The sequence below is a fragment of the Spermophilus citellus genome (genome assembly GCF_964194105.1).
Source record: "Spermophilus citellus genome assembly, chromosome: X".
NCBI classification, from domain to species: Eukaryota; Metazoa; Chordata; class Mammalia; order Rodentia; family Sciuridae; genus Spermophilus; species Spermophilus citellus.
Window position 1 is genome coordinate 66150157 of NC_138190.1, and position 144179 is coordinate 66294335.

The following is a 144179-nucleotide window of genomic DNA, read 5'->3' on the forward strand; positions in this document are numbered from 1 at the left end:
CCCATCAAAGGTAATATTTGGGCCACATTTATTTATACCAAAAAGTGATTTATTACTTTCTGAAATTCAAACCTAACTGAGCATCCTATATTTTATCTGGCAACCCTAGGAAAAGAAAAATAAAGTCCAGCGTAAGAGCCAAAAGAGGCTAAACAGAAGCACCAGAGTCTTAAAGAGAAGCTATTTCCGGTGTCGGGCCGCGAAAACAAGGGGGAGGGGCGGGAAGATTAAGAAAGCCGCGCTCAGTCCGCCAGTGTCCCACAATCCTCTTCTCTCGGTTCCTCTTTCCTCGCTCAAGATGGCGCTGCTCGCGATACATTCTTGGCGTTGGGCAGCCGCGGCGGCTGCTTTCGAAAAGCGCCCGTATTCCGCGATTCTGATCCGGTCTCTAGGCTCTGTTCGTCGCTCAGATCCGCGGTGGCTGTCGCATCATCGCGGCGCTTCAGGAAACGCTCGAATCTACCAGGTGAGATGCCGTTCACTGGGAATAGTAGGGTGAAGGGCAAGGGGACCTAATAGGGAAAAGGTTGCTCTCAAGACCTCAGGTGAGAGAGAGCACTTAGAAAAAAAAAAAAAATTCAGGACTAACTTGAAGCAGCAGTAAGTGAAGGAAATTAGGCTGAGTAATTTTAAAAAGGGGTGAAAAAAATCTTTAGGGAAAGTAAAGAGGGATCAAGCCAGAGGTTCCGGGCTGAGGGCACCTGGAGTCTCACAGAATTTGTAGTTTTTTTCCTGATAGTAAGAGATGGAATAGGCACCATTCCCAGCCTGCTTACATTTCTAAATGAGTAGAAGACTGTACTTTTTTCTAAAGTTAGTAATGGAATTTGGTTCAAAATTGCCTATAGTTTGGATTTTACTCAGAAGTAGCATTTTGGAGGGCACTGTAAAATGACAGGAAGCCACCAATAAACAAGTGGAAAATTGAATTGGCATCAATTAATTCCCTTGCTGATAGGCGTGCTCCTTGATAGGTGAAAATCATAATTATCTTTCCAAAATATAGACCACCCTAAATTCATATATAAACAGGATGGTCCTTTGAATATTCAGAAGTGTTCTGTGACCACAAGTCACTTTGGAAGCCATAAGACTGTTTTTCCTTAATTTATGAATGTAAACAGTGATTATAGTGCCTTTTAACTTTTGTGTGCATTATAATCTCTCAGGACAGTTTTTTAAAAATGTTATCTGTACTTGAGTATTGTCTTTATTTCCCATATATTGACAAAAAATTTTCATTTTCACCTCTTGTTAATCGGTATCAATTTAAAGTATTGTCAGCTTTGTTTGAGAAACGATTTTTGATAGTCAATGAATATTTCATGTCCCCAACTTCTAAAATTAAAAATAATATTTAGTTGTCACACAATTGTATATATTTATAAGGAATAGCATGATATTGCAACACATGTACGTAATGTGTAATGATCAGATCATGGAAATGGTATATCCATCACCCCAAACATTTGTCATTAGTATATTGCATAATATTTCAGATCTGAAAGGAAATTTTAGTGTTGTGAAATCATGTCAGTGGGTTAGATCAGCACTTAGATGAAATTTTGTAGAAAAGAAACTAGTGCTTTTTAAACAGCTGTGCTGTGTAGTAAGGTAACTGTTAGACCACGAGGCAAGAAAAGACCACTGACTCCAATTAAAATCAAATTAAAGCAAGCTTATTATTTCGAACGGCCAGGCTGCCTTGCCCCTCAAAATCATGGGAGCCAAGGACAGCCCCGAGGCTTCTTTGTGGCCCAGTTTTATAGCCCAAAAAGTTACACAAAGGGGGGTTACAGATAACAACACTCTGAAGAGCATAACACAAGTTTACATTTTTGCTGGCCCCAGCATCAGAATTTATGGAGATCTTAGAGACTCAGAGAGGGTCGTTATCCGGCCAGGGAAGGCCAGAATTTATGAGGCGTCACTAAGGTTTAGGAAAGGGTTGTTATATGGTCAGGGAAAACCGGACCTACGTGAGTTCAGGGCACGGGCAGGCATTCCAATCAGCTTTACAACATCAACTAATGGCCAGGCCATACAGACATCCTGATATTTTTACAGAAAACAGAAATGAATCCTTCATAACTTGTGACAAGCTGGCTTCTGATTTAATGAGATAACTAGGCTAGGTATATCAGTAACCACTAGCTTGATGTGGCTATCAATTTTAACTACTCAGTTGCATTAGCCACATTTCAAAGGCTCAGTAGTCACATATGCCTAGTAGCTATTGTATCAGATGACACAGGTAATGAACATTTCTTCCATCATCTCAGAATATTCTTTTAAAAAATTTTTTATTGGTTCTTTTAAATTATACATGATGGTAGAATCCATTATGGTATAATTATACAAGCATGGAATATATCTTTTTCTTATGAGTGTATATGATGGGATTCACTTAGGTATTTTTTATATATGTACATAGGAAATTTAAGTTAGATTCATTCTATTGTCTTCCCTATTCGTCCTCCCTTCCCTTCATTCCCTTTTGTCTAATCTATTGAACTTCTATTCTCCTCTTCTCCCTTATTGTGGTTTAGTTTCTACATATCAGTGGCATCATTTCACCTTTGATTTTTTTTGGGGATTAGCTTATTTTACTTAGCATGATAGTCTCCTGATCCATCCAATTACTGGTAAATGTCATAAAGTCATTATTTATGGTTGAGTAATATTCCGTTGTGTATATATACCAGAATTTCTTTATCCATTCGTCTATTGAGGGACACCTAGGTTGGCTCCATAGCTTAGCTGTTGCAAATTGTGCTGCTATAAACATTGATGTAGCTGCATCACTGTAGTATGCTAATTTTAAATTCTTTGGATATATACTGAGGAATGAGATAACTGAATCAAAGGGTGGTTCCATTCCTAGTTTTGTGAGGAATCTCCATACTGCTTTTCAGAGTGGTTGCACCAATTTGCAGTCCCACCAACAATTTATGTGCGTACCCTTTTCCCCACATCCTTGCCAACATTTATTTTTTCTTGTGTTCTTGATAATTGCCATTCTGACTGGAATGAGATGAAATCTCAGTGTAGTTTTAATTTGTGTTTCTGTAATTGCTAGAGATGTTGAGCATTTTTTCATATATTTGTTGACCATCCATTTTTTTCCTCCTGAGAAGTGTCTGTTCAGTTCCTTTGCCCATTTATTAAGTGTTTTTTTTTTCTTTTCTGGTGTTAAATTTTTGAGTTCTTTATACATTCTGGATATTTATGGTCTATCTGGGATTCTGGTGGCCAAGATTTTCTCCCATTCTGTATGGTTTCTCTTCAGGTTCTTGATTGTTTGCTTTGCTGTGAAGAAACTTTTTAGTTTGATGCCATCCCATTTATTGAGTTTTTATTTTACTTCTTGCACTTTAGGAATCTTGTTAAGGAAGTCAGTTCCTGAGCCAATCTATTGAAGTGTTGGGCCTTTATTTTCTTCTAGTATGTGCAGGGTTTCTAGTTTAATTCCTAGGTCACTGATGCACTTAGAGTTGATTTTTGCATCATGGAAAGTTCTCTCAGACAGTGCTGCTATAGAATGTTATATCCAGCCCTTCTAATTTTGCAAATGAGGAAACTAAGTGCCAATATGGATAAATGACAGCCTTCAGGGCCTTTCATTTATTGCCTTCTGTGTGTCAGGTACTTATTTAAGGGTAAAAAGGACTCTGGCAGTTACTAAGGACACAATAAATGTTGACTAATAAAGATAATTACTAGAGCACTTTTATTAGAGAGAAACACCTTAAACAAAAATTATTCTTAAATTGGAATATTTCATATAAGATTTAAATTGTATGATTTATTATACAGCTGCCAGTCTACTGCATCATTTAATATTAAAAATTTTGTAAATTTTGAATGATAGAATTTTGGGTTTATTTCATTAATATGTAAACTGAGATATCATATAGTTTCTCCTCAGTATCTTAAAGCTGAGTTCAAAGACTTCTTGACTGTTGATCCCAATACTGGTTGTATATTTCTTCATTTATTTTTTGTAACATCTTTATTGAGTTATAATTCATATGCCATATATTTCACTTATTTAAATGTGCCATTTAATGGATTTTAGTATATTCAGTTTTACATATCACCATTGACACAATTTTTGCATTTTTATTACCTCAAAAAGAAACCTAATACCCTTTGGCTGTGACCTTTTTATAACCCCTCCTCCTATCCTCACCCCTAAGCCACCATTAATCTATGTTCATTCTGTGTATGTATATAATGTCTATTCTGGAAAGTTCATATGAATGGAATTATATAATTGGTCTTTTTTGATTGACTTCTTTTACTTAGCATTATGTTTTCTACATTTATTCATATTATGGCCTATATAAGTACTTCATTCCTTCTCATGGTCAAATAATGGTCCATGGTATTGATATACAATATTTTCTTTATTCATTCATCAATTGATAGACATTTGGGTTGTTTTCATGTTTTGGCTATTATGAATAATGCTGCTATATAAACATAAATATATTAGTTTTTGTACAAACATAGTTTTTAATTCCTTGAGATATTCGTATTCCATACTTCCGTAGAATTGCCAAATCATTTAATAACTGTTGAATTGTTGAAGGGACTGCCAGACTGGTTTTTCAAAGTGGTTACACACTTTATATTTCCACCAGAAACATATGATAGTTCCAATTTTTCCATGTTCTCACTAAAACTTGTTATCTGATTTTGCTTGTAACTATCCTAGTGCATGTGAGATGGTATCACATCTTGGTTTTGATTTTTATTTCCTTTATGACTAAAGATATTGAGTGTCTTTCAGTTTGCTTTTCGACCATTTGTTTATCTCTGGAAAAATGTCTGTTCATATCCTTTGTGTGTTTTTTTAATTAGGTTATTGTTTTTGTTGTGCTTTTGTTTGATGGTGGGGAGTGAACTTAGCCTAATTCATGCTAAACACATGCTTGATGACCAATATACCCATAGCTTAGGGTGTTTTTTTTTTTTTTAGATTAATTTTCGGATTGTGTTTTTTAAAAAATATTTATATTTCGTTTTAGATGGACACAATATCTTTATTTTACATTTATGTGGTGCTGAGAATTGAACCCAGTGCCTCATGCATGCTAGCCAAGCGCTCTTTTACTGAGCCACAACCCTAGCCCCTAAGTGTTATTTATTTATTTATTTATTTATTTATTTTGAACTGGGATTGAACCTAGGGACATTTAATCACTTAGCCACATCCCAGCCCTTTTTCCCCAGGCCTTTTTATTTTTTATTTTGAGACAGGGTCTCACTAAATTGCTGAGGCTGGCTTTGAACTTGTGATCCTCTGGCCTCAGCTTCCCAAGTTGGTGGGATTACAAGTATACAGCACTGTGCCTGGCTCATTTGATCTTTTAATGGCAGGAGATCTTGTGTGTTTTATCATTTAAAATATTTTTTACTTTTTTTAAAAATGTACTGTTGTGGCAGAGTTGTTTTCAAGCTCTGATATTCTTCTGATTGATCTAATATGTTGTTGAGGCTTTCAACTGAATCTTTTGTTTAATCTGACTTACTGAGCTTTTCATTTCTATAATTTTGATTTGGTTCATTTTGAAAACCTCTATTGTTACTGAAATGCTCATCCATAATCTCTTCATTGTCTTTCTTAATTTATTCACCTGTTTATTAGTATTCTCTTGGATTTCATTGAGCTTTTTTTTTAACCTTTATTTTATTTATTTATTTTTATGTGGTGCTGAGGATCGACCCCAGGGCCTTATACGGGCTAGGCGAGTGCTCTACCCCTGAGCCACAACCCCAGCCAAAATGAGCTTTTAAAAAATTTTTTCTTACTTATACATGAACACAATATCTTTATTTTGTTTATTTTTATGTGGTGTTGAAGATTGAACCCAGTGCCTCACAGGTGCAAGGCAAGCACTCTGCCACTGAGTCACAACCCCAGCCCTTCATTGAGCTTTTTAAAGATAATTCTTTTTAATTTTTTGGCATTTCATCCCCTTTGATATCTTTGGCACATGTCACTAGAGTTATGAACTTTTGAGGTGTCATATTGCCTATTTTTCATATTTATTGTGTTTCTATGTTGAGATTTGTACATCTGTTGGGATGGGTGTCTCTTTCACTTATATACAAGGGCCTTAATAAGCAGCCTTCTTTTGGTGATGTGTTCTGGGATATCCATTTGTTGTGTAGTGTTGAGTTGAATTTCAATTGGACTTCATATTGTAGTTTCCCTGTGGCTTCTTTGGCTGTGATTAGTGAGTTTTGACACAGTGTGTACTGGTTCAGAGCTAGAGTGACCCTCTTTTTCTGTAGGTCTTGTAAGAGTGGAGTCCCTGTGATAGTTCAGGCAGATGTGGTGTAAACAACAGAATATGTGGGGTGCAACCTATATGGTTACTCCTAAAGTGGGAATAGAAGTTCTTATCAGGTTTTGGGGGTTTTCCTCAGGTTCTGTTTATATTGGCTATGTTACTTGAAAGCAGTTTTGCTATTGGTTGTTCCCATTGTGGCAATGAGTCTAAAATTTTTCTCCTCTTGTTTAGACATTGGTGTCATTCCAGTTGTTTCTTGGGGAGAGGTAGGGGCCACTATAACTGCTCTCCTTCTGTGGCACTCACCTCTAGTTTATTAGCATTGTGCTATCTGATAAGGTCTGGGAGTGACTGATGCTGAGGTCCCTCATAGGTTTGGTGCCCGCAACAGTTGTGTTATTTTTCTCTGCTGTTGCTATGTGGATGAATGTTGAGAAGTAGGACTTCAGATCTCCCCTTGCCTTTATTTTTTATCTCTCCTGTTCTTTTTGAAGTATCTCCCAGGGTTTGTGTGGACCTAGGTCATGGCCAGAGCAAGATACAATTACTCTGGGCTGGGCTGGGCATTGTAGCTCAGCAGGAGCACACCTGCCCAATGTGCTGGACACACTGGGCTCAATCCCCAGTATCACAAGAACAGAAGAGAGAATAGGAAATAAAGCAGATAAAGAAATAAAGTAAAAACCAAATAAAAACAACAGCAACACAATCAAAAACCCAAAATAAAGGGTGAAAATAATATTGAATAAAATGAAAAGCTAAAAAAATTGAAGGAAAAAATGTAGCAGGAAATAAGGGAAAAATGAGAAACTGGAAGAAGAAAGAAAAAGAAGAAAAATATCACTAAGAAGAGAAGTGAGAGAAATAAAATATCAACAACAAAAAAGTATTAATAAAAATATCCTCTTTGCTGAGGTGCTTTGATGAGTAGGCAAGAGTGAAAACTCTGCCTATACTGATCAGAGCTTCTCTTCATCTTTATGCTGCACAGAGCAAGGGCTGGGGGTTTTTCATATTCCCCTTTCTTTCTTTTGTGGTGCTAATCAGGTGACTAATGGAATGGATTTGTAGCTGAAGTCAGTTGGAATACCTCTCAGCTTCTTTGCATGCTGGAACAAGCTAGGGCAGAAGGCAGAACTTACAAAACAAAATCTCTTCAGAGCATTTGGGTCTTATGCACTCCAAGAGCAGGGTAGATGTTTTTGCTGGGGTATTTCAGAAAGTCATCACAGAATGCAGATCTCTCAAATCTTCTGTGCAAATCTGTACACTTGGAGTATAGGGCTGAAACTGGTTCTGCAGTATGCCCTGTCCTAACCTGAGGGCAGAGGGATGCTATGTATTCTCAAAGATCTTTGTTGGAAGGGATATCAGCAAGTTCTGCATGATCCCAATGCCCATGATTTTGATTTTCTCACTTCTGTTTCCTGTGCACCGTCAACAGGTGATTGCTCACTCCCCTAGACTGATAGATGGCCTGGTAAATCACTGATTCCAAAGGGAAGTGCCTTTGTTCCCCCACGTGATCTTTCCAAAAGCAGCAAATTCAAACAATAGGGCATTTCTCAGGATGGCTCCCAGTTAAAGTACTATAAACATATGCTGGGAAATGCAGAGAACTTCTCCAGACTGGTTCCTCATGCAAATCTTAGGGCTATTGTTTTTTTAGCCTGTACTTCTGCAGTGTGTTCAATCCTATGCCAGTAGTGTTCACTGGGACTTTGCCTGTTTTCTCCTCTATACCCACCGAAGGTTCCATGCAATCAGTGCTGGGGCGTTCTGTTTCACTTACCATTCCACTAACCAATGTCTCTGGATTTCTTCAACTCTTTCCACTGTTGAACTCCAGTGTTCTCCCATGATCATCTACCTCAGTGAGCAGCTACCCTCCACTTGTTTTAAAGAAATGCAGGTGAGGGCTGGGGTTGTGGCTCAGAGGTAGAGTGCTTGCTTAGCATGCGTGAGGCACTGGGTTCGATCCTCAGCACCACATAAAAATAAAATAAAGGTATTGTGTTCACCTACGACTAAAAAATATAAATTTTTTTAAAGAAATGCAGGTGAATGCTGGGTGCCTTTATTCTATCATCTTGGCAAGTCTCACTTTCATTTTTGAATAATATCTTATTGGATATAGTATTCTTGCTTGAGAGTTTTTTCTTTGAGCATTTTTGAATATGTTAACCCACTGCCTTCTGGCCTCTATTATTTCTTTAAGAAATCTGCTATTATTCTTCAGGTTCCTTTGTTAGTAAGGATTCTTTTTTTCTTCTTCTTTCAGGAGTTCAGTAGTTTTACAATTATGTCTCTGTGGCTCTCTTTGTATTTTTCCTATTTAAAGTTTGTTAAGCTTCCTGTATGTGTACGTGTTTATTCTGGTTAATAAACTTTGGGGGTTTTCAGCCATTTCTCATCAAATGGTTTTTCTTCTACTTTTCCTTCTGTTCTGGTACCCTTGTCATGCATTTGTTGGTGTGCTTAATAATGTCCTATATTTTTCTGAGACTCTGCTCATTTTTCTTCACTCTTATGTCTCTCTCTTATGCAGATTGAATCTCTATTGAGCTGTCTTTTCTTTCACTAATTCTTTTCTCTGTTCAAATCTACTGTTGAACCCCTCTACTGAATTCTTCAGTTACTGTACTTTTCAACTCCCATATTTATATTTAAAATAATTACTTTCTGTTCATTATATCCACATTGTTATCACACCTTCCTTTGCTTCTTTAACATGGTTTCCTTTGATTTTTGAGCATATTTATGATGATTTTGAAAGCTTTCTCTCTTCAGTATAACTTCTGCTCAAATCCATAGACAGTTTCTTTTGTCTCTTTTACCCCGGGTTATATTTTATTGTTTCTTAGCATATTTCACAACTATTTTTTGGAGCTGGACATTTTAGATAATATAGCAGTTCTGGGTACTGGTCTCCCTCCTAGCGCTTGTTTTGCCTTTTTTTGGTTATTGTTGTTTAGAGACTAGGTGGATTATTTTAGTGCTGCCTCTGCCCTGTCACTCCCTGCCCTTCTGTTACTCCTCTGACCTTGCTTCTCAGAGGCAAAGCCTTGGGAGTACCTGTGGTCACCCTTGGATGACAGTGATTTGGGTAGGGCTGTCTTTGTCTCTTTCCCAGTTGTGCTCGGATTAATTGCTGGCAGATCATACCATGCCCTTGGGCACAAGTCAGTTTCCCTTAAGGGGTGGTTGCTGAGGTCTGTGTTTGAAAATTTCTTTCTGACTCCAGGATAGTGCCTTCCAGTCGTCTTCCTCATTGGTTTTCTTTAGGCAAGCCAGCTTACACCTATAGTTTAACCTCTATGTCCAATGATTTAGTCAGTCTCCTTTCTTTTTTTATTTTTTAATTTTATATATATATATATTATTATTAGTTGTTCAAAACATTACAAAGCTCTTGACATATCATATTTCATACATTTGATTCAAGTGGATTATGAACTCCCATTTTACCCCAGTCAGTCTTCTTTCAATTGCTTTTCACCACAACCTCCACTTTTAAGAGAAACTTAAGGCTTGAACTTTTTCACACTGAGTTGCAAATGAGTCAACTCTTCTGGGAAGAGATTAAGAGCTACCTGCTCTAGGACCACCTTCTCCTGCCATACAAAATCTCCCAGCCACAGTCTGGAGACTGAGGTTGGAAACATTGGTACATTTCTGAGTTATACTCTCACTTGGGGAGCTGAGTTCAGGTGAAAGTGGGAGCAGTGGCTTGCCTCTCTTGGTATAGAACCAAGATTTTACAATCCAGCTCTAGGGTAAATGAGGCCTCATTATTCTCAAAAGTATCACATCAAGGCAGAGCTTATATTGTTCCAGTGGGGATGTGTGGAAGAAGGGAGCTCTTTCCTTTTTGGCACAGTAACCCAGAATTTAGATTCAGCAACAAGTCCCTGGGGGCAGAATGAGAAATGCTTCCGTTCTGCCTTTCCTAGAAGATAGTGTTTGGACTAGGAACTTGAGGGGAGCAGTCCATGTCTCTCTCCAGTGGACTTTTCATATCACTGAACTGGGACGGGAAGGCAGGGAATATGTTCTGGTTCATCACCACAGGCTCTTGCTGTTCTTACTGAGCTTTCATATATTTACTTCAATAAATGTTATTTCATTTGCTTTATGCCCTCAGGACCATTTCTAGGGACTTCAAATGGTTGTTCTTTTAGAATTTTACCAGTGTTGCTGGAGAGTAGGTTTAAGGAGCTGCTTATATTTTCATGCCAGATTCAGAATTCTTCATTTGTTTTTTACCAGCTCATGCCCTTTGACATGCAGCAAAATAGTCTATTCTTTCTCTTAGGTTTGTCTGAGATATTCCCAGTGAGGTTTGACACACCTTTTTTCTTAGCATGCTTACTTTGTGTGTACCATTGTGTAGTTGTTTTGGATAGATACTGTTTATTTTTACTTGTTGGCTCTGGCCTCAGGGACAATGGATGGGAGTGTTAATTTCTTCTAATAGTAAGTTCCCTCTTCGCACTTTTCATCTCTGACTGACTCCTGATAGTTAACCAAGCAGATGAAAGTTAAAAGACCACTTTTTTTTAGCATTCATATTAACCGAAGTGGGAATATAATGATGATTAGGCAAATAATCTTCCTATTCTACTTTTTTAGAGATCCTAGTTCATGTTTAACTTTCTCAGCATAGGTGTATATCACTACAGTGATTATTGAACAGACCCAAAATATACTGAGAATGAAAAATAGAACTTACAGGAAAAAATAAGGGTGTCTTTAAGTAGATGGTTTAGCATGGAACTCAAAAGGGTAGGAGGAGATTTGGTGACACTTAAAATACAGGAAAGATGATTACTTAAAAGTTAAAAGCTGTCCTTCTAACAGTTGAGTAATACCGACCCTACCTGGGGCATTAAATTATGATATAAAGATGGTGAGTTAAGTTGAAGGAAGAGGGATTTAATGTGCATACAAGATTTTTTTTTTCTCTTTGCAGTGCTGGTTGTTGAACGCAGGGCCTTGCATGTGCTATGCAAGTGCTCTACCACTGACATACATCTTCAGCTTCAAGAAATAATTTCTTAGACTAATCATCTTAGTCTATTTGGGTTCTTGTAACAAAATACTATAAATTGGATGGTTTCTGGTGAGTGCCTGCTCTTTGGTTCATGAACAGTGCCTTTTAACTATGTCCTAGGTGGAAAAGGCAAGGCAGCTCTGTGGGGACTCTTTTCTGAAGGCACTAATCCCATTCACAAGAGCTCCAATTTTATGCCCTAATCACCTTCCAGTGGCCCCACCTCTTAACCCATCACATTGATGATTGTTTAAACATAGATGTTCTGGGTGAATACATCCATAACATAGCATAGTACTTTTATTGGGAGACCAAGAAAGACATTTACATTTAAATTTATTTTTAACTGATACATGAAAACATAAAAATTGGTATTAAGGTTGTGGCTCAGTGGTAGAGTGCTTGCCTAACATGTGTGAGGCACTGGGTTCAGTCCTCAGCACCACATAAATATAAATAAATAAAATAAAGTTATTAAGAAAAATAGAAAACATAAAAATTATCCTAATTATGAGGTACCATGTGATGTTTTAATGCATGCATACATTGTGTAATGTCAGCTTCTAAGAGGCAGAATAAATAACCAATAATAGGTATCTTCTTAAAGATAGAACTGACTTTGTATCATTGAGGATCACAAGTCACTTTAAATATGGTTAATCTTACAGAAAGAACATTGATAAACCAGTGATCATAAGAGTTGGATTTTAGTCTTGGCTCTGGTATTAGGAGATACTTGAACAAATCAATAAACAATAATTTGCAATCATTACAAAAACAAAAGCTGTTAGGAAATAGCCAGCTTGATTTTAAGAAGAATAAGATATATGGAATTTATTCAATTCTTCTTGAGAGTGACAGTGCACTTAAAAGTGCAGTCTATTTTGATTTCAGTAAAGCTTTTAATTGTTCCCTTGTGTCATTTTCACCTAATAAGCTACAGAGGAATGATATTGAATACTATTAAGGGGTCTGAGCCAATAATAATTTAGTCTTACTATAAAGAAAATACAGATAATTTAAAACATTTTGATTTTTAAATATTAATGAGGTTAAAACAACTGGTGTTCAAAGGGCACAGCATGTCATAGTGGAGTGATCATTGGGCCAGGACCCTGGAACATCTAAGCTAAATTTTTATTTTTTATTAACTTCTACTCTTTAATTAATGCATTTGTTCTTTAGGATCTCTGATTCTGTAAATGAATAATATTTGGCTACCAGATCACTAAGGTGTTTTCCAAATCTTTAATTTCCCAACTCTAATTTATTGGGATGTGCTCTTTGTATATAGTGCCTCTACTTTGTGAGTCTGTTTTATTGGTAGTAATAAGCTTTTCAGAAGCAATGTTGGCAAAGTGTAAGGATGAATTTTTTGGGGGGAGGGGGGTGTACCAGGGATTAAACTGGTTACTCAACCACGGAGCCACATCCCTGGCCCCACTTTGTATTTCATTCAGAAACAGGGTCTCACTGAGTTGCTTAGTGCTTTACCTTTACTGAGGCTAGCTTTGAAATTGAGATCCTCCCATCTCAGCTTCCCGAGCCACTGGGATTATAGGCATGCGCCACCGTGCCCACCTTGTATGAACTTTTAATGGCACAAATTTGTATTTTTCTGCCTCTTCTCATGGCACTTGTAGATCTAAGGATAGGAGTAGAAAAATTGAGACTGATGACAAATTTAGTATTTGTTATTATTGGAGATGGTAGTAACATGGAGGAAAAAGTAAAATAAGTTCTGAAATCACCTAGGAAAGTAAGCATAGGTTTTAAGGTCACCTAGTGAAGAACAATAGCAGTATTATAAAAGTTGTGAATAAAGGTGAAGTTTACATAGACTGTAAATGATAAGGAATAGAAATATAAAAGTCTTAGTTTGAAAATGGCAGTGGGGAATTGAGAGGAGTAATTCAAAGGACTCATCAATCAGAGATAGTTGAATAAATAACATTCTTTAAGCCATTGACACGTTGATTTGAATTAGTTATTAAGATTAGTAGGGGGAAGCCAAAGTTCATAACAGTGTTATAAACTTTTCATTTACAACACTAGACCCTTTGAGACTAATAAAAGCCATAGACTCTCTCCTTAGAAAAATGCACCAACACACACTTTATTTTGCATGTAGTTTCAAGAGGATCAGGTATGTGGTTTCCTCTGTGTGTGTGTGTGTGTGTGTCCTGATCTCTGCTTAGAAGGACACTAGTTATATTGGATTGGGGCCCACCATAAAGACCTCATCTAACTTTTTAATTGCCTCATGTAAGGATCTATATCCAAAAGCAGTCATGTTATAAAATACTGAAAATTAGGACTTCAAAAATATGAATTTTGGAAGTGTGGGACATAATTTAGCCCATAACTGTGTGTGTGTATGTGCATGTAAATGCAAAGAAAACTGGAAGGATGTACTCCAAATTGGCAATGGTGCTTACCTCTGGAAGAGAGGATGGGTTTCGGAAGCTAGAAGACAAACTGTACCTTGATATTTTAGATAACTGGGCAAAGTTTGATATACTTGTGTTTTTTCTTTCTTCTGTATTTTTGTTTTTGGTAGTACTTGGGAGTGAACCCAGGGCCTTACTCATGTTACTCTACCACTGAGCTACATCCCAGCCATCCCTCCCCCCACCTTTTTAAAATTTTATTTTGAGACAGGGTCTCACTAAGTTGCCCAGACTGGCCTCGAACTTCTGATTCTCTTGCCTAGGCCTTTCAAATAGCTGGGATTACAGGCATGGGTTACCAAGCCTGGTATATATTTGTCTTTATAATAGAAAAAAAATCTTTTTTAATCTTTTCAGTTGGTGAACTGTCCTTTTTTAGGCTGTGTTAATATATTCATTTATTGGAAGTCTAGTTCACTTTGTCTACTAGTAATACATATTAACATCCCTGTATGTGACTCAGTGATTATTTTGTATAATGTGAAAAGGTCTTTAACATGTTTGCAATGTTTTCCTGGAAATATTCTGCTGCTTTTAGATTTAACCAATTTTTCGTTGTTATTTTATTGTAGGATTCTTTAAAGATTGAGGCCCCGTGTTTTTTGTTCATTTCAGTGGTTTCTTCTACTCTGTAACACAGGCATTCTGCTTACTGTATTTGATTCTGCCTAACACAAAGCTATATATACTTAGCTTTCTTTTTTCAATACAGGTTCTTATATTTAAAAGAGTTACCAAAACAGTACATACCCACTATTGAAAGATTAGGAAATACAGAAAAAAAAAGAGAAAGAAAGAAAGAAAGAGACAACTATGCTAGCACTTTGGTGTAACCTATACTTATAATAGTACTAGCTATTTTTACAGTGTTTTTAGTTTACAAAATAATTTAAAATTTCACATTTTCTGTCTCTACTTATTTACTTAGTGGTTTTTCTCATGGATCAGGAAATAAAATAAAGGCTCCATATTAGTGCTTCACTGTCTAGTATAGTAGGTATTAGCTACATGTAACTATTTAAATTTCTATTTAAATTCATTAAAAACAGTAGCTTAGTCACATTAGACATAATTTAAATGCTAAGCAGCCATATGTGACTAAGTGCCTATTGTATTTGACCATACAAGCTGATAATAGAATATTTCTGTCATCACAGAAAGTTCTATTGGACATGTCTGGTCTACAAAGTATAGTAGATGCTCCATATCCCTGGGTTCTGCATCATATATTCAATCATTTGCAGATCAAAATAGTTCAGGACAAAAATCGCATCTATATTGAATATATATAGACTTTTTTGTCATTGTTCCCTAAACAACACAGTATTGTAGCTCTTTATGTAGCATTTACATTGTATTAGGCACTAAAAGTAATCTAGTGGTGATTTAAAATATATGTGAGGATATGTGTATATTTTATGAAAATACTATGCCATTTTATATAAGAGACTTGATTGTGGTATGGGTGGTGTCTTGGAACTAATCCTCCCTGGATATTGAGGGATGGCTAATATTAAATAAGGGATGACATTTTCAAATTTGTTTCAGGAATGTGCTTCTGGCTGCAGTTTGAAGGACAGATTAGAAATAGACAGGAATTGTAGATAGGGGCATCATAAGTTAGGAGGATATTGAAGTAATATAGGAGAGAAGCGATAAGGACCTGCACTGCCTGTCATGAGACTTTTTAGGACTTGTCAACAAATATTTTTGTACCATGGAAAAAAGGCAGGGTTTAGAAGCAGGAGAGTATTCCCTTCCCTTAGTTACTTTATCTCAGTCTCAGTGTTTTTAGACTACAAAATGAGCATTTGAATAAGATTTACCTTACCAATTTCCCACAATTCTGGAGCAATGATACATGTAAAAGTACTTTGTGAATTATTAAGTCCTTTAAAATTCGCCATACAATTTTGGTTTACTATGATTCTTTAATAAAATACAATCTTTGTAGAGACTGCCTATACAGCTCATATGGTTAGGCTATTATAATTATTTCTATTTTGAATTCCTCTCAAGTAGTTCAGTTACGCTCCAGCTAATTAGTGACAGAAAACTCTAATACAGGTCTTTTGAGTTATTTCTTCCCCTTCATCTTGTTAGCTCTACTGTCACAATTCTCATTGATGAATTTTACTTCCTATTTAGTTGACCTTTTGTGTACCCAGATCAATTACCTTGATGAATAGCTAGATTAAAGCTTTTAAAATAAACCTGTATGTAAATTTAAAAACTATCTTTTAAGCTGATCTTCATATATTATTAGCTTAGAATATTGTCATACATTCAAAAGTAATAAAATCAAACTATTCTTTTAGGCTTTATTACCACCTAACAGTTCTATATTTACAAAAGAAATTCCACTATCATCTTAAGCCATTTTTGGGGTGCTGGGTATTGAATTAAGCCATTTTTACTTTGATTTAGCACTTGCCATTTGGTAGACGCTGGCAGACAAGGTCATACAATTTTGGTTTACCATGATTCTTTAATAAAATACAATCTTTGTAGAGACTGCCTATACAGCTCATATGATTAGGCTATTAAGAAATTTAAGATTTTTAGGAGAAAACAGATAAACCAATCCAAGTAAGGTGTGGGAATTGCTTTCATAGAGCTGTGTACTAGATTTTATGGGAGCCCAGAAATGGAGAAACACCTTCAATCTAGAGAGGTCAGGAAAGATTTTCCAGATGAAAAATTTATAGATGGTCACTAAAGGCTTGTAGGTATGGTATGTTGGCCTGGTGGGTAGGTGGAGAAAGGGTATTTTAGGGGGATGAAATGGTAAATAACAGGTCTCCTTTGGAAAATTTGTAGATTGGAGGGTGGATTGGAGGTAGACAAGACTGGAAATGTGGAGACATTTTGTTTGTAAGTAACATAGAGTGTTTATAGTAATATTGGAGAGAAGGGACAAGGTCTCAGGGAGAGTTATGGTGTTGATTTTGGAGATGTTCAGAAGGTAAAGCTGCAAGAGTTGATGAATAGTTTGATACAAAGGGTAAAGAAGAATAGGGAATAGCTCCTAAGTTTCCTAAGTTTCTAGCCTAGACAGCTGGGTGGATACTGATGCTGTGAATTAAGATAGGGAGGAGCAGTTCATGTGGTAGGGAATTAGAATAGATGGAAAAAATAAGCTCATATTCAGTTTAGGTGATATAGAGTTTAAGCTGCTTGAGATATGGTGAAAATGTCTCATATATATACTCAAGGAAGAGGTCTGGGCTTAAGGTGTAAAGTTTGAGAGTCATTGTCTTGTAGGTGTTTTGTTTATTTATTTATTTATTTATTTATTTTTTTGGTGGTAATGGATAATTTCTGGGGACTCTATAGGATGAGAAAAAAATAGAGGGCCAAGGAAGAATCTCCTGAAACCATCAATATTTGCATGTATGTGTAAGTGCACATGCGTGGGGCACATTTTACTGGGGATTGAACCAAGGACCTTATGCTTGCTAAGCAAGAACTCTACCACCAAGCTACATTCCTAGCCCCTGAACTCATCAGTATCTAAAGGGAAGGAAATGTTTAAGAAGAATCAGTAGTGGCAGAGAGGTTAATAAAGTGGAATAGATTGGTATGTTAGAAGCTAAGGGAAAAGGGTCTTCAGAAAGTTAGGAATCATTAATAATGCTATACCACAGAGGTGATACATAAGTTGAATATGTGAAGTGTTTGAATTTGGCAATATGAAGCAGTTTCAGTGGTGATATGGAGGTAGAAGCCATATTGTATAGTGTTGTAAGCAGTCTTAAGAAATTATGCTGTGTCCTTCTTAATGTATCCTATTGGGGGCATGTGATGTTGATAAATCTTATTCCTGGTGATGTTGATGACCCTCACTTGGTTAAGGTGGTGCCTCCTGCGTTTCTCCATTGAAAATTACTCTTTCCCTCTTTATAATGAAAAACACTTTGGGAGAGATTCTTTGAGAGTGTGCAAATATCATTTTTCGCCCTTAACTTTCACCAGTTAATTTTAGTATGCATTAGTGGATCTTGTCTATAGCAATTATTATTGTAGTGTTTGCTTAATTACATTTTTCTCTTTCCCTCATTCCTTCTGTATTTCTTAATTGGAATTTTTCTATAGGAAGAATTGTTCCTTCTCCCTCATGTAATTGTGGACTTATTTATTACAGGATGGACCCATCGATGTTGATCTAGCACGCTCATTATTTTGTTGTTCTGTTGTTCTAGAATTAGGCCATTGGGAGTGCCTTAAGATTGGCTCCTGGATCCTTTGGTCATTCCCCCCAACTTTTTTCAGGTTCTTCTTTACTTTCTGGCATCACATGAAATTCCAGGTTCATTTTATATTTTCTCTGACCTAGCCCTCCAATTAGTCTTTTTTCAAGGAACCTTGTACCTTGTATTGGAAAATGGTATTTAGAAACCAAGATCTGTTTGCTGGATGACTATATATTTTTAAACATATCAGTTTTCAAGTTCTAGGGACCATCATTATCCACGAACAAGTGTATTTCCTGGTCTTGCTACTAAAATTTTGTATGCTTTACAATTAGTGATGTTAACCATTAATATCACATGAGACCTGTGAGACTGTTAAATCTAGTTTTTTGGGAAAAAATATGATTATTTTATTTGATAAACTATCTTCAGAAATATGTGTCAGATTTCATTTGATACTTATAATTAAGTACTCTTGATATAATTCTGTAATTCTATATTTAACTTACTGAGGAACTGCCAAACTATTTTCCACAGCAGTGAACCACTTTGCATCCCTAATAGCAATGTTTAAGGTTCCATTTTTTCCACACTTCTGACAGCACTTTTTATTTTCTGTATTATTTTTATGTGTGTGAGCGTGTTTGTTTCTATTTTTTAGTATAGCCATGCTAATAGATAAGAATTAGTACCTTACTGTGGTTTTGATTTGCATTTTCCTAATGACTAATCATGTTGAGAATCTTCTTATGCGTTTCTTCCACTGCCAAAGCTAAGGCATGAGGATCCCCCCTTCTTGAGTCTAAATTCTTTTGCACATGGATATCCAATTGTCTCAGCACCATTTATTGAAGATACTGTTCTTTCTCCTTGGAATTATCTCAATGTGCTTGTCAAAAGTTCAACGTTTTACCTAGGGGTAGCACTTTAAGGTTTTTCCTTGGCATATCCAAATTGCCAGCATTACTACTTTTGTGCTTGGGGGTTGTTATTAAGTAAAATAAGGATTGCTTGTACACAAGCACTGCAGTACCTACCCCAGTAGCCAATCTGACAACCCAGACAGCTACTAACTGACTAACAGGCAGGCTGTATATACAGTGTTGATATTTGCAATTTATGTATCTGATATGGAATTAATATCCTTACTTTGGAAGACTCACACTTTCTGATTTGAAAGCCTACTGCAGAGTTACAGTAATTGAAAGTGTGGTTATCGATTTAAGGATAGAACAATGGCATAGAATTAAAAGCTCAGAATTAAACCCAGAATTATGGCCAATTGATCCTTCTCCATTGGATAATTTGTCTTTTCATTCTGTTGTTTCATTTAATGTGCAGAAGTTTTTAGGTTTGATGTACTCCTATTAATTTTTATTTTTGTTGTCATATCCAAGAAATAATTGCCAAATCCTATGTCATACAGTCTTCCCCCTGTAATCTTCTGTAAGTTTTTTAGTACAGGTCTTACATTTGATTTTAATCTGTGTTGAGTCAATATTTGTACATGGTGTATGATAAGAGTCCCATTTCATTCTTTTGCATGTATATACCCATTTTTCCCAGCACAGTTTGTTGAAGAGACTGTTTTTTCCCCACTGTGTATTGTTGGCATCCTCATCAAGCATCATTTCATTATATGCGTGAGGGTTTATTTCTGGGCTCTGCATTCTGTTCCATTGGCCTATATATGTTTATGCCAGTACCACACTATTTTGATTTCTGTAGCTTTGTAATATGTTTTGAACTCAAGAAGTTGTGAGGCTTACAATTTTATTCTTCTTAAGAGTGTTTTGGCTTATTCAAGATCCCTTGAGATCCCATTGGAATTTAGGTTGTTTTACTTAATTTCTGTTTAAAATGCCATTAGTATTTCTATAGGGATTGCATTGACTCTGTAGATCACTATGTATTGAATGGTCATTTTAACAATGTAAAATCTTCCAGTCCATGAACATTGGATGCCTTTCCATGCATTTGTGTCCTCTTCAGTTTCTTTCAACAATATTTTGTAGTTTTCAATGTATAAATCGTTCTCCTCTTTGGTGAAGTTTATTCCTAAGCATTGTATTTTATTTTTTGATACCATTGTAAATGAGATTTTCTTAATTTTCTTTTTGTAATGTTCGTTGTTAGTGTATAGAAATTTGATTGATTTTTGCTTTGCAACCATTACTGAATTTGTTATTTTGACAGGTTTTTTGGGGGGAAGGCAGTATTGGGGATTGAACTTGGGGCGCTTTAGCCCTGAGCTACATCCTCAGACATTTTTAGTTTTATTTTGAGACATAGTCTCAATAAATTGCCAAGACTAGCCTTGTACTTGTGATCTATTTGTCCCCGCCTCCTGAGTAGTTGGGATTACGGATATGTGCTACTATACCCTGTCTTTAACAGTGTTTTTGAGGAATGTTTAGGGCTTTCTGCATATATGATCATGTCATCTGATCATTCTTCCTGTCCACTTTGGAGACTTTTTATTTTGTTTTATTGTTTAATTTCTCTGGATAGGACAGCTAAATACTGTATTGAATAGAAGTGGTAAGAATGGGCATCCTTACCTTGTGCCTAATCTTGGAGTAAAAGCTTTCAGTCTTTTGCTGTTGTATATATTTTTTATATAGCACTCTTTTTATATTGAGTTAGTTTCCTCCTGTTCTTAGTGTTTTAAACATTTTTGTCATGAATGGTGTTGAATTTTGTCAAATGCTTTTTCTGCATTGAGATGATAGTGTGGTTTTATCCTTCTACTAAAGTGATGTCTTAAATCGACTGATTTTCGTCTGTTGATTCATCCTTGCATTCCAGGAATAAATCCAAGTGTTGTGACCAAACTTAATTATTTTATTTACTCTTTAATGAACTTACTTAGTTTATTTATAATATTTAAACTCATCTATATCTGAACTATCAGTGTTTTTAAAACCTTCATTTTAATGTTCAGACTTTTAATAATTTAGGTTGGTACTTAGGATAGAAAAACATTGAATAGCAAGTAATTATAGTTTTTATAGCTAATATGGTTTTCAGGTTATTAGTCATAGGATGTATTATTCTAATATGTTAAAATTTCTTACAAGGCACACAATTGTGTTCTTTTATTTTTTTTTCAAAGTAATCTTGTCCTATCCAAGATCCCTTGGTATTCTATAGGATATTTAGGATGTTTTTCTCAGTCTCAGCACAAAATGCTGTTAGGATTTTGATAGGAATTGCATTGAATCTATAGATCACTGTGGGTTGAAAGGTCATTTTAACACTGTAAAAGCTCCCCATCCCAAATGTGGGTACAATTATGTCATGTAGTCATTTTTCTTTTTTTTTTGTTTTGGTATGAGGGATTGAACTCAGGGGCAGTTGACTGCTGAGCCACATCCCCAGCCCTATTTTGTATTTTATTTAGTGTCTCACTGAGTTGCTTAGTGCCTCGCTTTTGCTGAGGCTGGCTTTGAAATCCTCCTGCCTCAGCCTCTGGAGCCTCTGGGATTACAGGCATGCACCACCACACGCGGCAGTGATCTTTTGATGAGTCCACTTTCATTTTTGATTTGCTGAAGTTTGAAATTCATAAGTACTTCATGAAAGAATTTTACTTAAAAATAGAATTTTAGTGAATAAAACAGATTTCAGTGATAGTCATATTGGAAAGTCAAATATTGTATTCCATCCAAATTTCATTTAAGTAAACTTGGTTTACTCTTGGATGGCATTTCAAATGGCTTGTTAGCTAATGTTTTAATTGCCAGCAAAAGCAGTCGCTTTTCTTAAGTACAATAAGCAATTACACATGAATCATAGATTTATCAGATTTGGCATTAGGAGGCTTCAGGGGTAATCTATTCCATTTTACTGATCTTACAGTTGAGAAAATGAAGAATCACATGGCTTGTAGCATAGTGAGATAATGAATGAACCCAGCTCAGAAGAACCAAGTGCTCCTAACTTCTAATAGAAGATTGTTCTGCCATGGCATTTTAGGATTTTAATTCTCTTCATTTCAGCAGACTTTTATGTATATTAACCATTGCTCAATTGGGAGTCCAAGAGCACAGGGTAAGATACTATAAGACTAGAGAAGAAGAGAGATAGGTATGGGTCTAACTATGCAGGGCCTCCTGAGTCATGTTAGGAAGCTGATAATCTTAGTAATTATAGCAACCTATTCTTAGGTACTTATAAAGCATTCAAGATTTCAGGAAGGAATGTTGCCTAGGGTTGGGAGTTGAGGGGAGAATATATTCTTTAAAAGCACCTTAATTGATTCTCACAGATGGTATCTGTGGAAATTTCTACATGCAAGCTTTTAATCTATAAATGTATAATCATACAGGTTAGTACAAAGGTTCCACATGCTTCCATGTATTGCAGAGATGTTCTTAGTTCATAGAAAATAAAATGAGTGGATTCTCATGATATCAATAGTGTATATGCACATTAGCAATAAATTTATATAGAATGTTTGAGACCCATATGACCAAAACTGTAAAACTTAACTGAAGTACATTAAGGAAAATTCAAATGAGAAAAATACTAGATTATCCAATATTATATTGATGTTGATGTTCCCCAACATCAATCTAGTTAATAGATTGAGTGGAATCTAGTCAACATCCCTACAAAAATTTAAGGAGGCTTTGACAATATTATTTTGTCAAGCTGCCCTGGAAGAGTTAACTGGTGAGACAAACCAATGAAATTTGGTTTACAGAGTAATGCAGGTGTGTTTGAAAGGAAAAACTGATCCTATCCAATATTTGGCTATATTATAAAGTAAGCAATTTGGTACTGGCATATGTATAGTCAGGGAGGTTAATGAGACCAGATATCAAATGTTGAAACTGACCCAAATATAAATTTGGTATTTGACAAATTTTTCAGAATTCAGATCAGTAGAGGAAAAAAGAGATTTTTACTTAATATCATATGCCAAAAACAGCAAATGAATTAGGAATTATCAAATTCAACCTTAAAAGAAAAAAATAATGACTATTCATTTTAATATTTGACAAAATAATTTATTAAGAAAACTATTCTGTGATTATTTGTTGGTACATCAACATTACAAAAATGATGATTTGCAATAACATAACAATTGTGTAAATCAGATATATCAGTGGGAGAATTACCACTTTCTAAATAGTATCATTTATGATTCCAGGGACAAGGTGCAGTAGGGAGGGCAGAAACCATAAATATATCTTAAAGAGGTATTATTTACAGGGTAAGAATGGATTTTCTAAGCATGAGAACAAAGAAACAGAATTAATAAATTTGATGGTGGAAAAATAGTACATATGTCTTTGTCAGAGGTGACATAAAAACCATAACATAAGGCCAATAAAGTGTTGATACACTTATACACGAAGAACTTATACAGATGAATATTTTTTTAACAAAAAGACCAAAAACCCAATTGGAAGATAAAGAAGTGATGAGGCTATTCATAAGCAAAAGGAATATGGGATAAATAGTTAATACATATAAGAAAAGATGCCCAACTTTGTTTTTTTTAATTATTTTAGTTATAAATGGACACAATACCTTTATTTTATTTGTTTATTTTTATGTGGTGCTAAGGATCGAACCCAGTGCCTCACACATGCTAGGCAAGCTATCACTGAGCCATTACCCCTGCTCCCCAACTTTATTTTTAAAATCAAAGAAATGAGTTAAAAACAGGAAGATCCAGGGCTGGGGATGTGGCTCAAGCGGTAGCGCGCTCGCCTGGCATGCGTGCGGCCCGGGTTCGATCCTGAGCACCACATACCAACAAAGATGTTGTGTCCGCCGAGAACTAAAAAATAAATATTAAAAATTCTCTCTCTCTCTCTCTCTCTCTCTCTCTCTCTCTCTCTCTCTCTCTCTCTCTCCCCCCCCTCCCTCTCTCCTCTCTCCCTCTCTCTTAAAAAAAAAAAAAAACAGGAAGATCCTCAGTCCTATTGACAATAGTAAAAAATATACATACATACACCTCAGTGTTGCTGTATTCAAATGATTTTTATGCACCACTACTGGGAATGTAAGTTGACACAGCATTTCTGGAGGGCAGTTTCTCAGATAAAATAAAAAACCTTAAAAAATGTTCATGTCCTTTGACCCAACAATTCTACTTCTAAGAATCTATTCCAAGGATACAATTAAGAAAGTGCACAAGAGTTTATAAATGAATTCAAGGATATTTTTTACTGTATTAGTTGTAATAGAAAAGTTGAAAAAGTTTTATAACACTTAGGGAAATAGTTAAAGAAATTGTGTTTCAGCAATCAAAATGATGTTTTGCCAAAAATATTTAATGATGGAGAAAATGCATGTCATGTAATGTTCAGTATAAAAAGCAGGATACAAAATCAATAGGCCAAATAATTGTACTTTTTAAAAAATTTAGCCAAATTTTTAATTAACATAGAGATTATAACATTTATGGCACATGATAATTTGGTACATATATTCAATGTGTAGTGATCAAATCAAGGTCATTCACATTTCCCCCTCCTTAAATTGAAAAAATATATATATGTGAGAGAAAAAGAAATAGATTGAAAGAAAGCACATGCAGTGCTTGCTTTGGAAGTAAATGTACTAAAATGGGAATGATGCAGGGAAGACTAGCATGCCCTCTGCACACAAGGATGACATACAAATTTGTGAAGCATTCCATATTGTTTCTAAAGAAATAAAAGAAAGCACACCCAAAAAAGAAAGCGCACCCAAATGTAAAAACTGTTTATCTCTGGGTGCTAGGATAATATATGATTATTATTTTCTAGGCTCTGTATTTTCAAATTCTCTATAGTGAACCTAATTTATTTTTGTGATTCTGTAATATGTTGAAGTAAATATATATTTTAAGACCCCACTTATATTTTCCCCTTTGCTGTTACCTTTAAGTTTCTCCAGGAAGCAGCTGCTAGAACCTGAACCGATTTCTGCCTGTGTGACTTGATTCAAAATTATAAAATACCAACATGCTAGTGAGAGATGACTTTAGCTTGTCTGTCCTGTGCTGCACATTGCATCCTGATCACATGAAGTCTACCATTAAAAAAAAAAAAAAAAACTTCTCAAGATTTTGTCCTGGTAGTATAGCTTCTGTTTCCCCCCCCAAGTCTGATAGTTCACAGGTAAAATTATGAAGAATATAGGAATTTTGTGATAGAGGAGGAGAAGAATAAGAGAAGTGCTATAGCTTTGTTTTCTGGTTTCTCTGGATTTTAGTTTTGACTTGGGATGCTTTGTCCTTCCTACATCTACCTTTAAATTAAAGAAAGTATCAAAATAAGGCCAGAGATGAGATTGTATGGAAGTAATAACTGTGCACTAATAAAAGCATAAAAGGAGAAATCTTTCCTTTATTTTGACTCCCAAACCTATGTTAACCTTTCATCCTAGTTCTCTATCAAAGTGAGAGTGAAGACCTTCCAGGTGGAAGGGATTTCCATTAAATCAATGTTTATATGAGTATTTTCTCAGTTAAGCATTATGAAACTTGGTATGGTAGATACAAAATATGTTCTAAGCCCTTATTGAGTATATAGACTAATTGGATAAAATTTAATACTTAAACCTAAATTTAAAAAATGATTTAAAGACTAGTTTAGAACCGTAGTAGAAGAGATTATGTGACCAATTGATTAATTGACCAATGAGGTAGGTAAATCGGTACTCAGAGGAGGGAGAATTACTTTAGGCTTGGAGAAGAGAGCGTATGGATAAGATTTAGGAAGGAGGTAGCGTTTTGAGTGAAGTCTTGAGGGACTTGTTCTCAAAGAAGGGAGAAGACATTCTAGGCAAGAGAATTGGTGACAGTAAAAGTGCAAAACCATGTCTGGGTGTTAGTGAATACAATCATCCCTCAGTATGTATAGGGGATTTACTCCAGGATCCTCCTCAGATATCAAAACCCACTGATATTCAAGCCCCTTATATAAAATGGCATAGTATTTACATATAACCAACACTCATCCTCTTGTTTACTTTAAATCATTTTTAGATAACTTACAGTACCTAATGCAATGTAAATGCTTTGTAAATAGTTGTTATACTATATTGTTTAGGAAATAAAGACAAAGGGAACAAGCCTATATGTGTTCAATACAGATGAAACTTAAAAAAATATTTTCAATCTTTGGTTGTATCTGTGGATGAGGAATCCATGGATAAGGAAGTCTTAACATCAGTTTGAATAAAGTGTTGAATTTATGAATTAGAGCTGAGGGAGACACGACTGAAAAGGTCAGTTGGCATCAAATCAACAAAGAACTTGAATACTATTCCAATAGTGTTATAGTTTGCAGGGAGCCATTTGAGAATTTGAGGAGGAAGACTAAGAGTTTTAAGGGTTTTGAAGAAGATGAATCTTGAATGGTATATAGCAGTGAATGACAGGTGTGAGCTTGGACTTAGGTACTGGGTTAGCTGCATCAGAATTACCTTGGGGTTTTTAAAAATAGTTTCGGATCTCTGTATCACATCCTTGAAGATTCTTGTGCAGCATGTCTGGGAGCATAAAGAGCCTATATTTTTAAAAAGCTCCCAGAGGATAGTCAGGCTAGGAAACAGCTCTCCTATAGAAAGTATGAGAAGGAATAGGGATTGTTTAAAAAGTTGTTCTATGTTTCAAGTTCCTTGCTAATGGCTATGAAATGATATGAAATGTATTTCTTAATTTCCTTTTTTAGTATTAATATCTGGTTTGTAGGAACACTTATAAAGATATTTTATCAAAACTTAAAAAGAAAAATATTCTAAAGCAGCCAACACTTAAAATTTATTAAATACAGGTTTGACCAACATTGCCAAGCTTGATTTTGTATATTGTGTACATACATATCTGTGTATATGTATGTGTGTGTATATATACATCTATGTACATATATGCCTAATAGCTATAGAATACATACTTTTTTTTCTGTTGGAGCTCATTTATATATACAGTATTCTCCCCTTATCCACATTTCTCTTTCTGTGGTTCATTTACCTGTGGGTCAGCTATAGTCCAAAATATTAAATTGAAAACTCCAGAAATAAACAGTTCCAAAGTTTTAAATTATATGCCTTTCTGAGTAGTGGAAACGTATGCCTGGTGCATAAATTATTCCTTTGTCCAATGTATCTAGACTGCATGTACTACACGTCTATTAGTCACTCATCAGATTGACTGTTAGTATCACAGTGCTTGTATATAGGATTTGGTGCTATCCACTAGGGATCTGGGAACATATAGATATGTGCAGATAAAGAGGGACTACTGAGGGTTCCAATTTCTTCATATCCTTGTCAACATTTGTTAATATTTTTTAAAATTTGAGTCATACTAGTAGATGTGCAGTGATGTTTTATTGTGATTTTTATCTTGCATCCTCCTGAAGACCAGTGTTATTGAACATCTTTTCATGGATTTTTTTCTTAGGCTTCTTTAGAGAAATGCCTGTTGGATCTTCTTTTAATTTTTAATTGGGTAATCTTTTATTGTTATATTACAAGCACTATTTATATATTTTTGATACCAGTCTTTTACCAGCAGAATCATTCTTAAGGATTTTCCTGTTCTGTGAGTTGTCTTACACTTTCTTGACATGTCCTTTAAAGTAAACAAGATTTCAATTTTGGGGGTGAGGGTACTGGGGATTGAACTCAGGGACACTTGGGCACTGAACCACACATCCCCAGCCCTATTTTGTATTTTATTTAGAGACAGGGTCTCACTGAATTGCTCAGCACCTTCCTTTTGCTGAGGCTGGCTTTGAACTTGTGATCCTCTTGCCTCAGTCTCATGAACGGCTGGAATCACAGGCGTGTGCCACGGCACCCCACTGGTTTTAATTTTATTTAAGTTCAATTTATCTGTTTTTTTTTCTTTCTTTGCCAATGCTTTTAGTGTCTTATCTAAGAAAATTTTGCCTAACCAAGGGTCATGAAAGAATTCTGTATTTTCTCCTAGGGCTTTTATCGTTTATATTCTTCTAATTTGGTATGTAATCTATTTTGAGGGTCATTTTGCATGTGAATATCCAGTTATCTTGGGAGCATCTAGGGAAAAGACTATTTTTTGTCCCATTTAATATTCTTGACACTCTTTTAAAAATTAGATAACCATAAATGTTTAAATGTTCATTTCTAGAATTTCCATTCTACTTCATTGATCTGTATTTCTGTCTTTGTGGTAGTACCACCCTGTCCTAATTACTGAAGTTTGTAGTAAATTTTTTGTTTGTGTGTTGCTGGGAATTGAACCCAGGGCCTTGTGCATACGAAGCAAGCACTCTACCAACTGAGCTATAACCCTAGCCCCTGTAGTAAGTTTGAAATGAGGAAGTGCATTTTTAATTTTTTTTCTTCAGGAATATCTATTACTCATTTGCTGGATCCTCTTTGTCTACGGTAAGTAATGTTACTTTCTCTTGAATCCTTTTTTGTCTCAATACTTCTTTTTTGGGTTGGCTGGGGTCCTGGAGATTTTATCCAGGGGTGCTTTACCACTGAGTCACATCCCCAGCCATATATGTATATATTAATTTTGAGACAGGGTATCACTAAGTTGCTGAGGGCCTCAGCCTCCCAAGTTGCTGGGATTGCCATTGTGTGCCACTATGCCCGCTTGTCTCATTTCTTCTTGAATTTTAACATTTTCTTACTTTTTACTTTTCTGGAGACATTATTCGTTATGTTTATTCTTATTTGGGCTTTATTTCTAAAATACCTTTTCTAATTCTTTCTTGAGTTCTCTATTATTTATGAATTTATCTAACTTGGATTTATGTTATTTTTTTCATATCTGGTATCATTTTCTTAATTTCTTTTTAGCTTATTTTGCAATAATTTTCACTTTTGATATGTTTTATAAGCATGTTTTTCTCTTGTGTTTTCCTTGTCCATAGGACTGTTATTCTCATTATTTTATATTTTGTTTTGCTAACTTTGTATGAGTTTGATGTTGAAACTTTTCTGCTGCTCATATTTATGTGAAAAAATTTTTTTCTGAACTTTCAGATGTTTTGGTTCAGATGGCTTTTTTAACTTCATGGAGCTCCCCTTTGTGGTGTTTTCAGTGGTAACCTCTCTTTCTTTCCCTTACTTTTGTTTAGACCTTCATTCCCCATGGCTTCTGTTGTCCTTTATTCTGTCCAGTTTTAATTCTCATTCCAGTAGTTTCTCATCACAGTGGCCTAAAGTGGTCAAATTTTGTTGTTACTATGCTGGAGTTGAACCCAAGTCCTCATTCATGCTGAGCATGTGCTCTACCACTAAATTACACCCTTACCTTTCAATGGTCAGTTTGGAGAGTTTCTGATGCTAGACTTCTTCAATTCCTTCAAACTTTATCTCAGACCCCTAGAGTTTACTCACTGTTGGAATGAACACAAATTCTTCCAATTTCACTGCTGTTCCTAGTTTGGCCAATATGATTTCTACCGAGTTCTTTGCTATTTGGGGATTTTGGTCTGAGGCCTGCTCATGCCCTCAGCTTATTACCACAGAATTGCTAAGACTATACATAATCATGTAGCTGTTGGTGGTCTCTTTCTTTGTGCTTGTATTTTGAGATTCAAAGGAGTTTCTTATATCCTGGTTTTGTTGTCTATGTTCATCTGTTCTGTTCTTGGTTTTATCTAGTTGTTCTGTTTTTAACATGAGAATTTGGGAAAATGAAAATAATACACTTCCATTGCCTTACCATCTCCCACATTCTGTGCTTTTTAAAAACTCTTTATTGAAGTATAATTTATATATAGAAAATGCAAATATCATACATTTTATATAGGTACATCCATGTAAATTCGTGCCCTGTATGCCATCATATTTGAAAGACAAATTTAACTGCATATAGAAATCTGGGTTCAACACTCATTCTTTCCATTTAATGCTTTGAAAATACTACTCCATTATCTTTTTTGAATCCAGTATAACTATTGAAAAGTCTGATGTCCATCTGCTCTTTTTATTTCATATGTTATTTGTTTTTTCTAGATTCTTTTAATGTATGTTATTTTGCTTTGATATTTTAAATTTAATTATGAGTACGTTCAGATGATATTTTCTTATTTCTCCTTTTGGCACTTTGTGGGTTCTTCTAATATGAACTCTTTCATCTTTAATTTTGGCATATTTAATCTCTTTATAAACATTTCTTTCCATTTTATTTTTTCCTTTCAAATAGTTGCTAATACACCTTTGTTTTCCTTTTATTTATTGTTACTTTTCATACCTAATATTTCTATTCTGTTTTCTCAAATACGTCTTCTTCCCCAGCCTCTTCCATTTTAGGCTTTTTATTTTCCCTGCCTGTCTGTTATTCATTGCCCCAGGCATATATCTTTGTATGCTTTCAACGTATGACCCTTGGTAAACCACTTCAGCTCCAAGGTAGTTTTGATGAGTGCAAAACAAGGTGAACTCTTGACCTAGTTATTCAGGGATCTGCTAGACAAGTCAAAATGTACAACCAGATTTCTTTGAGAGCAAGGTCTCTGTTTTTCCCTCTGATTCCAGCAAGTAATATCTAGAATATGGGTTGCCATCTCTATGGGGGATTGGGAGGATTGTATGTGAGTAAGTATAAATGTCACAACACTTTTCTGAAACTTAGCAACTTCTTTTTTCCTTGTGTACTCCTGGTTGCTATTAGTTTTTCACTACATTCCAGTGTTCAGAAAAAGTTGTTTTCTATCTGACAGTTTTTTCCAGTTTACTCATTGCATTAGTGAAGGGATGAGTTTTTGGAGTATTATACTTTTGTCATTTTTTTTGTTACATCACTCCTATATTTTTTAACATCACATTTACATTGATGCTTGTACCAAAAAATGTGTATCTTATTTTTAGTAGAAAAATCATTCTAAAAGTTTCAAGATTATTGATCTGCAAGTGACAGTAAATTCAATAGGTCCACTGATATTGTTAGTATTAATAGTGTGTTAGGAATAGATATCTCTATTTCACCACTTACTGGCTTTGAGACCTTGAGCAATTCAGCCTCTGAGACTCAGTTTCTAGTCTGTTAGATGGCAATAACAACAACAACAATAATAATACCTATCTTATAGAGTTGGAGGGAGAATGAAGTAAAACAGTGTAGTGTTGGGCATTAGACCAGCCAAATAATATGTGCCCAGTTAATGGTAGACACTGTTGTTCTTTACCAAAAATGATTATAGAATGGCTGCTCTTAAAAAAAAATAATGTTGCAGTGGCAGAACAGCAAGGGCTATATTCAAAGCATAAAGTGGACCACTGTTAAATTTTCCTTCTGTTAATTTCTACATTTCATTTCTATGGAAAAATAGGCAACAACATCTCCAAGCTCTTCCTGCTGAAAGAGAGTGAGGTTGGGGGAAGTAACCCTTGTTACTTGTTCTCTGCCAAAGTCCTTATTCTCTATCAAGTGGGGTGTGTATAGTTAAGGGCATTCAGCATCAGAGCATTCCAGATGTCCACAGTGGCAAATGGCAGGTGACTAGACAAGGCACACGTAGGGCAGGGATCATGCTAAGACAACAATAAACAAGACAGAAAAGCATTACTATTATTGTAAACAATGAGCACAAAAGCAATTAGTTAGTATTTCATGCAGTCTCGGAAAACCATGAAGACAGTAACTCATAATCATATCAGTGAAAAGCAGATTGAGTTTATCAATATAGGAGGTTAGGAAGATTTGTAGATCTATGAGATCAGACTCAAATTAACTCAGGACAGCTGGTGACTTTGTGATCATTATTATTAGGCACTCCCACACAAGAATCCTATTTTATAGCCTCCAGCTTTACTTACTTTTGGTAGAGCTGAAACAAGTATACATTTTAAGTTACATTAGAATAGCTGTTCTTATAAACATTGCTGTAAAAATATAAAAATCCTTAGAAGCCAAGATCAAAATGAAAATATGGAAAATTGTAATATAATAACTACTCTATCCTTTAATGCTATTACAACTGTTTTATATTACAACTGTTTTGGACTAAGCATCTCTAGGGATGAAGTAAAACTGAAGGTTTTTTTAGGGTAGATGATGGTGGCAAGGCAGTCAAGAGACCATCTCATAGCATTTGTCTTGCTGTGACATTTATTTCTGGATCTATCAGTTTTAGGTTATGAACTTTAAAAACATAAAGATTGTGTATTTAGAAATTTTTGTTGTACACAGTGTGTAAGATAAAACCCTTATTGTATCGCAATATTGAGTACAGTTCAAGAACTTTGGGCAATTTAGAGCAAAGGTTTGTTCTTGTAACATTCTAGAGTGACTTGAAGGCTCTAGGTGCTTTTTTAAATCAGGGCAGCTTTTTAAAAATATAACTCTTTAAATGCTTCTAGGAGAGCTGTCAGTTTTCTACCTGGCATTATTTGAAAACAAGAGTTCTAGCTATTGTATTGTATGAATCATGATCACCTTTTGGAATTGTTGAAGTGTGGTTGAAAAGAAGAGTGGATATTTTTAGAAAAAAAATGGACAGATTTTCAGGGCTCAAATAGATCTACAGAAAAATGAGAGGGAAGAAAAATTAAGACCTTTTTTCTGTTTGTGTTTTGAGGGTGAATTTGCAATAACTTGAAAATGTCCTCTTTTTTATTTGAGAAGCTACTTCAGTCAGTTCGGGCAATAATAGTGTTATCAGAAATACACAGTTACATTCTAAATCATGTTTCTGTTCAAATAGACCACAAGAGATAATGGAATAGGGGTTAGCAACCTTCTCAGACTTGAGTACCATTAGCAGGACTAAACTAACAATTAAAAATAGGCAGAAGAAAGAGAAATCAACACATAAAAAGAGAGAAACAAAAAATGGGGTAGCAAGGAGATAAAGAGAAGACACTATGTTGTGGGGAGTGGCAGATGATATCAGAAATTGCCCCAAATGCCTGTGCTCTCCTACCTCTCTGCAGAAATTAGCCTTCAGCATTCTATAGAAACTAGATATGGATAAACCAAAAGGCATTTCAAATCTATAAAACCAAATACTTTCTTGAGTATACTTTTTCCTTTGAGTGCTAAGCTTCTAATTTCATTGGGTATCACTTGTAAGTCCTGAGGTTGGGTTTGCATTTACATCAGTATTCTTTTAGAGTAAACCTATTTATAAACACGCTGTGTCATGAATTTCCTACCAAAGGACTGCCTGTTATCAGCCTTGCTGGAATGCTTATAAAGAAAACCAAGGTGTTTTGGATATGACCTGCATAGTAAGCCTTGCAGAATGACCCAAGCAAATGAAAATACTATCTTTTGAGTTTAGGGTGATTTTCCAGGTAATTTAGTCATCAGTGGCAATTTGATCCATCCATAAAAAGCAACAAATATAAACAAGCATTTATAGAAAAACATAACTAAACAGAGTGGCAGATCTACTGATTGAAATTGTCTAGCTATGGAACTGAGAGTTAAGACATGTGCTTGAGGGTGCTCTTCCAGGTACACATTAGTAAACAAAGAATAAGATGACTAAATTACTGAAATTTGAAACTGCAAAATAGTATAAAATAGGTCCATTTCCACTTTCTCAACCTCTCTCACATTATCTCAGTATTCCAGTTTCAGAGGGAAATACGTAATAATGTCTCCATTCTATGTGCAAATACAATAGGGCTATGAATCTTAAAAGTACTAAGATTCATACCAATTTTAAGTTTTGGGGTTCTTAACACAGTATATTCACTATAAAACGTGTCCTTGGTAAATTCACTCTTAATATGATAATGAGTTTGTGTTTGCCTCCTAATTTCATGATTTAAACGGAGTTGGTTCTGATTTTTTTCTTAGCTTTTAGTATTCAGGTTTTTTTTGTGTGTGTGTGGTTCTGGGGAATGAACTCAGGACCTCACAGATATTAGGATAGTGCTTTGCCACTGAGCTATACCTCCAGCCCAGTTTGGTTTTTATTGCACTGAATTTGGCAAATGCTGTATAATTCTTTGTTAGACTATTAGCAAGCTGCATGGAATCTCACACCACTTAGCTAAAACTTACACAGCAGTTGGTTGTTTCATGACAAAAAAGTGTCATGATAATGAGCTTCTTATGTGAATGGGAACAAGGAAACTTACTTCATAGAAGTTGCCTAAACAGCTATTAAAACTATGAAGCCTTGTATTAACTGCTAAATAGGACTAGCTACTGGTGTTTATGTCCCTAGAGGTATGAAAATTTGGTTGATAAAAGGAAAAATATTTGAGGAAGAGGGGAAATCTGTACAGACTTTTCGTTTATATGTTGTTTTTTGTGATGGTATTAGAGAAGTTTATTGATAGGGATTTCTTTTTAGCATGTCATTCTTAAAATCCTTGGAGGTTGAGGGATTTTATAAATCATCCAGAGCAGGGGTCAGACTTAAACATAAGACCTGAAACCAAATCTAGCATGCCACCTATGTTTACAAGCCCCTGTGCTAAAATATTTTTAACCTTTTTAATGGTTGTGAAAACAATCCAAAATATTTTATTGTCCATAAATAAAGCTTTATTGGAACATGGTCACATTCATTTTAATTTTGCATTATCTATGGCAGCTTTCAGTGCTAAAATGACAGAGTCCAATAGTGTCAGAGACTCTATGCCTTCAAATCCTAAAATATTTACTATCTGGAAAAGGACCTCAAAAGAACAATCCCATTTATGATAGCATCAAAAAGAGTAATATACTTAGAAATTTATTTATTTTTCTTTTTTAAAGAGAGAGGGAGAGAGAGAGAGAGAGAGTTTTAATATTTATTTTTTTAGTATTTGGCGGACATAACATCTTTGTTTGTATGTGGTGCTGAGGATCGAACCCGGGCCTCTCGCATGCCAGGAGAGCGCGCTACCGCTTGAGCCACATCCCCAGCCTTAGAAATAAATTTAAACAAGGAGGTAATATATCTGTCCAATGAAAACTATAAAACACAGATAAATCAACATGCAAATAAATGGAAAGATATTGTGTGTTCACAGATTATAAGACTTGATATTATCAAAATTTCAGTAGTATCCAAAGCAATATATACATTGAACGCAATCTATCAAATACCAGTGGTGGTTTGGGGATGTAGCTTAGTAGTAGAGTGCTTGCTAGAATGCATAAGGCCCTTGGTTCAAGCTTTGCCTAGCATACATAAGGCCCCTGTGCATGTGTGCATGTGCACACATGCATTTGCATGCATACACACACAAACCCAGTAGTTTTTTTTTCACAGAACTTGAATAAACAATCCTAAGATTCATATGGAATTACAAAAGAATCCAAATATTCAAAGCAGACTTGAGAGGGAAGAACAGAGTTGGAGGCATCCCACTTCCAGAGTGCAAAGCTATAATACTCAAAACAGTGGAGTACTGACACAAAGACAGACACAGACCAATGGAACAGAATGAGAATCCAGAAAGAAACTCACACATATAAAATCAAATGTGAAAAGAAGTCTCTTCATTAAATTGTGTTGTGAAACTGGATATTCATATGAGAAGGAATGAAATTGGACCCTCACACCATTACACAAAAATTAACTCAAAATGAATAGCAGACTTAAACATAAGAACTGAAACCATAAACCTCCTAGAAGAAAACATAAGAGAAAAGCTCCTTGATAATAGCCTTAGCAATTATTTTTGAATATGCCACCAAGAGCTCAAACAACCAAAGTAAAAATAAATAGGATTACATTAAACTAAAAACCTTCTTCACAGTAAACAAACAATGGAATGATAAGGGAACCTGTGAATTGGGAGAGAAAGTTTGCAAACTGTATATCTGATAAGTGGTTTATACCCCCAAAATATAAGGGACTCATACAACTCAGTAGCAAAAAAATTCAATTTAAAAAATGGGTAAAGGACCTAAATAGACATTTTCCAAGGAAGACATAAAAATGCTTACCAAGTATATGAAAAAGTGCTCGATATCACTAATCAACAAAGACATGCAAATCAAAACAACAATGAGTTACCACATCACTTTTTAGTATGGCTTATCAAAAAGAGAAGCCAGGCACAGTGTCACACACCTGTAATCCCAGCAGCTCAAAAGGCTGAAGCAAGAGGATAGTGAGTTCAAAGCCAGCCTCAGCAACTTATTGAGGCACTAAGCAACTCAGTGAGACCCTGTTTCTAAATAAAATACAAAATAGGGTTAGGGATGTGACTCAGTGGTTGAGTGCCCCTGAGTTGAGTCCCCGGTACCAAAAAAGAAAAAAACAAAGAGAAGAGAGATAATAAATGTTGGTGAGGTGGTGAACCCTTGTTCCATTGTTGATGGAATTGTAAATTTTCATAGCTATTATTGCATTCTCACTTTCATTGCAGTATTATTCACAGCAGCCAAGATATGGAAACAACCAAAGTGTCTGTGGATAGATGAATTGATAAAGAAATTGTGGTGTGTGTGTATACAAAATGGGATGTTATTCAGCTTTTACAAAGAAAGAAATTCTGCCATTTGCAATGAGCAATTGAATGAACCTGGAGGATATTGTGTAATGTGAAATAAGCCAGACAGAAAAATACTACATAGTATCTAAAGAAGTCAAGTACATAGAAACACAGAGTAGATTAACAGTTATGGGAGTTGGGCAGAGAGGCAGGGAAAATGGGAAAATGTTAGTCAGAGGGCACAAAGTTGCAGCTGTGTAGAATATGTAAGCCTAGAGATCTTTTGTATAGCATAGTGACTATAGGTACTAAATCTACATTGCATATAGGAAATTTGTTAAAAGTAGATTTCAGGTGCAGACACCATACACACACAAAAAATGTAACCATGTGAGGAGATGGGTATGTTAATTACTTTGACTAATAATCATTTATACACACACACACACACACACACATATACATATATATTGATCCATCATGTTGTATAATAAAAATAAAATAAGTAAATATAAAATATGTCATGGTGATAAGTACTATTAGCAGAAATAATGCCAGATACTGGGGGTAGAAAGTAGGTTAGTATTGCTGTTTTTGGTGTATTATACTTTTATGTTATCTTCTTAAAGTTAACCTTGTTAATAAATATTCTACCCCTGCCCCAAATTACTATCTAGCTCTTTATAATTACCAACTCCATTCTAGAGTCATCAACTTTTGTACTAATAGAGGTCTACCTGATGATTTTGTGGCTTAATGAATACTCAGGTGATGAAGAGAACTGTCCAAAATCCTTATGCTATGCTGTCATTTATCCATTCATTGAAAAAGCATTTATTGAATATCTAACACAATAAACAAATCCTTTATCCTTCAACTTTCAGCTGAGAATTGTAATTAAAAAATATAAGAAGTCATCCTACCATTCCATTCTGTCTCCCTCTCTCTCTTTCTCTCCCTTTTCCTCTTTGTCCCCTATACCTCTCACCCCCAACTAGTTTCTAGACAGTTGAGAAGAAAATCAAGTTTTATGTTGTAATTTTAAGAGAGAGGAGAAAGAGAGAGAGAGAGAATTTTTTAATATTTATTTTTCAGTGGACACAACATCTTTATTTTATGTGGCGCTGAGGATCGAACTCAGCGTCCCGCGCATGCCAGGTGAGCGCATTACCGCTTGAGTCACATCCCCAACCCACTAAATGTAGTTTTAAATCATAGCAGTCTCTCTTTAAGAATGTATTAAGAGCTTAAGTGCAAATGTTTTAGGTTATGATCACAGTTGATTAATGATCAGATGTTAACAGTATTCATACTTAACTATTTGACATTGTTAAGCATTCCATGCATGTTGTATGAACAGATGTAAACTTTCTTTTTGTTCCTGAAGCTTCAGGAATATAGAATATGTAATTTACTCCAAAATCCTTGATGGGTTGACAGTGATTGTTTTAAAATTACTTTTTATTTATTTATTTTTCCTTTTTGCAATGCTAGGAATCAAATCCAGGACCTTATGCCAGGCAAGTGTTCTACCAGTGAACTACATCCCCAGGTTTTTAATCTCTCTCTTTTTTTAATTTGGTAGTTGTTCAAGGGTTATAAACATAGCATAAATTAAATTATGAAAGTTAAACATCATTAATAAGTACTAACTAAATTTATTAGTAGAATTTTTATTGTAAAGATTGAATTTTACCCTAAAGGAAAAAAATAATTGTAATGTGAATGGGTTTCGATTATTACTCTTTTCTCTTGAGTCTTGATCTCATTTACTTAAAGTTTTTTCTACAAGGTCAATAATTTTAGTATTAATATTTATTTAATAAATCTTTTTTTTGTACTTTGGGATTAAACCCAGGGGCACTTTACCACTGAGCTACATTCCCAACTCTTTTTATTTTATTATTATTTTTTTAATTTTAAGACAGGCTCTTGCTAAGTAGCTTAGGGCCTTGCCAAGTTGCTGAGGTTGACCTAGAACTTGTGATCCTCCTGCTTCAGCCTCCTAAATTGCTGGGCTTACAGGTGTGCACTACCATGCCCAGCATTATTTTATAAATCTTGAATTTCTGCACAGAACATGACTTTATGCCCATTCAACTGTTTATCAAAGATTTATATATTTAATGATTAGTAGATGGAAAGTGCTCTCCTACATGAGAACATGCATTATTATGCTCAGAAGTCATAGATTCTTTAATTTTGGATTCTTCCAGAATTTCTTCTGTTTTAGGTGAAATAAACACAAATCTCTAGGGAAAACATTTTAACTTGCCTCTTAAAATTTACTGGCAGATTATCATTTTCAGTACACTTGATTTCTTTGGTAGCTGTGTACATTTGTCATGTCTGTTATCTTCAGTAATATATGGTTTATTACTTTGTATGTCTTTGGAGGGATGGTGTTCTAAATAAATTCAGATGCTAGAAGAAATGTTATAATCTACTCAGTTATGTTTTTAAAGAATTATATTAATAATACCAGGCTTTTTGTTTCATTTCATAACAATCATAGAATTTCAGAGTTGAAATGACCTTCAAAGGGCAACTAATCCAAAACTCTAATTTTCAAATCAAGTTTCGTAGAATTAACCTTGTTTTCTCCTATTGTCCACCTACCTCAGTTTGTATGAGGAAGATGTTTTGCTATAAACCCTTGCCTTGGGATTTTAAAGTTAGAGCTATTCTCTAATTTACAAAAGCAAATTGTTTTAGAAATGTTTATTAGTCTATTGTTTACATTTCAGCATTTTTCCATAGAAACAATAGGGAAAGGTTCTACGACTAGCCCTTAAAGGTGTTATCCCATTATGTGATTGAAATTTTTATCCAAATGAAAGAAGTTTTGAATAATCAGTGCTGGTTATCTCTAGGGAACAGGAGTAATGACATTTTAGAGGAATATGTCAGGGACTCTCTTTTTATCTCTTACATTAGACTGGGTGTGAGTACACATATATTCATTTTATTGTGTTTTGGTTTTTATATGCCTGAGATATTTGATAATTTTAACAATGCTGTTTTAGTACTAAAAATTTAGTTAGGATATGGACATTCAGAAATTATTTACCTTGAATACTGATGCTTAAGGGAAAAAAACAGTTGGATTAGAGAAGTATAAAGAGGTAGCTAGATTTTCTGAAGGGGTTTTATGACTTCTTTCAAGGACTTAGGTTTGATGGTGGTTATCTCATTGTGCAAAGTAACACTTCAGAATATGTTTTTGTTGTTAATTTAAGTATATTGCCAACAGTCTTTTATCTAGCAGCCATATATAGGCATGGTTTTGAGCAAGGAGAGAAGAGTCATTTACTTGAGATAACCGGACAAGTTGTGAAAGGCAGATTAAATTGCATATGCAAGTACAAATATAGGCAAAATCTTGCTTTGATGTAGTTACTCAAACTAAGGTCTTGTGAAAAAACAAGAAAGTGGGGGAATAAAGCTTGTGCGAGAGCCAAATATGGAGAAAGGGGGAATGAGGAAAACAGTACAGTTAAGCACCAGAAGGGCATCATTGATAGTGAATGGCTTGATTATTGTGGTAAAGAGGGTATATGAAATGGGGTAGGAGCTTTAGTTCAGCCCAACAGTGTGCAAACAGCCATTGGTATTATTGAGATCTTCCTATATTAGGAATTGCATTAAATATTTATAAATATACATAAGCAAATCTACTATTTATTACATTTTAGGAAACAACTGGGCTAATTTTCTCAATAACTTGGTTACTTATTTGTGTATGGAAGTGTTTTGTTGCTATTGATTATTTATTTTTTTGGTATTTTGCAGTGTACAACATTGGTTTTTTTTTTTTTATGTTGAGGCATTAATCCAGCTGTACAACCCACGTATAGCTTAGGAAATCCTAAGTATTACTTGCCTTTTGGGGAGAAACATGACTTAAGTGAAGTTTTCCTCACTATATCCATGATGCATATCACAAAGATATGTGTCTATTTTACAGCTATTTGGTATTACCATGGAGAGGTTCTTTATTCTGCCTTTTCCAGCTCTACTTCTGGAATATTACCAAGAAAAAAAATGCCCCCTGAGGAAACTTTCATTGGATTCCATCAGCTAGTTACATAGAATTGTTTGGCAAATATTGTAACTGGTATCTATATTTATTTATTCAGATTAAGACTAAAGAGGGAACAGACATTTGGTAGAGCACAATTAAACACAGTAAGGGAGTTAGAATAAAAGAGGAGTGTTTGAAAAAAGTGTAAAAGCCATTTAAGAAAGAAATGAGGTTGAAGACTTTGGGGGCTTTAAGAAATAAAGATATAAAAAAGAAGAGAAACAAAGACAGAAACTGTTATGGTTTAGTTATGAGGTGTCCCCCAAAAGCTCATGTGTGAGACCATGCAAGAAAGTTGAGAGGTCACCTGATCGAGTTATAAAAGCCTTAACTCAATCAGCACATTAATACACTTGATTGGATGAACTGGGTGGTGAGCATAGGCAGATAGGATGTGACTGGAGGAGGTAGGTCACTGGGATCATACTTTTAGGGTATATATTTTGTCCCTCATGAGTAGAACTCTCTATCTGCTTCTTTGTTGCCATGTCCTGAGCAGCTTTGCTCCTCCGTACTCTTTTGCCTTAATGTTCTCCTTCATTTGGGGCCCATAGCAATGAAATTAACTGAGATCTCTGAAACTGTGAGTTCCAAATAAACTTTTCCTTCACTGTCGGGCTGGGGATGTGGCTCAAGTGGTAGCGCGCTCACCTGGCATGCGTGCGGCCCGGGTTGGATCCTCAGCACCACATATAAACAAAGATGTTGTGTCCGCCAAGAACTAAAAAATAAATATTAAAAAAAGTTCTTTCTCTCTCTCCCTCCCTCCCTCCCTCCCTCCCTCCCTCCCTCTCTCTCTCTCTCTAAAAAAAAAAAACAAATAAACTTTTCCTTCACTGTGTTGTTATTGTCAGATATTTTGGTCACAGAAGCAAAAAAGCTAACTAAAACAGAAAATTTGACATTTTTAATGAATAATATAATTTACTTTCTATAGCTGGACCATAAATTTGATATTTTTGATTTTCAGACATGTGTTCAAAACATAACCAGTTCTATAACATTGGTATGGTTTTAACTTTAGGATTATTTATGTGTTAGTCAACTTTCCATTGCTGTGAAAAAAATATCTGAGATTAATACCTTAAAAAAAAGGAAATGTTTATTTTGGCTCATGGTTTCAGGGTTTTCAGTCCACAGTCACTTGTTCCTGTTGTTTTGGGCTTATGGCAAGGCAAAACATCATGGCAGGGAGTGGATGGTGGAACAAAGCTCCTCACCTCATGGCAGCTGGAAAACAGAAAAAGAGGAAGGAGTCAGGTTCCTAATATACCCTTCAAGGCATACCCGCTCCCCCCCTTACCTATTTCCTCCAACTAGTCCCTACCTTCTAAAGTTACCACCAGCTTCCATAGGGTCATCAGCTGGGGATCATGTCTTCAACACTTGAGTTTTGGGGGACATGTAAGTGTCCATTCTGAAATTCTGCCCCCCTTTTTTCTTTTCAGGTCCCAGAGTCATTAAGAAATGCTACATGGCAGAGATGGGGAAGAGACAATTCAAGACTGTTATTAGATGCTACAAAGGTAAGATTAAGCCAGTACATCGACATATAGTAGGAAAAGTGTGCAAGCCCTTATAACATTTTCCAATTTATACTACATATGTTTTATATTTCCCAAATAATTACCCATTTCACATTTTTCTAAATACTGGCACGAAGGTATGTTACTGTTATTAGAAATGTAGAGAAAAATCTTGATATTTTTCTACCCCTGGAGAAATCTATCTGAATCTCTTGAGATCAGTGCCAACGGGAGTAACATTTTTCAGAAAGCTTTTATACAAGTAATGGCAGCTTGTTGACACTTAAATTTATCCTGGTAATTTGTACCTGATATATGGAGTGCTGTAGTTTTTCAAGTGAGTTAAGATTTTCAGATAGCAGAATACCAAGGGATTCTAAGCTTATTAGAGCCCATGGGGTAAGTGATGCTGAGTTTACATGTTGATGAGGGTTATTTTTCATTGCTAATGTAAGTGAAAGACATCTTTAAAAATTCCCAGTGCTTTAAAATGAGACACGTAAATCTCTATGATAGAAAAAGACTGAAAAATTAGAAGATGGTCTAAATCCTTGGAACTTCTATATTTTTTCTTTCTGATTAATAATTATTTGCCACTAAGGTATAAGGCATTGTTCTAATTTATGCAGAAACTATAGAAATTAATTAGATTTTCTATTATTAAATTAAAGCTTTAAGGGGAAAGTGTGCTTAATCTTATTGCCCATGATACCACTAAATTTATTTATATTTTAGTTTTTTGCTTTGTTGAAGACCTCATTATCTTGTGTGTGATATGCAACAAACCCTTTGTAAAAGTTGTTGCTCAGCCTTTTAGAGGAAAAAAGTGTCATAGAGAGACATTGCCAGACTAAAAATTACCTTTTGATGTTTTTCTTTTACAAAATACTTTAAGGTTGTTGATCTAAAAATCAATAGCCCATTTATAGCAATTGCTTTTTGTGTCTCAACTGGTGAGAACAAGAAGTTACTTTTGCTTTTTTAAATTCCATTTTCATAACTTGGACCTGAGCTGATATTGTTATGTGCTATATATAGTATCAATACATGTTTGTGTGTGTTAAGGACTCTGTCCTGGTTTATTAATTACTGATTATTATGAATACTGAAAAAAGCATCATTATGTTAGTTAGCTTTATACTGCTGTGGCAAAATACTTGAAAAAATCAACTTAAAGAAGGAAAGGTTTATTTTGTCTCATGGTTTCAGTCCATAGTCACTTGGTCCTGTCTCTCTGGGCCTTTTGGTGGGCAGAACATTATGGCAGAGAGCATGTGATGGAGCATAGCTGCTTATCTCATGCCATGTGGGAAAGAGAGACAGACAGGCAAGCAGGCAGGCGGGCACATGGGGGGGTGGGGGGAGGGCGGGTAGAGGAGAGACAGAGACAGGGGCGGGGACAGGGGCAGGCAGGGAACTGACAAGGTGTACCCTTATCAGACATGCCCCCAGTGACCTGCTTCCTCCAACTGGGTTCCACCTCCTAAAGTTTCCACCACCTCCCAATAGCGCCACCAACTGGAGACCAAGTCTTCAACACATGAGTCTTTGGAGGACATTCCAGATCCAAACTATGTCACTAAGTCTGTGTTCTTAATTAAGTATTTTTTTAATTGTTAAAGCACTTTCAATATTAGCAAGCCTAAATTCTAAGCCTTGTTGTTTGTATCTTGTTAATTATTATACCAACAACCTAAGGTAAGATAATAAAATATTTATAGTTGGTAAGATAATAGGTAAGGCTAGTTGGGAGATTTGTAGATAATGCTATTTTATAAGCTAACCTAACAAGCATTCGCCGGTATATAAGACACTGTGGTATGTACCATGGGAGATAAAAAGACAAAAGATACTGTTTCTAATCTTAAGAAATTTACTGTGTAAGAGGAAAGACAAAATGTGCTAACAAATAGCTATAGCACAAGATAGACTGAAATATTAAAATGTAATATTTCTAAATAAGTACATTAGCCACAATAATAAGAAAAAGTATCAATTGTGTAAAATCAACATGTTAATTGTAAGACAAAAATATATGCACAAGAAAAGCAAGTGATGTATAAATTAAATATATATTATCCTTGTTTGCCAATAATAGAGTAATAGATTGCCAGTTACAGTAGTGAATGACAATAATAGAGACAGTATAAGTCAAAAGTGTAATACAAGTTAAATCTTTTAAATATTAATTTCAAAAGCTATTCAGAGAAAGTGACTTCCATGTGAGTATTTGTTATTTCTCAGTATTCCTTATATAAATTTAGCTATAAGTTAATTCTGAAGGTGTTTTGCTTTACTATGCCAGGCTAAAATCAATGCCTTTGAATTTGTTTTGGGGATATTCATTAGATTACAATGTTGAATCCAGATTTTTAAACTTCTGAAATTCTGTAAAAGCTAATGGGCTGCTTGGTATCATTTTTAACTAGGCTCTCCAGATATGGCCACTGATAGAAAAGAGGAAATGTTGGCATGGTCACGCTGGTGGAGGACTCCACACAGACCCTAAAGAAGGGGTAAGAGAGAATAGCAAGTAACTGGAAATTCTTTTTGAGGATTGTGCTTACATGGAAGATAGGCACATTTAAGAGTATCATATTCTAATATATTTTGATTGACCCATCAAATTGCATGTTCTTTAATGCAAAACCACATGAACTGACCAACATTATATATATGAAATTTTCTTTGGCTTACAACAAACAAAAATTCATGACTGACTAAAATGGAAAAGGTATTTATTAACCTAAATATTCTTATTTCTCTAAAATAACATTGTTTGACTTTGTTATATAATCTGCCCTTATCAATAAATAGGCAAATTAGATTTAGCATTTATAAATACTTTGCAAGTTTGTGTGTTTGAAGGTTAATATTTTCTCTTTTATATATTTAGATCTTAGAATATCCCCCAGCTTTATAGTAAATCCTCTACCCTGATCCATCTATTTAATTATCCATATTCTTTATCATTATCATTATCATTGTACAAACATGTTAACCAGTAGGGCTGCTGAAATAAAAAGGTTTAATTGCTCTATACTTTTTCTCAGTGAGGGAAAATATCATTGGAATACTGTTACATATTTCCCAATCTGGCCCTTTTTCTTTGAATTCGCCTTTATTTTCTTCCTCTTTCTTGACCCAACCAGTGTGTGTGTGTGTGTGTGTGTGTGTGTCTCAAGTAGAAATGTTTTCAGAGTTGATAGTCAAGTGAACAGATTTCATGTAAAATTGCTTTATAGATTGTAGAGATCCAAGTAAATATTAGTTATTATTGGTAGGAATCAATTGATATGAGTAAGTTTTCAAATGCGTTTCTTCCTCTTTCTTTCATTTCTAATGCAACTTTTTTTTTTTATTTCAAGGAACTCAAAAGCATTTTACATTCATGTTTTTATCCCATTTTTGCATATTACTATCCTTCATGGCTATCTTTAGAAACAGCAAAGTATCTTAAGAGTGAATTTTTAAAAATTAGCCAAGTAGTGAGATTTGTTTATCCATGTGTTTATCTTTGGCATGATATTTGACCGTTTTCAGGATCATCTGTCCCCAAGGCCTCTGAAGGATAGTTGCTAATAATGGTCTAAATATAACTAAGGATATGTTGACTAAGGAAGGACAAATAATCACTTCTCTTTAAGCTCAAGCAACTTCAGGACAATTTCTTTTCCAATAGAATAGAATAAAGCAAAAATTATTGTAATACTTTATATTTGATCATTATTCTTTTATTCTTTTCCCCCCTGCCATCTTTGTGTTAATTTAATCTTGTTAGCCAAATAGAATCATAATAACATTTAGAGGTTATGCCAGAAAAGAGATAATATGGAGTTGTTAAGAGCCTGAGCTCTGGAACCTGACTGTCTGGATTTGAATTGTATCAAATGTATCACTGTATAATGGATGGACCTGCGCAACTTACTTAATCTCTGTGCTTCAGTTACCTCATCTATAAAATGAGGATGATGATAACACTAAAAGGTATTTAAATGAGTTAATTCCTCACACCACATTAAATTTCTCAAATAGTGCCTAGCACACAGGAAGTATTCAGTAAATATTAACTGCTGTTATTATAATAATGTGAGATTGTAAGGTCTATCCTTTACCCTAATCCATTCATTTATTGAATACTTGCTTTGTGCTGAACTCTATGCTGTATACAGGAAATACAATAATGAACAGGACAAAGTCCCTGCTGTCTAGAAACTTAACATTTTAGATGACAGAATATCTAAACTACCATGTAGAAGTTTAATCAGTCTTAGAAATAATATATTTTACCTTAAAATAAACTGAAATCTCCACTGCTTTCCTTTTTATTCATTTCAACTTGTGTATTTTTAACAACTACTAATCAGAATAACATATCTCAGAATTTATTTCAATCATCTATTTAGCCAGTGTGTCTATCATAAAGGGTTTGTGAAAAAGGAGTGATAGTTTCAATATTTGAATACTCCTGTTTTTAAAATAGATGAACTAAGGAATTATTTGTTTTGTAATAGAACTTTAGGATTTTGGAGTTTTATTCTTAAATTTACAATTTTAGTTATATCTCTTTGTAGGAGCATCTGTTAGTGAATTTATTCTACCACATCCAACCCTTTTTCATTTTAATTTTGAGACAGGGTCTCTCTAAGTTGCCCAGGCTGGCTTTGAATTTGTGATCTTCCTGCTTCAGCCTCCTAAGTAGCTGGGAGTACAAGTTTGAACTACCATGCCTAGCTAGACTACTTATTTTTCACTAAGAACTTTGCTTGACATAGTCTTTTTTTATATTAGAAATACTTCTTCTTTGAGTGGATACAATCTGAAGTCAGTATTGGTAAGAAAGATTAGCCACTATTACTAAAAGAGATTACTAGAGCAATCAGAGAGCTTTGGTACAAATCTTGATGTAATCAGAGGAAGTGAAACAGCAACTTGGAGTATTTAAAATTGGAGGATTGGAAAGATAATGGAATAATGAATCTCTAGGCTTGTTAAAGTGATTGTGCACACAGATGGGAGACAAGAATACCTGGATGACATGGGCAGGCTGTTTTATAACCTGATTTTATACAGCATCAAGCAGCTCTATGATCTTTATTTGATTTCTCAAATTGGCTTCCTTTTGGGATAAAGAATTCACTGACTGGCCAATATGAGCATCAGTGAACTTCATAGTTATTTTTTTATGGTAAATTAAATGGATTGTCAGGCACAAATCCATTTCAGGTGTAGCATAATCCATTTTTCTGATATCCTAATCACTACTGGTTAAGCTTTTCATTGAAATTTCAGACCAGCAGAGCTTGGAAAATAAACTGAGTTATAGAGGAAAATAGCAGTAATTGCAAAGCCTTTACTGACAGTTTGTATTTTCTTCAACCATCCCAAACTCATATACCATATCCCTAAAAATGTAGGGAAAGTTTTCCAGTCACCCTCTTAGTTTTTCAAGTCAAAAGACTACTGAATTTGCTTCTTTTTTTGACCGAACTTTTATCAAGTCATTGATATCTCTAACGGCATTTAAGTAGTTGTTTTAATTTTTAAATTTTTTCAGTTGTTTAAATAGGACACGTACCCCCATTGTTTTCATTTTTTATATATATGGTGCTGAGAATCAAACACAGTGCCTCACATATACTAGGTGAGCACTCTACCACTGAGCCACAACCCCAGCCCTTAATTGTTTAATTTAAGTCACCATTAGTTTGAATTGAGGAGACAATTCTCTTCCTTGGACAGTTTACTTATGCCTGAAATTGTGCTAGATTAATTTTTTTAAGGAGAAGATATTCAGCATATAGCCCATATTTTTACAAAACAGATACCATTCTGAGATTGTTTTTGTAGTCTTTTTTCTTTCACTACAAGTTTTGTTCCCAAGTAGTTTCTTTCAAAACCAATTACTTGCTTTCTGTGAGTTAGTACATTTCTTGCTATTAAAATTTAGAAAGGTCTGTAAAGCCAGAATTCTTGGATAAATTCCTCATCAGTTAAGGAAAAGGTGATTCTGCTATCTTTGTCAAAAGCCCATTTCCTCTCTTCTTACTCTTCCATTTTCTTATCCAAGCCTAAATGAGCTTTGCTCCCTTGAATGGAATTGAGTTCTTGGTGGGAAAATTTGCTGTGCTTCATGCTTGAAAATCTTTTCTGGTGAGTGATATCAAGTTACCTACCTGAGAAGCTACTGTCTGAAAGTTCTACCATGTGAAGCACTCTGGATGTTTTGATTTTTTTTAAAGTTCTTGTTCCTAGTCTACCTTATTATTAACTATAAATTTTCACTTATGACACATTTGGCCATGAAACTTCTCTTCTGCATGTCACACTGTTAAATGAAGCACTGCCACATGTAATCAGTACAATTTGTGACTTTGTAATTATACTCTATTGAGTCAGGTACTTGCAATTTTATTTATGTACAGACATGTGCCTCACAATGAGGTTTCATGAACAAGGGACCATATGTACAGTGGTGATTCCGCAAGATTCTAATGAAGTTGGAAAACTTCTATTGCTTAGTAAACACATAGCTAAAGAAGAGTCAAGAGAAAAGGAAACTACAGAAGAAGAAAAAAATAATCCTCAAGAAAATTTGAGTGATGGGTTTAGCAGAAGTTTTTGCAGACTGAACAAGCTCCTTAAAATGTTTGAACACATGACCCCAACATTAAAAGGTTTTCATTAAGAGAAAGGAAGGTTTATGGTGTTTTATATCTGCTTACAAACAAATCTGTGATTTAAAAAAAGAAGCAAGCCACCATAGACATATTTCTAATAAAAAAAGTGATATCTCCTCAATAAGAGCTTCAGGCAGGTCTTCAAGGAGGGATTTCAGAAGGAAGCATTGTTATCATAGAAAGATGACAGTTCCATGGGTGTTAAATGCATTGCCCCTGAAGACCTTCCAGTGGGACAAGATGTGGAAGTGGAAGATGTGGTGGTCCTGACCCAGTGTAGACCTAGACGAATGTGTGTATTTGTGGCTTAGTTTTTAACAAAACAGTGTAAAAAAGTTTAAAAAACTTTAACATAGAAAAAGCTTATAGAATAAGGATATAAATAAACTATTTCTCTACAGCTACATAAGGTATTTGTATTTTAAGCTAAGTTTTATTACAAAAAAGTTAAAATAACTAAAAAGCATATAAAGTAAAAAGAGTTATAGTAAGCTTAGTTTACCATTAAAGAAAAATATTTTTATAAATTTAGTGTGGCCTATTGTAGAGTGTTTATAACATCTACAGCAGTGTACAGTAATGTCCTAGGCCTTCACATTCACTTACCATTCACTCACTAAAACCCAGAGCAACTTCCAACCTGGAAAACTCCATATTAAGAAACCTAGACAGTTGTACCATTTTATGTATCTATTTATTTTTATTTTTTGTGGTGCCGGGGAATCAAACCCAGGGTCTTAAGCATTACAGGCAGCTACAGGTATACTGTAGGTGTACTCTACAACTGAGCTACAGGTGTACCATTTTAAAATCTTTTAATATGTACTTTTACTATACCTTTTCTATGGGTAGTTATGTTTAGATACACAAATAGTTACCCTTGTGTTATAGTTATCTACAGTATTCAGTACAGCAATCAGCTGTAAAAGTTTGTGGCCTGGGAGCAATAGCTGTACCATTGTAGCTTAGGTGCATAATAAGCTAGCCCGTGTAGGTTTGTTTAAGTACATTCCATGAGGTTCACACAGCAAAATCGAATAACTATGTATTTCTCAGAACATATTCTTATGACTATATTTGTTTTAGGCCTTTTGTGTGTAATTGTGCTGATCTGTCTTCCTGTGTAGATGTTCCTTTCATCTTTGTGAGATTATTTCTTTTTACTTGTCCAGCTTTGTTAGGCTTTGAAGCTATATATTAATATGAAATAAGTGAATATTTAAAAATCTGTCAAAATTTTTGGCAGGGGCTGATGTTGTGGCTCAGCGGTAGAGCACTTGCCTAGCATGTGTGAGGCCCTGGGTTTGATCCTCAGCACCACATAAAAATACATAAATAAAATAAAGACATTGTGTCCAACTACAACTAAAAAAAAATTTAAAAAGTTGTGGCAATTTCTTTTCCTTTATTTTTTTTCTTTTTGCAGTGTAGAGATTGGAACCTAGGTTCTTGAGCATGCTAGACAGCCGCTGTACCACTGAGCTACATCCCAATCCCTTTGGTAATTTATAAATTTATCAAGTATTAGATGTACATCCAGGATATTTTTATGAAGAATTTGTTCTTATGTGTTTGAGAATATATAAATTAATTGAGTGAATATTTATTGAGAATTGTTGCCAATATCAGTCAAGTTTTTTTTGTTTTTTTTTTTTTGTTTTGTTTTTTTTTTTTTTTTGGGGCACCTGCTTTTTTTCTCTTGGGCTACCTTGTTTTCAGTTACTTTCATTTCCCCGGACAGCTCTCTGACGTTACTAAAACTTTTTCTTTTAAACTCATTTCTAAAACAAAAAAGCACAATAGAAATTTGTTATTATGCAAGGATCTTAGTGAGCCAATTCGAATTTCTTCTTTTGTTACCCTTATGGTTGTTTTTTTTTTTCCTGAATCTAATTACTTTCAAGAAATTGTGGCTGTCTTAATTCCAGTATATAGTTGAGACCTTTCTTTAAAAACCTTCATTTCTCATACCGACACAGTACTAGTTTTACATTATAATGAAGCTTAAAATGTTAGTTCCATGTGTTAAATTTGAGACTATTTAGCTATAGCAAGAAAGCCATGTTGTATACATACTGTTGGCAGGGAGGAAAGTAGATTGACTTCTACTTTTGTGGGCCTTTAAAAAATATTTCCATAGCATTTACTTTTAGAGAGCTTTAGTTTCATGATATGATCATCACCATTATGTTTTAAAAATAATTTTAAATTCAATTTATTATGAAAATGATAAACAGAAAAATTAAATTTCATGGTTTCTGCTTACATGTAAGAAAGACTTAAAGAAAAACTATTACAATATCTTCCATTAGTTACTTCAGGAATTTTGATCCTGGGAGAAAAAACTTCATTTTCTTAAATCATTGCTTCATTTATTTTCCCTATACTATCATGCTATTACTCTTAAGACAGTATTTTCTCATATAACTCAATTTCTTGTCATATTCCTTGACCATTTCTTGTATTTCCCATCCTCTCTTTAAATATGTGGTCTTACAGACCTGATATGGTGAAATCAGTACTGGGCAAGGCCCCTCAATCCCTAACATCAGGCCAAAACTCATGGGGTTCTCAACCACTGCATTTCCATTCAGCCAGTTGGCTGACTGCCTCCTGCTCCTCTTCTAGCCTTGGGCAGCAGAACTGGGAGAAAAATTCTGCCCACTGTGAGTGGGGCACCAGACCTTGCACAAAGCTTTGTCTCAGAGCCCAATGCCTAGCCAACTATGGTGAGAACCACCCTTGATAGAAACTTGAAGTCTTATATACAGGCCTGAGCTAACAGACGGAGCCTCCAGACCAGCTCATGCACCCAGTGGAAGCCTGTGTGTTTGCAGGGAAGACTGGAGTTTTGGCTATATTTCCAGCCTTGGAGTGGACCCAGGACAGACCTACCCTCCGCCGTCCCCCAAGATTGTGCAGGGCCTTGCAGCTGTGAAACTGAGAGGCAGCTCAATTTAGCATCAGCCTTAGGGGCCAAGAAACTGTCTCCGCCACCTGTCCCCCAACTTTGGGCAGCACAGATATTGCCAGGCCAGTGTGCACAATTGGGCTCTAGAGCTGCCCCAGCACCAGGCAGAGACTTATGCCCTATGTGTCAGCTTATATCACTCCCAGCTGCATCATGGACCCCAGTCTACCCCTGAAACCATGTAGGTCCTTGCCACTGTGAGACCCAGGAGCAAATCAGCTTAAGGTCAGTCTAGGGGACCAAGGGACTAACTTCACTAACACTACCCAGCCTCAGGCAGCATAGCTTGGTGTGAGACTCTAAGCTCTGGGGTAAGACAGGGTGGAAAATACAAGATTTTGTCCTGAAACTCAGTACTGGGCTGCTGAAACCTAATGCTGGGCAGATCCCAGCAGAATCAGCATTGCTAAAATATCCATACTACCCAATGATGCATAGATTCAATGCAGTCCCTATCAAAATACCAAAGGCATTCTTCACAGAACCAGAAAATAAATTCTAAAATCCATATGGAACCACAAAAATCTGAATAGCCAAAACCATCTTGATCAAAAAGAACACAGCAAGAGAAATTATACTGCCTAACTTCAGAATATACTACAATGCTGTGGTCATCAATACAGCATAGTATTGGCATAAAACCAGACATGTAGACAAATGGAGTAGATTAAAGAGCCTAGAAGTAAACCTATACATCTACAGCCAACTTATTTTTCACAAAGGTGCTAAGAACATATATTGGAGAAAGGACAATGTTTTCGAAATTACATATCTACATATAGATTAATGAAGCTATACCTCTATCTGTCACCATTTACAAAAGTCAACTCAAACTGCATCAAATAATTAATTGCAAGACATGACATTACTAGAAGAAAATGTAACAAAACACTCTAGTACATTGAAATGGACAAGGATTTTTCAGACAAATCCCCAAAGCAAAAAGGGACAAATGGGATTACATCAAGCAAAAAATCTTCTGCATGGCAAAGGAAATCATTGATGGAGTGCAGAGACAACCTACAAAACAAGACAAAATATTTGCAAACTGTACATGTGACAAGGGTTTGCTATCCAGAATAAATAAGGAACTCTAAAAACTCAGTAGCAGAGAGAGAGAGAGAGAGAGAGAAGAAAAAAGCAAAAATATGAGCACTAGATCTAAATAAACTTTTCTCAAAGAAAATATACAAATGGGGCCAACAGGTATCACTCAGTATCATTAATCATCAGGGAAATGCAAATCAACATTTCCTTACAATCAGCTATCACCCCACCCTGGTAAGAAAGGCTATTATAAAAAAGATTAAAGATAACTAGTTCTTGTGAGAATGTGGAGAAAGGGGAACTCTTGCACACCATTGGTAGTAATGTAAATTCATTCAATCATTGTGGAAAACAGTATGGAAATTCCTCAAAAAATTAAAAATAGAACTACATATGATAGAGCAACCCCATGCCTAGGTTTGAATACACAAAAGAATAGAAATCAGTATATCTGCATTCCAAGGTTCATGGTAGCACTACTCACAGTAGCCAAGAAATGATAATGGCCTAAGTCTCCATCAACTGATAAATGGATAAAGACATTTTGGTACATATACAGCAGTGGAATACTATTCAGCCATAAAAAGGAATGAAATTCTGTCATTTGCATTAACATGGATAGAACTGGAAATCAATCATTATGTTAAATGAAATAAGCCAGAAATAGAAAGAGAAGTACCACATGATCACTCATGTGGAATCTAAAAAAAAATTTATCTCAAAGAAGTTGAGATAGAATGTGGTAACCAAAGCCTGGGGAGAATAGAGGAAAGGTAGGAACTGGGGAAAGTCAGTCAGTGTGTATCTAAGTTACAGTTATGTAGGAACAAGATGTTCTGGTATACTGTTTATTGAACAATAGGGTGATTATAGGTAATAAAAGTATACCATACATTTCAGAAAACTAGAAGAAAGAATTCTGGAAGATTTTACCATAAATAAATTATATATGTTTGGGAGATTTTTACCTGAATTAAACATTACACATTACATACATGTATTGAAATATCACATTGCCCCATTAATATGTATAGTTTTTATACTTTAATGAACCAGTTAAGAAATTTAATTTAAAAACAACAACAAAAGAAGAACATGACCTTAAAGAAGTATGTATGCTATTGGTGTTATCTGTTTATACCCTACTGAATTGGAGTGAAAAGTGTTGCTAATTCAGTCCCAAGCTAGTGGCTGGTCTCTTTCCAGTTTCAAATAATCCTTTTGTCTTTCAGGATTACCCTTGGGTGTCCAGTATGAATTAACTGAGGTAATTTTGAAAGATGGTGTATTATCTTTCAGGATCTTTATTGAGGCCACCGATTTTATTTTACTCTTATACAACAGGAGTAAGTTGGTTTAAATTTTCTTTAAAAATGTGCCTCAGTAGCATCTGAAATGCCTCATTGATTTGGCCTCCACTTTTCTTAAAAAAAAAGACATTATTTTTCAAACTTTATAGTTTATCTAAACTATAGCTGAAGTCATGTCCTTTACAGCTTAATGGACTCATAATGCATGATTACACAACTTCAGAACCCATTTTGTTAAATGAAGTGGTGACATTTTATGCACTATTAAGCCAACTAGAATAATTTTCTTGCTCTTAGCCATAACTTCTTTGTGTCCTTATTGAAAAAATTCTGGGGTGTGTTGTAGAAGGTTTTGACAGGAGAGAGTGTTTCTAAAGATATGTGGGAACAGGGACTTTTTACCATTAGTCCATCAAGAAAAATATGGCAGAAAAAAATTCATGCAATGGCAAAGTGGTTGAAATGCCCCAGTTTGTGTTATAATGCATTAAGTTATATTTATTTTGTAATAGTTCGATTGGAAAAGTGAATTTTAAAATTACTGCCTTATTTCCTTTTTTAATGCCTTACCAGTTATAAGAGCACTAGTGTGTGTGTATGTGTGTGTGTGTGTGTGTGAAATAAAGTATTAAAAACTATACTTTTAGCATTTCATATTTGTGCCATCTTATTTATTTAAAGCATTTCAGGTTGCTAGTCCTTCTGTTTTCAGTACAATATGAACAGTTTTATTTCTGTTATGTTTTGCACAATAAACTGCCTAAAAGACTAGCAAAATAATTTTCTGAGCCCTATGGGGATAATCATAATATAAAAGTACCCTGCATTATATAATGTACTGTCTTGGGTTTCTTATATGTTGACAGTTTTCCCTATTCCTTGCTGTGAAAATATACTTGAAATTGTATAACTCTTTCCCCTTTGAAATGAATTAATTTTTTTCTTATTATGTGTAAATTATAGAAAATACAAGGAACCAAAAAGAAGAATATAAAAAATTATCAAAGATTCCACCCACTCCAGCTACTGTTGTTAACACTTTGGGGAGTCTTGCTTTCTGGATCCGTTTGTATGTACATGTGACTCATTCATATGTCATGTTTTTCCCCACAAAATAAGTTTTTTATTCTGTTTTTATCCATTTAACATGTTTTTGCGTCACTACATATATTTCTGAATAAATGTGTTTTGTTATATGTATTCACTCTAATTTGTTTATGCTATTCTACAATGTTGATCATTTACACTATTTCCAATTTTATTTCTATTAAAACAGCATGAACATAAACATCCTTCTAACTAAATTTTCATTCCTTTATGCAATATTCATTGAGTACCTACTGTATGTCAGCCACTACATTTGGTACTGGATTATAACTGAGTACAAAGCACAGAGTTACTATTCACATGGAATTTAAATTCTAGCAGGAGAGTGGATGTCAATCAAGTGATCATACTGCTGTATAGGTAGATTATAACTGAAGTGGATCCTTTTGAAAAGGTTGTAGGGCTGGGAAGGGATGTATTGCAAAAAGAGATTATTCTAGACACAGTGAACACTATCGCACAAAGGCCCTTTAGCAGGAGGGATTATGGCATGTTAGAGGAACTAAAAGAAAGCCAGTGCAGCAAGTGCAGTGCTATAAGTCATGACTGAAAAGGAGTCAGGGGCCAAGCTAAGCAGAGCCTTGTAAGCTATGTTATAGGCTTTGTTCTTTATTCCAAGAATGATTGGATGCTGCCTGATGGCTTTAAGCTGGAAGTGCTGTCTGATTACAGGGTGAATTTATTAGATCGGGAACAGAGTAGATGCAGGGAGATAATTTAGGAGGTCATTGCAGTGACTGAATCACTGTGAGTATTGATGATAGCTTGGTGGTATGTTGGTGGTAGGCAGATTCAAGAGATTTTCAAGAGGTAAAGTTGATTCAACTTGGGGCATATTTTAAAGATGTTTTTAGCATAAGTTCCCAAAAGTTGAATTTTTGGGACAAAGGGCAGAATTATTTTAAAGGCTTAAAATAGATATCAGATTGCTTTCTAAGATTATTTCAGAGTACTCTTTATTAATAGTGATTAGAATGCTTATTTCTGTATACCATCACCAGCAATGAGCATCATCTTTTCTTTTTCTTTTCTGAAACTTTTCCAGAAATTGAGTTAATATTTCAACTTTTTGAATGGGGACTTTTATACCAAGTATAATGATGTAGTGTGTATGTGTGTGTATACACACACACACACACACACACACATCCTTATTTTGGTTTTAGGAAGTATGGATATGATTCTTTTGCGGGTGGGCAATTGAACCCAGAGGTTCACTTAACTACTTAGCCACATCCTCAGACCATTTTTAATATTTTACATAGAGACAGGGTCTGTCTGAGTTGCTTAGGGCCTCACTAAGTTTCCGAGACTGACTTTGAATTTGTAATCATCCTGCCTCAGCCTCTGGAGCCACTGGGATTGAAGACATGTGCCACCATGCTTAGTTGGATATGATTCTTCTTCTTTTTTTTTGGGGGGGGGTAACTATGGATTGAACTCAAGGGTATTCAACCACTGAGCCACATCCCCAGCCCTTTTTTTTGTATTTTTTTATTTAGAGATAGGATCTCACTGAATTGCTTAGTGCCTCGCCATTGCTGAGGCTGGCTTTGAACTCATGATCCTCCTGCCTCAGCCTCCCGAGCAGCTGGGATTACAGGCGTACACCAACACACCCAGCTTGGATATGATTCTTAACATTCCACCTCTAAAGCTGAAACCAAAACCAAAAGACTTAATAGAACTGTTGCCCCAGGAAGATGGAAAAAAGAAAAATGTGAGCTGAATTTAGGGTAGATTGATTATGACTGGAAAATTGCATTTTTGTTGACATTTTTAATAACCACCTCTGTTTAATATAGCCAATGCCAAAACCCCTACTTTCCTAAATGTAATATTGTAATTCTTCTTTACCATGAGTTAGAACCTAGGATTCCAAAATTGACCACAAAGGTGGAAATATTTGTAAAGTTATATGTAGTGGTATATAGCTTAATAGATTAAAAAATAAATGTATAGTACATGCCCCCTTGCCATTACTCAACTATTTTTTACTATTATGAGGATTACTATAGTTAAAAGTAAGAAATCTAAGAGAAATGAGTAGCTTTTTAAAAAAACAATTGAAATAGTTTATTTTTCTCCAAAGTATCTTAAGTTTGGAAATAATGGCCTTAGATTTATGATAAAAGTTATATATAAAATTTTTGTGTATTTCTCAAGTATTTGCATAATTCTACATTACTAACCTATGGTTACATTTGAAATGACATTTTATTGTTTTGTTTTCTCTCTTTGAACAGTTAAAAGATGTTGATACTCGGAAAATCATAAAAGCAATGCTTTCATATGTATGGCCCAAAGACAGACCAGATCTACGAGCTAGAGTTGCCATTTCCTTAGGATTTCTGGGTGCTGCAAAGGTAAGAATGAGAGAAATGTATTGTTTTGTTGCTGTGCTAAGAAATACTGGGACATTCTGTAGTCATTGTAGTCATGAACTCTGAGTTAGTATAAGCCACACTTCGGGAAGCATGGCCAACTTTTAGGATCATCGTTTAGTTTATATAATTATTTTATGCAATGAGCAGAAATTATATGGTAATATATTATCTCTAGATCATACATCTAACAGCTTTAACTTAATGGAATTCGCTCCTAAAAACCAATATAAAATACAGGAACATTGGTTGTAACAAAACATAAGGAACTTTATAAATAAAGACATTCCTCAGAGTCATCTTGGCTCTTTTTTAATACATATTTTTGAATCAGTATGGTCCCCAGTTCCCAGTAAATTAAAAAGAAGATGAAGGAATCTTAAGTGCTTGATAGCCTTAAGTGGTAAATAACAGTTCAACATCAAGGGGAAAAATGGGAAACTGAATAAAGAGGAAACAAAAAGCCACAAAAGTTGGGTATATTCATTATAGGGATTCTATATTTCAGCAGCCTATTTTTTATTATACTGTAAAGCAAAGTTGTAATGACAACTGAGTTTTCAAGGAAATAATATTTATTTTCAATTTATTCAGATTAAAAAATCAGGCACATATACATTGAAAGGTATAATATATTGTCACCATGTAGAATGTGGTCTCTGGAATCAGACTGCCTGGACTCTAATTAACCTTGTAATCCTGGGCAAGTTGCTTTGTCTCCATGCCTTAGTTTCCTAATTTATAAAACTGGGTTATTATAAAGATTAAGTAAATTAACATTCAAAAAGCTTAGAACTATACCTGGTGGGTAGTTAAACATAAATGTTAAAATAAAATTTGAATGTTCAAAACTATGGTAAAAAGTGTTTGCATAAAATATAAATGAAATTGGCAATAGTTTGGTTATTCTTTTTATATATGAAGATTAATAGTTTGTTTAAAACCTATCTTGGGTCTTGCCACTTCTTTCTTTCCTGTATCACATTTCCTTCTATTTACACATTCTTTTCCCTACTCTAAAAATATATTGACAACTTATAACTACTGTTCTTGGCATTGCATTTAAATATAACTAAAGCTAATTTCTTCCCACAATTCATACAGATTATGACTACTTTTATTTTATTGCTTTAATACAAAGTAGGTCATAAATGATTTAAAGAACTACCAGCCAAGTGTTGTTTCAGGGTAAAGATAGAAGTAATCACTATGACGAGAAATCAGGAAGTGTTACACAGAGGAGATGGCATCTGAGACAGGCCTGGATCAAGGAGTAGGATTGTTACAGGCATAGAAATAATTTAAACGATGGTCTAGGGAAAGTATATAGAATGTGTAGAGAAGTGAATGGTCTATCTGCCTCCAATGAGGGAAAACTGTTTTAGAGGAATGAGAAGTAAGCTTGGAAATAAATAGAGCTCCTGATGTTAAATGCCTTAACTGTAAAACAAAACAACAACAGTATATATATTTAATTATATAAGAAATAGGAACTTTTATTTGTTTCTTTATTTTTGCGGTGCTGGGAATCGAATCCAGGGCCATGTGCATGCAAGGCAAGCACTCTACCAACTGAGCTATATCCCCAACCCCTTGGAACCTTTATTTTGAGGAGAAAATTAATAAAGTTAGAGTTATGCTTTAGGGAATTATTCTGGCCCTGTTGTAGAAAACAGATTAAAGTAGAGATACCATTCAGTTCATACATTTTTTCAGATAATATTTACCAATTAGTTATGAGGCTAAAGTAATAATCTAGGTAAGTAGTAATAGCAGTTTGTACTAGAGTGATGGTAAAAATGGTACCGTGGAAGGAAAATATGTCAGAGATGTGAGGTAGAGTCAACAACACTTAACAATGGATTGTTTATTAGAAGTAAAAAAAAAAGGAATAGGGTTCATAGATGATGCCAAAATTAAGACAATAATAATGCCTTTAACAAATAGGGACCAAGTCAGGAGATCTTGTTTAGGAAATGCAGATCTTGCTTTTGGACATGTTAAGTTTTAGATGCTAGTAGAACATCTAGATAGAGCAGTTGAACTGATAATATAAAAGCAAGACAAGCTGGGGTTATCACTCAGTGATAGAGCGCTTGCCTAGCACATGTGAGGCACTGGGTTCAATCCTCAGCACCACGTAAAAATAAAGTGTGTCCATCTACAACTAAAAATTTTTTTAATAATGCAAGACAAGATCAAGAAGGAGCCCAGGGTTAGAGATTCAAGAGGTGAATGTTGAAACAATGCAAATTTGTGAGTTCACCAAAGAAAAGAACAGAAATAAGAAGACTACTCATACTACAGAGCCTTTGTAGTAGAATCTAGGAAGGAATAATTGAAGAGGTAAGAGTAACAAAAGTAATTCATAATCAGATTCTCCATTTTCATGTCTCCTTTCTCATCAGTAGGCACTGTTGAATATTCTCACAATGAATCTGATGCATTCCCAAAAGAGTACTTAAGAATCAACATGCTCAGCAACAGATCAAGAATCCCATGTTTTATTCTATTTGTTTAAGCTGAACAGAGAAAATGATATTACAAATCTAATTTTGGTAGCTAATGTTGAAATTTTTAAACTTTCATATTCATTTTTAGCACAGTACTGGCTGCTGGATTGTCCTTAACATATGAATTACTTAAGGATAAATAGGATTCTGTGCTGTTATGCAAGGCAAAATTAGCAAACTGGCCTTTGTTTGTTTATTGGCTGAATGTATATACCTTGCTGACAAGTTAAAGAAAGATAATTTTCTGGACTTTCCTTTGACTTAAAGAGAACAGGTTAGAGCAAGACTAATTAAGCTAGTCAAAAGGAAGAGTCTTAAATAATGACATTTATATTAGGATTTATTTTTAGAGTGAGTTCTAATGCTTCAGAAATACGGAGTTCTGTTGCTTGGTGACAGGTCAATATCGATATGAAATCTAGATCTAAGCTAACTTCCTTAAGGGCTGAAATATTTTTAGAACGCAAATTTATTTTGTTGTTCAGTCAATATATACTGAATATCCACAGAATGGAAAGTGTTGTACTAAACTCTTATAAATTAATTGCAAATAAATACAAATGAATATTGAAAATCCTTAAAACATATGTTTGATTGCTTTTGAATCAAGAAAATAAGAAATTGCAAGATGTTGTGAGGAGTGCCTTCTAGTACTTTCAAAGAATATAGTAACAATTTTCTTTTTACTAGACAAGAACTAGACCATAGAATAATAATTTGATACTTTCAGAATATAGCATTAACCATTGTAAACACCCATTTTCCAGCTTGTAGACTATTCTCAGTTTAAAATTGATCACTCTTCCAAATCTCCAAAAACTGATTATTGTTTTTTTAGCAGTATTGCAAGTGTGCTTTATAATTGGTGTGCAAAGATGGATTGTTATTCCTTTTTGTTCCTTGGCTTCCTATTTTTCCTTCAAACCTGATTGCACACTTTGACCTGTAAACACTTTGGAGTAATTAAGACCCATTGTACTCTGGTCTTCTCTGATCTTCCCTTCCTCCACATATTCTTGGAGTTTTAGTACAGGGTCTAGGAACTTTCTCAGCTCTAAATGCCATCCATCTGTCTGTGTGGCATTGATGGTATTATGAATAAGCTTGAGGCACAAGTGAGATAGAAGGAAGAAAGAAATATCAAGTGAAAAGAAGAAAAAGGGATGAGGGAGCTGGTGATATAACTCAGCTGGTAGAGTGCTTACCTCGCATGCACAAGGCCCTGGGTTCAATCCCCAGCACCAAAAAAAAAAAAAAAAAAAAAGTTGAGGATCTCATGCATGGGCCCACAGCATACCATCTACTTGCTTATTTACCTTTGAATGCTCTTGATTCTGAAACCGTTAAGGCTATCACTGTCGCCAACAAAGATTTTAAATAAACAGCATCATATGGATATGATTTGGAGTAAACCAAGAGGGATTGGCATTCTTTTTAAAATATTTTTATTAGTGGTTGATGGGCCTTTATTTTATTTATTTATATGTGGTGCTGAGAATTGAACCCAGTGCCTCACACATGCAAGGCAAGTGCTCTACCACGGAGTCACAACCCCAGCCCAAGGATTGGCATTCTTTGTATCAGACAAACAGCAATTCTATTTTAATATGTTGGGGTTCTATATGTGACATATTTTATGGGTTCTGCTGCCAAGTAAGAGAGAAAAGAATGCTATTTGCCTTCATTCTTTAAATTCCTACATATTTTATGCAGTATCTTTTATCACAGTCTGTGCATATATCATAGGAGTATCACATCATCATTAATTGAGGATTCTGAGATCTTTTAAGGTTTTTGTTTTTCAAATTCAATCTTTCTATTAGTATTTTTCAAACAATCAGGATTTAAGGGAAATATAAAGAAAAATAAAAATCACCTGATTTTACAAAACAGATGTTACTTTTAATATTTCTCCCAAAAGTTTATTCATATTCTCTAACCTCCCCCATCTTGGAAACCACTGTAGGCAAATGAAATTAAAGTATCAAGTACAAAAAGGCACTCTTGATTAATAGTCTGTTAAAGACCAAAACAAGCTATCTTTAATTTTATAAAATAATAACTGGAGATAGTGTGATTTATCAAAATGAAATCAATATCATTTTTCTTCAGGGATGCAACTCTTATTTAAACTAAGGACTAATGTGTGTTTTGAGCATACTTTTATTGAGTGACCATTGAGTAAAAAGTACTATGCTAGGCAAATGGGAATAAAAAAATGAATAAAATGTGGGCCTTGCCCTCATGGAGTTGCCGTGTACTAACAGTGAAAATATAATGATAAAAACCTGTGACATCATATAAGTATCCAAAGGGAGATGCAAGTGAAATTTTATGGGAGTGCAAATGATTAGACATTTGGGAAAGGCTTCAAAAATTTCATACATTTCTTGCTTGAGTTTGATGTTTTTGAAAATCTTCTGAAAAATAAAACATCACTATCTGAAGTCTTTAATTAAATTGAGAAATAGTATTTATACCCTGAAGTATTTTTTAATGAAAAGATTTATATTTTAGAGAAATTTTACATTTATAGAGAAATTGAAAAATAAGTAAAGAGTTCTTATATAACTCTTTTCCTTCCCATATATGCAGTTTCTTCTGTTATTAATATCTTTTATTATTGTGGCACATTTGTTAATGTTGTTGAGTCAATTATTTAAGAAGGAACATTATTGTTAACTAAGTCCATAGTTTATATTATGAGTTACTTTTTGTGTTGTACAGTTATGTGGTACCATACAGAAGTGTTTCACTGCCTTAAAACTCCTCCTTTCCTTTTCCCCAAATTCTTAACAACCAATGATCTTTTTAGTATCTCTCTAGTTTTTTTCTTCACAAGAATGTCATATGGCTGGGATCTCATAGTATGTAGCATTTTCCTGTTGGGTCTTTTCACTTAGTAATGTGCATTTCAGGTTATTTCTTATCTTTTTGTGACCCAATAGCTCATTTCTTCTTATTGTGGAATAATATTCCATTGCCTGGCTGTAACAGGGTTAGGTCTATCCAATCACCTGTTGAAGGACATTTTGGTTGCTTCCAGATTTGGAGCAATTATGAATAAAACTGCAAGAAACATTTGTGTGTAGGTTTTGTGTGGATATGTTTTCAACTCATTTTTGTGAATACCAAGGAGTAAAATTGCTGGATTGTATCATAGTTTTTTTTTTTTTTTTAAACCTGCCAAACTGTCTTCCCTGTTAGCTGTACCATTACCAGTTATGAATGGAAGTTCCCATTGCTACATGACCTCACCACCATTCAGAATTATGTTTTAGATTTTAGTCATTCTAATAGATGTGTAGTGTAATCTCATTTTTGTTTCTAATTTGCATTTGCCTAACTGACATATCATATTAAGCATCATTTCATATGCTCATTTGCCATCTTTGTATCTTCTTTGGTGAGATGTCTACATCTTTTGGCTCCTTTTAAAATAAGGATGTTTGTTTTCTTATTTTGGAGTTTTAAGTTTATTCATGCATTTTTGATGATAGGCATTTGTCAGATGTGTCTTTTGTAAATATTTTCTCCCAGTCTATTCACTTTCTTGATAATGTCTTTTGCAGAACAGAAATTTTTAATTTTTGTGAAGTCCAGCTTAGATTATTGAGTTTAGATCTTCTTTCCTAATATACACATTCAATTTCCTCTAAGAATAAGTTTCACAGCATCCAGAAAATTTTGTTAAGTTGTAATTTCATTTCTATATTGTTCAAAGCATTTTAACATTTCTCTTGAGACTTCTTTGACCCATTTACTATGTAGAAGTGTGCTGTTTAGTCTTTGGTATAGCTATTTTTCTGTTTATGATTTCTAATACCTCTGATTTTTAATAGCATTGATAGATGAGAGCTTTACTTTATGATATTGAAGTATTTTTAAAATTTGGTAAGGTGTTTTATAGCCTACAATGTGGTTTATATTGGTGAATGATCTGTGTGCTTGACAAGAATATGTATTCTGCTGTCATGGGATCAAGTATTCTGTATGTGTCATTTAGACTCATGATTGATAGTGTTCATTTCAACTATAGCTGTGCTGATTTTCTGCCTATTCTTTTTTTAAATTTATTAGTTCTGATCAGATATACATGGCAGTAGAAAGCTCCTCGATTCATTGTACACAAATGGAGCACAAATTTTCACTTCTCTGGTTGTGCATGAAGTAAAGCCACACCATTTGTGCAGTCATACATGTACCTAGGGTAATGAAGTCTGTCTTTCCTACCCTTTTGACTATTACTTCTGTCAATTACTCATGAAGGGGTGTTGAAATCTCCAATTATAATAGAGAATTCATTTATTTTTTCTTGCAGTTCATCAGTTTTTGCCTCGTGCATTTTGATATTTTGTTGTTAAAGTGCATATACAATACAATTGTTATATGCTTTAGGATAATTGGCCCCTCTGACATTGCGTATTGCCCTCTGTTATCCCATTTTATTTTTCTTGATTTGAAATCATCTTTGTCTGGAATCAATATACTTATTTCAGCTTTACTTTGATTAATGTTAGCATGGTACATATTTCTCCATCCATTTACTTTTTTATAAAATATTTTTAGTTGTAGACAGACATAGTACCTTTATTTTATTTATTTACTTTTACTGAGGCACAACCGCAGCCCTCCATCCATTTACTTTTAATCCATTATGTTTTTGTGGTTCAGGTGGGCTCTATAATTGGGTTATTTTGGGTGGGAGGTACCAGGGATTGAACTCAGGAGCACTTAACCACTGAGCCACATCCCCAGTCCAATTTTGTATTTTATTAGAGACAGGGTCTCACTGAGTTGCTTAGCACCTCACTGTTGCTGAGGATTTCTTTGAACTCATGATCCTCCTGTCTTAGCCTCTCGAGCTGCTGGGATGACAGGTGTACGCCACCACGTATGGCCTATAATTGGGTCATTTTTAAAAACTTGCCCTGATAATCTGTCTTTTCATTGGTGTAGACTATTCACATTTTAAATGATTAATTGATATAGTTTTATTAATAGTATTGACCATATGTATAATTGCCTTGTATTCGTTGCCCTTGTTCTTTGGATTTAATTTTGTTTTCTTCCAAACTACTTCTGAAGTTGACCATTTGATGTGATTCTAATTTTTGTAATCTTTTAATATTTTAGTTACACTTAATTTTTTTTTCTTGGTTGCAATATAGTTTGCAATATACATTTACAACTAATCTAAGTCTACTTTCACATAACATACTGCTGCATGGGTAGTGCACATAATAGTATTACTAGTTTAATCCTCCCATCACTTATAGATTGTTGTCATTCATTCCACTTATCTATAATTCTAATTACCCAATATATTTTTGTTGTTATTTTGAATAGACTGTCATCTGTTAGATAAATTAAGAATAAAAATAAGTACTTTTACATTAAATTTTTCCCCTAACACTTTTTTTTATGTAGATCAAAGGTTTTATCTTTATCATTTTTATTCTCTTTGAAGAAATTTTAAACAGTTCTTGAAAGCCACATATACTGGCAACAATTTCCCTCAACTTTATTTTTAGAAGGTGTGTATTCTTAACTTTCAAAGGAAACTTTCACTGAGTACAAAATTCTAGGTCGGTGGTCTTTTCCCCTTTTAATAATTTAAATATTTCACTCCATTCTCTTCTTGCTTGCATGTTTCTGAAGAAAAGTCCAATGTTATTTTTGTTTTTGTTCTGTAGGAAAGGTGTTTTATCCTATAGATTCTTTTAAGATTCTTTGAATTTCTACAGTTTGAATATGATATGCCAAAATGTGTTATTTTTCCCCCTGTTTGGTGTTCTTTGAGCTTCTTTCTTTTTTTTTTTTTTTTTACATTTTTTTTATTGGTTGTTCACAACATTACAAAGCTCTTGACATATTATATTTCATACATTAGATTGACATGGGTTATGAACTCCCAATTTTACCCCAGATGCAGATTGCAGAATCACGTCAGTTACACATCCACAATTTTACATAATGCACTAATAGTAATTGTTGTATTCTGCTACCTTTCCTATCCCCTACTATCCCCCCTCCCCTCCCCTCCCATCTTCTCTCTCTACCCCATCTACTGTAATTCATTTCTCTCCTTGTTTATTTTCCCATTCCCCTCACAACCTCTTATATGTAATTTTGTTTAGCAATGAGTGTCTCCCTTCATTTCCATGCAATTTCCCTTTTCTCTCCCTTTCCCTCCCATCTCAAGTCTCTGTTTAATGTTACTCTTTTCTTCCTACTCTTCCTCCCTGCTCTGTTCATACTTGCTCTCATTATATCAAAGAAGACATTTGGTATCTGTTTTTTAGGGTTTGGCTAGCTTCACTAAGCATAATCTGCTCTAATGCCATCCATTTCCCTGAAAATTCTATGATTTTGTCATTTTTTATTGCTGCATAGTACTCCATTGTGTATAGATGCCACATTTTTTTTATCCATTCATCTATTGAAGGGCATCTGGGTTGGTTCCACAGTCTAGCTATTGTGAATTGTGCTGCTATGAACATCGATGTGGCAGTGTCCCTGTAACATGCTCTTTTAAGGTCTTCAGGGAATAGTCCGAGAAGGGCAATAGCAGGGTCAAATGGTGGTTCCATTCCCAGCTTTCCCAGGAATCTCCAAACTGCTTTCCAAATTGGCCGCACCAATTTGCAGTCCCACCAGCAATGTACAAGTGTACCATTTTCTCCACATCCTCGCCAGCACTTGTTGTTGTTTGAGTTCATAGTGGCTGCCAATCTTACTGGAGTGAGATGATATCTTAGGGTGGTTTTGATTTGCATTTCTCTGACTGCTAGAGATGGAGAGCATTTTTTCATGTACTTGTTGATTGATTGTATATCCTCCTCTGAGAAGTGTCTGTTCAGGTCCTTGGCCCATTTGTTGATTGGGTTATTTGTTATCTTATTGTCTAATTTTTTGAGTTCTTTGTATACTCTGGATATTAGGGCTCTATCTGAAGTGTGAGGCGTAAAAATTAGTTCCCAGGATGTAGGCTCCCTATTTACCTCTCTTATTGTTTCTTTTGCTGAAAAAAAAACTTTTAAGTTTAATTAAGTCCCATTTGTTGATTCTAGTTTTTAACTCTTGTGCTATGGGTGTCCTATTAAGGAATTTGGAGCCCGACCCCACAATCTGTAGATCGGAGCCAACTTTATCTTCTATCAGACGCAGAGTTTCTGATTTGATATCAAGCTCCTTGATCCATTTTGAGTTAACTTTTGTGCATGGCGAGAGAAAGGGATTCAGTTTCATTTTGTTGCATATGGATTTCCAGTTTTCCCAACTCCATTTGTTGAAGATGCTATCCTTCCTCCATTGCATGCTTATAGCCCCTTTATCAAATATAAGATAGTTGTAACTTTGTGGGTTAGTCTCTGTGTCCTCTATTTTATACCATTGGTCCACCCGCCTGTTTTGGTACCAGTACCATGCTGTTTTTGTCACTATTGCTCTGCAGTATAGTTTGAAATCTGGTATCGCTATACCGCCTGATTCACTCTTTCTGCTTAGAATTGCTTTTGCTATTCTGGGTCTTTTATTTTTCCATATGAATTTCATGATTGCTTTATCTATTTCTACAAGAAATGCCGTTGGGATTTTGATTGGCATTGCATTAAATCTATAGAGAACCTTTGGTAATATCGCCATTTTGATGATGTTAGTTCTGCCTATCCATGAACAGGGTATATTTTTCCATCTTCTAAGATCTTCTTCTACTTCTCTCTTTAGGGTTCTGTAGTTTTCATTGTATAAATCTTTCACCTCTTTTGTTAGGTTGATTCCCAAGTATCTTATTTTTTTTGAGGATATTGTGAATGGAGTGTTTTTCCTCATTTCCATTTCAGAAGTTTTGTTGCTGATATACAGAAATGCCTTTGATTTATGCGTGTTGATTTTATATCCTGCCACTTTGCTGAATTCATTTATTAGTTCTAGTAGTTTCTTTGTAGACCCTTTTGGGTCTTCTAGGTATAGAATCATGTCATCTGCAAATAGTGATAATTTAAGTTCTTCTTTTCCAATTTTTATGCCTTTAATTTCTTTCGTCTGTCTAATTGCTCTGGCCAGTGTTTCGAGAACTATATTGAATAGAAGTGGAGATAGAGGGCATCCCTGTCTTGTTCCGGATTTTAGAGGGAATGCCTTCAACTTTTGTCCATTCAGAATGATGCTAGCCTGAGGCTTAGCATAGATAGCTTTTACAATGTCAAGGTAAGTTCCTGTTATCCCTAGTTTTTCTAATGTTTTGAACATAAAGGCATGCTGTACTTTGTCGAATGCTTTCTCTGCATCTATCGAGATGATCATATGGTTCTTATCTTTAAGTCTATTGATGTGGTGAATAACATTTATTGATTTCCGTATGTTGAACCATCCTTGCATCCCAGGGATGAATCCTACTTGATCATGGTGCACTATTTTTTTGATGTGTTTTTGTATTCGATTCGCCAGAATTTTATTGAGGATTTTTGCATCTAGGTTCATTAGAGATATTGGTCTGTAGTTTTCTTTCTTTGAGGTGTCTTTGTCTGGTTTCGGGATCAGGGTGATGTTGGCCTCATAGAATGAATTTGGCAGAGCTCCCTCTTTTTCTATTTCCTGAAATAACTTGAAAAGTATTGGTATTAATTCTTCTTTAAAGGTTTTGTAAAACTCCGCTGTATACCCATCCGGTCCTGGGCTTTTCTTGGTTGGTAGTCTTTTGATGGCTTCTTCAATTTCATCTATTGATATAGGTCTGTTCAGATTGTCTATATCCTCCTGACTCAGTCTGGGCAAATCATATGACTTAAGAAATTTATCGATGTCTTCACTATCCTCTATTTTATTGGAATATAGATTTTCAAAATAATTTCTAATTGTCTTCTGTATTTCTGTAGCATCTGTTGTGATATTGCCTTTTTCATCCCGTATGTTAGTAATTTGAGTTCTCTCTCTTCTTCTCTTCGTTAGCATGGCTAAAGGTCTGTCGATCTTATTTATTTTTTCGAAGAACCAACTTTTAGTTTTGTTAATTTTTTCAATAGTTTCTTTTGTTTCAATTTCATTAATTTCCGCTCTGATTTTAATTATTTCTTGCCTTCTGCTACATTTGCTGTTGTTTTGCTCTTCCTTTTCTAGGGCTTTGAGTTGGAGTGTGAGCTCATTTATTTGTTGGTTTCTTCTTTTTTTGAGGAATGACCACCAGGCGATGAACTTTCCTCTTAAAACTGCTTTCATTGTGTCCCATAGATTCCGATATGTTGTGTCTGTATTTTCGTTTTTCTCTAAGAATTTTTTGATTTCCTCCTTTATGTCTTCTGTAACCCATTGATCATTCAGTAACATATTGTTCATTTTCCATGTGATGTAGGATTTTTCCTTCCTTCTTTTATCCTTGATTTCCAGTTTCATTCCATTATGATCAGATAAAATGCATGGTATTATCCCCACCCCTTTATATTTACTGAGGTTTGCCCTATGGCATAATATATGGTCTATTTTTGAGAAGGATCCATGTGCTGCTGAGAAGAAAGTATATCCATTTGATGATGGTTGATATATTCTATATAAGTCAGTTAAGTCTAGGTTATTGATTGTGGTATTGAGTTCTATAGTTTCTTTATTTAACTTTTGTTTGGAGGATCTGTCCAATGGTGAGAGAGGTGTGTTGAAGTCTCCCATAATTATTGTGTTGTGGTCTGTTTGATTCTTGAATTTGAGGAGAATTTGTTTTGTGAATGTCGCAGCACCATTGTTTGGTGCGTAAATATTGATAATTGTTATGTCTTGTTGGTGAATGGTTCCTTTTAACAGTATATAATGACCTTCTTTATCCCTTTTGATTAACTTAGTCTTGAAGTCGATTTTATTCGATATGAGGATGGCCACCCCTGCTTGCTTACGAGGACCATGTGCGTGGTATATTTTTTCCCATCCTTTCACCTTCAGCCTGTGTATGTCTTTTCCCATCAGATGTGTCTCCTGGAGGCAGCATATTGTTGGATTTGTTTTTTTAATCCATGATACCAGCCTATGTCGCTTTATTGGAGAGTTTAAGCCATTAACATTCAGAGTTACTATTGATATGTGGTTTGAACTTCCATTTATGTTTGATTGTTTATCCTTTTTAAAAATAAAAATAAAAATTTAGTTTGTCTCTCCATGATTGTCTTTCCCCTTGCCCTCTGTCATTACTGCGGCACTTCCCACTGATGGTTTTGGTTATTGTTTTTCATTTCTTCCTCGTGTAGTGTTTTGCTCAAAATGCTTTGCAATGCTGGTTTTCTGGCTGCAAATTCTTTTAACTTTTGTTTATCATGAAAGATTTTTATTTCGTTGTCATACCTGAAGCTTAATTTTGCTGGATACAGAATTCTTGGTTGGCATCCATTGTCTTTCAGTGTTTGAAATACATTGTTCCATGACCTTCTTGCTTTCAGTGTCTGTGATGAAAAATCCGTGGTTGACCGTATTGGTTTACCCCTAAATGTAATCTGTCTCCTTTCTCTTGTAGCTTTTAATATTTTCTCTTTGTTCTGTATATTGGATATCTTCATAACAATGTGTCTTGGCGTTGGTCTACTGTGATTTTGTGTGCTCGGTGTCCTGTATGCATCTTCAATTTGTATATCTGTTTCCTTTTTTATTTCTGGAAAGTTTTCTGTAATTATTTCCTTCAGCAAGTTTCTCATTCCCTTGGTTTGAATCTCTGTACCTTCTTCTATCCCGATGACTCGTAAGTTCGGTTTCTTAATGTTATCCCATAATTCTTGGATGTTTTTCTCGTGATTTTTTACCAGCCTTTCTGAGTTGGCTAGACTCTTTTCAAGATGGTATACTTTGTCTTCATTATCTGATGTTCTGGTTTCTACTTGCTCCACTCTGTTAGTGATACTCTCAATTGAGTTTTTAATTTGGTTTATCATTTCCTTCATTTCTAGAATTATTGTTTGATTATTTTTTATAGTCTCTATCTCCTGATAAAGATGCTTAACTTCTTCTTTTATCTGTTTGTGAAATGCATTCTCAATGTGTTCTTTCGCTGCTTGAATTTGCTGTCTTGTATCCTCTTTAAGGTTCCATTCCATCTGTCTTAGGTGTTCCTTGAGTTCTTTATATGACCATTTTTCTGATGACTCTAGGTCCTCCTGAATATTTAGGCTGTCCTGCGTTGTTTGTACTCCTTTTCTTCCTTGTTTTTTGAAGCTGCTCATGTTGCTTCTTGTTCTGTTTGACTGCTGAGTTACTGTTTACTCCTATAAATTAGTTTGATGCTTGGGAGGAAAGGTATTTGAAGGGAAGGGAAGAAGTCTCTAAAGAGAATGAGAGTAGGCAGGTAGAATTCAAGAAAAAAGGGGGGATAAGAAAAATGAGAAGACTAAAGAAGAAAAAGAATAGGAACTAAAAAAGAAAAAGATTAAAAAAAATAATAATAATAATTAAAAAAAATTAAGTTAAAATTAGTAGAAAAAAAAATTTAAAAAAATATTTTGTAAAAAAAAAATTAATAAAACAACAAGAAAGAAAAAAATGAAAATGAAAGAAAAACCTAAATCAAAAAAAAAAAAAAAGGAGAAAAGAAAAAGAAAAAAAAACCTAATAAATGCAGTCTTAGAGTTTGATTAACTTCTCTTCCAGTAGATGGCGCTGTGCCCACCAGGTCAAGTTTCTCCTGTCAATACGCGGGAACCAATCACTGTGCAGCAGCTCTTCCAAGACTGGGCGAGTCTCCAATCCTGAGTGTCTAGGGCCTCCTCTTGTGTCTAGTCACTTCCCACTTTTTCTCTAGCCAGGCCCCTCTCACCACAATACTGGCTACACGCCAAGTCTGCTGCTCCCGGGAGCCCTGTTTTCATGAACGACTGGGCACACTCTTCCAGTTTGCCATTCCCTCAGACCCTAAGCTTGTAGAGTTTGGGGCTGAGAATCCTCAGCGGCTTTTACTTGCCCTCTGGTATCCACTTCCCGTAGGTGGTGCAAGAGGCCTCAGCAGTCAGCCCTGGTGGGAGCGGTATTTCCTCTTGTGGGACCCGCACCACCTCTGATTCCCTTGGGCTGGCTGAAGCACTCACAGGAGAGCTGGGAGGTGCCCTTACGGGAGAGCTGGGAGGGGCTCTTAGAGTTTTCCCGATGTGTGGAGAGGCAAGGCTATGGGATCACACACCTGTTTCAACGCAGTTATCTCCTCCGCAGCAGTCTGATGACACGGTTTCCCTTTGCCGGGAGACTAATTCAACGGGTGGGTCCTTTTCTCCCAAGCCCCGTTTCAAACCTGTGGCCACTACTTATGAAGGCTCGGTAGGCATTTACCTTCGTATGATGAGAAGGGCTGACCAGTTGTTTCAGCGGGATGAATTAATGCCGAGTCATAGCTGTTTGTCTGCGGGAAGCAGGTGACTGGGAGTTTGAATTCAGCGGGTCAGAGCTCAGTGCGTGTTCTCGGATCACTTGGATTTTAAATTGTCGCTCATCTTATCAGCTGTTTCATATAATTCGGCAGTTCATTCGCGTGGTGAAGAGTCTGCTCTATGATGCTCCACGGGAGGCGGCGCCAGCAGCGGCGGCGGCAGCGGTGTCGGCTCTTTGAGCTTCTTTCATGTGTGGTTTTGTGTCATTCATTTTGGAAAATTCTTAGTCATTATTCCTTCAAATATTTCTTCTGTTCCTTTTCTCTTTTCCTTCTACTATTCCCATTACCTATGTGTTATACCTTTTGTAATTGTCCCATAGTTCTTGCACATTCTTTTCTACTTTTTTTCCATTGCTTTTCCCTTTGTGAAATTTCTTTTGACATATATCTTCACATTCACTGATTCCTTCCTTAGTGGTTGTGTTCTGTCTACCAATGAGCTAATCAAAAACATTCTTTAATTCTGTTACAGTATTTTTATTTTCTAGCATAACTTTTGGTTCTTCCTTAGATATTCCCTTCTTTCTGCTTACATTACCCATCTGATTTTGCATGGTTTCTGCTCTTTCTATTAGCAACTTAGTCTTCATCATTTTAAATTCCTTACCTGATAATGCCAAAATCTGTGCTTTAACTGAGTCTGATTCTGATACTTACTTTGTCTATTCAAGTTGTTATTTATTGTCTTTTTGCATATTGTAATTTTATTTTTTGAAATCTGGACATGATCTATTGAGTACAAGATACTGAGGTAAATAGGCTGTTAGTGTGAGATTTTGTGTTTATCAGGGTATAAGTTGACTGTGTTTAATGTTTGTTATAGCTGAATGTGTCAGGCTAAAATTTCCTCTAGTATCTGTTTTTTTGTCACCCCATTGTCTTTCTCTGGAGACTCCCTTTTAAATAGGTTCTGAGTCTTGTAGTCTTTTCAGTTGTGTAATTGCCTGTTATTATAGAGGAGCCCTATTGATGCAGAGCCCTATTAAGTAGGTGAGACGAATCCTTATATAATCATATAATTACATCTCAGAATTATCATGAGCATGTATCCCTAGGATATGAACCTCACAATTGCTTTCAGCTTTCCTTTCCTCATTTAGTAAGATAGGAATGCTAGAGGAGGTAGAGCTGAGTATTTTCCTTCTCCCAGGTTAGTTATACTCTGATAAAACTTAAGTTGGTTATGCTTTGGTAAAATATTTTCTCTTGAGGGAAAGCCTTTGTTAATGAGAACAGAATACTCAGGTCATATTTTGAAACAATTATTTCCCCTCACCCTACTGTAAATAATGAGGGGATTTTTTTCTCATATATCTATCCTTAGAACCTGGTGTGGCTACTGGAGATGCTGTGGTTGGATAAGTGTCCCCTAAAGGCCCAGGTATTAAAGACTTGCTCCCCAACCTTTAGCACTGTTGAGTAGGTGATAGAATGTTTCAGAGGCTGGGCCTACTGGGAGGTCTTCCAGTCATATGGGAGCATGCCCTTGAAGAGGGTATTGGAATCTTGGTCCCCATATCTCTCTTTGTGTCCTTCCTGGTCTCCATGAGTTGAGCAGCTTGTTCCACCATGCACTTCCTGCCATGATGTACTACTTGACCACTGGCCCAAAAGCAATAGGGTCAACCACCTATAGACTGAAACCTCAAATCTGTGAGTCAAAATAAACTTTTCTTATTTTAAGTTGATTATCTCAAGTGTTTTGCCATAGTAATGAAAAGCTGACTGACACAGGAGGTAAAACTTATGAAAGTGGGGACCCCCAGGATTCTAATCTTTTGGACTAGTTCTTGCTCATTCTTCAGCAATTAATGTTCCTAACTTACCATTTGCTTGTTTCCCCCAGCCATAACACCTTTTACCATGTAAACCATGATTCACCTAGTTTTGGGGATAGCAGTTTACCCTGTTACCTCAATTTTCTTTTAGCTTCAAGGAGGTATTTTCAGTTCAACATTTTTAAAATTATGAGCAGAGGAGTGATTTTTAAGCATTTTATATATCATACAGGAAATTGGGAGTCCTACCTTGTAATAGATCTTAGCTGTATACCAGTTATTCCAGATAAATGCTAATATTACATCAAATAAGATGTTGTGGTATAAGGCCATTTTTTAAAAAAAATTAATGAATCAACCAAATCGTGTTACTTCTACTGATTGCATTCAAAGTTTTCATTAAATATCAGTCTGATCCACTTTTCCCCTCTAAAGTTTTTATCTCTTAAAAGACTTATGTAAGAGGATTTATCTCTTAGATTTGATTAGTAGAGTTAAGACTCTAAACTCTTGCTCTTCCGTGTTCTTTACTTTGCTTTCAGTTAGGTGTTCTTCAGCTGTGAAATAGATACAACAAATTTGTTTTATGGCTATGACCTCTAGGTTTTCAACTTGCTTACACATGTTTTAGGTGTCTGTTTTTTGACAATGACATATGGTCTCTTCTATTTATGTCTCAGTTTTGTCATGTTTATATTTTCCTAATTAATCTATCATGTTAAGTATAAACAATCAGTGGATTTCTTATAAATATTATATTATGTAACATTCTTGAATATGGACTCTTTGTTTTGTTATTTTTGTTGTTAAGTCATAATTCTTATTTCATCTTCTTGGAATCTATATTCAGATATGTTGCAAGGATTGGACTAAACAGGCTGTTTTCTGTTGTGGTTATTTTTAATACCCAAAATCAGCTTTAAGACAGAAAATTTTACTTATGTGATGGGACTCTTTTATGGCATTTGCTTTATGACTCAGGCCTAATTTTCATGAATGAGTAACTTATAAGGTGTAAAAGAATTTCCATTTTCAGGTAGTTGTTTTCTTTTTGTTATTGTTTTTCTCCTTTTAATGAGAATAGACTTAAGTTCTGTGAAGGTCCTACCACTACCTGATGGTCTTTACAGCTCATGTAAGTGCCTTGTTCAGTTTTATTTTCTCTTTTTTGCCTTGCTAATCAAATCTCCTTTTAGAGTCTTTGGTCTTTATTTTCTTTCCTTCCTCCTGGTCCTTTTATGACTAGAGAAGCAATTAACAAGGTAAAAAATTCTCTTTTTCTTATTCAAATATATTCAGCCCTTCTTGGCAGCACTGCTATGGAGCCATTAGTTAACTGAGGCCACGCTGAAATTCAAAGACTCTGAAATTCCAGTCCCTGAAGACTCACTTTTTGAAGAATTAATCCATTACCACAAGAGTGGCCCTAATCCCTCTTAGCAACCTAATCACTGCCCATGTCCCAGTACCACCACAGTGGCAAACAAATGTCAGTATTATTTTTGGAGGGAACAAGCCATATTCAAACCATAGCATATGATGATTTTACTTTTTCCTTAAGTCTGTTCTTCAATCACTGTCCCAAACTATATATTTTTGTACTAAAAATTAAGTGAATTCAATTTCTTAGTGATACACAATCTCTGAGCATTCAAAAGTTTGGCAGATGAAATATGATTTAAATTAAGGTCTAGAAAAGAAAAAAGTTTGTAAGGATAAGTCATTTTATTTCTCTTGTACTTAATGTGTATGTTGCAGTTACAGATTAAATATACCTTTTGTAAAATGTTTAAAATCTAGTAAAAATAACCAATTTCTTAATTTTTAGGAAGTGACATGGTACGAGACTTCATATTGAGTTGATTTTGATTTTTATTTCTCTTGTACTTAATGTGTATGTTGCAGTTACAGATTAAATATACCTTTTGTCACATGTTTAAAATCTAGTAAAAATAACCAATTTCTTAATTTTTAGGAAGTGACATGATATGAGGCTTCATATTGAGTTGATTTTGATTGAAATACATTGTCCTATAGCTTTAGATAGTTAGCTCCTGTGCCTAGGGAATCAGGTCTGTTGTAACCTGAGACACTGGCTTTGTTTGTTTTTAAATTAATTTTAATGAACATAACAGTAAAATGAACTCTTTCTGGTATACAGTTCTATGATTTTTAACACTTGTATGTATTCATTTAATTGCAGCTGCAGTTAGGATACAGAAAAGTTTCATCACCTCAAAATCTCCCATGAGTTATCCTTCATAGTCATACTTTCTTCAGATCCAGAAATGGTGGGAAACACTGATATGTCCTCTCAGTATAATTATTTTTATTTCGAACATATCATATATATTCATCCATTTTCTGTTGCTGTAATAAAATATGGGAGACTGAGTACTTTTTAAAGAAATTTTGTTTAGCTCACACTTCTGGAGATTCAAGAACATGTCACCAGCTCAACTCTGGTGAAGCCATCAAACTGCATCACAACACATGTCAAAAGGAACACATGTCAAAAGGAGAGATCACATGTCAAAAGGAGAGATCACATGGCAAGACAGGAAACCAGAGTTTCAGGGATGAGGTTTACTCTTTTTATAACTCACCATCTCAAGCACTAACTAGGGTTCTGTGAAAATTAATCTCTTCTGGCGGTAGTGCCTGATGCCCTAATTACCTCCCAGTAGGCCACATCTCTTAATGGTTCATCACCTCTCACCATCCCCACACTGGGAACCAAGTTTCCAACATATGAATGTTTGGAGGATACACTCAAACCATATCTGAACCACACCATCATATAAATGGAATCATGTCATATATGACCTTTTAAGCTGAATTCTCTCACTGAAAATAATGCCTCTGTCATTCACCCAAGTCACTGAGTATACCAGTCCATTTCTTTTTGTTGTTGAGTGGTTTTCCATGGTATGAATAAATAGTTTGTTATCCATTCACCTATTCAACGACATTTGGGTTCTTCCTACCTTTTAGTGATTATAACTAGAACTGCTTTAAATATTCAGGTATAGGTTTTTATGTAACCCAACTTTCAGTTTATTTAGAATAAATACCAAAGAGTGGAATGCTGGGTCATGCTAAGTATATTTTTAATTCTATAAGATGCTGCCAAGCTGTTTTCCAGAGAAGCTCTTTTTATATTCCCATCAATAATGTGTGAGAGTTCCAGTTGCTTTGCTTCTTGGCTGCCAGCACTTGGTACTATCAGGCATGCAGTAGTATCTAGTGGTTTTAATTTACATCTCCCTTCTTAGGAAATTGGCTAATGGTATTGAATATTTTCATATGTGCTTAGTTGCCATCCAGATATCCACTTTTGTGAAGTGTCTGTTCAAGTGTTTTGTCTTGTTTTTTTTTTTCATGCACAAGTTTTAATTTAATGGGTAGAAACATTAAATTATCACACACAATTTTTTCCATAAAGCTTAATAAATAGAATCTCTTTTTTAAACGCTGTACAAGAGACTGGAAAACAAGCTTCCAACAAATTATTTATTGATTTGAAACACTTCCCTCCCTGCCCCCCATGTCCAAGACAGAGCTCACACTTCAGGGATCTCTCTGAGCACAGCTGGCCAAAGTCATCAGGAGCCTTGGACGCTGGGACTTTAAGCGCTTTGCACTTGGGTCTAGTCTGCAGCCCCAGCAGCCCGGGGTGCAGACAAAATGAGCCGTTTTGGTGGTTGTTGCCTATAGGAGCCCTTCTCTGTCCAACACACCAAAAGGGGTGAGAAAAACAAATGAGAAATGTCCTCCAAACACACACTTCCCAAAAAATCAACACCAATAAGCCACAAACTGGTCCTCCTCCCCCTTCTGTAAAGAGCAAGAGGAGTGAGGAGAGAAAGTGTTTCTTCCCTCCTCTTCTGATAGAACCTGGTGGGTTCTCTTGCTGGGTAGAGTGGCCCTGGCTCACAGTGGGATCACTGTGCACCCCTGCAGGATGTCCATGATATCCTGAGACCCTCTCTGTCTTGCCAGCTCCAAGTGTGTAAGCCCCCTGGCATCCCTGTGTTGAAGATCAGACTCAGGAGCCAGGAAGCTGACCACAGCACTGTGGCCCTCCTGCACAGCTAAATGGATGGGGAGCTCCCCAGTGCCATCAGGCGCGTTGACATCACCACCATGCTCTACGAGGACTTTCAGGGTATCCAGGAATCCAATGCGAGCTGCATCATGGACTGGACTGGTACCGGAGGCATCCTGAACATTGGGGCTAGCACCTTGCTTCAGAAGTTCCAGAGTGATGGCGGGACTGCCAAACATCATGACCTGCAGAGCTGTTTTGCCGAAGCAATTCAGGGCACCAGCTCGCGGTACAGAAGGCGGCTCACCTCCTGCACGTCGCCCCGGACCGAGGCCCCACTCAGTCTGTCGCCATCGAGGACCTCTTCAAGCAACATGTGGATACTGGTGGCCCTCCCTCCTCCACGATGGGTGGGGTCTGTTCTCGTTTTCGTACGTTTTTAATTGAGCTGTTTTGTTTTTCCTCTTGAGTTTAGGGAGTTTTTAATATAATCTGGGTAAAAGTTTTTTCTCAAATATTTGATTTGCAGATAGTCTTTCTATCCATAACTTGTTTTATTGCCTTATATGGAACAAGTGTTTTAAATTTTGATGAATTCCACTTTATCATTTTTTATTTATGTATTATGCTTTTGTTGTCATGTCTAAGAACTATCTGCCTAACTCGACATCATTGAGAATTTCTCCTGTTTTCTTCTAGAAGTTTAATAGTTTTATCTTTTATATTTAGATCTGTATTCAGGTTGAATTCTTATATGAGGTTTAGGTGGAGGTTTATTTATTTTTGTTCTCTAATTGTTCCAACACCAAGGCTATCCTTTCCTCAATGAATTTCTTTTGTTCACTATTGCTGGTACAACTAATTATCACAAATTCAGTAGCTCAAAACAACCCAGATTTATTAGTTTACATTTATGGAAATCAGAGGTCCAAAACTAGGTTTTACTAGGTCAAAATAAAGGCAGAGCTCTGCTCCATCCCAAGGCTCTCAGGGAGAATCCATTTCCTTGCTTTTTCCTGCTTCTAGAGTCTACTTGAATTTCATGGCTTGTGACCTCTTCCTTCATCTTCAAAGTCAGTAGCATCTTTAGTTTTTATCTCATTCTGACCCTTGTGCGTTCGTAGTCCCATCTGCTCTCATGACTTTGACCTTCTTGCCTCCCTAAGGATCTTTGTGATTACATTCAACCCATCTGAATAATTCAAGATACTTTTTCCTGTATTTCCCATTTTCTTCATCTGCAAAGTTCATTTTGTCATTTAAGCTATCATTTCTACAAACTTTAAAGAAAATATACATGGAATTCTTTGGGGAGCCATTATTTTTCTACCATAGTTATATGTGTAGGATCTTTTTCTGAAATCTATTCTATTTCATTGGTCTATGTGTCTCTTACTTTGCTAATACTACATTATCTTAATTCTTGTAGACTTATAGTAAGTCATAAAGCCAGTAGTATGATTATTTCAACTTCTTTTCTTCTCCAGTGGTTTTGATTATTTCAGTTCCTTACCTCTCTGTATAAATTTATCCATAGTTAACAAAGAAGCCTAATGGTACTTTTAATGAAAATTTTAAAAAATCTATGTACCAATTTGTGGAGAATTATTATCCTTACTTCATTGTGTCTTCCACTGGATGAATGCCTTATGTCTCTCAATTTACTTATGTCTTCTTTGATCTATTTCATCAGCATTGGTAGCTTTCACACACAGACCCTGTTCTTGTTGGATTACACCAGTGGTTCCCAATCAGGGGTGATTTAGAACCCAAGGGAACATTTGGCAGTGTCTGGAGACTTTTTTTTTTTTTTTTGGTCACAACTGGAGGAGGTAGGGTATGCTTCTGAGATGTAGTGTGTAGAAGTTAAAGACAATGCTAAATATCCTACAGAGGACAAAAATAGTTCCTCCCCTAAGAATGAGCAAATCAATAGTACAACAAGAGACTTTGAGTTAGGTTTATTCCTAAGGATTTCCATTTTGGGGGGATGGATAGGGAGGGATGTTGTAAATAGTTTTCTTTTCTGAATTTAGGTTTCTAATTGCTCACTGCTAGTATATGGGTACATTATTTATTGATTTATGTTGCTTATTTAATATGTTGGTAATTATAATAATATTATTGGTATATTTGAATTTAATTATACCATTTTCTTACTGGTTTTCTGCAAGATTATTTTTTATTTTGTTCCTGTTTCACCTTTCCTGTCATCTTTTGTATTTGAGCAGGTTTCATCTCTAGTTCCATCCATGTTGTCATAAATGAGAGTATTCCATTGTGTACATGTATCACATTTTCTTTATCATAACTTGATAGGCACTTAGGTTATTTATGTTTCTTGGCTATTTTGAATAGTGATACAATGAACATGGGAGTTTAGTTATCACTTTCTATACTGATTTCATTTCCTTTGGAGATATATATATATATATCCATACATACATATACATACATACACACACACACACACACACACACACACACACACACACCCCCAGGAGAGGGATTGCTGTATCATGTGGTTATTCTACTTCTAATTTTTTGAGGAACTTTCATATTGTTTTTCATAATGGTTGTACTAATTTACATTTCCATCAACAGTGTGCAAGAGTTCCCTTTCTCCACATCCTCATCAACCCTTGTTATCATTAATATTTTCAATATTAGCCATTATTACTGGGGTGAGGCGATATCTCATTGTGGGTTTTGGTTTACATTTCCCCAATAATTAGTGATATTGAGCAGTTTTAATATATCTGTTAGTCATTTGTATGCTTTTGAGAAATATCTACTTAGATCTATTGCCCATTTTTAATCATTTGTATTTTCCTATTGAATTTTTGGAGTGCTGTATATACGTTCTTGATATTGACCCTGGTCAGATATATAGTTTGCAAATATTTTCTCCCACTCTGTAGGTCGTCTTTCCATTATATTGTTTCCTTTGCTATGCAGAGGCTTTGTAGTTGGATATAATCTCATTTGTCTATTTTGGCTTTTGTTTTCTGTGCTTTTGGCATTTTGTCTAAAACAAATCCTTGTCCATTCCAGTGTCCCGAAGTGTTTAACCTTTGTTTTCTTCTAGTAGTATCATAGTTTCAGGTCTTAACGTTTTAAGTCTCCTATCCATTTTCAGTTTATTTCTTTTTTACAGTACTGAAGATTGAACCCAGGATCTTGTACATGCTAGCCAAGAACTCTACCACTGAGCTATATGCCCTCACCCCTGTTTTGAGTTGACTTTTGTAACTGGTAAGAACTAGGGTTCTAGCTTCATTCTTCTGCATATAGATATCCAGATTATAGTAGATATCCATTGTTTTCTTAGTACCTTGTTGAAAATCAGTTGGCTGTAGATGGCATGGGTTTATGTCTAGAGGTTCAGTTCTATTCCATTGATCTGTGTGTCTGTTTTTATGGCACTGCTGTGTTATTTTACTTACTATGGTTTGTAGTATATTTTGAAAGTTGGCTAGTGTAATGTCTCCTGCTGTGTTCTTTTTGCCAAATTAGGAAGTAGAACGATACTGATAACTCTTCTCTGACCTTTCCATTTCTCCATGGAGCCTAATCCATTGAGTTTTTATATTTTGGTCATTATATTTTTCAGTTCCAAAGTTTTCATTTGTTCTCCGTATATTTGCTGAGACATTTATTATTTTCATTTGTTCCAAGCACATTCATAATGTTCCTTGAAGCACTTAAACTGTTACTCTGAAATATTTGTCAGATAGTTCTAACATTGTGTCATCCTGATGTTAGTGTCTGTCGATTTTCTTATTCAAATTGGTATCTCCGTGGTTCTTGATATGATGGTTGATTCTTTATTCAAACCTGGACATTTATGTTATTACGTTGTAGAGCTCTGGACCTTATTTAAATCTTCTGTTTAGTACGCCTCCTATAATACCACTTTCCTGGAGCAGTGGTGTTGCTTCATTAGTGCTGGAGAGGGTAAAAGTGCAGGTTCCTACTTTAGCTTTTTTGACTCCTGAGAGATGGAACTCCTCTTTTCTGTTAAGTTGGGTGACAGTTCAGGCTTCTTATCAGAATGAAAGTCAAGGGAGAACATATTTGCAGATCACATATCTAATAATGACTTTATATTAGTATCCATAAAGAATTCTTAAAACTCAGTAGTAGAAAAACAGACAATCTAGTTATAATATGTACAAAAGACACAGATATTTCAACAAAGAGGAGAAACAAATGGCCAATAAGTACATTAAAAGATATTCATTGCCATTTGGGAAAATCAAAGTAAAACCACAGGGAGCTATTACTACACACGTACTACAATAGTTTCAGAAAAGAAAAAATAGTGATAATGTCAAATGTTGATGAGGATGAAGAGGAACTGAGTCACTTATGCTTTGCCAGTTATTATAAAATGGTACACTCTGGAAAGAGTATGGCAGTTCTAAAAAGTTCTACATAGATTTAGTAGTTGAACTCCAGTACATTTATCTAAGAGAAATGAAAATTTATGTCCATCCATATGAGAATGTTCAAACATCTTTAACCACAATACTCCCAAAATTGAAACCACCAAAATTCCTTTATGGGTGAATGGTTGAACAAATTCTGATACATCCATGGATTAATGCTCAGCGATAAAAAAGGATGGTCCTTTGATATGTGTAGCAACCTCGATGAACCTCCAGAACATTATTTTAAGGGAAACAAAAGCCAATCTCAAAAGGTTATGTATTGTCTGATTCCCAAACCATAGAGATCAAGAACAAATTAGTGATTGCTAGGGTACAGGGACTAAAGTGGAACAGGTGGGGTGGGAGTGAATACAAAGATGAATCAAAATCTGTTTTCCTGTGGTGGTGAAATAGTTCTATATCTTGATTGTAGTGGTAGTTACATGAATCTAAACATGAGATAACATTGCATAGAGCCAAATAGACAAATATACATACACATGAGAACATGTTAAAAATGTTGAAAAGTAGATAAGTTCTATAGTTTCTATAGTTTTCTTAACAGTAATACACCAGTGTTAACTTCCTGATTTTGATATTGAATGACAGCTATATAAGACATCATTAGGAGATGCAAGGTTATGAATACATGGATCTCTTTGTTCCATTTCTCCAAGTTCCTGTGAATCTATAATTACTTCAAAATCAGAGGTTTTAAAAGAGATTCTCTTTTGAGATGGTTTAAGTCTGGTTCTGCTGAAGGTGGAATATTAGGGAAAATCAGTATTTGTCACATCATACCCTCAGCATATCAGAAGGCCAAAGAAATCTACACATGGCTGGTAATGAAAATATTTACAAATAATATAATGCCTTCTATTTTATTAGTGCATTTCTTTCCTTTTTAAAATTATTTTAATGAAAACCAACAGTATTCAGTGATAATTAGAGGTAGTACCATGTTCTTCGCACTCTGCTAATAACTACAATTTTTCTGCCAATAACTCACAGGATAGATGATGTTCACATATTCTGCATTCTTAAAAGGATGTTCCCAAACTTGACCAAACCCCAAAACATTTTCAAGAAAGTAAAATAGCATCACCTTATTGGTGATACATAACTTTCAGTCCTCACTCATTGTAGCTGTGGTGAAGATACAATAAGCTATGAGTTAGAAAAATTGCATAGTTTACATCTGTAGCCAATTTAAATGGGACACTTAAAAGTGTCCATTTTACGGTGGAAAAGAAACTAAATATATAGTTCCTGCCTTGTAAGCTGCTAATATAGGTATGACATACAAGAAAAAGATTCTGACTTCAAGTATCAGACCTGAATTTTAATCTTAGTTCTGCTGCTCAACCAGACAAATCATTAAACCTTGTGGAACCTGAGTTTCCTCAACTATAATGATAATACCCATTTCATAGAATTGTTATTTGTTTCAGTCCTCACTCTTATGAATGGCACTTAGTATCATAGCTGACTCAAAGCTGTTGTTCACTAAATGTTTTGTCACAGGTTTGTATATGGATTAAGAAGACAGTATATATGTACATATGTAAAGTAAATGAGAAATATAAAAGTGATATCAAGGCATAAACTGTAAAAAAAAGAGAAGGATTGAGAAATGCAGAAGGTCAAATTGACTGCAGATATCAGAGAAGTCATTATGAAAGAACTAGAATTCAAATTGGGCTTTGAAGAGTGAAGAGGTAGAGAGGAGGAGACCATTTCAAGAGAAACAAGAGCCTGAGCTTAGATGGCTATAAGAAAATCAGAATTGAGAAATTTATTTTTGGGGACTTCCCATGTATTCTATATTAGATTATATTTTGGAAGTTAAAAACCTTGAAGTTTTAAGCAGTTTCTCTCATGTTACATTCTGAAAAGCTTTCCAACAGCTGTGTGTATTTCAACATTATTGTTGAATGTTAGAACACCTGCTTGGTTGCAAAGAACTCTTGTATACTTTCAAATGTTGCTTGGTAAGATTTACATAACTTCTATCAGTTGTAGCTAAACTTAGACTTGTTGCCTACAAATCACTATATTTAACAAAGATGGGGATAGCACAATACTGGAACAAGAGCTGGAATATCCATGTTTTTATTAAGCCTTATAGAATTGTTTTCACTTGTTACTAAAGAAAGTTTTGGCAGGCTAACAAATTTTGTGTTCCTAAATGGTGGTTGATGTTTTAGACACTATAATTCTGCAGAAAGTGTAGAACATGAATGATTAAGTATTTGCTCTGAATAAATGAAAGCATTGAAACTTTTAAGTTTTTAGGTTTTATTTTGGTGTATTTTCATGGAGATGTACTTTGGTTAATGAAAACTTAGTTTGGCATTCAGTGGGTTTTGCTTTTATGGTATTAGAGCAAAGGATCTTTTGGGGGCAAATAAATCTACACATATTTTTAAAAATAATGAATCAGCCACAAATACTTGTACTTTATCAGCTTTTGAGGTCCTTTTTGCTATATAATTTCAGTTTTTACCATTTTCATGGTGAAAAAAATTCATCTTTATAATGTGAATTGAATATCAACTATATACAAAGCATTATACTCAGCATGGGTAAGACCAAAAAGTAATGAGATACAGACCCTCAAATTTACAGTAGGAGCGGCTGGGGTTGTAGCTCAGTGGTAGAGCACTTGCTTCACACATGTGAGGCACTGGGTTTGATCCTCGGTACCACATAAAAATAGATAAATAAATGATAGATTGATAAAAATAAAGATATTTAAAATTTTTATAGGAGGAAAGCAAAATGTGTACCCAAACAAATAAATATATAGCAGTTTGGCACTAAGTTCTATGAGCTCTGTAGAATTTCAGATGGCAGAAAGCACATTTTTGAGTGACCGATCAAGTATCATTCCATGGAAGCAGGAGCATTAGACAAATTCACATAGCTTGTAAATGAACATTAACATGGTACTGTGATATAAAAATCTTGAAATGATAGCTCTCCCAATGCCAAAGATTTTATCTTTACAAATTGGGGAAATCATTCCAATACCAGCAAATGGTTAATTTCTGAACATTTCCATAAGTATTAATTAAGTTTGTACTTTTACAAGTATTTTATGTATGGTGGATAATGGATGTTTTTATGTTTTTAGGCCATGAATATTGTGGTTCCCTTCATGTTTAAATATGCTGTAGACAGCCTCAACCAGATGTCGGGAAACATGCTGAACCTGAGTGATGCACCAAATACAGTTGCAACCATGGCAACAGCAGTTCTGATTGGTTGTATGTGTGATTCTTTAATCTGTCTACAGGTGTTGACTTTCTTCAAGAAGAGTTCATCATATTTGAGCAGATGACCTTTTCACCACAAACACAACTTAGTATTTTGAATGTTTATTATTTTATGTGAGATTTTCTATATATGATTTTTAGAATTTCTTTGTATGGTATACTTTGCAAAAGTCTATGATAATAGTGGCATTCTCTACATTCTAGAAAATAATAATATTAAATAGGACATTAAATTTATAACAACCATTTTTAATAGGCTTTTTATAAATACCTTTTCAATAAGGGCAGTTATTTTCTTGCTATTGTTAGCTATTAAAGAAAAAATAGGTAAATAATGATAGATATGTAAATAAACTTAGTAGTTATGACACCAATGTAAAATTTTTAAAAACAGTATGAATCCCATGTGGTTCCATGCATTAGAAAAGAGATTTTATGAGATATGAGTAGGAGCATGCTTTTAGTTAAAACACTTGAATTTTCAGGATCTTATTTTTATTATTTGCTATTTCAGAGAATTGAACTAGATCAAAAACCTTAACAGATATTGTACATGTATCCATAATAAGGCCATTTGGTCTATTATTTATTGAGAGTATTTTAATGGGAAAAATCAGCCTCTGAAATCTGGGGGAAAATAACACCAGGAGAGATTCATCGTGCCGGAAAAGTTAGTTCTCTATAGGATAAAGGATTTCTAGGTTTCTTTTAGTATAAATATTCTGTGATATATTTGTTGATTGAGTATTCATTGTACAAACATTTTTTTCAATCCCTTGATTCTAATGTTTTTAACACCTCATTTTTTCTTTATAATGTATTACTAGATGGTGTATCAAGAGCTGGAGCTGCCTTTTTTAATGAAGTTCGAAATGCAGTATTTGGAAAAGTAGCCCAAAATTCAATTCGAAGAATAGCCAAAAATGTCTTTCTCCATCTTCACAACCTGGATCTGGGTTTCCACCTGAGCAGACAAACAGGAGCTTTATCTAAGGCTATTGACAGAGGGACAAGGGGTATCAGTTTTGTCCTGAGTGCTTTGGTATTTAATCTTCTCCCCATCATGTTTGAAGTGACACTTGTCAGTAGTGTTTTGGTAAGTAAAACAATCTTTTTTTTTTTTTTATTGTTGGTCGTTCAAAACATTACATAGTTCTTAATATATCATATTTCACAGTTTGATTCAAGTGGGTTATGAACTCCCATTTTTACCCCGTATACAGATTGCTGTATCACATCAGTTACACTTCCATTGATTTACATATTGCCATTCTAGTGTCTGATGTATTCTGCTGTCTATCCTATTCTCTACTATCCCCCTTCCCCTCCCCTCCCCTCCCCTCCCCGTAAAACAATCTTTATAGCAAGTTTTTATCTTATTAGTATTCTCATTGGCAGCTACTGAATATTTGAAGCTGCTGTACTATTGCTTGCCCATGGTTTTGAAAATTAAATTCAGAAAGAAAGATTATGCAGTTTGTTTAATTATTTTGCCACAAGCTTTCAAGGGCTGTCCAAGCTCTTTACATGTTGTTATTGTTTAGAACTGTTTAATCCTACACATAGACCATTAATTAGCTAGTGTTTGTGAAGTGTTTTTTAACAGATTTTTATATATGGCATCAGATTGATATGCTCAGAGTATCTAGGTTGCTATTCACCATTCATAAAATTTAAGACAATTTCATCTTTTATACTTAAAATATGTATACATGTACAGTTTTTGTTCCTCTTCAAGCTTATTGTACTATTTTAGTATTAGCATTTGATGACAGTATAAATGTGGCAAGTGAAATTTGGCTTTCTTTCCTTGTTACCCAAAGTAGATTGTCTAAGGTTTTTTACCAGTTATTGTCATATATACTTACTACCTTAATATCTTTAATTAATATCTTGTGACTGAGATTTGCTGTTGGATCATATACACTGTTTGACAAGAACAATAATTGTTTCTCATTTCTTCTCTTGAACTTTTTCCAGTATTACAAATGTGGTGCCCAGTTTGCATTGGTAACCCTAGGAACACTTGGTGCATACACAGCATTCACAATTGCAGTCACACGGTGGAGGTATGGTATTCCTCAGGGCCCAGTCAAAGTCCAGAAATTAGCGATGCTTTTGTAACATACATTTCATGCCTGTGCAAATCTTTGTCTTACAGAACTAGATTTAGAATAGAAATGAACAAAGCGGATAATGATGCAGGTAATGCTGCTATAGACTCACTGCTGAATTATGAAACTGTGAAGGTAATGTGTTTAATTGTACTTTCCTCTGCCTTTCATACTGCACCAAGATTTGTTCTGCCATTAATTTAATAGGTGCAATAAGTGAGAGCTTTGTGTTAGGATAAGGATAGGATCTCTAGGTTATGGAATAATGCTAAGTTTTTCTTCTGTTTTAGACATTGCCCTTTATTTTTACCTGTTTTTATTTAGCAGCATCAGAATTTTACTTTCTGAATTAATTATAATGATCATAAATATATTGTTAACATCTTGATTCAGAATGAACATTAAGATAATTAGCTGGCATGTAAGTGCTTAACCCTTTTTGTATCTCTTAAGGTACCTAGCATAGTGATTTTCATTAATTCTTTCATTTATTTGTTCATTTTTCCATTTAACAAATAGTTACTGAATTCCTCTTATATGTAAAGCATTATGCTAAGTGCTGTATAGGAGAGGGTAGTAAAAAATAATTATCATGCAATCCCTTCCCTCCCAGAATTTTATGATATACCAAAAGTAGAAGAGTTAAAGTAAGCATGCAGATGACGAACAGAAAGACATAATTTGTAGCAAAGGGAACTGCCAATTCTGAGTCTCAGAGGATCTGGGGCAGGTTTCCTGAAGGAAGTGTCATTGATCTAAATAAATTTAGATCTGGGTTCACATTAGGTATGCATTCAGTAAATGTTTACTGGATGAATTTTGTGAACTTTTATAATACAACCTAACATAGAAAACTGCAGGAGTACCATAGTCCAGTGTATCGAAAGTAAGTTTGTAAAATGAAGTCTGTAGTACAAGATTGTATCCAGATATGAAGTCAGGTGGAACCTATACTAATCACTTAAAAAAAGAATACATACCTGTTATACTTGTCCATAGTTACTGTTTCTATGTATTTTGCAGTATTTTAATAATGAAAAATATGAAGCACAGAGATATGATGGATTTTTGAAGACATATGAGACTGCTTCATTGAAAAGTACCTCTACTCTGGCTATGCTGAACTTTGGCCAAAGTGCTATTTTCAGTGTTGGCTTAACAGCTATAATGGTGCTTGCCAGTCAGGGAATTGTGGCAGGTAATGCATCTGTGGTTATCACATTTTATAGACTATATTAAACTTAACATTTGTAACTAAGATTAATGAAAAGAATGTGTATATTAGACTTAGTTATAAAGGGTGTTCAATAAAGTACTTTAGCACTTTTGTAATGGTTTCCTTTTTGTATCAGAATGTGTGTTCTCAATTGATCATCTCTTCTTTTTGTTTAGCACTGGCTCTCTCATTGATTGGGATTACTGTTTCTACATTTTATGGGTCTACAACCTGAATCTTTGAGGAGCAAGTTTGTTCTAGTGTTCAGTATTTCTGGTTACACTTATAGACCTGGAAATCAAAGTCATCAGTTCAGTGTTTAGTCCAAAGGATTAAAAGGGAAAAACATCTTGCTTGTAGAATTACCATAACCTTATAATCTTTTATTAATATTTTCATTTCTATAACTTCAAAAGTAATGTGTCTGTACCTCTTTTGTGTAACACCCCCCCTCAATTAGAATTCATTCATGGTGAAATTAATATGAGATTTAATATTCTTAGTCATGATATATCCATTAGCTTCAATTTTTGAATGTATACTACAAAGAAACAATTGCTTATGTTTTAGAGAAGAAAGATTTTTTAACCTTCCATTTCTATCCTTAATTAAGCAATTTTTTGTGTGTATTATAGTGTGTAGATGGACTTTCCTATTGCACTTAATATATACCAAGTTCCTGGTATTATCTAAATCATGGATTTGAATGCTTTGAAATTGAAACAGCCTAAGAGTTGTTGATTATATATATTTTACACTGGATTTCATATTAATAGGCTATAAAATTCTCTTTAAACTGGGAAAGTTTATGACTCTCATCAAAAATATCTTTTTTTTCCTTCTGCCATTTGCATATTAAGGTACCCTTACTGTTGGAGATCTAGTAATGGTGAATGGACTACTTTTTCAGCTTTCATTACCCCTTAACTTTCTGGGAACTGTATATAGAGAGACTAGACAAGCACTCATAGATATGAACACCTTGTTTACTCTACTCAAGGTAGACACCCGAATTAAAGTAAGTAATCTATTTAGTACCTTTTCAAAAATATATGAGCATCATCTCATTATTATTGGATTATTCTAGGGGAATACTCTTATCATGTTAGCAAACTAATTTCTCTCTTGCAAGAATTGGGGCTGTGAAGTGTACTAAGAGATTGTTATAGATTTCATTTCTATGTTTAAAAACAATGTTAGGAAAAAATTTTATACCTAGAAACTAAATTTTATTAAATTATTCCTACTTATACTGGATTTACATTTGCTAATAATGCTGCAGAATATATGATTGCTTCTCCTCACATCCTTCAACCCTTTACTTCCCTGCTAACCCTCCCCCACCCCCTGCAAAAGTTGTCCAGCAGCCAAACCATTAATGATTTTTTTTTAACCTTAGCAGTGAGGAGTAAAAAACACAAATCTTTAAAAGCATGCTTGGAAGTGCTCTAATTCCACTTTCATAAACCTCCTCCTTCCCCATTATTTTCCTTTTATCTCTCTGTTAAAAAAATATCGGTATAGCTGTACTCTAAGGTAGTATGTAAAGTGTTTTTTTTTTCCTCTTCCCTGTTAGGACAAAACGATGGCATCTCCCCTTCAGATCACCCCACAGACAGCTACGGTGGCCTTTGATAATGTGCATTTTGAATATATTGAAGGACAGAAAGTCCTTAGTGGAGTATCTTTTGAAGTCCCTGCAGGAAAGAAAGTGGCCATTGTAGGAGGTAGTGGGTCAGGGTGGGTAATTTAGTTATTTATAAAATTCTTCATTACTGATTGAAAATTCTGAATGTGATTTTATTCTTATCCTAATGAATTGATTACTGTGGTTTAAAATTAGGGTTTCCTGATGCCAATAGAAGCTAAATGACCTCTCCTTGTCTCCAATTTCAGGAAAAGCACAATAGTGAGGCTGTTGTTTCGCTTCTATGAACCTCAAAAAGGTAGCATTTACCTTGCTGGTCAAAATATACAAGATGTAAGCCTGGAAAGCCTTCGGAGGGCAGTGGGAGTAGTACCACAGGTACTTAAAAACAGAAAAATAAAATTTTTGGAAGACTTATTGGGTTGATGGTTATGTAAACTATAATAATTTGAATCTGAGGAGTCAGCATATGCTAATTAAGTGGGGAGTGTTAGGCCCTACAGTTGAACTTCTTTTTTAAAAAATTTTATTAGTGCATTAAAGTTACACAAATATTGGGGTTCATTTTGACATCATTATACAAGCATGAAATATAATTTGCTCCAATTTAGTCCCCAGTACCTCCCTTTCCTCCTTCCTTCCCTGTTTCTTTTCTTGTATTCCACCGTTCTTCTATTTATTTATAGTTTTTAAAAAATAGTTCATTATAAGTCTACATAAAGCTGAAATTCACCATGGTATATTCAAATATGTACATAGGACAGTTTAGTCAGTTTTATTCTACCATCCTCACTTTTCCAATCCCTCATCTCTTCCCCTCAAACTCGTTCCTCTACTCCACTGATCCCTCTTCTATTTTCATGAAATTTCCTCCATTTTTCCCCTTATTTTGGTCTGGGTTCTGCATTTGAGAGAAAATATTCAAACCTTGATTTTTTGAGTCAGGTTTATTTCACTTAGCATGCTAATCTCCAGTTGCAACTACTTACCAGGAATTGCCACAGTTCATTCTTCTTTATGGCTGAGTAGAACTCCATTGTTTGTGTGTGCGCGTATGTGCGTGTGTGTATGTGTACGTGTGTGTGTGTGTGTGTGTGTGTGTGTGTGTGTGTGTGTGTGTACCACATTTTCTTTATCCATTCATCTGTTCACCAGTATCTGGGCTGGTTTCATAACTTGGCTATTGTCAGTTGTGCTGCTATAAAAATGGGTTTAGTTGTATTTTATAGTATGCTGATTTTAGGTCTTTGGGATAAATATTGAGGAATGGGATAGGTGGGTCATGTGGTGATTCCATTCTTAGTTGAAATCACCATTCTTAGTTGTGAGGAATCTTCCTACTGCTTTCCAAAGTAGTTTTACTAACCCTCCAACAATGTATGAATGCACCTTTTCCCCCTACATTCTCCACAGCATTTATTTGTGTTCTTGATAATTACCATTCTGACTAGATAAGTTGAAATCTTAGTGTAGTTTGTATTTGCATTTCCCTGATTGCTAGGGATGTTGAACATTTTTCATATATTTGTTGGCTATTTGTGTTTCTTCTTTGAAGAGATGTCTGTTGAAATATATTGCCCGTTTATTGATAGGATTTTTTTGATGTTGAGCTTTTTGAGTTTTTAATTTATTCTGGATATTAATCCCCCAAGAAGCAGGTGACAAAGATCTTCTGCCATTCTGTAGGATCTTTCTACAGGCGAACTTCTGTTACCAAAAATAACATTTAACAAAAGCATAGGAAAAAAAAACTTGAATGGGAAATCTGCATGATGGGAAAATTACTAAGCCCTAGAATGGCACAGAATAAAGTCAAGCTGACCTAGATTCTAATGCCAGCTTTAAACCTCATTAGTTATATAACCCTGGATCTCAGTTTCCTCATCTCTAAAGTAAGGATACCTTTTATCTTACAGGATAGGATTATTGTTACACATTAGAGATAGTATGTGTAAAGTACCAAGCACAATATCTATCACAAGATTGTTCAGCAAATGAAAACTATTATTATAATTTTGAACAGCTTTTAATATAATGAATTTATAATTACAGAGCAGTTCAACTGCCAGTTTGCATCATGTCTTGAACACTACTGCCCTTAGTACCAAGCACAGTGCCTGACCCATAGTAAGCATTTAATAAATATTTGCTGAGTGACTTTGTGAGAAAATAAATTCAAAATAATACCTGAAAAGACAAAAAAATAGATAAATTTAAAAGGATGTGAGATTTTTCTGATGTTGAAAGCACATAGAGAAACTTGGGGATTAGTTGCAGCTAGCAATTTCATAAAGTTGATTCCTGAAACTGGAATAAAATCCCTGAGAGAACAGATCAAAATATGGAAAAGAGGGAGGGGAGAAATTGTAAGAAAGTGATTAGAGTAGGATATGTATCTTGTAAAAAGTCCCCAAGTAATCTAACACAGGACAGTCTTTTCTGTCCTCTCTTTTAATGAGAATTCCAGATTTTAAGTGAGTATAAGTCACTTGAAATTTCACTTCTTCACACACCCTAGTTGTGATTCTAGAGGGCAATATGGGGCCCAGAAACCTGCATTTTTTAATATGTATCCTACGTGATTCTGATAAATAGTATGTAGACCTGCTGAGAAACACTGTTTGTCAAGTGATCTGGATTCTGGACTAACTATATAGGGTTCAATATTCTCATTCATATAACTAAATTCCTGCCATTCTCTTGGGCTATTTAATGTTTACCCTCATTCTTTTGAGAAATAAAATACTTCATTCACAAAAGAAAAAATATACTGTCAATAAACACAAGAAAAGTTACTTATTCTAATAAGAGGCTTTATACATGTAAATTAAATGAATAATGGTTTTTTACCTATTAGATTAACAAGGATTTTGAAATTCATAACATTTAGTTTGTATAAACTGCAGAAAGATAAGTAGTGGTATAACGGGGACAGTAGGAGGGAGGAGAGAAGAAGGAAGTACTGGGGCCTGAATTAGAGAAAATTATATAGATAATAAAATGGTTACTGTAGTGAAGTAACATCTCACATAGTTACTCATTTATTGTATGTGGCAAGAGCAGGTGAAATCTCATTTAGCAAGTCATGAAAAAAAGTCCAATAGTTAATTAATATTTTTTTACCTTTATTTTCTGTTTTCAGATTTTTAGTATTTGTTAACTTTTTCAGAATACAGTACTTTGTATATATACAATTTTGGACTTTTTGGATACCATTCCAATATGAGAACTTTTTATTGTCAAATAATATTGTTATTATTTGAAATAATATCTGAAATTCTGAGTGTGATTTTGATGTCAAAGAAGATTTTAATTGTATATCCTGGTTCATGTGAACTAATGGCATCATTTTATTTCATCTTACTAGCCTTTCACCTACTTGAAGACTGAAAGAAAAATGTGAGATGAATGTTCACTTTAAGTAAATTAGCGTTACTTAATATATTACACATATGTGAAAAAATTCTTTTTTTCTGCATTTCAAGTCCAGTGTCAAAGCTTCCTAGAAATATAGAAAAACATATTCAACCTCATTAGTAATTAAGGAAGTGCTCATTTAAACAGCATTCTACCTCTAGAAATAGCAGCAACTTAAAATTAATATGCAAGATTGCTAAAGATATGGGGATTTGACAACCTCATACTCTATTGATTAAAGTATACTCAGATGCACAGTCATATATATATAATGATTAATGTCAATCAATAGGAAAATAGATAAATTATGGTATGTCCATAGTCTAAAATATACAATTAGTAAAAAGAATGAAGTAGGCTTCTTTTATTAACTTGGAAAATCTCCAGGATATGTTAAGTGGAAAACCCATTTGAAAAATAATAAGTACAGGATGGCCCCACTTGTTTTTTGGGGAAAACCATATATATTTAGGCTTACAAATGCATTTTTTAAAAACCTGAAATTATACGTAACAAACTGCTCATGGTGATAGTTCTGGAAAGGGAAATGGAATTTTAGAGTTGGGGTGATAAAAGGGGCTGTCATATTTTATTCTTTATGCCTTTATATCTATATAATTGTTCAAATTCTTTTGGAATGAATATAAATATATATGTGTCTGTATGTAAATCTGCTTCAGGATGCTGTCCTCTTCCATAATACTATTTACTACAACCTTTTATATGGAAACATCAATGCTTCACCTGAGGAAGTATATGCAGTGGCAAAATTAGCTGGACTTCATGATGCAATTCTTCGAATGCCACATGGATATGACACCCAAGTAGGGGAACGAGGACTCAAGCTTTCAGGTGATCAGTGATTTTAGACCTGCCTCCCACTTGTATACTCCTTTCAAACTGATTTATCAGTACCACTTATATGCTACATCTCTACATTTATTCTTTGTTCTAGTTTAGCTTATGGAAGAAATGTATAGATTAGGGGCAAAGCAAGGCAGAAATAAAGAATATCTTACATGAATCTTAGTGAATTCCCATTCCTCTTCATTACAACCCAACTTCATTTAGTAGGTGCATACTATGTGAAAGTTACTATGCTGAATGATTTGAGGGTTAAAAATATGAAAAACAAACAAGCCTGTTGTCATGGAGTTAGCAATCTATTGGAAAGTTTTAATGTAGGTTTAGAAAATTTTAAGAGAAGCTTATTTTCAAGTGAAATTGGATTGTGGTAATTTGGTCGTAACTTGGTAGTATAATATGCTTTTATCATTCTAGTTCACCTTTATACTTAACCACAGCTCTTAATCAAGTTGTTTTCAATTAACTAGCCCATCCTCAAGTTATGGGTCCATTTATCAAATTATAGTGATCCCCAATTTACCATGTAATATAGATTAGCCTTCTCAGTACTTGATTTTGCCTCAGCCAGCTATGCCACATTCTGTTTTCTAATATTTTTTGCCCTCTACATGCCTTTGGAGGTAGCAATAGCTAAAGAAAACTTATTCTTACTTATTTTACATTGCCTTATAACCAAACTCCTTAAAATGAGCAATGTATTGCTTAGTATCTAGCAAATAATTGGGAATAAACAGGCTTTTCTTCTCCTAGTTTTAAAATACTATTGAATAGAATTAAAACTAAGTTGATTTTCTTGAAATTTGAAAAGCATGTCAAAACTAGTTCTTCTTAGAAACTACTTCTTTGAGGAGCTTTCTGCTACTGAATTGATAGGTGGGCAGGTAGATAATTCTGGTATGGAACCTGCTTTGATAGGAGAATTTTAATCTTATGAAATAGGGATAGCATGAATATAAACTTAACCAATATTAGACATAAGGAGATCAAATATAATAATCATTGAAAAAGTAAAAAATAAAATAATACTTAATGGACCAGATAATCGACCAGGAGAGTTTGTTCCTAATGTTACTAAAGTGGAAAAATGCAAGTGTTTTTCAGACTGATAATTTAATATGTAATGGAAAAGAAAAGCCAAAAGGGGACATATCAATAATGCACTGTTTTCTACTTCCAACTGTATTTTTTAAAAATATATATATGTATACATATTTTTAGTTGAAGTTGGACACAATACCTTTATTTTATTTATTTTTATGTGGTGCTGAGGATCGAACCTCGCACATGCTAGGTGAGTGCTCTACCACTGAGCCACAACCCCAGCCCCCCCCCCCAATGGTATTTTTATATAACAGTAATGACTTTAGACCTACAGGAGTCCCAGTGATCGAAGAAAGGTTTTTTTTTTTAATATTTCACTAAATATGTTCACTACTTAAGACAAATATTTTCTAAATATTTATTTCTGTGAATAAATGTGGGCTTCTATATTGTGATAAGAGGAATATTGGATTGGGAATCAAATCAGGTCTAGTCTAGATTCGCTAAAACTTGCTTTGTGACCTTGAACAAATCACATAATCTTTTGGGGCTTTTGTTTCCTTTTAGTTTTAAAACATCTGTTATGCTAGATACCTATAACTAATAACTAAGTGGAAATAAGAGATATATAGTGTATACCCTTAATTTTGAAGAATAAATAGCATTCTATCAAAAACATCCTTGAGAATACTGGCTGAATGGAACTTGTTTATGTCAAGGCATCAATTTATATTCATAGTTTCATGTCTTCAAGTTTTCAGGGTTTTTTTAGGGGCAGTGTACTAGGGATTGAACTCAGGGGCACTTGACCAGTAAGCCACATCCCCGGCCCTATGTTGTATTTTATTTAGAGACAGGGTCTCACTGAGTTGCTTAGTGCCTCGCTGTTGCTGATGGCTTTGAACTCACGATTCTCCTGCCTCAGCCTCCCGAGCCACTGGGATCAGGTGTGCACCACCATGCCTGACTAAGTTTTCAGATCCAATTTGTGTTTGGCTTTGTTGGTTCTCTAATATTGAATTTTTTTCTTTCTGAGATTACTATTCATTGAGAAGTATTTATATTATAAACAACATATAATGAGCATGTTTTTGGTGAGAAGAACAATTACAGAATTTAAGTTGTTAGGCTCCTTACTCATTCTCGCTCTTATGCCTGCTACATAGTCAAATTTCAGTATTTATGTTCAAGGAAATATAGTTTGGTAAAGGATATCATACATATTATATCATACACAATAAGATGAAAAATAATCAGGAGCATAGTTGAATATTGATGGTATTATTTGATGGTCATAACCAATAGGAATACTAGCAACATAAAATATTTCTGTGCTTTCTTAAATTAAAATTTTTCTTCATCAGGAGGAGAAAAGCAAAGAGTAGCAATTGCAAGAGCCATTTTGAAGGACCCACCAATCATTGTCTATGATGAAGCCACTTCATCATTAGACTCAATTACTGAAGAGGTAAATGATAATGAAAATATAGAGCTCTTTAATGTTTAACATTTTTCCTTATAAGTTTTAACAGAATGACTGCATTTCTTTGTAGTTTAAATGATCTTCAAGTGGAGGTACAATAAAGCAAAATGCCTAGCCCTTTCCCCCATGTAGGAGGTGTTGATGGTTAGAATGCCATTTCACATCAAACTAGCTATCACATTAAGTTTATTTGCAAACATGTCTCATTTTGGAAATATGTGACACCTTATAATGATGTTGTATTACCCTTGCACCTTGCAAATTTGTACAAATTGCCTAATGTGCTGAACAGAAGAGGATTTTTCTCTCTCTCCTACTGCCATTTAATACTTATTAATGTAAGTCATGTAAGTGATTGTGACACTTGTGATACAGTACTCACCAGAAAGCCTTTCACTTCTTATAGATCAATTCATTGAGGTGCAAGTCAGGTACACACAACCTTCAGCACTGGTATCAATTTATACTCATTTCACAGGAAATATTTTAAACACCAAGATATTGTGGCACTGATGTTACGATACTAACCCAGCAACTACATTACACTTTGTAACATCTTTATATTACACACTTAAGTCTCAACAGCAATGATAATTTCATTAACAAATCCCCTTAATCTAGAACTGAAGATAGGCAGATTTTGTCAGTTGCCTCCATCAATAGTGGTTGATGCAGATGAAATCATTATCATCTACCTTTTAATTTAGTACTTAGTATTAACCTAGTGTTGAAGGATAGCTCTACTTTCAGATTTATAGGCTGTATGATGCAATATTTGCTTAGGGAGTTACATTGTAGGACACATTATTAAATCAGCAGCATGTTTAAAGCAATTTAATTCTGAAGTGAACTGGTTAGCATGGGGATTTATATTTTTGTTGTTGTTCTTGTTGTTTTTTGTCTATATAGTGCTAGGGATTGAACCCAGGGCTTCACGTATGTTAGGCAAGTACTGTACCACACAGCTACATCCCTGGCCCTTTTAACTTTAAGACAGAGTTCCACTAAATTGCCTAAGATGACCTCAAACTTTTGATCCCTTCTGCTTCACCTCCAAAATAGATGGGACTACAGTTATGCACTACTGCACCCGGCTGATTTGTTATATTTAAAGTGAACCTTAACTTGGACCAAATCCCATTTATTTGAGTAGCAACCTGCTTATGAGAACTTTACGCTGAAAAATGGGTCATACTACCACAAATTAAAAGTCCTTTCAACAGTCTTTATGGGAATCACTTAGTTTTATTATGTCATAGAATATAACCCTTTAAGAGTTTACAGAGAACACCCCCCCCCGAAAAGGGAAGGAGTTACCAGAAGATTGGGAAATTTGAATAAGCCTTTATAAAAGGTCCAGAGCACTCTATAGGATGTCAGAGTTTAAATTCTTAAGGATAAAAATTGCAGTTTTTCTTAGTATTGGCCCTGTACTTGATTTTTGGTCTGCCTTAGTAAAATACGGGTCTTCTTTTTTGTGTAACCATCTGCTCTCAATAATTTTATACCTTTAATAAAGAAAATGTTTAGAAGTAGCTGTAGGAAACCAGTGGCACATCCCCACCTGCTACACTGCTATTTCCATCTGGCCAGCTGTACTTAGACCCAGGTTTCCAATTTTACAAGCAACAAACAAAAATGTATTTTTCAGACTGCATTAAGATTTCCTCAAGTTAAAAATACACGGATGTCTTTATCTCCCCTTCTATCCTCTGAGTTTCAACTAAGGAAGAACTAATATTCCTGTATTCTTCAAGTCTCCCTGTCTTTCCCTGGTTGATTTAAAATTTTTATGTGTCCTATCATTTGAGAACCTCCTCATTTTAGTTTTGTTCTTGTTGATAAACATATTTGGCTATGCTCCTGATGTCACTGGAGTTGCTGATTGTTTGTTTAGTTTTTAAGTAAAGGAAATATCTACCTTTCCCCAGACTTTGTGTTTTACAGAAATGTCACCTATCTTAATAATTTTTCCCATTACTATGTAGTTGTATTTACTTTTCCTTTCTGCTTGATTTTCTCTTCCTCTTTTAATATTAGAGGTCAGTTATTTGGTTCTGGTATAAAACTTGCATCATAAAATATTAATTGACATTTTATATATTCCATTAAGAGATATATGATTATTTTCATTTACAGTTACCTAATGGGTTGATTTTTTTCCATCTGACTCTTCTTGTCAAACTTGCAGACTATTCTTGGTGCCATGAGGGATGTGGTCAGACATAGAACTTCTATTTTCATTGCACACAGATTGTCAACAGTAGTTGATGCAGATGAAATCATTGTTTTGGACCAGGTAAGAGATTAAATGTTAGTATTCAAAGAGCATTGGGGATTGTTATTGATATAAGAAACAAATATTGTTTCTAATAATATAGAGTTTATGTTCTTTGGATGAGATTGAATACCCATAGGGTTCTGTTTTTAGCCTCTTTTGTAGGAAAGAATGCATGTCATTTCCAAGAAGGGGTAAACTCTATTAACTCTCTCTTTGTTAAAGCACTAAAAGCAAAAATTTGATAAAGAAAGCATTAAATCTTCACGATAGAAGCAGGTTTTCAAGGGTGTATATGTAAAAGAATTTTTCTTTTTTTTTAAACATCCCATTTTCTTTTTTTAAAAAACCATTGCTTTTTTAAAAAATATCTTTATTTTATTTTATTTTTTATGTGGTGTTGAGGATTGAACCCAGCACCCCGCGCATGCCAGGCAAGCACGCTACCGCTTGAGCCACATCCCCAGCCCCGTAAATGAATTTTTCTACATTAGTTTTTGCTCTGAGTAGAATCTTTGCTCTGTGCCTTTGCTATGATATGTATTTTTATTTTTCTAGCACAACTCGTACCCTTGATGTCTAAAAGATAATAAAATAAACTGGTGATTTTCAAACATGATCATTTTTATTTTGTTTTTTTCTTATGGAGAAGATAAGAAAATAGGCAGCTTTATCTCCTTTGAAGGAATTACTTACTATACAAGTGTCCTGAACAAATCAGAGTATCACTAGTGTGATTGATAAATTTTAAAATTTGTAATATTTTCTTTTTCTCCTTTCTGTAAGGACCTCTTCTCCCCACCTCTTAGTACTTGATTATGTCTAACATTGTTCAGTTTTCCATATCATATTCAGCCTTTTCTATGATTATTTTTCCCTTCTAGTAATTTCTAGGAAATTAAAATTTTGAAAGCCTATTCACTGAGAGTTAACAGGGAAAAAAAGTATTATGTGCTTTCTGCATATTGAGTTATTGGAAGGTACTTTTTCAGTCCCCTAAAACTTTTTATATGGTGCTCAGTGCTGTGGTGTATATACTATTTATTTTCTATGTGAATTTTATACTTGTGACTTTAGGCCTTTCTGTTACTTAGTTTATAAATGTTTATATTCATTAGAAAATAAACTGATTTTTCTAGTATTATTATACCAGAATGTCTTAAATGGAAAATATTTAAATATACCATCTCATAAAATTGCATTCAAGAATCTGAAATATAATCTGGTGATTTTTTTAAACTGGGGAATGATATTGACCAAATTATTTTTTGAAATATGGGTTTTGTGCTTATTAGTAAGCTTTCCAATTATAGGCGGTCGTATAGTTAGAGCCTCCCCTTACAAATAGAAAATGATCAAGTACTTTAACAGTCATGGACTTGTCTATCTCATGCCATGAAGATCACAGTGTGTATCCATTTATATCATAATGTTGCCAGTGGGTTTTAGATTATAATTGGAACTAATTTATTAATGAACATAGCACCTAGATCTAAAATCTCCTTATGTTAATAATTTGATGGTTCTACAGTTGCTTGATTATAAAGATAACAGATTTTCATTTTCTAGTGAAACTAATGTGACCTTTATTTCAGTTGGTTGTTGGTCACCTCATGTGTTCTGTTAGTAGTCTCTTAGAATATGTGTGTTAAGATGGCATATCTAAGGGATATTTAGTTAAACATAAAAGATTAGACATATTTGTTTATCTCTTCTCTCTCCAATCATACTAAAACAAACATAAAGGAGTAAAATAAGTATAAACCCACAAGCACAAATATACTAAGAGAGGAAATTATAGTGAACAAAAGACATCAGCAAATGTGGGGAAGATGTTAAGTAGATAGAGAGATTAGCACAGTTGATATATTTGAATATTATGTGCCAAAATGGAGATGAAACCAATAAAAAGCAACTTGGTATATGTTGTAGACCCCTGAAAACATTCAGTAATTGGAGCCACCCAGGTATTGTGCAAAGGCATAAGATTGATATAACAAAATTAAATGTATATAGAATAAATAGTGTTCCCAGGGCTCTTCCTCACCCCACCCCGCAGCCTGGTGTTTAATCCTTCCCAACCTAAGCAAGGAGCAGGAAAGTTTCTTATCAGGACATCTCTAGACACAAGAAAACCACCAAATACATTAGCAATGAAGGTAAAATTAACTGGAAATTAAAACATACCAAAGGATCAAACCATATCCCTCATGTCACTTGCTCCAGAAATTTTGCCACAGTTGTTTATTTCTGCCATCACTGTTCCTTTCCTCATCAGCAGATAATTGGAGTATTCTCTGAATAAACAAAGGTAGCCCCAAAAATAAAAGATGTACATTTGGGGACCCCAACAAAATGGGCTAGTTGCCCATCCTGATCAGCTCTTAATGCTCTATTATTAAATATCAGTGGATAATAAAGGAAGACCTCTAAAACAAACAGAAAAAAAGGAACAGAAAGGAACACAGTAGAAAATGTAAACAGCACAGAGAGTGTAAGAAACTTTAAAATATAATAATATCTCTAGAGGTCATGGAAAATATAGCATTTCTAAAATAAGAGCAAATGCTGTTAAGAAAAGTAAAGGAAACTTATGTGGCATGATTTCTAAGGTAGATTGTTAAATGGGAAAAAAAGTAGTCTTCATAAGAGTACATAGTATATAGAAAGACACCTTTTGCAAGGAGGATGAAGTAAAAAGAATATATGTATATGTGCTTATATTTGGAAAAAGAAACTCAGAAAGAAGCAATTGGCTACATACAGGATGGGAACGGAAAAGGGTGATAACAGATAGGGAAGAGAATGTGACTTTCCTGAGTATACTTTTTTATATTGGTTTTACTTTTGAACCATATTGGTATTTTTGTTTATTAAAAAATAAAATTAAGGGGCTGGGGATGTGGCTCAAGCGGTAGCGCGCTCGCCTGGCGTGCGTGCGGCCCGGGTTCGATCCTCAGCACCACATACAAACAAAGATGTTGTGTTCGCCGAGAACTAAAAAAAAAAATAAATATTAAAAATTCTCTCTCTCTCTCTCTGTCCCTCTCTGTCCCCCTCTCTCTCACTCTATCTTTAAAAAAAATAAAATAAAATAAAATTAAATCAGTAAGGATGGGGGGAAATTGAATATAAGCAGAAAGCAGCAAAACTACGTATAAAATTGATAACCACATAGAATACAAATAGAATTAGGGCTAGGATTGTGGCTCAGTGGTAGAGTGCTTGCCTAGCACATGTGAGGCACTGAGTTGGATTCTCAACACCACATAAGAAAGAAAAGAAAGATAAATACTGTGTCATGTACACTAAAAAGTTTTTTAAAAATAGAATTAATCCAAATGACTTTACAGCATATTACTCCAATTAAATATACTCTCAGTGGAGTATATTATAAGTATAAAAAGAACTAAAGAAAATTTATTCTTTATTAAATTTGTTGTTGGTTCGTATTATGAGGATAGGAGCCATTGGGAAACTATTTTTTATCTGAAACTGAGCATATGAGTATATGTGTTCATGGTGTTAGGAATAGATATCTCACTTTGAAGAGTAAAGATACAAATATGCAATGGTCAAAAAAAAAGGAAGAATCTCATAATGTTATATTGGAGTGGAATTATCAGTGTGAATTTATGATATTTAAAAAATATTCAGATTTTTGTGGAAAAGGCTTAGAAGCAGTGAAAACCTAGTAGGGACAAGTGTAACTGGCACACAGATTTTGGCCACCTAATACTGCATCTCATTAAAAGGAACTAAGATTCCTTGGAGAAATAGTTGATTCCAAGCTGGGGTGGGGAAATTAGTGAAAACACAAGGACACAGGAACCAGTTTGAATGGGCCAAATTTGGGATTATTAGAGCATAAAAAAGAATAATGACACTAATGAATTGTAACACACTGAGTAGAAAACTAATCCCTGCATCCATAACAATACTTCTAAAACAAAAAGTGCCAAGGGGAAAGGGAAAGCTGTTCTTTAAGAATGTCAGCTAACACATGTAAAAGAAATGATAAATGTAGAAAATTTTACAACTACCATTGTAATAATTGATTCACTTAAGGATCATCACTGGTTGCTGAAACATGATGAGAAGCTATTGGGGAACAGAATATTCACAGATTTTGAACATATAACCTATATATAACTTATTAGTTACAAAGAGAAAAGGTACCTTTAAAGAGTAGGAAGAAAAGATTAACATTAAACAGAGACATGAGATGGGAGAGAAAGGGAGAGAAAAGGGAAATTGCATGGAAATGAAGGGAGACCCTCATTGCTATACAAAATTACATATAAGAGGTTGTGAGGGGAATGGGAAAATAAACAAGGAGAGAAATGAATTATAGTAGATGGGGTAGAGAGAGAAGTTGGGAGGGGAGGGGAGGGGGGATAGTAGGGGATAGGAAAGGTAGCAGAATACAACAATTACTAATAGGGCATTATGTAAAATTGCGGATGTGTAACCGACGTGATTCTGCAATCTGCATTTGGGGTAAAATTGGGAGTTCATAATCCACTTCAATCAAATGTATGAAATATGATATGTCAAGAGCTTTGTAATGTTGTGAACAACCAATAAAAAAAAAAGAAAAGAAAACATACAGTAAAAAAATAAATAAATAAATAAATAAATAAAGAGAAATCTCACCAGACTCTGTGGCACACACCTGTAATCCCAGACATTTGAAAGGCTGAATGAAGCACGGAGGATTGCAAGTTTGAGGCCAGCCTAAGAAGCTTAGTAAGAAGACCCTATCTCGAAATTTTAAAAATTAAAAATAACAAGGGCTAAGGATGTAATTCAGTGGTAGAGCACCCCTGGGTTTAATCCTTGGTGTACTGCAAAAAAAGACTTTTTTTTAAATTTTATTGTTGGTTGTTCAAAACATTACATAGTTCTTAATATACCATATTTCACAGATTGATTCAAGTGGGTTATGAACTCCCATTTTTACCCCGTATACAGATTGCTGTGTCACATCAGTTACATTTCCATTGATTTACAAATTGCCTTTCTAGTGACTGATGTATTCTGCTGTCTATCCCATTCTCCACTACCCCCCCTCCCCTCCCCTCCCCTCCCCTCCCCTTCTCTCTCTCCACCCCCTCTACTATAAATCGTTTCTTCCACTTATATAATTTTTCTCCTACCCCTCCTTTCCTCTTATATGTAATTGTGTATAACCCTGAGGCTCACCTTCCAATTCCATGCAATTTCCCTTCTCTCTCCCTTTCCCTCCCGCCTATCATCCCTGTTTAATGTTAATCTTCTTCTCAAGCTCTTCGTCTCTACCCTGTCCTTGGTTACTCCCCTTATATCAAAGAAGACACTTCTCAGAGGAGGACATACAATCAATTAACAAGTACATGAAAAAATGCTCAACATCGCTAGCAGTCAGAGAAATGCAAATCAAAACCACCCTAAGATACCATCTCACTCCAGTAAGATTGGCAGCCATTAAGAAGTCCAACAACAACAAGTGCTGGCGAGGATGCGGGGAAATGGGTACACTTGTTCATTGTTGGTGGGACTGCAAATTGGTGTCGCCAATTTGGAAAGCAGTATGGAGATTTCTTGGAAAGCTGGGAATGGAACCACCATTTGACCCAGCTATTCCCCTTCTCGGTCTGTTCCCTAAAGACCTAACAAGAGCATGCTACAGGGACACTGCTACATCGATGTTCATAGCAGCACAATTCACGATAGCAAGATTGTGGAACCAACCTAGAAGCCCTTCAATAGATGAATGGATTAAAAATGTGGCATTTATACACAATGGAGTATTACTCTGCAATAAGAAATGACAAAATCATAGAATTTGGAGGGAAATGGATGGCATTAGAGCAGATTATGCTAAGCGAAGCTAGCCAATCCTTAAAAAACAAATGCCAAAAAAGACTTTTTAAAATAAAATATTAAAAAGAGCTCGGGGTATGGCTTACTGATAAAGCATCTTGGGACTTCAGTTACCAAGTCTGGTAGACATCCTTAATCAAGTGATCAAATTTAATATCAATAATGGAACAAATTGACCTCATATACCTCCTGATGTGATACACTGAAGGTACATCATCACATATTTCTGACAAAAATGTTTAGCTTGGATCTTTATTTTTTAGCTTAGATATAATAATTAGAAACAACTAGATAACACAACCTGAAAGGCATTGAAGAAAAAGCAGGACTAAACATTTTTAAAATGCCAGTGCTGTTTTCTCTCTCTCTCTCTCTCTCTCTCTCTCTCTCTCTCTCTCTCTCACACACACACACACACACACACACACACACACGGAAGCTGTTATGAAGTCAATGTGTTAATCCTGATTTGTTCTTAGAAAAAAAAATAAACATTTTGGGGAGAAATTGATGAAGTTTGAATATGAATTTTATATTAGAGTATCATATCATTGCTGAATTTCCTAGGTATGATACAGTTATATTCCCATCAGTAAGTAAAATGTCCTTATTTTTAGGAGATACATGCTAATGAAATATTTAGGGGTAAATTATAATGATGTCTACAACTCATTCTCAATTTGGTTTGGCAAAAATATATATATATTTAGAAAGTGTGTAAAGTGAGCCATGTGGTAGTACACACCTATAATCCCAGGAATTTAGCAAGGCCCTAAGCAACTGTGAGACCTGTCTCAAAATAGAAAATAAAAAGGACTGGGGATTTGACTCAGTGATTAAGCACCCTGGTACCAAAATAAATAAATAAAAGCTTGTAATGTGACATAAAGCAAATGTTGAAATAACAGTTGTTAAACTAGGAGAAGCATATATAAATATTCATTGTATAACTTGCAACATTTAAAAAAATTAAAAATAGAGATGGTAAGTAAGTAAATAAATAAATAGATAGATACTCAGAGAACAAGAGCTTTTGGAAATGAGAAATATCATTATTGAAATAATGCCAAGGATAATTATGAATGTAATACACTCCACTATTGTCATGTAAGAAAGAAAGAATGCCAAGGAAATATCCAAAGGATAGAGCAAAAATAGTGAAAATAAAAATGAGAAAAGAAAGAATTAGTCAAAGAGACCCAACATCTGACTAGTGGTAGTTTTTTAAAAACATTTTGAATCAAGATATAGCATTTCTTCTCCATAATTAAAATTAAAAAGAAATAAAAATTAATGTCCAAAAATTAAAAAATTAAATAAGAGGCTTTTTGTATATACTATGTTTATATGCCATGTTAAATTAAGGAGAAAATTTTTTAAAAATCTAGCATTTCCAAAACATACTTTTTAAAAATGTAGTTAAAGGAAACCATTTTAATATATCACTATATTTCTTTCCCAATGAATGTTTTATGTGTATATTCATATACATGTTTTCCCATATTCTTTTTTATTAGTTCTTTTTAGTTATAAATGATAGTAGACTCCATTTTGATATAATTATATAAACATGGAATATATCTTATTCTAATTAGGACCCTATTCTGTAATGGTGGATTCACTGTGGTGTGTTCATATATATACATAGGAAAATTATGTCAGATTTAATCCACTGACTAGTGATAGTTTTAAAATGAGAGAATAAGAAAATTATCAAAGAAATAATACTCAAAGAATGTCCAGAAGTTCAGAGCAAGAGTTTCCAGATTGAAAGTGCCTACCAAGCAATCCACTACAATGAATGAAAAGCAAAGAAAAACCCATACCATGGTGCTTTATAAAACTCCAGAATTGAGGCTACAGAAAATAACCTAAAAGCTCTGAGTGGTGGAAGAAATTGAACTAATACATTGCCTCATATAGTTGATTATGAGGAAAATAGTGATCAGAAGGGTTTTATAATTCAATAACAAACTTTGGGGAGATTTCCAGTAGTTATAGTTACCAAAAATTAAGCAAATGGAAAAATAAAGCAGTCACCAAGTCTAAGAAGAACAAAAACATGCAAAAATACCTACTTGGTGCAACAGGAGATATTTACATAGTCATAATAAAGTAAGCACTAAACTAAAATTTGAAATATTGCTGATGTTATTTGAAGAGTGAAAAATGGGACACTGGGAATGTGGGAAAATACAAGAGTGATGAATCTCCATCTTCCACAATAGGAAGTCAGTATATAATGCAGTGAATCAAGAATTAACATATTCTCTCTCTCTCTCTCTCTCTCTCTCTCTCTCTCTCTCTCTCTCTCTCTCTCACTCTCACTCATACACACACACGCACACACACACACGCACACACGTAAATACAGAACTCAGACTTGAGCACCGACAAATTTTAGTTATTTTGCTTAGGGGGGTATTTGTAAAGGTCCTATTACCAGGAGTACCAGTAAAAGTGACAAAGTTCCTTTTGTCTCCCGACACGTTTAATAGACAAATTAATTGAAGTTCAGAGTTTGGAATCTATATCAAATATATGCAATGCTAAGTTTAATAGCCATTGTTAACAAAAAATAGCCACTGGAAAAAGTAAAACTTTATTTTTATGAAATTTTTTCTATTACATAAAATCTTTATTTCATGTTACACATAAGGCTTTTAGAATATTAATTTTAGATCCTTGTATAAATAATAGTGGTTTGGGTTTGAATATTTACTGATTATAGAAAATATTACCTTCTTAAATTTTTAGACTTCCCTTTCTGCCCTGAAAAATAAAACATTAAACACTTATAGTATTTGGAATTTCATGATGTATTGTTTATTCACTGGGACTGATAGGTCAACACTGAAGATAGCATTCTTACCTCAATTTCTCCTACTTATTCTATAAATGAGGAAGTAGGAGAAGTATTCTAATGAATGCAAGTCCTTCAAAATCTTTCATTATAAATTATCATATACTTTTAGGGTTTTTTTGCTAGTTTGATGACCTTTTTCTGTGTTTCTCTTGTGTTTGCTTATTAGGGGAAGGTAGCTGAACGTGGTACCCATTATGGCTTGCTTGCTAACTCTGGCAGTATTTACTCAGAAATGTGGCATACTCAGAGCAGCCGTGTGCAGAACCATGATAACCCCAAATGGGGTGCAAAGAAAGAAAACATGTCCAAAGAGGAGGAAAGGAAGAAACTACAAGAAGAAATTGTCAACAGTGTCAAAGGCTGTGGAAACTGTTCCTGCTAAGTCACATGAGACTTTTTTCTTTCATTTTGTTTTGTTTTGCTTTGTTTTGGACTACACTTCAAGTACAATTCTGCCCTGAAAGCAGAAATGTTTAAATTAAAGCAAAAGTCATACATTCCCATTTTCTATAATTATTCTTTTAGATAAGATTTGTTGAAGGGGGGATTTGAGTTACATCTTTCCCAGTCTATTTTGTGCTATCTGTATTTAACCATGAATTATTTTCTTGTTACTGCCCTGGTTATAGTCATCACACAATTTTTGTTACTTTGGCTTTACCCCATTACCCTTTTGAGACCCAGTATGCATTTAACATCCATAACCAGATGAATCCGATAAGTTTCCAAATTTTTGTAGTTTTTCAAGGCTCCTTTATGCTGACAATTTGACAAAAGACAACTTAGTGTCTTTTTCTCAAAATTAAACAGACTATAATATGAATTCATTGTTCTTCCTCATTTTCCCTCCAATTAAAATACTTCATTAATGTGAAAATTGGATCTTAAACATAAAGTAAGAGCTTTTCAGAAATAGACATGCATTTATGGTTTAAATGTCTTACCTGATAGATAACTATACTTAACTGTTTTAAGTATTTCCAGCTATGTACTTTTTGGAAGAAAACCTTAATATACATGCATATACATGACCTTTGGTATGTAGGAAAGGATTCCTATAAATGCATGTGTGTGCACATGATGACAAATATTCATTAGATAACCATCATTCTTATCTATGTTGACATTTCAGAATTACTTTATCATAGGTATTATTTTACTTTTTTAGTAATTTAATGAGTTCCTTTAAGTCTGACATGACAATTAACCCAAACACTAAATCAATTTTTAACTAGGAGTAGGGGGAACATGTTTTTCTTACTAGAAACAATTATTTAAATAATTATATGTTTCACATAGAAAGTTCCTCTGTTAAGCTGGGCATGGTGGTACACACCTGTAGTACTAGCTACTTGGGAAGCTGAGGTAGTAAGATTACTTGTGCCCAGAAGTTCAAGGTCAGCCAAGACAACATAGCAAGACCCTATCTCTTACAATTAAAAAATAAAAGAAAGTTCTCTCTTCTTCAGTATGAATTTGCTTTAATTTGTTTGATAGCAATTATTCAGTTTGAAAAACTGTTTCTTATGAATGGCTACATAACCATGTATAATAAGGTTTTATTTCTCAGGAAAGTACTTATTTTATTGGTTTATGGTTCTGATGTGTTTTAAGTGATAATTTAGTATGAAAGTGATTATTATTTCTTTTTTATACTGTGGATATGGATAAATGTAAACTTATATACTTTAGGCTATTTGATAAGGAACCTGAGGCCAGTATTTCATAGTCAGTTTTTGATACCAGAGTAAGTGATGCAGGATCTTGGGTTTTAAAGTTGAAATGAACACTGAGTTGTGTAATTAGTTGCATAGTAGGTTGGCTTTCTGTGGGGTTTTTTTTTTTTTTTGGACTTTTTTTTTTACTCTGAAGCCAAATAGCAATAGCTGTTCTGAAAGTAAAAGAAGCCCTTCCTTTGAATAAATCAGCTACATTACTGGAAATGTGGTTTAAAAATCTAGAGAAGAAATTTTTCATCTCTGTTAATTCTTTCTGTACATTTCCAGTGATGCTGGTGGAAAAGATTTGGCATAGTTGCATAAACAAGCAGGAAAGATTGAAGTAATCATTAGTAATAATTCCTTTTGAAGTGTGAATAGCAGTGTCCAGAGCAAATTATTTTGTGATATGGGGATGATTTAGTCCAAGAGGGTAGGAATATTTTCAGGGTGGAGATAATTTCCCCACTAAAAGATTGCTAAGCTATTTTCTTTTCATATGATTGTAGGTGGTCCCTAGACCACTGTGGTCATTAACCAGTATTTTCAGTTAATAAAAACTTAAATTACCTGGAAAACACAATTATTATAGAGGCCATAACTAAGTCTTAAAGACATTTCTCTTAAAACCACATTATATTAAGGTTGTTCTATACAGGGAAATAATAGACAGATTAAGATGAAAGAAAAGATTCCTAGGATGATTCACTCAGAAAATACCAAGAAAAAGGGCATTTAATTATAACGTACTAATTTTACATTGCAATATTACATACTTACACAAAAGGATAATGTGGATAAATTTTTAAATCAGCATTGCAACAATGCTTTTTTAATGTGTTGGGATGAATAAGCTGCAGTTTTGAAGTTGAAGCTCTGAAAAAGGAACAAGGTGATAGGGTTTTATTTCTTATATCCCTTTATTTTAAAGACTGAAAATTTTACATTCTGAGGGAATCCCAATTTACAGAAATTAACTTGAAACCAAGGTAATTTGGGATCATAAAAACTGGGCCAGATGCTTTACTGAAGGTTCTTAACATAGAAATATCTTGGTGAGCATATGGACTCATTTGGAAGTTTTTTGAACAGCTCAAGTGTAAGGGTCATTTGTCAGAATCAGAAAGAGGCCTTAGCTTTTGGACATGAACAAGCCCAAGATATGCGTTTACTGTTCTTCTGCAGGGATTTGCACCTTTTCTATACCTTAAGATGAATACTTTGTGTTTCCCTTTGGTGTTGATAAAGCTTGGTTTGTGAAGATGGCTGTTGTAAGAATATGTTTTGCTTTAAAGGCAAGATATTTAAAGATTGTATGATTCCCTATTTCTAGATCACTTTGTCCATACTGCCATCTTGCTCCTCTCCTTCTTACTTGCTGAATGTGTCAGCACTTTTGCCAATATGTATTCATATTTCTCTTACCTTGCAGCTTTATTACAGACTATTTTGTTGTGAACTAGTAATTGAAAGCATTTAAATGTATTTGCAGTTGCAGTTTTCTTAAATTATAGAAAGTTCCTTCTTTGAGTATATAGATTCTGAATGTAAAATGTACAATACCCCACAATATTAAATCAAATAAGCTGGTTAAAACTGGTTAAGACAAAACAACTCAACCAAGGAAACCCTTACCACAGTTTTATTGTTTATATCAACATGTGCAGAAAATCATTACTAAATAAACATTGTCTTTGTGACTAGAAATGGGTGATTGAAGCAACTCTTTTCTGCAATAACTAGGGAAAATTGATATTTTGTCATTTACACACTCAAAATAAATACAGATAATTAATAGATACTCTGTGAGTATGGCCTTATAGCCTTATGCAGAAAGTGAAAAATGTGGCATTGTTTCAGAGAGAAAGTAATTGTTTGCAGAGCTCATAATGGGGGTAAAATGGTAGCAAATTATAGTGATTTCATTAAGCATTAAGCTGTCATATTTTTGATGATTAATCAGTGAAAGGCCCCTGCTTTCTCAGTTGCCTCCAGTTTATCAATTCTAATGATTAGGAAGGAAGCCTTTGGGTGGAGAAATGTGTTGTCTGCAAACTACATTAAACCAGCATTTTGATTAGCAAGGTAGAGTTGGAAATGAAGTATGTGTTCAAATTAAAAACAGATTAGAACGTTTTGGTTAAAAAATAGTGTATTGTTTCAGTATTTCCTGTTCTCACACAGCTACAGTGGAATGTTTACCAATGATGACTTATTCCACTTCTACTTCATAAAATCATAGGATCTTAGACCTGGAAGAAATTAAAGGGTCATTTAATACAGGGCTCTCGTTCTACACATGAGGAACTTGAACTTCAAGAGGAGTCACTGAGCTTGCTAGAGGCCAAGTTTGGATAAAAACCTTGACTCCTGATACCCAGTTTGTTCCTTCTTATGTTGTATCACCTTTCTACTCACAAGTTTTATTAAAGAATAATTGAAGGGCAGGATTTCCAGAGTGAAGTAAAGAGCTCAGTAGGCGCTCAACAAAGCAACAATTTAACTGACAAAAAAATTATTTTAGAAAAAGCATTCATTTAAAGCTTCTAAAAATTGTCCTCAGGGCATACAAGAAATGCCCTTAGATATTCATTCATTCAACACAATCCATTAAGAACAACTTGAGGACTGCTCTGCTCCATGTCCTCCATGTCACTAGGCCATTGTTACCTGAGTACATTGCTTTGGAAACTCTACCTCAATTCTGAGCAGGTAAAGATATAAAAATAATAGAGTGAATATTACTCCCCCTTCCCCCAGCTCCCAGTCTAAGGCTACATTTTTACCCTGGCAGGGGTATCTGCCACGCTGTCCCTTCCTCCTTAGGTTGTACCTTAGTCTGTTTCTTGTTGCTATAACAAAATACATGAGACTTAGTATAAAGAATAGAAGTTTATTTGGCTTACTATCATCTGGTAAACACCTGTTGGCTACATAACATTTTTGGAGGGCATCATATGAGGAGACAGAACAAGCATGTTAGCTCAGTTCTCTTTTCCTCATAAAGTCACTGATACCGTCATGGGAGCCCCACTCTCATGATTTCATCTCCATTTACCTCCCAGTGTCTAAATACCATTTAACATATGAGTTTGGGATTACATTTCTAACATATAGTCTTGGAAGGCACATTCAAACCATAGCAGAGTGGAATCTCTATTCCATGCACAGGCTGACAGTAATGGGGTCTTAATTTTTTTCTTCCCCAACTTGCTCATAGGTTGGAAGTTTCATTCAAAAAGAGGGAACTGGTAAATACTAGCTACTTCCATCCCACATCATTGACCCATAGTACAGTAGTTGTTTCACTCCAGAAAAGGTTGGTCTTGACTCCAGCTGCTATTCAGTGGTGTAGAGGCTCCACCCAAGAGGAAAAGCATGAGGTAAGGGCACAGAACTCCTTGGCTCTGCCTGGGAGAACTGACTTCATTTGGAACAGAGCATGGAGAACTCTCGTCTCTTAAGGGCATTGTTAAAATCAATGGGGATCTTGGTTAAAAGCAATAGGAGTAGCTAGTACAAACAAAATGGCAGAGCAGGCAAAAGTTTAATAGAAATTAAAAAGGGGACCAAAAAAAGCCCTCATGGAGCAGTTAACTGTAGGGGTTGAAAAGCCTGTGTGTATGTGGTGGGCTGTATCCACTCGGGATAATCAGAGCATAATGTGGGATAGACTTGAAAGAATTTCCCCATACATGCAGACCCATTGATATGGCAGAAATTTCACTGGCAAAAGGAGCTTAAGCACAACTTTGACCAAACACTGAGTGAACAATTAAGTTATGGTTACCTGAAGGTGACTTCTAGGAACTTAAAAATAAAATTGCATGCATCTTTGTCAATCTGGAATACTTACTTTCTAATGCTGTTCTCTCTCAGAACAAATCAGTGAAGGAAACCCTAAGCTACCAGTCCCTGGTAAACATGAGTCAAAAGTAAACTCCTTGAACTATTGATTTTACCCTCTAAGTACATAGCAATGGTAGAAGGTAAGACTCTTACTAGCCATAAGTGCCTGTACCAACCCAGTGACAACCCCTAGATACATGAACTAAAAAGACAAAGATAACATCACACTACATAGTACCAAGGAAATATGCTAGTAAATTATGAATCTCCCAGCAGAAGAGGATCAGTATCCAAAATTGCAATGTCCAGTTTAGAACAAAAAAATTACAAGGCATACAAGAAAACAGGAAAGTGATCCAAACACAGGAAGAAAAGCAAGCAATAAACATTACCTTTGTAGGACCCGAAATGATGTATGTAGCAAACAAAAGTTTTTCAACAACATCTCTATCCATCCAAAAGGAAATTCTGGAGTTGGAAGTACAATAACTGAAATAGAAAATTGACCACATGTGCTCAATAGTACATTTGAGCTGACAGGAAAAAAAATCTGTGAATTTACACAAAGATCAGTATAAATTATGCAGTCTGAAAGACATTTAAAAAATAAAGAACAAATGACCTCAGAGAAATATGGGACACAATTAAGCATATGAACATAGGCATTGTTGGAGTACCAGGCAGAGGGTAAAGCACAGGGGAAAAAATTCCACAGATGATTGAAAACAAATTTATTGAAAAAATATTAATTGACACATTTAAGGAGCTCGACGAACACCAAGTAGGACAAAGATCCACACTCAGACATGTCATACTCAAATGTTGCAAGCTAAAGTCAAGGAAAAAAATCTTGAAAGCAGTAAAAGTGGTTCATCACACAAGGAAACTTTAGTTAACAGGTGAAAGTTTTCATCAGAAACAATGAAGGCCAGAAGATAGAGTAATGACATCTTCAAATTGCTGAAACAGTCAAACAATATTATTATATTCAGCAAAACTGTCATTTAAAAATTAAGATGAAATAAAAAGCATTCACAGACAACAGTAAAATGTATTGCCATTAACTTGCAATAAATACAAAGGAAATTCTTCAGGCAACAAGCAAGTGACTCCAGACAGTAATTCAAATCCACAGGAAAAAAAAACAAGGAGTTAACAGTAAAGGCAATCATGTAGATATTTACAGAAGACAGTATAATTGCATGTTTCCTTTCCTTTCTTTTCTTAATTGGCTTATAAAGCAACTGCACAAAACAGTATGTATATTATTATTTAGTTGGGGGTGGAAACAAAGCTGTCTTGGAATAATAAATGATACCAGATGATATCTCCAATCCATAGACACAGAAGAAGAGGGGCAAAAACATTATGTAAGGTTGTAATATCACAAGTTCTTTGCAAAGGATGTTCCCACCTCACACCTTTTTTTACAAAAAAATTAGTGATTATTATAGCATTATTGTTGAGTTTTGTAACATAGATTTGATATGTATAATGATAATAATATAAAAATGGAATGGTGGAAAGGAAATATAAAGGAATAAAATTTCTATATTTCACTGAAATTAATCAGTATAAATATGAAGTAAGTTCTGATGAGTTAGAACGTATATTGTAAACCCTAGAACAATCACTAAGATAATAACTAGAAAAATATTTAAAATACCATTAAAGGGAACCACATGTTAAAAAAATCCATGTAATACAAAGGAATGCAATAAAGGAGGGATAGAAAGAAACACGAGACATATAGAAAAATCAAAATAGAAGATGTATATAGATGTGTATCCAACCATATTAATGATAACATTAAATATTAATTCAGCAATCAAAAGGCACAGATTGTCAGGTTGGATTTTAAAAAAGGTTCAGCTATAGTAGTCTGTGGGAGATGCTATTTAATATTTAAAGATACAAATAGTTGAAAGTAAACAGATAGGGTGAGAAGATACTCCATGCAAACACCAATCATAGGAGTTGGAGTAGCTGTAATAATATCAGATAAACTTTAAAACAAAAATTACTAGAAATAAACAGGATATTTAATAGTGACTAGAAGGTTCCATCCATCAGAAAGATATAACAACTTTTAACATGTGCCTAAGATCAAAATAGACCAAACCCTAATAGAATTGAAGAGAGATGAGCAATTCAACAATAACAGAAAATTCAAAGCCCTACTTTGAATAATGGAAAGAATACCTAAATTTAAAATCATTGAAAGTATACAAAGGATGTTCTGTGATGACAATAAGAATGAAATTACAAATCAAAACAGAAGGAAACTTTGAGACTTCAGAAATACATGGAAATTAAACAATGTACTTTAAATATAGGTTGAAGAAGAAATCACAAGGGAGAAATAGGAAAATATGTGGAACAAAAGCATATGAAATGTAGCCAGAGCTCTTATAAATACATCTATGTTTTCTAAAAAGTATCTCAAATCAATAACCTAACCTTCCACCTTAAGAAACTAGAAGAGCAAACTAAACCCAAAGCAAGCAGTAATAAATAAGTTTTTGGAATGGAGCCACTATTTGACCCAGTCATTCCACTCCTAGGTCTATACCCAAAGGACTTAAAATCAGCATACTGCACTACTGCAGCTACATCAATGTTTACAGAAGCTCAAATGCACTATAGCTAAACCAACCTATGTGTCCTTCAACAGATGAATGGATAAAGAAACTTATATGTATACTCAATAGAATGTTACTCAGCCTTAAAGAACAGTGAAATCATGGTGTTTGCAAGTAAATGGATGAAAATGGAGAATATTATGCTAAGCAAAATAAGCCAATCCCAAAGAACCAAAGGATGAATGTTTTCTCAAATGTTTCAAGCTAGAGTCAAGGAAAACTTGAAAGCAGTAAAAGTGGTTCATCACACAAGGAAACTTTAATATGATTAACAGGTGAAAGTTGTGGATGCTAATTCACAATGGGGCAGGGGCGAGGGGAGTTCAGGTATATTGGACTAGACAAGGGAGTGAAGGGAGGGGGGGGCATGGGAGTAGGAATGATAGTAGAATGAATTGGACATTATTATCCTATGTGCGTATATGATTATATGACTTGTGTAACTCTACATCATGTACATCCAAATGCATAAGAAGTTACACTCCATTTATGCAGAAATTTTCAACAAAATACTATGAGAGTCCTACAACATTTTAAAAGGATTGTACAGCATGACTAAGTGGGGTTTATCCCAGAAAAGCAAAGTTAATTTAGTATCAAAAATCAATGTAATAAATTATTTTAAAAGAATGGCAGAAACCATATGATAATTTCAATACATTCAGAAAAAGCACTTGACAAAATGCAATGACGTCATTTTATGATAAAAATCTTTAATAGGGCTGGGGTTGTAGCTCAGCAGTAGAGTGCTTGCCTTGCAAGCATAAGATACTGGGTTCAGTCCTTAGCATCACGTAAAAAAAATAAACAAAAATAAAGATATTGTGTCCCTCTACAACTAAAAAAAATTTTTTTTAAAATCATTAATAAACCCACATAGAAGACACTTTCTCAACCTGACAAAGAAGGGGCATCACTATCAACCTTACAGAAGTAAAAAAAAAAATGCCAATGAATACTATAACTATACCGAACCCATGCATCAATACTTCCTGGTGAAAAAAAACAAATACTGAACTCCTAAGTTAGGAATGGGACAAGAATATTTGCTCTTACCATTTCTATTCAATATTTTCCTGAATGTCCTAAGCCAGGTCAATTGGAGAATAAAAACAAACTTGGAGGACACTGACTTTCTAATTGCAAAACTTATTCCAAAGGCACAGTAATCAAGATATATGTGGTAAGGGCAAAGAATAGAAATGTATATCAGTGGAATAGAATTTAGAGTTCAGTTATAAATGCTTACATTTAGAGTGAGTTGATAAGATTACTGAGCTCATTCAATAAAGAAAGAACATTTTCTTCAACAAAGAGTCCTAGGACAACTATATATCTACTTGCAAGAAATTGAAGATGGACTGTATGCCATATATAAAAATGAACTCAATATCATGAGCCTAAATGTAAGAGCTCAAATAACATAAAATCTTAAAATATGGAAGTAAATATTCATGACCTGGAGTTATGCAATGGTTTCTTGGATTTGACACCAACATCACAAGAGAAAATCATCAAAATTAACAACTTTTGTGCTTCAAATGATACTGTTAAGAAAGTAAAGTCAACCCTTAGAATGGGAGAAAATAATATATCCCATAGGAGCTTATCCAGAACGTATAAAGAATATGTAATTATTACTCAAGAATAATAAAAAGTTAATAACCCAGTAAAAAGGAGGAAGATCTAAATAGTAATTCTCCAAAGAAGACATACAAATGGCCAATAAGCACTTAAAAAGATGCTCAACCTCGTTAACCATTAAGGAAATGCAAATCAAACCAATTGGTACCACTCACACACACTAGGGATGGCTCTAATCAGAAAGACACATAATATGGACATGGATAAGAATGTGGAAATGTGGAGAAATTGGAACCTTTATGCATTGGTGGTGGGAACATAAAAGTGGTGCAATTGTTTTTGAAAACAAACTGTTCCTCCAAAATTTAAATATAGAGTTACTATATAACACAGACGTTTCACTCCTAGGTATATCATTTGATAATAGAAAAGAATTAAGTAATATATATGCTATAGCATTGCTTAACCTTGTAACCATGCTCAATCAAAGGAACTAGTTACAAAAATCTATGCATTGTATACTTCTGTTCCTGAACCTGCAAAAAGAGGCAGAAGGTAGACTAGTGCTTGACTAGGGCTGGGGAGTGGGGAGGGAGTGTGTTGTGAAGGATTGGGGAGTTACTGCTAATTGGTATTAAGTATATGGACAACAGCCTGTGTTGCCATTACTTTTCATGACAAAAATATGTTTTTTACATATTCAGACATTGTGGTATGTTGCTAGTATTTCTGTATACTAAGAACTCATGTCATTGAAGTAAGAAATTGGAATCCTCAAGCAGTTTTTCTTCTAGTTTTAATTATAGGAGTCTCCAGCTGCTATTTCCAAAAGTTCATTTACCGTGCTTAAAATATTTTTAATGATGATGATTTAAAAAAAAAGAAAAGAAAAATTTCTACAGATGCTGCCCTTAACTGTAGTCATGAAAAATGAAGAACAAACCCATCTTCCATGAGTAATATCAAGTTGTCTTTAAAGATGAGGGGCTGCATAAATGAGAATGTTATTGTAAATAACATTCTCATAGAATACATAGAATGTTATTGTAAAGACTATAACCCACTTGAATCTAATGTATGAAATATGATGTCAAGAGCTTTGTAATGTTTTGAACAACCAATAAAAAAAGAAAAAATAAAATAAAATAAAAATAAAAATAGAAAATTAGCTTAAAATTTCATAAGAATTCTGTAAAACAATGTGTTCATAAAATAAACTATTTTGAGAAAAAAAGACTATAATCAATAATTTAATAATTGTATAGAATATAAAGGTAGGAGGAAATCTAAGATGAATTAGTCTAGGGATCAACAAACTTTTTCTGTAATGGTATAGATAGTCAATATTGAGACATTGTTGGCAAAATGGTCTTTGTCAAAACTACTTGACTCAGCCTTTGTAGTGCAGATGCAACCCATAAATAATACATAAATGAATGAAAGTGGTTGTGTTCCAATAAAACTTTACTTATAAAAGCATCTTCAGCACCTTCCATTCCCCACATTTCTGTTTAGGTAATTGAGGCACATAGAGAGACATGTGTCTAGTTCAGTCAAGTTCACAAAGCCTATCAATTGCAGAACTAGGACTAGAGCTCAATTCAGTCCTCTTTTTCACTATGCCATTTTTAAGCAGTCAAAATAGAGGTTTGTTCTCAATAATCTGATCCCATTATCCCCAGTTTACATTTGTCATTTATTTCAGTCTATTGAAGTAATTGAAATGTATAATAAATATTTTTTCTGTCTTGGTCACTTTGTACTGATTCTTAAAAATATATAAATTGAGTTAGTAGCACAGTATATAGCATTATATTTGGTTTTTTTTATATGTATTTAAAGAATTAGGGGCTGGGGATGTGGCTCAAGCGGTAGCGCGCTCGCCTGGCATGCGCGGGGCACTGGGTTCGATCCTCAGCACCACATACAAACAAAGATGTTGTGTCCACCGAAAACTGAAAAATAAATATTAAAAAATTATCTCTCTTGGGCTGGGGATGTGGCTCAAGTGGTAGCGCGCTCGCCTGGCATGCGTGCGGCCCGGGTTCGATCCTCAGCACCACATACCAACAAAGATGTTGTGTCCGCCGAGAACTAAAAAATAAATATTAAAAATTCTCTCTCTCTCTCTCTCTCTCTCTCTCTCTCTCTCTCTCTCTCTCTCTCTCTCTCTCCCTCCCTCCTCTCACTCTATCTTTAAAAAAAAAATTATCTCTCTCTTTCTCTCTCTCAAAAAAGAAAAGAATGAATATCGTATTCCTCTCAGGGAATTTATAGTATAATAGTGAGTATTATATTAATTTTAGAGTGTTTTGAAAGCCAAAACAGTACAAGTCCAGATAACCAGCACATATAGGGAAAAAATGAATTTGTAACCCAAAGAGTTGTCATAGAACTCTAGCTTTTCCACTGGCTGATTGTAATATCTAATTCCTTAAGCTGACCTAGCTGCAGTTCCCTCCTCTATAAAATGGAGATAATAAACCTTTTTTCATAGAATTCTAGTGAGATTTAAATGAGACAATAAATGTGAGATTACTTGTAAATTGTGATGTACTATGCATATGAAAGGACTCATTGTTTCCTAGCTAATGAGGAAACAGAGGCCTAATTTTGTGCTCTCTCTACCCTTCCACAAGGTTTGGAGAGCTAGGCAGAAGTAGTCACAGGTAATTTTCTGAGTTGACATGAATGAATGCAGCTGCAAAAGGAAGAAGTGTTCTGTATGAATTTGTGGAATTTATGTACCAGAGTGTGCTAAAAAGTGGAAAATACAGAGTAGATGCTGTTAATTTATAGACTAAGAATAGCAATTAGTTTGACAAGATTGTTAATTCAACTAAGGCCATTTGACCCCTCCTAAATTATTTATAAAAGTGATTCTTCGTTTATTCAAAGCAATTCTTATGAACACGGCAGTTACCATCTACAGAAATTGCAGGTAATGGATTGTAATCATTTTTTATACTTTATTGTACTCAAAAGAGGAGGCTATGATTTGGAGATCGTTTTATTGTGTCTCCTTGAAAGGTCCATATAATTGGAGTCTTAGGTCCCAGGGGTGGTGATATTGGGAAGTGTAGTAGAACCTTTAAGAGGAGGGCTTTGTGGGGAGTCTTTAGGTCCCTTAGGGCATGAGGTAGTTCTCAGGAGTGGATTGTTGTAAAAGGAACAAGCCCAGCCCTCCAGATCTCTCTGTTTCCTAGATCCAGATACAAGCTGCTTGCTGCTGCATGGACTTCATCATTACCATCTACTATGATGTGATACAGCCCTCATAGGAACTGAGCCGAAGCAGGTACCATGCCCTTGAACCTCCAAAACTATGAGTTAAATAAATCTTTTCTCTTTATAAGGTCAGCAGTCTCAAGTATTTCATTGTAGTAATGAAAGCTGAAAATATAGACATTTAACAAGAAAACATATTAAGCTTTAAGTATTAAAAGAAAAATAGTATGTTTGTACTGTCCTATCATAGGTTGAATCTTGTCAAAGCATTCAGGTGTCATACTAAGATAGTAGTCCCCACTTCTGTCACCCCTTAAAATTGGAGCCATGTAAGGCATTCCCAGGCATTCCTTAACTGACATCAAGTTAATATAACATATGTTGTTTACCTGTTGTAAATGAACCTATATATTGCCATTAAATGTTACTTATACACAACATTAATATCTTTGTACTTCAAATATGTAAGAAGCCTGATTTCCTCCCTGTTTTTGCCTAATCAAATTTAATCTCTGAAGGTGATTTTTCCTATTTTCATTTAATACTTAGTTCTCAGAACATATTCTGATTGCCTTTCTATCTAAAGCCAATCCAAATACATAATGTCTATTGTAAAAGCTATCTATGCTAAGCCTCAGGCTAGCATCATTCTGAATGGAGAAAAATTGAAGGCATTCCCTCTAAAATCTGGAACAAGACAGGGATGCCCCCTATCACCACTTCTATTCAATATAGTTCTCGAAACACTGGCCAGAGCAATTAGACAGACGAAAGAAATTAAAGGCATAAAAATAGGAAAAGAAGAACTTAAATTATCACTATTTGCGGATGACATGATTCTATACCTAGAAGACCCAAAAGGGTCTACAAAGAAACTACTAGAACTAATAAATGAATTCAGCAAAGTGGCAGGATATAAAATCAACACGCATAAATCAAAGGCATTTCTGTATATCAGCGACAAAACTTCTGAAACGGGAATGAGGAAAAACACTCCATTCACAATATCCTCAAAAAAAATAAAATACTTGGGAATCAACCTGACAAAAGAGGTGAAAGATTTATACAATGAAAACTACATAACCCTAAAGAGAGAAGTAGAAGAAGGTCTTAGAAGATGGAAAAAATATACCCTGTTCATGGATAGGCAGAACTAACATCATCAAAATGGCGATATTACCAAAAGTTCTCTATAGGTTTAATGCAATGCCAATCAAAATCCCAACGGCATTTCTTGTAGAAATAGATAAAGCAATCATGAAATTCATATGGAAAAATAAAAGACCCAGAATAGCAAAAGCAATTCTAAGCAGGAAGTGTGAATCAGGCGGTATAGCAATACCAGATTTCAAACTATATTACAGAGCAATAGTGACAAAAACAGCATGGTACTGGTACCAAAACAGGCGGGTGGACCAATGGTATAGAATAGAGGACACAGAGACTAATCCACAAAGTTACATCTTATATTTGATAAAGGGGCTAAAAGCATGCAATGGAGGAAGGATAGCATCTTCAACAAATGGTGTTGGGAAAACTGGAAATCCATATGCAACAAAATGAAACTGAATCCCTTTCTCTCGCCATGCACAAAAGTTAACTCAAAGTGGATCAAGGAGCTTGATATCAAATCAGAGACACGGCGTCTGATAGAAGAAAAAGTTGGCTCCGATCTACATGTTGTGGGGTGGGGCTCCAAATTCCTTAATAGGACACCCATAGCACAAGAGTTAATAACAAGAATCAACAAATGGGACTTACTTAAACTAAAAAGTTTTTTCTCAGCAAGAGAAACAATAAGAGAGGTAAATAGGGAGCCTACATCATGGGAACACATTTTTACTCCTCACACTTCAGATAGAGCCCTAATATCCAGAGTATACAAAGAACTCAAAAAATTAGACAATAAGATAACAAATAACCCAATCAACAAATGGGCCAAGGACCTCAACAGACACTTCTCAGAGGAGGATATACAATCAATCAACAAGTACATGAAAAAATGCTCTCCATCTCTAGCAGTCAGAGAAATGCAAATCAAAACCACCCGAAGATACCATCTCACTCCAGTAAGATTGGCAGCCACTATGAAGTCAAACAACAACAAGTGCTGGCAAGGATGTGGAGAAAAGGGTACACTTGTACATTGCTGGTGGGACTGCAAATTGGTGTGGCCAATTTGGAAAGCAGTATGGAGATTCCTGGGAAAGCTGGGAATGGAACCACCATTTGACCCAGCTATTGCCCTTCTCGGATTATTCCCTGAAGACCTTAAAAGAGCATGCTACAGGGATACTGCCACATCGATGTTCATAGCAGCACAATTCACAAGAGCTAGACTGTGGAACCAACCCAGATGCCCTTCAATAGATGAATAGATTTTAAAAATGTGGCATTTATACACCATGGAGTATTACACAGCACTAAAAAATGACAAATCATGGAATTTGCAGGGAAATGGATGGCACTAGAGCAGATTATGCTTAGTGAAGCTAGCCAATCCCTAAAAAACAAATACCAAATGTCTTCTTTGATATAATGAGAGCAACTATGAACAGAGCAGGGAGGAAGAGCAGGAAGAAAAGATTAACATTAAACAGAGACATGAGATGGGAGGGAAAGGGAGAGAAAAGGGAAATTGCATGGAAATGAAGGGAGACCCTCATTGCTATACAAAATTACATATAAGAGGTTGTGAGGGGAATGAGAAAATAAACAAGGAGAGAAATGAATTATAGTAGATGGGGTAGAGAGAGAAGATGGGACGGAAGGGGAGGGGGGATAGTAGAGGATAGGAAAGGTAGCAGAATACAACAGTTACTAATAGGGCATTATGTAAAATTGTGGATATGTAACCGACGTGATTCTGCAATCTGCATTTGGGGTAAAAATTGGGAGTTCATAACCCACTTGAATCTAATGTATGAAATATGATATGTCAAGAGCTTTGTAATGTTGTGAACAACCAATTAAAAAAAAGAATACAAAATAAACCAAATACTTAATGTCTATTAAATAGTCCATAGTCCTGAATTTCTAAATTTTTTTCACATTTGTCCTCCTTAATCTATCTTATAAATTTTCTGTCCATACATGTTCTCTTCTTTTGTTAATATTTTTTAATGCAACACCTTTAACTCATTTTACAATAATAACTGGTACTAAAAAAATGAATTATCAACTCATGTCATGGTCAAGACTTCTCAGAGATACATGAAATCTGTAAGTTATTATTAAATCCCATTTCACTTTCTTATCTAATAATCAAATTAATTAACATAAGAAAAATGACTACTTCCCTTTTCACTCTTGTATCTCACTTTAGCTCATTGATAAGAGGGGGTGAGGAGCAAAATGACCAAAGTTCTGAAATCTAGAGGAAGAAGAAAGTTTAGGTGTTCTTAATCTTGGAATCACATTTCCAGCTATGAAATAATGAGGAATTGACTAAGTGAACCCTTAGTTGAACCAGTTGGTTTCTCAGCTATTTCTCCTCCTGATAAAATTCCAGTAGTAAGGGTTTCTTAAGCAAATGCAAACATTTTTTGTTCCAAATGTGGTAGAATAATGCTCAGCTTGGGGCTGAGCAATTAGGAAAATGCAAAGAACAGCTTTCCAGATTTACTGATGAATGTCCTTTTCAAAACTGATATTTCAGCTTAATTTTGGTTTCTCTAAGTTCCTGGACATTTCTCATGCTCTGTCTCTGTTAAGGAAAAAAAGAGAAGAACTAAAAGTATAATAATATATTAAAGAAAAACCTTTCTAGTAATTTCAAATGGTTATGCCTGAATATCTAAGAAGCTTACACACTCCTCTTCATATTTTAAGATTACAGAAAATGCATTAATTTATCACATAACCTATAGCTCAGAATACAACTAGTTTGTATAGTCTATCATATCCTCCAGTGTGGCCATTCAAATTTAATGTTTGAAATTATAGGTAGTGTTCTAAGAAGTGATAATTAACATCTATCTCTTAAAAGTAATTGTGCAAATAAACATGGTGGTGCACTCCTTTAATCCCAGCAACTTCAAAGACTAAGGCAGAGAATCACAAGTTCAAGGCCAGTCTCAGCAACTTCATGAGACCCTGTCTCAAAAAATAAAAATGCCTGGGGATGTAGCTCAATGGTAAAGTGTCTCTGGGTTCATTTCTCAGTACCAAATAGTGCAAGGTAAGTTCCATATTAATTGAATATTTATTGGCTCTAACACAGATATGCTAGAGATTTCTAATAAACTCTTTCTGATTGAAAGAAGTTTTCAGACCCTGATAACTAGGGTTCATGTGAAGTATTTCTAAGTAATATCACTCGTTCAATAAAAACATGGAGGAAAATGTGATAACAGACACAGGGACACTATGGTCATGTGACTATGGAGGCAGAGATTGAAGTTATGCCTTCATAAACCAGGAAACGCCTGAGGCTACCAAGAAGCTGAAAGAGTCAAGAAGGGATCCTGCCCCTAGAAGGATCGTGATCTTACCAACACCTTAATTTTGGACTTCTAGTCTCCAGAATGATAAAATGGAGGTCCAGAGTGATTGAGCAACAAGCACAGTCAGCCATCTAACACTAAGTGGAATCAAGATCTGCTACCCATCTCAGCTAATCAATGGATCTGAGTTTTGTGGGAGTCAAAGGGTGATTCTCAGCTCCTTCAACCATGGCTACATATCTGAAGAACCCAGGGAGAATGAAGAACCTCGGTCTAATGGGTAACAATTTACAAGGATGTGATCAGGATCTGAGCAGAAACCACTTGAAGATTCTGTTTTCATTCAATTCAGAGGACATCATACTATAAAGCTTAATTAGGTTACATAATGATGAGGGTAAAAGATCATCAATTAAAATGGGTGATCCAATGTCTTCCCTTGGACTTTATTACATTTAATATTTTGATCCAGTCACTTGTCTATACAATTTAGCTCTCCTAAGACAATAAAGCCCAAAACAACCAAGACAAAATGACTGACTTTCCAAATGTTAGCTTAAATCTGTTTTCACAAATTCTCTTACTAAAACCATGTGGAGCTACTCCATATCTGGCCTCATAGCATTTTAATGTTCAGTAAAAGAATTAAAATAAGGTTCATTATCATACTATGTATTTGTGGAAGGTAAGAAATTTATAATAAGATTTACACTTGCCAAGTAGCCTAATTAATCCTACCTTATCCTCTTCTATGTTCAGGTTTGAATATGGCTTTGCTAATCAAGCCTGCGGAACTTGTTTTTATCAGCTGGGGAAATTTCCCAGCAATTCTTAGCCAATTAGGAGCCAGAGGAACAAAATTATGAAAAAAAAATCCTTAAAACCATTGAAAGTGAAATGTATTTGCTTTCATCAACATCCTGAATCAGGAATAACTGATATACATATATACTCAATACATTCAATAACTATTTTAACACTATGCAAATTACATTTCAAAGTAACTGATAAATAGCAGTTTCTCAAAGACTTTATATCTGCATTCTATCCTTCTGGCCTTTGTTCTATTTAATAGATTTGCAGCAATGCTTTTAGTTTTAAGAGAATTCTTATCCTTTGGAAAAACTTTGAAGGTATTAATGAATAATTGCTACATGTCTCATGGTTCCCCACTGATTAGAAACACTTATTTGTATTTAAAGCCATTAGACTCTCACAAGAAACCTGAAGAGATCCCAATATATCAACAAAGTAAAAGTTATTAATCAAAGAAAAAGAGAATAATGATATCTCATAAGGCAGCAATATATTTTTATAAAGCTTACTAACTATATACTTCCTAACCCATAGAAAAGGAGTCATGCTCATAAAGGTCAATGAGTGGCAATGCAATTGTATCCAAATATCAACTAATAGTAAATGTGAAAGCATTAGGATAAGATCCATTAAAAATAAGAAAAGACAAGAAAATAAAGTCAATACTTAAAATTATAGTTTTTTGCCCAAAGTGTCATTCAATTAATCACACTTCCAGACTTCTTTATTTCTCATATATCACAGAGTTTTCATTTATATAAATGAATATTAGACTCTAGAATGATGTTTTGAAGAAGATTGTAGGATCTCAGTCTCTAGAAATTATAAAGAATTGAACTGACATCTTTCTCTCATAAGTATTTTAAGCAACATGATATACCAGAGACTTTTAGGAGTTAACATCTTGAATTTACTTTCAATGTTAGAAATTAAACTAAATGATATATGTTAAAGCCCATTAAAGCTTAACAATTTTTTTTAATGTGAGGACTGCTCTGTCTCTGGTAGAGGAAATATTGCTTCTTCTGAAGGGAAACCTCTTCTCAGGGTCTTAGAAGTTATCAGAAAGAACTTTTGTATTTGTTTTATAAGTGATAATAAAGCCAGACTGTGGCAAAAAAAAATATCCCACTAAGTCACTTGTATGAATATTATGTGTAGGAATGCTTACATTCCAGGTTTTCTTTTTTGTTCATGTCAAAATAAACATTCTTTGACTTTTTAAAAAGACTTTTTTTCCTAGTTTTACACTAGATATTGTTTTTAGTCCATTGCAATATAATATCATTAAAAATAGAAATTAGAAATTTTAATTGTTCATGACACTTAGAAACATTTGTATGTGTGTGTGTGTGTTCTGGGGATCAAACCCAAGGCCTTGTGCATGTAAGGCAAGCACTGTACCAACTGAGCTATATCCCCAGCCCATAGGAACATTTTTTCTATAGATCATTTTTCTGTTCTAGAAACCAGTTTGGCAGATGAAAAAAAGAAAATATGGAACCCTATATATTGCATTGGGAGGAAAAATGTGCCATCATTGAGTGTCCATTGAAGTGTCTAGTGCAGGAAGTCTAGATCATGGGTTCTCAGGGTGTGATTTGGGTGGTTCCTAATATCTTTTTAGTGTCTGTGAGGTCAAACAGTTTTCATAATTATACCAAGATCTTATTTCTTTTTTACTCTCATTATTTGATGAGTATACAGTGGCATTTTGTATATGTGATATATGATGACGGCATTATTCTGGCAGTTGATGCCTGAATTCTAGAATTTTCTTTTTTATTGTTTTTTTTAAATATTTATTTTGTTAGTTGTACTTGGACACAATATCTTTATTTATTTATTTGTTTATTTATTAGTTTTAGGTGGATACAATATCTTTATTTTACATTTATGTGGTGCTGAGAATCAAACCCAGTGCCTCACGCATGCTAGGCAAGCATGCTACCACTTGAGCCACATCCCCAGCCCAATTTTTAATTTATTTTTATGTAGTGCTGAGGATTGAACCTAGGGCCTCACACTTGCTAGGCAAGTGCTCTACTGCTGAGCCACAACCCCAGCCCTATACTAGAATTTTCTAAGGGTAGTAACTTTATAAATATGGATAAATATATATACACACACAACCAGTTATTTGTTCTCATGACTTCTATTTTCTTACTAGCTGTCTCTAATTCTGCCTGCTATAATCTTTTAACCTCCTTATTATTCACTAAAGCACTATTTTAAAGTTGTAGAATTTCCCACATGCCTATGTGGAAATACAAGAAGTAAGTGTACTTTTCTTGTATTGTTTTGCCATAATATTTTTTAAATTTTCAAAACTTCTAAATGTTTACATTTATCTTAAACTACTTTAGAATTTCATAATATTTTACACTAACATAAATTTTACTTATAATAATTTTCTTATTTTTAGAGTTGGGTCATTGACTTACAAAAGGAGGACTAGAAGAATCACATTGCCAATGTACAGCTGTAACCAATCACCTCTAAATATGCTCAAAATTGTTTTTAATCTCAAAACTGACATATCTGAATAGAGTTCTTTGACTCAAGAAAGAGAGGAATATATGTTAAGAAACTAAACACAAATGCAAATTAAAATATGACAAAACTATCTTTTTTTAAAAGAGAGAGCGAGAGAGATAGAGCGATAGAGAGAGAACTTTAATATTTATTTTTTAGTTCTCGGCGGACACAACATCTTTGTTGGTATGTGGTGCTGAGGATCGAACCCAGGCCGCACGCATGCCCCGCGAGCGCGCTACCCTTGAGCCACATCCCCAGCCCCACAAAACTATCTTTTCTCAGCTTTATAGATATTAATTTACTCTAGTATTGATTATGAAACAGAACATTTTCATATAGTATTTGCTGCTAGTTAAATTGTGACATCATTTTGAGATTAATCATTCATTATTCATAGAGAAAAGAGTTGACAGTTTTAAATATAGATGGAAAAATATGAAGCCAAAATTATTTATTACAGCTTTATCAACTACAAATAAATCCAACAAAGCAACTTATGGGTAAATTATCATAAATTGCCTAGAAAAACACACATAAGTAACTAAAAGACTTGACATTGCTGAATGAATGCCTACTGAATGAAAAGTCAGTAGAAGAAATCATGGCACTGTCATTTTCCAATGATACAATAACATCTAATTAAGCATTTAGCTTTAAATGTGAAAAATGATTCATCCAGAGAACTATACTTTTGCCTTACAAATGGAAAAAGATCTATTAATGTGGTTGAAGTTGTTGTGACTACTTGAAAATAAATGCAAGTGTTACTGAAACATGCAAAGTGTTGAATAACTTTTTTGAACCTCATGGTTTATCCTGGAACAACTGTGTTAACATTTACATTGATGGTACAAAAATAGTGGTAAGTAAAACTGCTGGTCCTTTAGTCAAGACAGTTGCACAATGTTGTATTATGAGCTGTGCATTATTCACCATTATGTACTTATGCTAAAATTTTAAAAAATTGATTGTTTTATTTAAGAATACCATTGATAAAGCAATAAAATTTATTAAATCTTGACCTTTCAGTGCACTTTTAAAATGTTCTGGGTGATGAAATTGGAAGTACATATAAACTACTTCTGCTGCATACTGCAATATGATAATTGTCTCAAAGAAAAGTGTGGGGTGGGTTTTTTGGGGGGGGATTTTTAGTCTTTTTGGTTTTTTCATGGAACACCATTTTCATTTGAAAAGAGGATTAACTGAAAAAAAAGTGACTATTCAGATTTGAGTATTCTACAGATGTTTTCTCAAAAATAATGAAGTGTGTGTATGTCACTTCAAGGAAAACAGTGAATAGTATTTGTTACCAATGATAAAAATTTGAGCCTTTAGGGAAAAAAGATTAGAAATTTTAAAATCTTGAATCCTACCACCGTTAGCCTGACAGCTTCCCAACACTTAGTGACATCTCTGAAGAGGCCAGTGGTGATAGAAAATGTGACATTTTGGATATTTTATAATTGAATGCATCAACATTTGGAAGATCTGCATAAATCAGTGAACCAGTGTTTTCCATAAAGCCAATGTATGTTATTACAAAATCACACATGAGGAAAAGATCCATTCAAGGTACATGATAGCCCCGTGGATTTTATTGTAAACAAATCTGAAAAATTCGCTGACATGGTGTTAGATTCTACATTGCAAACTTTAAGAAACTACCACTTGTCAAGTTTGTTATAGAACCAAAACGGCTATCCATAATTATCTGAAAAAGCTATTAAATCATTCCTCCCTTTTCCAACTAAATATCCATTTAAGGCTGAATTTTCTTCAACCAAAACAACATACCACAACAGATTGAAGTCAGAAGCTGATTTAAAAATCCAGCTATCTTCTCTCAATTCAGACAGAAGATTTTCAAAACTATAAAATAGTGCCACTCTTCTCACTAACTTGATGTAACATATCGTTATTTTTCCTTAAAATGTTATATTTGTTATATAATGGGTTTAATATTTTAAATAAATAGTTATGTAAAATTTTTCTCAAATTTAATTTCCAATTCAGTAAATATTGATATAACCCATTTGAACAAAAGGTGTTTCATATTCTCAATAATATTTAAGAGTATAAAAGGTGACCAAAACATTTGAGAAATGTTCATATGTAAGGTATGAATTCATGACTTGAAATTTCAAGCCTTATTAGAAATGTAGTCTTTTGTCAAACAAGAAAACTGGTTTACAGGCAGGGAGGGAGTCATTATCTCAACTAGTATTTGGAGTGAGCTATATGAACTCTGTGCCAATTAAGCAAGTTAACCCTTTAAAATAAGTGTGGGAAAACAAATTGTGGTTCGAACAACTGAAATTATACCCCTACATTTTTGTGCTTTGCCATTAGCAAAGCATTTTCACGCCACTTATCTCTCTTCTTCAATATTAAAAGTGTTTTAAAAGAACAACTCCCATAGGGACTGGGGTTGTGGCTCAGTGGCAGAGTGCTTGTCTCTCACATGTGAGGCACTGGGTTTGATCCTCAGCACCACATAAAAATAAATAAACAAAAAAAAGATATTTTTTTAAAAAGAACAACTCCCATACTTTCATTTTATAAATGTGAAAATTCAGACTCAAGAAGAGAAGTGACTTACCTAAAGTCACACAGTAATGTTCGTCATTGAATTCCAAGTAACTAGCACAATACAGTCAATACATATTTGAGGTTTGCATATCTAAGTAAGTGAGTGAGCAAATGAATGAATGACAGAGCTTGGAGAAACAAGGACTCCTCATTATGACTCCTGTAGTTTCCTAACGTTAACATGTATTACATGTTTATACAGTAAGAGTAAATGTGCTTCAATTACAGCAGGAAAGATTTAGATTATTCATAATAAATAACTTTTGGCAATTTAAGAATCATTCTAGTCTTTTATCTGAAACAAAATATGGAGAGTGCCCCCTCCTTTAAAGAATGGGAGGAAAACAGGAAAAATTTTACTTTATCTTCCTAGTGACCCTATTGGTCTTTCTTACATGGAATTGTAGATTTTCAAGTTGAGCTGCTGCTTTGTTGGGTTCAATCTTCATCTACCTGAATTATAGCAATAAAATTCATCAGAAATAATACTTCAAGTGTACTTGTATATGTACATGTATATATACACATGTTAGTATATGGTTACAATTGGTATATGTTTGTGTGTATATACCATACACATACACATCATGTTCAAGAACTTATAGACTAAAGAAAAGGTCAAATGTTTAGTAACCCAGATCCAGGTTTCCTATTACTCTTTGATTATAGTATCCTGGCCCAGTCATCATAAGAAATGATAAAATTCTAATTTATATCATCCCTATTAGGTAATAGGAGCTCAATTTGCTGCTAGAATGAGTAGTCTCAAAGAATCATGACTAACAAAAACATCTGGATAATGGTAATTCTTTGCATCAAAATGGGATCCAGCTTTTAAGGGAAAGCAGCTGCCAAGGTCAGTTTTTACCCTGCCTTTGGGTAAATTCACAGGGAATATCATACATATTAGGCTTTTATAAGTACCTGGTAATACTGGAATTTATTGGGAATTCAGTCTAAAAACTTAGTGCTAAGTCTGCCAAGGTTCAAGGATCCATGGCCAATAAACTCCAATGCAATGTCTGTTAAATGTTTCCAGGGACTAAGACTTGGAATGAAAAACAATATCATAAACAAATTATAGTTGACAGTTCCTAATGGAGAAGGTTTTGCTTAACTTTTTAAAAAGTATCATCTTGGAAAGGAGTAGAGTTTAAAACTAGTGGAGTTTAGAGTGGGAGTTTAAAAACCTGCATTCCACTCCTGGATCTGCTATTGATTGTTGTGAAGGGACCCGAGAGAGATGACTTCATTGCATACTCTGGATAATCTCTGTCTTCCTGTACCTCTCAAGAATGGTATAAAACAGTGAGAATGTAAATGAAAACATATTGAACTCCTTCCTTAATATAAAAAGTTAAATGCCACAGCTACATTTAAGAATAAAGTTCTCTATTTTCCAAATATTAAATGTCCCAATTCTACTCCTTTACACACTTTGAGTGCTGTTAAAACAAACAAAATATAATGTTTAAGACATCTAACAAACCATGGATCCTGACCAAAATAATCAGATGGTTCTTTACAAAAACTAATATGATTTTTTTCTTACATCTGTTAAGGCACCAACCACCCTGGACTCACTGCATTTTTTCCTTATCTATGCCACACTACACTATACGATGGAGAGAAAGGACAATTTTTGTCCACTTTTGTGACTCCCACACCATCTAGTAAGGCCCTTATTTATGCTATTCAGTAAATAAGTGTTGCATGAAATTTATACTCAGTTTTTTGGTGTAGTGTTGGTTGTACAGCCTCTTACCTTTTAATTCTCTGTGTACTCTACCACTTACCACTGCGCTACATCCCCAGCCCTGCTTGGATTATAGGCATATGCCATCACACCCAGTCTTATGTTTTAGTTCTTAGAATACAGTTTTTTAAGTAGCCTGCCTACCTCCAGTGAACAAAAAAATCTGAATTTATTTTTCCATTCTTATGATTCTCTTTCCAGCTTCTTCCTATTACTCTTTGCAAGTTAAAGAGGTCATCAAACTTACCATTATACATTAAACTGAGAAACTTTTCTAAAATATCTGGCCTTTGTAGGAAAAAGAATTCTCTTTGTGGCAACTATAAGATGAAAGGTTCTAGGGAAACCTAAGAAGTGCCTGGCTAACACCAGTGTAAAGCTTGTCTTATTTTAAACTCTAGCAACTGATGTTCCTCCACTGATGACCCTGAGCAACTTTTTGCACTAGATTTGTGAATGATTCACATTTCCTTCATTTATTCTTTTATTGGTGAATTATAATCATACATAATAGTAGGCTTCATTGTGACATATTCATACCTGCATGTAGCATAATTTGGTCTAATTCATTCCTCCATACTTCCCCTTTCCCTTCCCTCCTTTCTCTCCCAATCCCCATTCTCTATTGGTCTTCATTCTATTTTCATGAGATCCCTGTTTTGTACTTTCTCTCTCTATAGCTTACACATGTGAGAGAATACATGACCCTTGACTCTATGAGTCTGGCTTATTCCAGTTCCATTCACTTTCCTGAAAATGCCATCATTTCATTCTTCTTTATGGCTGATTAAAATTCCATTGTGTATGTATACCATATTTTCTTAGTCCATTCACCTATTGATGGGCACCTAGGCTGGTTCCATAGTTTGGCTATTGTGAATTGTGCTGCTATAAATATGGGTATGCATGTATCACTACAATATGATGACTTTAATACTTTTGGATAAATACTAAGGAGTGGTATAATGGGGTCATATTGAGGTTCGATTCCTAGTCTTTTGAGGAACTTCCATATGAATTTCCATAGTGGTTGTACTAAATTCCGAGACTCTAAGAGATTCTGACTCTCTAATACTGAATTTTAGTGAATTCTCTCTTTTATCTCCTGAGAAGCCATACTTCTGCTGCTTAAATCCCAAGCCACAGAGCAACTAGAAATGTACCTTTCCTCTAATACACCATTTTGAACCCAATTACTGAGCTGATTTTTGTGCAGGGTGAGATATAGGAATCTACTTTCATTCTCAACATACGGATATCCAGTTTTCTCTGCACCATTTTTTAAAAAGGATCTCTTTTCTCCAATATACATGGAATTCATTTTTTGCACCTTTGTAAAGGATCAGATGACTGTATCTGTGTGGATTTGTCTCTGAGTCTTCTAATCCAATCCAGTTTTCATTTTTACCAGTACCATGCAGTCTTTGTTATTCTATAGTATACACTGTAGTATAATTTGAAGTCAGGCATCGTGATGCCTCTAGCTTTGCTCTTATTGCTTAGAATTTCTTTGACTATTTGGGGTCTTTTATTTTATTTATTTTTGGTACCAGGGATTGAACCCAGAGGCACTTAACCACGGAGCCAAATCCCCAGCCATTTTACTTAAAAAAATATTTTTAGTTGTCAATGGACCTTTATTTTATTTATTTATATGTGGTGCTGAGAATCGAACCCAATGCCTCACACATACTAGGCAAGTGCTCTACCACTGAGCCACAACCTGAGCCCCCCCATCCCTTTTTAATGTTTTATTTAGCTACAGGGTCTAACTGAGTTGCTTAGGGCCTCACTAAGTTGTTGAGTCTGGCTTTGAACTTGCAATCCTCCTGCATCAGCCTCCCGAGCTGCTGGGATTACAGGTGTGTGCCACCACACCAGGCCCATATGAATTTTTTAATACCTTTATTTTATTTATTTTTTATGTGGTTCTGAGGATTGAACCCATGTCCTCACACATGCAAGGCAAATGCTCTACCAACTGAGCTACAACCCTGGCTCCAACCCTATGAATTTTTAAGATAGTTTTATATAGTTCTGTGAAGAATGTCATTGCTTTTTAAAATTATTTTTGGAGTTGTAGATGGAGAGCATGCCTTTATTTGTTTATTTTTATGTCATGCTAAGGATCAAACCCAGTGCCTCACAATGCTAGGCAAGTGCTCTGCCACCAAGCTACAGCCTTAGTCCCTGTCATGGGTATTTTTATGGAGATTGCATTGAATCTGTAGATCACTTTTGGTAGTGGGCCCATTTTAACAATATTAATTCTGCCTATCCAAGAACATGGGAGTTATTTTCATCTTCTAATATCTTTTTCAGTTTCTTTTTTCAATGTTCTATAATTTTAATTGTAGAGGCCTTTCACCTCCTTGTTTAGATCTACTCCTAGATATTTTTTGAGGTGATTATAAATGAAACTATTTTCCCAATTTGTTTTTGATCAAATTAATATTGGCATATAGAAAAGCTATTGATTTTCCCCCTTTTATTGGCACATTATAATTATACATAACAGCGGGATTTGTTATAAAATTTTCATATATGCACACAATAAATCAGTATAATTTGATCAATTTCATTCCCCTTTCCCTCCCCTCCCTTCCCCTGATCCCTTTCTTCTATTCTACTGGTCTCCCTTCTATTTTTAAAAATTTGTTCTAATTAGTTATACATAACAGTAGAATGCATTTTGACACATTGTACACAAATGGAGCACAACTTCTCCTTCCTCTGGCTGTACATGGTGCAGAGTCACACCAGTAGCATAATCATACATGTATATAGGGTGATAATGTCTGTCTCAATTCTACCGTCCTTCCCATCCCCACAGTCCCACTGCTCCCCTCACTCCCCTCTGCACAATCCAAAATTCCTTCATTCTTCCCTACCTACTGCCACCCTGCCTGCCGCAGTCTGGCTGGGCACACTTCAGGAGCCACTTGTCAAAAGAAACGAACTTTATTTTTAGAACCACACACGCCAAACAAAACAGCTCCTCAGGAAAAACCCTCAGAGCCCAACTGCCACCACCGGCTTCCCACAAGCCTCTCCTTCCTCTAACAATTTACTTAACAGTCTTTCAGTTTGTTTTTTACTAATTTCTGATCCCGTATTTCTACTATAATACAACCCAACAAGACTGCCTGACTATGGATCAGCATCCACTTATCAGAGAAAACATTCGGCCTTTGTTTTTTGGGGATTGGCTTATTTCACTTAGCATGATGTTCTCTAGTTCCACCCATTTAAATACAAATGCCATAATTTCATTTTTCTTTAAGGCTGAGTAATTGTGTATATATACCACAGTTTCTTTATCCATTCATCTGTTGAAGGGCATCTAGCTCTTGTGAATTAAGTTTCTGTAATCACTGATGTGGCTGCATCACTGTAGTACGCTGTTTGTAAGTCCTTTAGGTATAAACTGAGGAGTGGGATAGCTGGGTCAAATGGTGGTTCCATTCTAAGTTTTCTGAGGAATCTCCATACTGCTTTCTAAAGTGATTACACCAATTTGCATTCCCACCAGCAATGTATGAGTGTACCTTTTCCCCCACATACTCTTCAACACATTATTACTTGTATTCTTGACAATTGTCATTCGGACTGAAGTGAGATGAAATCTTAGTTTTGATTTGCATTTCTCTAATTGCTAGAGATAATGAACATTTTTCCATGTTTGTTGAGTAATTTTGTTTCTTCTTCTGTGAAGTGTCTGTTCAGTTCCTTAGCCCATTTATTGATTGGTATTTTTTTCTTTTTGGTGTTAAGTTTTTTGAGTTCTTTATATATAGCTATTAATTTTTGTGTGTTGATTTTGTACATACCACTTTGCTGAATTTGTTTATCAGCTCTAGAAGTCTTCTGGTGGTATTTTTAGTGTCTTCTAACTGTAGGATCATATCTGCAAACAGGGACAATTTGAATTCTTCCTTTCTTATTTGAATTCCTTTTATTTTATTTTATTCTCTTTACTAGTTTCTCTGGCTAAATTTTCAAGTACTATATTGAATAGGAATGGTGAGAGTAGACATCCTTGTCTTGTTTCTGATTTTAAAGGAAATGCTTTCAGTTTTTCCTCATTCAATATGATGTTGGTTTTGGGTTTGTCATGTACAGCCTTTATGGTGTTTAGGTAAGTTCCTTCTATTCCTAGTTTTTTCATAGGTGTTTTTTTTTAATCATTCATGGGTACTGAATTTTTTCTAATGGTTTTTCTGTGCTTATTGAAATGGTTATATTATTTTATGATGTATTATTATTATTATTGATTTATGCACATTAAAACTTCCTTGTGTCCCTGGAATGAAACTAACTTGATCATTATGTACAGTCTCCTTAATGTGTTTTTACATAAAAATTGCTATTATTTTATTAAGATTTTTCACATCTATGTTCATCAAGGATATTGGCCTGAATTTTTCTTTTCTTAATGTGTCTGTATCTGGTTTTGATGTCAGAGTGATACTGGCTTCTTAGAATGAATTTGGGAGTGATACCCTGTTTCTATTTCATTCAATATTTTGAGGAGCAGAAGCATTAGTCATTCTTTAAGGGTTTGGTAAAATTTATCTGGAAATCCATCTGGTCCTGGGCTTTACTTTGTTAGAAAGCTTTTTATCACTTCTTCCATCTCATTACTAGTTATTGGTCTATCTAGGTTTTATATGTCATCTTGATTTAATTTTGATAGGTTATATATATCTAGAAATTTGTTAATTTCTCATAGATTTTCCATTTTATTCTCATTTAAGTTTTCAAAATAGGCCCTAATGGTCTTCTGGAGTTTAGAGATGTATGTGGTGATACCTCCTTTATTTATCTTTCAGAATCTGTAAAAAAAAACAATATTTCATCAAAGTCCATTAATTTACTCTTGCTTATTTATTCAGATACTTGCTCCTGAGGGGATCCCTAATTTGTCCTTTTCTTTTCATTCTCATGGTAACTCTCTAGTTTAGGCCTTTATTACCTGAAGCACTCATCCATATTTATTACTTTCAAGTGAAAAATTGTAACACATTGAAATGGTCTATGCTTCTTCTTTCTCCCTTCCAAACCATTCCTTCCCACACCCCCTCACTGCTGTTGGAGTTATCTTCCTAAAATATGTCTAAACTTGGTCTCATTTACTAATAAAATCTTAACTCCTCAAACTGGCATTCAAGAGCCTCCAAAATTAAGCACCAATTTACAGTCCCAATAACATATTCTATTCTGGATCTGAATGCACAAATCTTACACATACATTCTTTCGTCACTAATATGCATTTTTCCCTTTAACTTGTGACTCTTATTTCAGTAATTACTTTTGTTCTCTAATGCCCCACCCCTGGAAAGTTTATCCATTCTTTAAAGAAGGCCTAGCTAAAATCCCAAATCCTTCAAAAAACATATATTTTCCATCTAAAACCACTATAGAGATTCCTTTTATTGGCCCTAGGAGTTGCAAGTTTCTGGTCTAATTTATAGGTCTTTAATCCATTTTCATTTGACTTTTATGCAGGGTAAGAGATAAGGATCTAATGTCATTCTTCTATGTATGGATAACTATTTTTCCCAGCACCATTTGTTAAAAGTCCTGTCTTTTCTCTCCTGTATGGTTTTGACATCTTTATCAGTGATCAGATCACTTTGTGTGGTTTTGTCTATATGTTATTTTTCTGCATCATTGGTCTGGATGTCTATTTTTATATCAGTACCATGCAATTTTTGTTACTATATCTCTATAGTGTAATTTGAAGTCAGGTATTGTGATGCCACAAGTATTTTTTTCTTAGAATTGCTTTGGTTATTCTGGTCTTTTAGTGTTCCAAATGAGTTATAGGACACATCTTTAGTTCTGTGAAGAATGTCATTGGTGTTTTCATGGGGATTGTATCAAATCTATATATTGCTTTTGGAAGTATGGCCATTTTAAAAAAAGTATTTATGTATTCTTTTTAGATATACATTAAAGTAGAGTGTATTTTGACATATCATACATACATACATGGAATATAACTTTTCTAATTAGGATCCCATTCTTGTGGTTGTACATGATGTAGAGTTTCACTTGTTGTGCATTCACATATGAACATACAAAAGTTATGTTTGATTCATTCCACTATCTTTCCTATTCCTATCCCCTTCCCGTCTCTTCATTCCCCTTTGTCCAATCCACTGAACTTCTATTCTTCCCCTCCTTGCCCTTGTTGTAGGTTAGCATTCACATATCAGAGAGAATATTAGGGCTTTAGTTTTATGGGATTGGCTTACTTCACTTAGTTACTTCACTTACTTCTTTAGTTCCCTTCATTTACTGGCAAATGTCATAATTTCATTTTTCTTTATGGCTGAGTAATATTTCATTGTGTGTGTGTGTGTGTGTGTCACATTTTCTTTAACCATTCATCTGTTGTAGGGAACCTGGTTTAGCTGGTTCCATAGCTGAGCTATTGTGAGTTGAGCTGCTATAAACATTGTTGTGGCTGCATCGCTATAGTATGCTGAATTTTACTCCTTTGAATATATACCCAAGGAGTAGTATAACCAGGTCAAATGATGGTTCCCGTTCCCTTCCTAGTTTTCTGAGGAATCTACATAGGAATTATGGCCATTTTAACAATATTTATTCTGCCTATCCATGAGCATGGGAGTCCTTCCATCTTCAATTTCTTTCTTCAGTGTTCTATAGTTGTCATTGTAAAGATCTTTCACCTTCTTTTTAGGTTTATTCCTAGGTATTTTAGTTTATCTCATTGAAGGTATTGTGAATGGGATTATTTTCCTGAATTATTTTTCGTCAGATTCATTATGGGCTATTGATTTTTGTATGTTTATTTTGTAACATGCTATTTTGCTAAATTTATTAGCTTCTGTTGGATCTCTTGGGATCCTCTAAGTATACGATCATATCACCTGCAAATATTGGTAATTTGACGTTTTCCTTTCCTATTTTTATTGTTTTTATTTCCTTCTTTTGCCTAGTTTCTCAGGCTAGAATTTCTAGTACTGTATTGAATTAGAGCTGGGAGAATGGACACTCTTGTTTTATTCCAGATTTTAAAGGAAATGCTGTTAGTTTGTTCCTCATTCACCATCATGTTAGCTTTAGGATTGTTGTATGTATCCTTTATGGTGTTGAGGTGTGTTCCTTCTATCCTAGGCTTTTCAGTGTTTTTGTCATGAAAAGGTTGTGAATTGTGTTGAAGGCCTTCTCTGCATCTACTGAAATAACTAATTTTTGTCCTTACTTCTATTTATGTGATAAATTGCATTTATTGATTTGTGTATAATGAACAACCCTTGAATCCTTGGCATAAAATTGACTTATTCATGATGTACAATATTTATTTTTTAGTTAACGGCGGACACAACATCTTTGTTTGTATGTGGTGCTGAGGATCGAACCTGGGCTGCACGCATGCCAGGCGAGTGCGCTACCGCTTGAGCCACATCCCCAGCCCTACAATCCTCTTAATATGTTAACTTGACTCTAAATGTGACTTGATGTTTTTATTTTTAGGCTTTTAAAATTCTATCTTTGTTCTGTATGTTAGGCATTTTAATTATAATGTGTCATTTCCTTCTTTAAAGAATGGAGAGGTTCTTTTTTGACCTTGTCTATTTGGGGTTCTGAATGACTCCTGATTCTGGATGTCCATCTCATCCTTAAGGTTTGGAAACTTTTCTGTTATTATTTCCCTGAAGAGGTTATCCATTTCATTGCTTGCATCTCACAATTATCTTCAATTCCAAATGATTTTAAAAATTTGGTCTCTTAATGTAGTCCTGAGTTTTTGTATATTCTGGTAGTGGTTAATTCTTTAATTCTTTCTGAATTTTCAAGGCCAGCCACTTTGTCTTCTGGCTCAAATATTATGTCTTCAGCATGGTGTACTCTATTACAGAGACTTTGAACTGCACATTTTATTTGATTTATTGTGTCTTTCATTTTCAAGATTTCTGTTTGGTTCTTTTTCAATATCTATATCTTCTTATCAAACTTTTCACTCATGTCTTATACTGACTCTCTTAATTCATTCAGTTGTTTTTCTACACTCTCTTGGAGTTCATTGATCACTTTTATGATCATTCTTTTGAATTCTTTATCTGATATTTCATCCATTTCAATTTACTTAGAGTGAGTTGCTGATATTTTATGAAATTAGGAGGTGTTGTGTTTCCTTGTTTTTTTTTCATATTTGTTGTATTCCTGTGTTGGGTTTTATGCATCTTTTGGGATGGATTTCCCTTCCACTCCAATATTGGGCCCTATTAGGATCCAACCTTCTCTTGCCAAAGTGTCCTAGAATACTTTAGATTGAGATCCTTGTAGGTGTGCTATCCACAGCCTTCGTGTTAATCCTGGTTTTGCTATAGGAGTAGATGTCAGTGAGTATGACCTCGACCTCCTCCCCACCATTCTTACTTGGTGCCTGGTCATTAGTTTAGGGGTTTTGTCTCTTCTATTCTTTGCATTAAAGTATAGCTAAAGTTTGAGTGTGATCAATTTGTGTATGTGAGATCAATTTGTGTGTGCTGTCTTTTGGCTGAGTTTAGTTCAGGAGCAAAGTCTGTATCATGTGAACTTGTAGTGTTCCTGCAGAGTTCGAGCACCTCACAGAAAAGGGAGAAACAATAGCAACTACCAAAGAAAACAACATACAGCATTAAAATAAATATCCAGTGCCTGCTATACCATCTGTAACATCAATTACCACAAAAACAGGAATGGGAGATAGCAATTGACAAGAGCATAAAATAATAAATAACTGTGGACTAGATATGGCACTAAAGTAAATAGCAGGTGTTTACTATGTCATCCACAGTGCTAATAACTGCAACAACATAAATGGTGGGGGAAGGAGTTTATAAAACCAAAAAGTTCTAAAAATGGTAGAAATACATTTTTTAAAGTGTGTTAAGAAGGTAGAAGAAAGTTTAGAAAGTTCAAAATGTGAACAGAGAAATTGCAGAAGAGATGTAGCAAGCAGTGGTTTTAAAGAATGAGGAGAAAAATAGAAAAAAAGGGAGAGAATTTGTCTGTTAGTGGGAGAAGAAAGGAGAAAAAAGAGAAACAAATAAAAAGTAAACAAAACAGAAACAAAATAAACCAAAACTCTAACCCTCAAAAGATAAGGAAAAATAACTATTGTAAAAAAATTGCTGAAAACAAGAAAAAAGAAGCAAATATGTATGTGTGTGTATATATCTCCATGAACTAAAAAGCACAACAAGAACACCAAAAAAGGAAAAAAGTATTCTTTTAAAAAAAAATGTTTTTAGTTGTAGATGAACACACAGTATCTTTCTTTATTTTTATGTGGTGCTGAGAATCAAACCCAGTGCCTCACACACGCTAGGCAAGTGCTCTGCCACTGGGCTATAACCCCAGCCCAAAATATATTCTTTTTTTTATTGGTTGTTCACAACATTACAAAGCTCTTGACATATCATATTTCATACATTAGATTGAAGTGGGTTATGAACTCCCAATTTTACCCCAAATGCAGATTGCAGAATCATGTCGGTTACACATCCACAATTTTACATAATGCCCTATTAGTAATTGTTGTATTCTGCTACCTTTCCTATCCCCTACTATCCCCCCTCCCCTCCCCTCCCATCTTCTGTCTCTACCCCATCTACTGTAATTCATTTCTCTCCTTGTTTATTTTCCCATTCCCCTTACAACCTCTTATATGAAATTTTGTATAGCAATGAGGGTCTCCCTTCATTTCCATGCAATTTCCCTTTTCTCTCCCTTTCCCTTCCATCTCATGTCTCTGTTTAATGTTAATCTTTTCTTACTGCTCTTCCTCCCTGCTCTGTTCATAGTTGCTCTCATTATATCAAAGAAGACATTTGATATTTGTTTTTTAGGGACTGGCTAGCTTCACTAAGTATAATCTGCTCTAGTGCCATCCATTTCCCTGCAAATTCTATGATTTTGTCATTTTTTATTGCTGCATAGTACTCCATTGTGTATAGATGCCACATTTTTTTTAATCCATTCATCTATTGAAGGGCATCTGGGTTGGTTCCACAGTCTAGCTATTGTTAATTGTGCTGCTATGAACATCGATGTGGCAGTATCCCTGTAGCATGCTCTTTTAAGGTCTTCAGGGAATAGTCCGAGAATGGTCAAATGGCGGTTCCATTCCCAGCTTTCCCAGGAATCTCCAAACTGCTTTCCAAATTGGCCGCACCAATTTGCAGTCCCACCAGCAATGTACAAGTGTACCCTTTTCTCCACATCCTCGCCAGCACTTGTTGTTGTTTGACTTCATAGTGGCTGCCAATCTTACCGGAGTGAGATGGTATCTTAGGGTGGTTTTGATT

The 144179-nt window shown here is 34.7% G+C and overlaps 1 protein-coding gene and 1 pseudogene across 2 annotated transcripts; one reads left to right on the top strand and one right to left on the bottom strand.

Annotated features, from left to right (window-relative positions):
- Positions 1-270: 270 nt before the first annotated feature.
- On the top strand, positions 271-109182 carry ABCB7 (ATP binding cassette subfamily B member 7). The gene is made up of 16 exons (XM_081277265.1): positions 271-466; positions 41870-41947; positions 44377-44463; positions 57309-57428; positions 85746-85878; positions 86715-86983; positions 87868-87956; positions 88049-88136; positions 89025-89199; positions 90078-90235; positions 90794-90957; positions 91114-91243; positions 94963-95134; positions 97555-97658; positions 99865-99972; positions 108849-109182. Exons 1-16 carry the CDS (start codon positions 299-301, stop codon positions 109062-109064), a joined length of 2259 nt encoding a protein of 752 aa, XP_081133391.1. The 5' UTR covers positions 271-298; the 3' UTR covers positions 109065-109182.
- On the bottom strand, positions 77424-78629 carry LOC308639262 (cyclin-dependent kinase 4 inhibitor D-like; annotated as a pseudogene). The gene has a single exon. The product of its transcript is annotated as a cyclin-dependent kinase 4 inhibitor D-like (transcript).
- Positions 109183-144179: the final 34997 nt, after the last annotated feature.

Excerpts from the sequence above, each read along its gene's own strand:
- ABCB7 (XM_081277265.1), top strand. The coding sequence starts at position 299 with ATGGCGCTGCTCGCGATACATTCTTGGCGTTGGGCAGCCGCGGCGGCT. Across the intron at positions 467-41,869 it reads GAAACGCTCGAATCTACCAG|GTCCCAGAGTCATTAAGAAA; the intron begins GTGAGATGCCGT and ends TTTTCTTTTCAG. Across the intron at positions 95,135-97,554 it reads ACGAGGACTCAAGCTTTCAG|GAGGAGAAAAGCAAAGAGTA; the intron begins GTGATCAGTGAT and ends TTTCTTCATCAG.